We start from the raw sequence: 116,813 nt of genomic DNA, 5'->3' as shown, positions 1-116,813 counted from the left end.
TAGAAAGTCACAACCTCTTAATCGGGGCCTGGCGGCGCACACCTATAATCCTGGAGAGGCAGGAGGCCGAGGCAGGAGGATGGCAAATCCAAGGCCAGCCTGGGCAACTCAGTGAGACCCTATCTCAAAATAAGATCCACAGGGCTGGGACGTGGCTCAGTGTCAGCGTGCCCCGGGTTCAACCCCAGCCCCTGAGTACCAGGGTTTCAGAGATTCTGTTTTAAATGCCATCCTGTAATCAGAGAGCCTGGAGCACAAGCCGCAGGCAGGGTCGGTCTCTTGGGTCCCAGCGGGCTCTCCACACCCCAGCGGTGTGACCCTGGGCCACCAACCTCACCCCTCTAGGCTTCAGAGTCCTTGCCTGGGAGTGGGAATCTGGCGGCACCCCTCCTGGGGCTGCCCTGGGGTTTAGCAGGCTGGTAGGGTCAGGGCTCCTGCAGCCCAGCACTTGTGACAAAGGGTCAATGAATTCACAGAGTGACAGCCCACAAGCCCATCCGTACCCTGCTCTGCTTTTTATGACACATTTGTCACCTTCCAAGAGACTAAATGAGGTACAGCAGGTTCTCCACCCATGGATTCTGCCAATGACAATGGAAAATAATGGAAACATTGTAATAGCGCTTGCACTGAGCATGCGGACGTTTTTCTTGTCGTTTCCCCCTAGACGATGCAGCATCACAACTACCTGCCCGGCACCTCGGGGCTTCGGGAAGTATGAGGCACGCGAGGTGATTTAAAGTACGGGGCGAATGTGCCAGGTGCAATTGGGAGGCTGAGGCAGGCAGGAGGATCGCGAGTTCGAAGCCAGCCTCAGCCCTTTAGCAAGGTCCTGGGCGACTCATCAAGACCCTATCTCTAAATAAAAAACAGAAAGGGGCTGGGGATGTGGCTCAGTGGTTCAGCGCCTCTGGGTTCCATCCCTGGTACCAAAACAAAACAAAACAACTGTTTGGGAGAATGTGCTGGAGTCCTATCAAATCCTACCCCACTGGACATAGGAACTTGAACACCCAGGAGCTTGGTTCCCTGAGGGGTCTGGAACCAGTCCCCTGCAGACTGAGGGCTACTTTTTTTTTGGTTCATTGTCAATCAGCTCCTGGGGGCAGGGTTTTGCCCAAAGTATGTGGACTTTTGTCCACTGGTGTTGCAGGGAGGGGACAGACAGGGACCAGACCTCAGGAGACGCTTTGTGCAAGAATAGTGAATGGCCAGAAGACCTTCTGAGTGGATGAGTGGCTGGACAGTGTCTCAGGACTCTAGAAAGTGGGTCTCCCAGGCAGGTGGAGCTGGGTCCCAGCCTCAGGGCCCCTGTGTGCGCCCCAGGGCTTCCAGGGTGCAGCTTCTTGAAGGACAGCTGTGTCAATGGTGCTTCCATGCCTGTGAGCAGGTGAGGTTGCAGCTTGTGGGAGGCACAGCAAGGATCTGGCCCTGTCCCCGTCCTGCTGCACACACTGGATGTTTCCAGGGTTGGCTGTGCATGACCACATTACGAACTTTGCCTGGGTCACACTGGTGAGGCCACACGCTTAGCCATGTGTGTCAGCCTCCGTCAACATACTGTGAGTGGCCCTCTTGGGTGCAAGCATGAGTGTGTGAGAGATCCAAAGACAGAGCTGAGGAAGAGACAGAGGCCCTGAGTGGCCCAAGTGAGGTGAGGCAGGCAGGAGACAGCTCAGGGAGACAGCTCACCTGAGACTCCGAGATGAGGGTGGATGGGGATGGGGACACAAAGACTAGAAAAGATGGAGCAGAGGGAGATGGAGGGAAATAGACTCCACACTGAGCCTGGCCGGTGTCTCGCTGAGCAGGTAGAGGATTGGTGAGCTCAGAGCCCAGTGGATGGTCAGCCCAACCTCTGAGCCTCGGAGTCGAACCCAGGACCTCGCACCTGCTAGGCAAGCACCCTGCACTGAGCCCCAACCCCAGCACCAACCCCTGCCTTGGACCCAGTCTTACCCCGCGCCAGGCCCAGCCTGCGCAGTTTCTCTGCAACGTCTTCATTAATCCGCACGACAATCCTGTGAGGCAGACAGTCTGCAGATGCGGAGATGGAGGCCCACGGGGGCGAAGCCGCTTGCTCCAGATCCACAGCAAATGCATCGCAGGGGGAGGATCGGCACCCACATCCATGCACAGGTGGGCACCCTTCTCAAGCCCCTGGCAAGGACAGGCTGCCCGGGGACGAGTCCGCGAGCCCCCATGGGAAAGGCTGATGCAAAAGTGGCCACGATTCTTTATCCCTCCCGTGTCCACGTCTCGGGTTGTGAATTTGCGGCACCCTGTCACCCACAAGAGGTGAGTCCGTTTCTCTTCCCTGGGTTCTGGGTGGGTGGCCTTGAAATTTTAAAGTGGCCAAGAGGATGCAGTTTGCAGAACATACTAATCGTGGGGCCCCTTGGAGCCCGGCCACACCTCTGTGGGAACAAACCAGACAGCCTCCTGCTTGACGAGAGCCATGGTCCCTCACTCCTGCAGCCCCTGCGGCCAGCCAGCCCCCAGGAGCGGAGCCCCGACTGGTCCCTACTGACAGAAGATGAGCACGTGGGCCCAGGAAGCCACCAGAACTTCTGTGTCTAGTGTAATCCACCAACATGGATGGGCACAAGTTCCAGCATGATGGGCACAAGTTCCAGGCAGTTTGTCACCCGGCAGTAGCTAACGGAGGTACGTTAGGCGCCCCCACAGAGAGCAGGATAAAGACCGCCTGTGATCGCATCATCAGGATTCTGGAACCTCAGAGTTCTGAGGTTTGGAATCTCGAAGAGACACAAGGATTCAAATTGGTGGCTTTGTTTTTAAGACTTTATCTTTAAAAAAAAAAAAAAAGTAGAAGACATCAGAGAAGGGGGAGGGGGAGGCGGAGGGGGGATGGGGTGGGAGGGTGAAGGAATCGCTCCCAAATGTCGGATCCGGGTGACCCCCTTCCCCGATGGCCCCAGCCCACTCCCAGTCCCTTCTCTGTCCTGGAGGTGGGCCCTGGCTACCATCTTCTGCGGACCATGCCCAGGCTCTCAGGTCTCAGGCAAAGGTGAAGGCAGAAGCGGGTGCAGGGCCTGGAGGTCTTGTCTGTGTCCTTGAGAGACCCTCAAGTGGACGCTCAGGTCCCCCATGTCCCGGTGGGGCCCCAGGGAGGTAGGCATTAAGTGGAGGGGCCTTTGGAGCTGGAGTCCTGAAGCAGAGGGCCTGGCAGGGACCAACTGGGCACAGGCTGTGGTCACGTCTGGAGGCTGGAGTCTGTGGGAGGCGAGGAAAGGCCACTCAGGAGGCGGGGAGGGCTGGGTCACATCCGTCCCTCTGTGCACAGCCCTGAAGTGAGGCAGGGAGATGCAGGGAGAGGGACCGAGGGACAAGGGTGAGGAGGGGACCCCAGAGCAGGGGTTGCGGGAGATGGAGGGGAGGTGTGGGAACAGAGGGGACGGGCAGAGGCAGCTGAGGAGAGGCAGAGGAGGACACCGAGAGAGAGTGGGATGGGGGGAGGGACGTAGAGGGACTGGGGCGAGTGTAGGGTGCCTCCCAGGGACAGAGAGGACTGAAGAGGGGGCAGAGAGGGACAAGGGCGAGGAAAGCGGCTGGGGGAGCTGGGGACGCAGGACGAGGACCCCTATCACCAAGCTGCCACTCAGGCCAGGCCACCCCTGCCCACACCTGGCCATGAAGAGCTGAGCCCATCAGCCCACCAGGCCTGGGCAAACCCACCCACCTCTCCTTCCCGGCTCAGGCCCCAGGCCCCCGGGACCCCATGCCCCAGGCCCCCATGGTCCTTACCCACCTGCCTGCGCCCCACCAGAGCCCTCCCTCCCTGCTTGTGTGGGGCAGGTGCCATCTCAGTGCCCAGAGACCTCTAGGGCTCTGGGACTTCACATACAGGGTTCCCTCTGCTGGACCCTCCACCCCTTGGGTCAGCAAGAGTCGTCTCCTCCAGGGAGCCCTCCGTGAATGCTCTGGTCTGGGTCAAACGCCCCCCCCCAACCCTACCTCCTGGGACTGATGGCCCCTCCTGGCTCCTCCCACTCCTAGGGCTCCACGTCAAGGGGCCCATCCTGGGTCATCGCCCTCTGGGGTGGGCCTGTCTCCCCACTGGACTATGTGCCCTGGAGGGCAGGGCTGCGTTTTCATGGCCACTGTTGTGTCCCTAGCACCTCCTAGCACAGGGCTGGGCACAGAGGGGCACAGGGCATGTGTACTGGATGGACAGATGGATACTAAAGAGTTCTGACTGTCCAGTGACCCCTGAGAGCCACAGAGGGTTTTAACTGGGAGAGTCGGGGTGGTTTGGAAGGCCACGCAGAAGCCCTCTACACCCTGGGCCTTTGCACAGGCTGTTCTGCGTTTCTGTGGCGGGTGGCGGGTGAGTGGACGGACAATTGGTGAGACAGTGGGCGGGTCTTGTGGCGGCCACTGGGTGGCTGGGTAAGGTGGTGGACGGTGGAGTGGGTGTGTGAGGGCACGGTTAGTGGGATCGAGAGTGGGCAGGGAGTGGGGGCGGCGTGGAGGGTGGTGAGTGGATGAGTGACGGATGATGGATGGCGGGGTGAGTGGCCGGGTGGATGGGGGCAGGTGTTGGCTGAGGAATCATCTTTCCACCGAGCCCTGGAGGAGCCTCAGTTCAGGGACCCAGGTAGACCCTGCCGTGGAGGGATGGACCCACTGCTGGAGCCAGGAGTTCTCATGAAGGTTTGAGAGCTGTGCACCCCAGAAATAGGTCACTCACCTCCTGAACTCCGTCTCTATAGGTAATGCCACTCTCCTTCCAAGTTCAGACTCATGCCCACTGAGCCTGGAAGGGGAAAGGGGAAAGTTAGTGGGTCTTCCCACCCCCCCCACCCCCCGATGCCCCTCTGTGCCTCCCACCCTTCCTTCACCCCTGGCTGCTCTACCAGGACAGACTGAGTCATGTTTTAAGAGGGTGCTGGCCCTTTAAGAAAAAATGACTCCTTTCCCTGTGAGGGGCTGAGCCTGGAGAAGGTGGGACCAGGACATCTGCACTGGCATCTGCTGCTCCCCTCTGCAAACAAGAAGGAGTGGGGTCCAGGTGGGGTCGGCCTTACCGGGCGGCCTGACAGTCAGATGCGGCTGAGTCTCAGCGTAGCCTGCCACGGGCTGGCCCTCGGGGCTGAAGACGGCGCCTGGCCCTAGGAAGGGGTCGGGTGAGGGGGAGCCAGGGGGGTTCCCTCTTTAACGTGCTCAGAGCCGCGTCCCCCCACCCCGTACCTGTGCGGTTGGATTGGTCGATCATGGGTTGCACGATGCGTCTCCGGGCGTTAATGAACCTGGAGCCGGTCACGGGACCCAAGGGCGTCAGGAGGGGGCAGACGGGGACGGACGGGGCGGGGAGAGGGGACAGCAGGTGCAGGGGCTGCGGCCCAGGCCTCCTTCAGCACCGCGGACAGTGCCGGCCTCCCACCCGCTGCCCGGCGACCTGGCGCCACTCACCAGTTGTTGACCTGCAGGATGGTGAGCCCCGTGTCCTGTGCCAGCTGCTTCTTCTGCTCCTCGGAGGGGTACGGGTGCTGCAGCCACGGGGGCAAGAGTCACTCTGCCTGCCCAGGCGCCCCCTGGCCCCAGTGCCTGGCCTGGCCCGCAGGGTCAAGGGATGGTGGCACAAGTTGGGCAGGAGAGCCACCCGGGAAGGCAAAGCCCAGCGGGCACCCAGCGATCACCCACAGCCGGGCCCTTTCCAGCAACTCGAGGCTGGTTGGCCAACTTGCTTTAGGGGGCTCCACCACAAGGTGGGCTCCGTGGGGAGGGGCTGGCCCTGCTCCCCCTCTCCGTCAGGCTCCCAGCGGGCGCCTCTCCCTACCCCTGTTCCCACCCCACATGGCCCTGGCCTGGGACTCCCTACATCGTGACTCAGTCCCCTGCCTCTGAGTTGCTATTTCTCTGTCTCTGTCCCTCTGTCCCTCAGTCCCTCTCTGACTATTTTTCTGCCTGTCTCCATGAGGGTGCGGGGTGGGTGGTGAAGGCCAGACCGCCTGCGTTTGAAACCACTTCCGGCTGTGCGACCTGGAGCAAGCCCTAACCCTCTGGGTCTCAGTCTCCTCATCTGAACAGCCCAGGGCTGTGTCTGATGGACGGGGGTGACTGAGGGATGGTGATGGGCTGTCGCACACACCTGAGAACTGCTCCTGTCCTCCCCATCTCCGTGAGTCCCCTCCGTGTCCCCCTCCCCTGTTGAGTCTCATCTCCAGGTTCCTCTAGGGGGCTTGGCCACCCGCATCTTTCTCCAGGCCCACCCTGCACCTGGGCAGCAGGGCTCTCACCGAGAGGTGCTGGAACAACCAGGCTCGCATGATGTTGGTCGCCACCTTGGGGAAGATCCCTCGCTTCTTATTCCGCCGCCGCTCCTGGTCCAGCTCCTCGTCCTCTCCCCCAGAGCTGGGAGAGGCCACGCTCGTGTCCAGCCCATCTCCTGAGGGGACACAGGCAGGCTGCACTGGTGAACAGTGATGAGCAGGGGACCGAGGACCCCAGAACCCTCGCCCTAGACACCAGACCTCAGCTCTCTGTGCCCCTGTGAAGGTCTTCCTTGGACCAACCCCCAGGCTTCTTCGTGACCTCCCAAGTTCCTCACCTTGGTCGCTGGAGTTGTCCCCACTGTGAGAGGCCAGGCCCCCGCTGGATGGACCCGGAGTCCCCAAATGGACAGACCCACTGTCCTCATGGTCTCTGATCCATGTGTTATTCTAGAAAACAAGAGTTGGGTGTCAATGCCAAGACTCGGGGCACCGAAAAGCCCAGGGAGCGCGTGCTCCGGAGCTGGGACTTCTTGAGGGGAAGCTTGTTTCTGCCTCTTCCCTTTCCTGGCTGAGTGATCTTGGGCAAGTCACTTCACCTCTCTGTGCCTCAGTTTCCTCTACTGGGAAACGGGGGACAGTAACAGTTCTCACTTCAGTGTGTGTTCGGTGAGCTAATCTATGTAAAGGCACACAGCAGTCACCCGGGAAAGATGAGCTGACACAGGTCTACAGCACCATATCTGGAATCCTTGGGACGAGGAGCAATTCAGTTCAGAACTCCTCACACTTCAAACAGGAAATCAGCGCATTCATGGCCGCCGTATTTCCTTAATGGCCCCCAGCAGGGTCTGGGGCATAACCTCATCATCAAACTCATTAACATTTCTGTAGCAAAACGGATGGATATTTAACTAAGTGGAATAAATAAAGGCTATAAATAGCCTCCCATTAGTTCAGGTCAGATTTTTGCTGCCAAATGAGTTGGCGCTGGACTTATGGGGCAGGGGAGCCCAAATCCGAGATTTCAGATATTTTAAGGTCTTAAAATTGCAGATCAGGGATTGGGGGATTGTGTTTTATTTTTTCTTCCTCCCAGCAGTAGGGACTGAATCCAGGGCCTTCCATATGCTAGGCGTGAGCTCTAGCACGGAACATTTTTTTTGAGCCAGGGTCTTCCTAAGTTGTTTAGGCTGGCCCCCTATGATCCTCCTGCCTCAGGGGTTATAGGTGTGAGTCACTGTGTCTGCCAGGGCTGTATTTTCTTTACCCAAACTCTGACACACTTTGAGGAACTTGGCAATGTGTTCGATTCACCCTACGCCCCAGCTGTGACCCAGGAGGCCGGCCCACCTATAGCCACCATGTGAGGATTTCTTTTGTCATTTGGTTTAAGATTGGGTTGGTTTCTACCAGGGGGCTGCAGACTCGCTGTGTCCTTCCACCAAAGTCTCAGCAACATCCTGCTCATCTCTCTAGTCCTGCCAACCACTGGAAACAGCTGCCTGCAGCTGCCAAACTGGGGTAACCCCCTGCACTCAAGCCTGCCCACCATGTGCACAGCCCCTCCCACCTTCCACACCCTGCTGGATGTGCCCTGCTTCCCACTGGGGCTCAAGGATTTTCCCGGACTCCGTATGTCTATATGGAATCGTGCAACTGGGCGTGCTATAGGGTGAGTAGTGTTCAATTTCAGAATCGCTCAGGTCCGGGAGCTTGTGACCATGTCGGTGGCTGTGACCTGCAGATCTGACTGGGTGCTGCCCGTGAGTATATCCAAGCTGATGAGTTTGAAGCTTCCTGAGACCTTCATGTGGCCTGTAAGTGAACATGCCTGTCTGAATGTGAGTGTGTACCTGAGGACCCCAAGAGGCCCTGGCTGTCCCCAGACAGGCTGTGGCTGTGGCGTGTGCCAGCACTGGTGGTTGTGCCTTGCCTGTGTGGCTGGATCTGACTTGGATGATCCTAAATTCTGCTTTTCTCCCAGTGCTGGGGTTGGAACCTGGGCCTTCGTGATGCTAGGCCTGTGCTCTAGCGCTGAGCTCCATCCCCAGCTTGTTTCTCTTTGGTGTGAGACAGGGTCTTGCCAAGTTGCCCAGGCTGGCCTGCAACTTGTGATCCTCCTGCCTCAGCCTCCCGAGTCTCTGGCATTGCAGGTGCCCTTGAGATCACAGGTGTGTACCATCCTGTCCCCTGAGGCTGTGCACGTGGCAGCTGTGATTTCTGCACAAGTGGGTACACACCTGTGAGAACATCTGGGCGGGTGTGACTATGGCTGAGTGTCCTGCAAGAGGATCCAGGCTGTGTGAGGTCTGAATAAGAGCCTCCCGAAGAGCGGAGTCCCGTCTTCACCCGCAGGGGCTGCTCCCTGGGTGTATGTACTACAGGGCGAGGTCGGGTCCTTGAGGCTGTTTGGTGGCTGCTGTGAGCCCCAGGCCCAAAGCTGTGTCGTGTGCCATCATGTGACTGTGTGTCGGTGGTGTAGACGTCTGGGCGTGGTCCTTACGTGACTTTACTCCACAAAGTTTCACTGTTCTCTGTGGGTAGTGGGACCCACAGAGCTGTTAGGCGGTCCATAGTGCCACCACTGTAACGGAGCCAATGCCACTTTATCTTGTTGCTTCGCTGGGTCTGACCTGTGCAGCCATTCCAAGCCTGGGAGTTATTTTCAAATCTGGGTGGAAGAGTCTGGCTGGGGTCTTGCAGCTATTGAGGGGGACAGCGCGTGTGCGTATGCGCAGCCGCGGGACAGGGCTGGAGTTGTGTGCATGCGCAGGCACCATGGTTAGTCCGACTCCCAGAGTGTCTGGACCTGAGCGTGTGTGGCATCATAGTGGGCTGTCTGGCTCTCGCTCCACCCGGGAGTCTATTGTGACCAAGTGTGGTGCGCACGCTGCGTCCACACTCGCTCTAGAAGGCGGCGCTGGAGCGGCCCTAGGTCCCATGCTGCTGCGTGGCCAGGGTGCTTCAGGGCGTGGTTTCGCCGTGGCCTGCAGAGTGGGTGCCACTGCACCTGTTTGGGTATCTGTGTGGGAACCTACATGGGTGCAGCGGAGCCAGTAGGTGGTGTCCGCGGCTGTTGACGTGTGTGGTGCGCGTGCGTCCGTGTGCGCAGGCGCGCCTGTCTGTGGTCCAGCTGTTTCCGAGTCTGTGAAGCTGCTGTGTGGACGGCGGGTGGCCATGTGCAATGCTGCCCGGTAACCAACACCCCACGTCTGGGGTGTGGTGGTGTGGTGTGCCCTCCCGCTGTGTTTAGGCCGCTGTGGTTGCTGGGTGACACCCGGTACCGCGTCCTGGGCCTACCTGGTCTGGGAGGCTGGGGCAGGAGGCTGGATAGTCCTCGAGATCCTCCCTGCAGCCGCCATCCCGATCCTCGATGACCAGATCGATGGGCATCTTTCCCTTGAGGCAGGTGATGTAGCGGTGACAGAAGTTGTCGCACAGGTCGTGGACCTGGGGGGGCACCGGGGTACTGGGGGCGCCACCCGGGGGCCAGGACTGGGGTGCACAGGGGTGGGGGCATCTTGTGCTTCAACTCCAGTGGGGCAGAGACTGCTGGGGGCAAGTGAGGGCGTGGCAGGTGGGAAGCACTCACCTTCTCCAGCTCCAGCAGGTGGAACCGCAGCACCTGAATGGCCTGGATCATCTGAAGGCGGGGTGGGGGACAAAGACAGAAAGAGTGACAGAGGATGATCAAGACAGTGTCAGAGCAAGAGGAAGGCAGCAGGAAGAAGAGCGTGGGGCAAAGACGGAGACCCCGGGAGTTGGTGGAGAGGACACTGAAGCAGGGGTGCCAGGCAGGCACGCCCATCCCCTGCCCTTTGCCCTTGACTTTCCCACCCTTTGGGGCAAACCACATTTCCCAGAGTCCTTTGCCAAAGGGTTTGGCCAGTAGAAAGCCCTGGCTGGAGCTCAGGGTGTTTCTCTCTTCTCCCCCTTCTCTCTCTCTCCCTCCCTCCTCTCCTCTCTCCCCAGGACATGAGGCCCAGAGACCTGGCACCACTTGCCCTGGCTCACAGAGCTGGGCTCCGAACTCAGGCCACCAGTCTGTTCTCAAACTCTAGGCTCTGCACTGTTGCAAACGGGCGACACTGATCATGGTTTGAGAACAGCAGCCAGTGGTCACTTCTCTGCACCCTCAACCAAGCCAAGGGATATGGAGGGCAGGATAGGAGAGCCCCGTGGAGGGGGCCCCAGGAGGGCTCACCAGGTTGTCCAGCTCTGGGTTGGAGGAGAAGAGAGGTCTCTCGGAGTGGATCTTGGAGGGAAAAGAGAGGCCATAAGGGACAGCGGTCCCACCCTGCTGGCCCTCCGGGTGCTCCCTGGCTGGGGCTGCCCACCTGTTTGGCAAAGGCCGCAATGTCCTCATTGAAGGAGTCAGAAGAGCAGACGTCACTGCTGGGGGGTGTGCCCAGCCCAGCACTGGCCCCATCTCTGGGTGAGCAGGTGGCCAGCTCACATTTCTCAAAGACCAAGGCCAGCAGTGGGAAGAGCGGGTGTCTGAGGGAGGCAGGAGGGCGGAGCTCATGAGGGGGGTGTGGAGCCACTAGACGGGGACAGGAACCCACACAGTGACCCGCAGAGAGACACCAGCGCGAGACAGTGACGAGCCCGGAGCCCCCCACTCACCCGTAGATCTCATCCTTCTCCCTCTTCAGGCCGTCGCTGTCCAAGCCTGGGGCCGGGGGCTGGGGAGGCCGGTGGGGGCCGTAGGGCCCAGGGCCCCGGGGTGCAGAGGGCACTGTCTCAGAGAAGCCTGCCAGGGCTGCTGTCCCGTCCACGATGCCTGGGTAGTGGGGTAGCTCATCGTACTGGGGGGAGTTGAGAGAGAGCCTCAGGAGTTGTCAGAGACCCCAAGACTCAGCTACCTGCCAGACAGCCTCCCTACCCTAGGACCCAGGAGGTGTGCCCTCTGTCCCCAGGTGTCCCCTGCTCGCTTAACACCCCCCCCCCAATGTCCTATGGAGCTGTCTGTGGAACTGAGAGCCGGGCCTCCCCTTGTGCCCTGGACTGTAAAAAATGTCCCATCAGGGGTCCTGGTGTGTGGGCAAGAGGACCTGGAGGAAGAGCTGGAGCAGTTGGGTGGGGGTCCCAGGTGGTCTGGCAGGTGACTGCCAAGGGAAGGAAGAGGGCAGGGAGGTTCAGAGACACAGAGAGAGCAGGAGGAGAGAGGGGGAGAATGAATGCAGGAAGGGGAGGGTGGGGACAGGAGAGGCTCTGGTGGGGACACCTCCCATAGAACCAGGGCACTGTGTGTACACAAACAGGTAGACACGCTCAGCCTTCTGCCACTTCCATTTCATTTCAGTTGTCAAATGTGCATGTCTGAATGTGTTAACCACTTGTCACAGCCCACCCCATCACGTGACACACACACAGCCATGCACACCAACCCACGTGCACTCTTGTGTATCAGTCACACCCAAATGACCTCCCCCCAGATACACTTTAGTGCACATCCCTATAACCTGCAGGCTTTGAGTGCCATCCCCCCAAATACCCAAGAGGCCCCTACAAACGCACAGAGAGGCACAGGAACCAGGCCCAGGAATGAATAAATGGGTGACACATGAATGAGGCAGCTCAGGACAGCCCCAGCCTCCCACCAACACACACTGCAAACAGCCCCAAAGAGAGTCCCGAGCATTCAGGGCACACTTCTGAGTTGGGTCATCAAGGAACCAAGTGCCCGCCCTTGGCCTGGGAAGTGGAGGGATCTTTCTATCACAGGGTCAAGCCCTGTCCTCGGGGATGAAGACACTGAGGCTCCAAGATGCAAAAGGACAGGCAAGGGCGGAGCACAGGAGTGTTCCTATCCGGCTCCGCCTCCCACCCTGGACACACTTAGTGGCCCAGGCTCTGCGTCTGTCTCATCCCTGACGCTCTTTGACTTCCTCTTCAAACTTCTCCAGAGCCCTGAAGTTGGATCCAACTGCTCCTGCTGTTCATCACCCTCTATGAAGTGGGTCCTCACCTCCTGCCATGTTCCTGTCCCCACCCTCCCAAGCCGGTGCTCAGCTCCTCTCCTGTCTCCTTCTATCTCTCAAACAGACAATCGCTTGTCCAGCAGCCTGGAGAGCCCGACCTCTCCCAGCACGGTCCTCAGCACGATCCCCACCCCTAGCCTGGGAGTAGGGGGCTCCAACAAAAGTAGATCGGAGTCGGGGAGAGGAGAGGGGAGAGCAGAAAAGGAAGAGGACGGGGCGCGGGGTAGGGATAAAGGGCCCGAGATAGAGAGGACCCAGAAGCAGAAAGAGGGACGCCGAGGGCCAGGGGGAGGGTGAGACGCTGTGGCAAAGGAGGGGGGCAGAGGGGCACTGAGAAGGAAAGACACAGGGGCAGAGGGTGAGGGGAGGAGCCGGTGGAGAGGGCGAGGTGGGCCCAGAACCGGAGCCCCGGAGACAGGGGCTGCAGGGCTGGGGACGCGAAGAGCGGCTGGGGCGCGGGGGTCCCCGCCCCCGTTCCTACCCTCCGGGCCATGGGCTGATGCCGGCGGCCGCTCCAGGGTCCTTCCAGAGCCTGGCGGGTGGGGAGGGCGCAGCCCCGGGGCCGCGGGAGGTGGGTGCCGGGCCCCCCACCCGCCGCCGTCAGCGGCAGGCGCCGGGCGGGGCGGCGGCGCGGAGCATGGACCCGGCCGGCCCCCGCGGGGTCACAGCCGGGGACTCATCGCGGCTTGGGCAGCAGCGGCTAGAGTCGCCCGAGGCCCCCGCCCGGGGCCCGGGGCCGCGCTGGTGGCGGAGGGAGGACTCGGCCGAGCCGAGCGGCCCGGGGCCGGGCGGCGGCGGGGGCGGCTCCCAGCGGCGGGTCCGGCGCGTTGCGGGCACTCGCTCCCCGCTCCCCGCGCCCGCGCCCCGCTCCGGGTCTCTCCCTCTCTGTGGTCACATCCGGAAGTTCCACCGCGGAGATGCTTAACCCACTGTCCGCCGGTGGCTGGGGCGCGGGCGGGCGGGGCGGGCGTCGGAGCCCCCTCCCTCTCTCCTCCCCATCCCTCTCCCCCTCCCCTCCCTCCTCGCCCCTCCCCTCGCCCCGCCCTCCCGCGGCCTTTGTATCCGAGGCACCGGGGTCCGCGTCGGGTCCCCCGGTCCCACCCTCCCACCCGCTCCCGGCGTCGCCCTTCCCCCTCGGCCGCCAGGGTCTCCGACGGGTTCTTTCCTCTGCTCCTCTGGCCACCCTTCCTTCCTCTCGCCGTGACTTCCCTAGTCTCTCTGTCAACTGAGACCCGACCAGATCAGGAGGCCGGGAGGCACCAAACTCCGATATTTTAGTTTCTTTTCTGGGCCCCTGGGAGACTGGGACGCGCTGGGCCTGCGTGCCTGGCCGGGTGTGTGTGTGCGCCTGTGTCCCAGCGGTGTCTGGGCGCACGTCTGCTTGTTGGTGCATTCCTGGGGGCAAGTGTGTGTGTGTGTGTGTGTGTGTGTGTGTGTGTGTGTGTGTCTTGCGCGCACGAGACACACACACACCCCTCCGTGCTTCTGCCCGGCTCTGACTCCTGCCTTTTCCAAGGTCCTTAGCCTCAAGTCCCCTCGGCTCTCAGCCAGGCTGTGAATCTCCAGAATGGAGGCCACCCAGGGCCTCTGGTGACATGCATGTCGGCGAGAAGGGCCACGGCTCCTATCTGATTCCTAAGACAAGCTTTGAAATGGATGTTCTAGTGAGATAAAGATTTGTACCTGGTGTGTGCCGGGGTGGGGGGATGCCCTGGGGATGGGGTAGGGACAAAAGACAGACAAACTTATCCTGCTCGCAGTCACTTGGATGGGAGGAGGAGGAGAGAGAAGGGGAGTGAATAAATGTGTCGTGGAAAGGGTGCCTGAAGCACAGGAACTCCGGAACAAAGCAGAGTGTGGGGCGATATACAGGGGGAGCCCTCAGCAGAGGTGGCCTGTGAGCAGAGACCCAAGGAGGTGAGGGAGGGAGCCTAGCGAGGAGGAGGAGCTCCCCAGGGGCGGCAGGTGCAGAAGCCTCTGAGTCAGGGCAGAAGAGAGCAGCCAGGGTTGGTCCCTAGTCTCTGCAGTGGCTGGCTGCTTTCTTTCTTTCTTTCTTTCTTTCTTTCTTTCTTTCTTTCTTTCTCTCTCTCTCTCTCTCTCTCTCTCTCTCTCTCTTTCTTTCATCTTTATTTTCTGTTGTTGCTTGGTGGGGTTTTTGTTTGGTTTTTGGTTTGGGGTTTTATTGCGGGGTACTGGACATAGAAGCCAGGGGTGCTCTACCTCTGAGCCACATCCCCAGCCCTTTTATCTTCATTTTGCGACAGGGTCTTGCTAAGTTGGCCAGGCTGGCCTGGAACTTGTGGTTCTCAGGTGAGTGACACGCATCTGCTGTGCAGGCTTTCTCTACATGAGGGGATCCTGAGACTCCTGCAGGGGAGTACAGTCAGGTGTCAGGAGACCTGAGAACCCCTGGAATGGCATGGAAATCTTGTTTTCCCTGGAGGTGCCTGTGGTCCACACTCCTGCCAGTAAGAGAGACCTGACCCCCATGAGTCACAGACCATTCCTTCAGAGGAACAGCAGTGGAGCAAGGAGATGAGATCAGGAGAGCCCCCCCCCCCCGAGATGGGCAGATGGAGACCCAGAGAAAGGGGCAAAGACCTGGAGGGGGGACAGGGACCCAGAGAAGGGGCAGAGTCCCATAGAGAGCAGGAACAGAGGCTCAGGAAAAGGAAACAGGAGGCAGAGCGAGGAGGCAGCTGAAGGCTGTGGCACCCCTGCCAGGCTCTGGAAGGTGCCTTTTATGAGTGTCATAAACAGCCCACCCTGCGCCATCATCCTCCCCATCATGGAAATGACCCCCCACCCCTACCCCCACCCCCGGGCCCAGGGCAGGGGTGAGGCCAGGGGAGTGGAGCCAGTGGAGCCTAGCAACCTGGGGTTAGGCACAGCAGCACTTCCTGATGAAGAAGGTGAACAGGGCTGGGGGGGGAGTGGATGATGACCATGACCTCTGGAGGAAGGACAAGGAGAGATGGTGGCCTGATCCTCAGGCCCCTGAAAGCCCCTTTCCCCCACCCGGGGCTCAGCTCTGTCTGTCTGTCTCCCCCGACCTGCCTCTGCCTCTCTCTGTCTTCCTCTCTCTCCGGTACTTTCTCTCCCCATTCTCTGTCACCTGACACCCTGGACACATCTGCTCCCATGGCCATCTCCAGGGGTCTCCCTGGGAACTGGAGTCTGGACCCACCTCAGCCGGGTCCTCCTTTCCCAAGCCCCTGTCTCCCCACCCTGCAACAGGCTGGGGGCAGATAGTGGAGAAAATGTTAAGCCAGTGTGGGCAAGACTCCAGGGGCCTTGGCTGAGTCCCAGGTACCCGCAAGGTAGCCCTTCCACCCCCCAGCTCTTGATCACCACTGACTGTCCTGCTGGTGACACTGGCCCTTTAAGGCAGGCAGAGAGGGGTCTGGAGAGCCCTTAATCACTGCTGTGCACACAGCCCCCCAGATTGGGGTTTTGGAGCAGAAAATTAATTTAAATCACTTTTTAATTAAAGATGCAAAGCTTCTGTTGGCCCCACCCGCTCCGCACCCTCTGCTGAGACTCAGGGTGAGGGATGGGGGGACTCGGGGTCCAGCCTTGATTAGTGCCCTGGGTGGGGGGAGGGGAAAGTCACCTTTGCCCTTGCTGAGCCGGTGCTGAAGGAAGTGTCCAGTGTCCTCGCTGGACAGTCCCCGGGGCGAGTGGGGGAGGGCGAGAGCGCAGACAGGTAGGTTCCTAGAGGGCTGGGTGGCTGGGGACCCTGCACCCCCCAGGAGGCCCCCCAAGGAGGAGCTGGGGCTCCTGGGTGAATCTTTCTAGTTGATGAAACGGATGGACAGGACGACGGGAGGAGAGAGCATCTGCGGAGAAACTGATGGGGGAGGCTTAGGGAGGGGGCGGTCGTCCAGCTTTCCCAGGTCCCCCCAGTCTCTCACACAGTCACACACTCACATGCACACGCGAGGGCGCAGGCAGGCCTCATCCCCCTGAGCTCAGGCCTCCTCTCCCGACCCTCTCCCTTGCCCTCCCTGGGCCCTTCTCTTCTGAGAGGCGCCAGCTCGCCAGCTCGACCCTCCCCAGGCCTGCCTGGGCCTCCGCGCGGATGCCTGGGGGTGACCCCATTGGATGCCTGGGGGTGACCCCATCGGAGCTGCTCCCTTGCCCCCAGCTAGAGAGGTGACGCCCTGGGCCCGTGTCACAGCCGGAAGACCCCTGGCCATGCCCACCCGGGAGCCGCTGGGGGCCTGCCTGGCGTCCCCAACACAGGTCCCCCTCGGCCTATGCTGCTCAGACACCCGCCCCCCCCGCCAGGATCTGCACTCAGAGGCTGTGGGAACAGATGGAGAGAGCGCGACAGGCCCAGGCCCCTCCTGTCTCTCTGTCCTGCCAGCTCAGCCTCAGTGTCCCCTCTCTGTCATCAGCTGTTTGTCTCTCTCCCTTTGGGGCCAAGTCTCTGTCCCAGTCCCTTCCTCCTGGACTCTGGGGCCTGTGTCTGCTTAGGGCGTGGGAACAGGAGGCCCCTCTCTCTCCCTGCCAGGGTGTGTGACCTGCTGTCTGTCTGTCCTTCTCCTCTGGTCTCTTTGTCTAGACAGTTTCTCTCTCTCTCTCTCTCTCTCTCTCTCTCTCTCTCTCTCTCTCTCTCTCTCGGCCACCACTCCCCCCATGTCCTCCGGGCTTCAGCCTCCCCTTCCTCCCCACCCGGCTTTTGGTGAGGACATGGCCCTGCGGCCCCTCCCCCCCTCTGGCTGCAGGAGAAGGAAACATTTATCTTGGAGGGTCCCCCGCCCCAGCACCCCTCGCCCGCCAGGCCATCCATCACTGCAGCAGTGACTCCGGTGGCTCATTTGTCACCGCCGCCGCCCCTTCCCTCCCGCCCCACCAAGCAATCATACCATTAGCCATGGCTCAGCAGAGGCCACCAGGGGGACCTGGCCTGGCCCAGGGCGGGGTGGGCCGAGCTCAGGCCGCAGGCTCCCCCTCAAGGCGCCCCCCCTCCCCCCCATATCTCTCTTCTCTCACAGTCTTTCTGTCCTTATTGTCTGAGTCTACTTCTTTTGTCCCCAGTTGCTCTCTGGGCGTCCTCTCCTGGCCTCCTCCTCCTCCTCTTCCCTGAGCCCCTCCTTTCTCTGTGCCTTCCTATCTCTGGTCGCGCATCTGCCTCACCCAGTAGGTGAGCCCCCCTCTGCCGCCCATCCACCCTCTGTGGTCCCTGGTGTCCCTGTGCTGAGGCCACAGGCCCTGGCCAAGGATGAGAGCCTGGCTTGCACCTGGGCCTCCACCTCTGCCTCCCTCCTGCTGCCCCGTGGGTTGCAGTCTGTGGGCTTTCAGGCTTACACTCTCTTGTGTCCTTTTGTCCCTGTCCCTGCAGCCTCCCCGCCCCCCCCTCCCCTTCTGTGGCCTCTGCTCCCCCCTCCCCTTGCCTCTTCCCCTCCAGTCCTGCAGCCTCCTCTGCTGACCCCAGCTGCCCTTTTCAATGCATCATCCTCCATCTCCCCGGCAGGGGACTGCAGTGAGACAGCCCAGGACAGGGAGGACAGGGGACAGGGAGGGCGGGGGACAGGGAGAGGAGACAGCCGAGGTGTCTTGGGAGGCACTGAAGACCAAGCTCCGCTCAGGCCGGGAACCCTTCTCTCCTCTCCCCAGCTCTGCATGTCCCAAGTCCTCCCTTGAGTCTGACTTTAGTCCTTCAGGCAATCCTGAGGGGACACAGGTGGGACATGGAGGAGGAGCCAGGAACCAGTCCTTCCTGGTGCCAGGAGGCGGCCCTGGGGGTCACTGGTGTCCACACATCCTCCCACTGGAAGAGGAGGCAGGGGCGAGTTCTGCACAGTCCCCTGGAGGTCCCAGGGGGAAGCTGCCATCCACAGGACCTTTAACATTTCCACCCTTGCCCATCCCACTCCAGTGCCCCTAGGTCACCTCCCAGGTCAGTCACTGGCCTGCCATCCTTACTTCTGTGGAGCTCAGGAGACAGTGACTGGGCAGTGACTGCTGGGTGGACAGAGCGGGGAAGGGGAGAGAGACCTCAGGGGTGGCTAGTTGTGTTCACTTCGCGAGGCTACGGTGCCCAGATACTTGATCAAACACCAGATGATGCTGTGAAAAGTATTTTAAATGAGATTAACATTTAAATCAGCGGAATTGGAGAAAAGCAGATTTTTGTGGGTGGGCTGTAGCCAATCAGTTGAAGGCCTTAAGAGAAAGACACTGGGGTCCTGGTGGAAGAGGGAATTCCGCTTCCAGACAGTCTTTGGACTTGACCTGCACCAGTTTCTTCTGGGTCTCCAGCCTGCCAGGTGTACTGACAGGATTGAACTTGGCCCCCATGATTGCACCGAGCAGAAGCTCCCCCACCCCATGCTCAACATTGACCCTCCTCTGGGGACCTGTGACCTTTGCACCTCCAACTACCATCCGAGAGCCTGTGAGCCCTGGCAAAGAAACCACAGGAACTTGGGACTCCAGGACTGGAGAACCGGGAAACCAAGTGCTCCAGCCACGCAGCGGGGACCATCTGTCCACCCCACGCTGCTCTGTGGACAAAGCCAGGCACCAAAGGCCACCTAGGCCAGATGTCCCCAAGGGCGAGACCCTAGAGTAGCGACGGCCACAAGGCTGGGGCAGGGAGGACGGGAGTGACCGCTGAAGAGTGTGGGGTGTCCTTCTGGGACGATGACCAAGTTCCAGAGGAAGGAGGTGGCGGTGGCTGCAGAGGCCTCGGGCCACACGTTAGCGTAGCTCCAGGGGCCGCTGTGGTGGGTTTGATCACGACTTAAGAACAGACTTGGAGGTACAGAGGGGCCAAGAGGCCAGAGCCCCTGCAGCAAATTAGCATGAACTTCAGGGTCAAAGCAAGACCCAGTCAGTCCTGCCCCTCAGACACCAGAACGCCCAACAGTCCCGCCTGGCCCAAACCGAGCTGGGGACAGGCCACCTTTCTTCTGCTGGCTCTGGGAAGATCAGTCCTCGGCCTTTACTAGCTCCCAGAGGCTTCTGGAAGTTGGCACTGCTTGGCTCCTGTTGCTTCTCACCAGTCTTCAAGGCCAGCCTGGGCCAGCCTCCTGGGCTCCACCTGCAGATCCCCTTCTCTGTGCGCAGCAGAACCTCCCTCTGCTGCCTTCTCACGAGGACGTCTGTGGCCACAACGCAGAGGGACAGCCTGTACACTTCAGGACAAGTGTCTGCCCCACGACCCTTAGTGACACCCGCAAAATCCTTCCAGTCACATAAGGCAACACCCTTGTTCTGGAGGCCAGGAGTGGATGCCTCCTGGGGAGCTCTATTTGGCTGACCACGAACAGCCACCAACTCCCTCCTTCCCCTTCCCCCCCCCTGCAATGCTCTCCGTCACCAGGGGACGTCTGTCTTCCCTCCCCTGGAATCTGTGACTTGCTTTGACCATCAGGAATGACATGAGCCTGAGCCTGGCGCAGTGGCACACGCGGCTCAGGAGGCTGAGGGAGGAGGACCTCAAGTTCAAAGCCAGCCTCAGCAACTTAGTGAGGCCCTAAACAACTTAGCGAGACCCTGACTCTAAATAAAAAATATAAAGGGCTGGGTGAGGCTCAGTGATTCAGTGCCGCTGCTTTCAATTCCAGTACCAAAAAAAAAGAAAAAAAAAAAAAAAGAAGTGATGAACTTTGAAGGTGGCATGGTGGCACTGTGGCACCTCACCCTGTGCCAGATGGAAGTCAGCGCAGCCTAAAGGAGGAAGGGGCTGTGTGGGGGACAGACAGCTCCAGCTGCCACCCAGGGGGGCACGTCTTGTACCTTCTAGCCCCAGCCCAGCTCCAGAATGCACAGGAGTGACCTCAGGGGCACCACGTGGCACGGGAGAACCAATGGCCAACACCAAGACTCCTGAGAGACCATACGCAGCTGCCTCCAGCCTCCAAGCCCCAGGGGAGGGGCTGTTTGTTACTCAGCAGCAGATAACGGATACACACAGGCGGGAAGACCTTTGGGAACACAGAGGGAGGAAGGGAAGGTCCCGATGGAGAAGGCAAAGGAGGGAGGGGGAGAGAGACCCACTGTGGGCCGAGGGGAGACTGTTCCCGGGACCTAGGAGAGGAGCGTCCTGGGGAAGTTGCCTGACCACTGTCACTACAGGCCTTGATCATCTGGAGCCATCGAGAATCTGCAGTTTATCTGCCACCACAGATGACATCGGCTAATGCAGATGAGGACCAGTGGAGGAGCGGATGGGGTGGAGGCCCTGTGGGTGCTGGTGCTGGTGCCCTCACCAGGTCCGGGGCAGGTGTGCAGATGGCTCACCTCCCTGATCATCACAGCGCACCAGCATGGTGGGTTCTGTCATTGTCCTCATCTTACAGATGAAGTCAAGGAGGTTAACTTCCCCAAGTTGGCACAGAGAGGTTAAGGAACTTGCCCATAGCAGCACAGCTGGTGAATGGTGAAGCTGAGATTTGAACCCAGACAGTCTGACTCCAGAATCAACATCCTGGGATATTTTAAGTCACTGATCAATTTGAAAGTACAGTGAATGTTACGGCCTCTCTCCTCGGGGAGTTCCTGGGACTTGTCCACGGACCTTTTTGGTGCCATGGGCTCTGGCTCAGACTCCTCATTAATCTATTCCCGTGGCATCTGTGCAGGTTCTTGAGTTCGCACAGAGGAGCTGACTGACAGATTGCACGGAAGTAGATGTGCCAGTCAGCATAGGCTGTGCTGCGCTACAGTAACAAACAACCCCAACATCTCAGTTAAAGGGAAGAAAGGTGCATATCTTGATTGCACTATGAGGTTGTTACCATCACTGTGGGGCCCCTGGCTATTAGAGCATGTGACTATGGACCCATCATGGATCGTCATGGCCAAAGGGGAAGAGACACAGACCACGTGCTGACTTTAAAGCTTCCACCCAGGTCACACCTCACTTCTGCCCTCTTACCTGGGCTGAGGCAAGCTGCATGGCCACTCCTGAATGGAGGGCAGGCATGGGGAAGGGAAGTAGATTTAGGACCAGTAACAAAACTTGTGGTGTGGAGTGTAGCAGAGGCTCAGAAGGCACTGAGTGGCCCAAGGGATCGGTGAGAGGCTGGCTCAGGAGGGCCCCTGTCTGGCTCAGAGTAACAGAAAGGTGACTGCCCCCTGGGATGACAGTTGCAGGGGAGTGTGAGACACAGAGAGGGAGAGACAGACAAGGGAACATGCAAGTGGGACCACTGGAAAGGATCACTGTTCCTGTTTACTGGGTGCAGAAACTTCTCTATTATACGCTCATTTAATCCTGTGAAGTAGTGACCATCAGCAGCAGGATTGCCCTATTTCCCAGGTTCAGGAACCGAGGCACAGAGAAGTCAAGTCATTATGCTGTGCCACCTCCCAGGGCTGTTTAAGTCACTCCTGAGCTGACTGACCCCTGCATTCTGCATCCGAGTGGGAGTTGTAACATCTGGGCTGGGACAAGGGACCTGTGTGACGTTCCTGGTCTTGCCAAGTTCCAGGCTCGCCACTCTTTGAAGCCAAGATCTTGCTCGCATTCTCACCCTAGACTGGAACTTTCCTGGTCTCTAGGCCTACCCCCCTTTTTAGGGTGGAAGTATCCCTGTCCCTCTGCACCCCAGGCCTCATTGTCTCCCACCTCTGTCCTTCCTTGCTGTGACACCCTGGTCAGGCTGCTCCACCTCTCTGAGCCCCTGGGGAGTGGGGTAGTTCATGCCACCGAGGTGGATTTCATGAGATTCAACTGTGCCGAGGTGGAGCCCGCACAGGGCTTGGCACAGGCCGTTACTGCCAGCTCTGGCACTGTTCCCACGACAGCCATTCCTCCATTTCTCTTCTGTCCCGCAGGCAATGCCTCCTGCTGGATGGCCCCTCCCACCCTGGGGACAAGCCCCCTCCCACCCCGAATCTTCCTCTGTCCTCCACATCAAGATTCCTCAAAGAGCTGTCTACACGGCCTCAATGTCCCCAACTCTCTGTCCCCACTCCGGACCTTCCTGATTCTGCCCCACACGCTCCAACAAACTGCCCTAATCAAGACGGAAATCCAAAGGTCCTTCCTAGTTCTCATGTTCCTGAATCCTTCACCAAGTTCCACCAGTCTCCTCTTGGTCCCCCGGCCACGTCCCCATCCTGGGCACGTGTCTTTTGGCCTTGGGGGTCCCTGTCACCTGGTTTATTTCCTTCCTCTCTGCTTTCTTCTCTGCCTACATCTCTCTGGCCTGGCATGGGCCCCTTACAGGTGGGGCGTCTCAAGGTCCCGCTGATGTCACAGACCTCCTAGACAGCCCGCCCCAGGGCTTGCTGACAAATCCCCAAACTCAAATCCCCCTTTCCTGAACTGCAAGTGTCCCTGCTCTGTCCCCTCCTGTTCCCTCTGCGTGAACCACCTGTTCCCCAAGCCTGGGAGCGACCTCACCTGGGGACTCTGCTGCAGGCCACCCCTCCCGCTTCGACCCGTTTCCACCCTCCGGCTCCACGGCCTGGCGCCGGCATGCCCCACACCAGCGGCCCTCCACCTGGGCGGCCCTCCACCTGGGCGTGGGCTGGGCTCACCAGAGGGAGGCGGCAGCAGGGGACCGGTGGGAGGGGGCAGGTAAGGCCCGGGTACTGCCTGTCCCAGGCCCTCCCCGCTGGACGTGGCCTGGCGACGCCTGCGCTCCTGTCCTTGGCCAAAGCCGCAGCCACGCGTCTCAGCCGCGAGGACCGCTCCCTGCGCCCCACGCCCGGGCGGCAGCGGCGCCCCCTGCTTGCGGCCCTGGGTACGGCGCCGCCCCGCCCCGGTCCCTGCCCGCCGGTCCTTCTCCTAGCGGCTTTCTGGCCACCTGCCTTGGAAGTGCCACCTTTTCCCGCCGGGATGCTCTTTCCGAATCCCTTCGCCGGCCTGGTCCCTTTTCCCGCTTCTCACCTCGCACTCCCGCCACCCAACTCAGCCTCCCCGCTTCCAGCGCCAACCTGGTTCCCAACTTCGGCATCGCAGAGAGCAGGAGGAGCGTCCGACCTCGAGGTCCAACTGCCACCGCCCGCCTCTCCCCCTGGGCGTCCCCTTCGCTCTTCGATGGCAAGACCTGCTGGAACGTCACCTAGGACGGGTCCTCTTCACCGGCCCGCCCACCCGGTTTATTTCCTACTGTCCCGAACGTGCAGGTCTCTGGAGGAGCCACCGCCCGAAGCTCTGCACACCTTTGCACCGGCGGTGCCTCTGCCCGCGCGCACCCTCCTGACCCCAGGACGCTGAGAGCTGCTTTAATCAGGAAGCCCTCACCCGGCCCTCGGCTCAAGTCGGGGTCCCTCTCCCTACTGATCCCAGGACTGAAGAGTTTGGGGCTGATGAACAGGGCGTGGCTAATGAGGCGCGGGTTGTTGGATGGGGCGTGGCCAGTGGAAGCCCCAGCCGTGGGCGTGGGCGTGGGCGTGGCTATGGCAGCAGCCCTCCTGCTGGCGGGTAGACGCGGTGTCTCCCCCAGAGGACTGGGGACCCTAAAAGCCCAGATTACCTGGTCTACATCAGAATTGCCCACATCTCAAACACCTCATCCGCCCCCTCCTCTGGAATCCCAACGTCCCACCGCAAGACGTTTTCAGGCAGAATTTCAAAATTTTATGGCAACTTTTACGGAATCACAGAGAACGGTGAAGGGGGCTCATGAGCTGAGGGCGAGGAGGGGTGGGTGAGGTCTGGGTGTGCAGACTAGCACAACTGGACGACAGAAGGCGAAGAACTCGTGGGGAGCACGAGGTTATGGGGTGGCAGGGTCATCCTAGGGGCGTAAGGAGTGGCCGCACTCCCCATATCCCAGGTATGCCCTTTAGGCCGGAAACTGGGACAGTAAGAAAATGCAGGAGGCTACCAACAGATGGGTGACCTCCAAAGTTAAAAATGCCCACCCAGACCCTGGGCCCCACCCTCCCACCCACACCAACCCCGCCCCCCAACAGGCAGAGATGTGGCAGCATTTGCTGGCTTGTAGCATTGGTCCTCTGGGACCCTCGGTCCTCTTCGAGGGTCCTGCCCAAATTGGCTGGCACTGAGGGCAAAATGAACCTTCTAGATTGTCAGGGGAGATGGGCTGGAATCCCTTTGACCCCCAGTCTCCTTCCCAAAGCCGGATCTCAAGGCTGAGGGAGTCTGCTGCCCTCTGAAACGGAAAGCCTGTCACCCCATTTCCCAAGACATGCACCCTCCCGAGTCCCCCCTCCCCCAAACACACTATATACACACACAGGCCCCTCCCTCCCAGGCGTGGCTGGGCTCCCAGAGGTAGTGGAGGGCAAGTAGGGCGCTGGAATGTGAGAAGTTGCGGGTTGGAGACGTGCCTCCTCCAGCCGGAGCCCTGGGAGGAAACCAGGCTTCTCCCTCCGTCCCCGGCTGGGGGTCAGTGTCCTCCCGCAGCCCCGGGGAGGAGCCCCCTAGCACACCCACCCACCTGCCCCCCTGGGCCGACTGGGCTCCCTGAGGGCTGGGGAAGGGCTGCGCTCTGGCCTCCTGGGATGGACCCGCACCGCCAAGGCTTCCCGGGAAGGGCAAGTTCTGGGCACTGAAGGGGGGTGTCGTTGGGGGAAGGGAGACTCTGGGACAGTTAGGCTGGGCGTCTGGGAGGAAGAGACGCCGGGCTGTCTGGAGGAATGGTCACTGGGGTGGTTCTATGGGAGGGGCCTCGAGGTGGACGTTTCCCCGGGGGTGTAAGTAACCAGGGTGGGCTGGAGTTAGGGTAACCACAGAGGTTTTCCTCAGAGGAGGCAGGGGAACTCGGGGGGTGGGGGGCCTGAGTCACTGGGGACAAAGGACAGGGGGCAATGGGATCCCAGGAAAAGGGAAGCTGAATCCCAGGAGGCGGCGGCCCTGTCTTGGCGGAGGAAGGAGCTGAGTCCCAGCGTTCAAGCTGAGTCTGGAGAAGGAGACCGAGGGTCCGAGAGCAGGTGCAGCCGAGTCCCGCGGAGGCAGGGCCCTAGAAACCCCGGATGTGGCAGTAAGCCTCGAGGCTGGCGAAGAGGATGTAGAGGAACCAGAGGCCCAGGAAGAGCGCGGTGGTGGCGAGCTTGGGTCCGCGCGGGCCGCCCAGCTCGCCGCCGATGTGCGGCCGGCGCCGGTAGAGCAGCACGGCGATGCCCACGAAGGCGAAAACGGTGAAGAGCGTGACGGAGAAGGCCAGCGTGCCCGTGCGCACCTCGAAGGGGCGGCCCTGCACCGCCCAGTACACGGCGGCCACCGACCAGGCCACGCCCAGCCCCAGGAAGACGTTCACGGCGTTGGAGCCCGTCACGTTGCCGATGGACGCGTCCGCACACTGGTCCTGCAGCGCCGCCACCTTGCTGGCGAAGGTGTCTGCGGGGCAGAGACCCGGTCGGAGGGGCCCAGCACGCCGCCCCCCCCCCCCCCCCCGCCGCCTGCTTTCCAGCAGACCCCCCTACCCTGGGCCCTCGGCGGGCGCAGCTGGAAGCCGACCAGGACCCGGAGGCGAAGTCCCTGGAGGCTCCCTCCCCAGGGCACAGTCGCCTTGCCAGGGCGCCCCTGCCTGCCCTCACTTGTCCAGCTGCCCTGGGGACTGAACCCGGGCCCTGGACCCCAGCCACATCCCAGCCCGCGTTATTTTACATCTTGAGACGGGGTCTCGCTAACTTGCTGAGGCTGCCCTTGCCTCAGCGTCCCAAGTGGCTGGGATCGGAGGGTGCGGTGACCGGCTTCCCTGCTTACTTTGAATGGAACCCCTGGTCATTCCCTGGGAACTGTTTGCATTCAGTGGGCTCCTCTTCCTGTCTCGCAGGGCCGCGGGCTGCCTTCCCTGGCCTCCCATCAGTGGGTGCCCTGCGCACCTTCCACCGGACTCACTGCCAGCTCCGTGGGGCCTGTCTGCACTCATTAGGCACCACTTCCAGCCTCAGGGACACAGCGCCTCCCATATGACTTGCTACATTCAGTGTGCTCCGCAAGTCCCACAGAAAGAGGCCATGAGTCTTACCTAGCAGGCCGCGGGGCCTACTAAGTGCAGACAAACCGAGAGGGAGGCAGGAGTCTGAAGGCTGCAGCGACTCCGCTGGTCCTAGGGAAAGCGGGCTGGGCAGGCTGCGCATGCTCCCCACAGCCCGCTGGCAAGGCGGTTGTGAGGTCCTGGGTCCCTCCTGTCCCCTGGATTTAAAACAAGGTGTGGCATGGAGCCCACCAAACACGAGCCTCGAGCCTCGTAGGAAGAGCAGTGAGGCCCCTGGGGGGGGGGGGCAGGGAGCCCGCTGCCATCATCCTTTACCATAAAAGGAGGCAGCGAGTCCCCAGGACAGCTGCTCATGGAGCCCACCGAATGAGCCCCATGGAAGACACGGGCCCAGAGACCGCCAGAGTCCACGAGAGGAGGCAGAGACTCCACTGGAAGTGGGCCTCCTGCTGCGGTTTCTGTGGGTCGCCTGCACTTGGAGACAGAACCGTCTATGTGGCCTGTCTGCATTCAGTGGGCACCACTGTATACTTGCATGGAACTCGCTGCCTTTTCTTTGTGGGGATGATGAGCACTGGCAGACACACCCTGCTTGTGGGGACTCACGGGTCCCAGTACCTCCACTCCTCGAAGCTCACTACTTCTTTTTTTGGGACTTGTCTGCCTTCAGTGGCCTCCACTGCATACCTCTCTGGGATTGTATACATTTAGTGGGAGTCAATGCATACTTTATGTAATGTCCATTTCCTTTCTCTCTTGGACTCATCTGCATTCAATTGGCTCCACTGTATACTCTGATACTCACTGCCTATTCCCGTGGGACTACCTGCTTCTATGAGACTTGTCTTTATTGAGTGGGCTCCACTGCATACTTCCTATCAAATTTGTTGTCTGCTTCTATGGGACTAGGCTGCACTGAGTGGGCTCCACTGCATACTCTGTGGGAATCCCTGTATCTTCCTGTGGAATTGCTGCCTGGTGTGCATGGGCATGCCTGGTTTCTAGGGCTCCGGGCCCCTTTCTCTGGGGCTGCCTGGCTCCAGGGCTCCAGGGCCTGCTTCCTAGGAGAGCCGCTGCCTGCTCTCTCTGGCACCCGCTGGTCACTCGCTGGGCCTTCAGGGACATGGACGACAAGGGCGTGAGGCCCCTGCCCCCAGTGTTCCTGCTCTCAGGAGAGTTTCAGTCTTGTCACCTTGTTTCTGAGGGACCTTCCTTAGGGGAAGGAGATGTGGCTCCTGTGGGGACGCGTCCCCAAGTGGGCGAGGTCCACCCTGGTCTCTGGCCCTGGCCCCTCCTGCCCTCTGCTCCTCTGCTCTGATCCACCCGGGGCCAGCTGGTTGCCTTCAGGCCCACAGCTCCTGGGCCACCTTCTGCCTGGCTCCCTGAGGGAGGGGACACTAGTGTCCTCCCCCTGTGGAGCCACTGAACTGCTTCCAGGGAGCCTCTGTGGAGACCAGGGACTCCTCAGTCCCCAGCTCCGCCTCCTTTCTGTGGAATCCACGCCACTCCTGCCCTTGCCCACGCCCGGCTCTGCGGGACGTCCTGCCGGCTTGCTTTGGGGAGGACGCCTTTCCCACATCACCAGGGACCCTGCCTGGCTGCCATCATTCCCCAATCCGTTTCTCAGGGACTCAGGGTGGGCTCTGAGGGACCCCTCCTCATCTCTGCAGGGCCCCTCTGGGTGGCCCTGCCCCAGGGGCTCGCTCGGGAGTTACCAGGGATGGAGGTGCCCAGGGCCACAAAGACCACAGCGTTGACAGAGTCCTTGAGGCCCACAGTGCAGCCAAAGTGCGAGGCCAGGTCGCCGATGAGCGCGGTGAGCAGGCCAATGACCAGGATGCAGACGCCGAAGCAGGCCCAGCCGTGGCAGTACTCGGTGGGGGGCACGCAGGCGAAGAGCACCTTCCAGAACACCGTCAGGAAGTGCATGACGTAGTCGAAGCAGGACGGCAGCCGCTCCTCCCGGGATCCGTCCTCTTCCTCCTCCTCGTCCCCTGTGAGCACAGACCCCGCTGGGCACACTCGCCTCCCTCGGCCTCGCCCCTCCACGCAGTGAGCCTCACCAAACTCACTGCTTCCCTGGGCCCGCAGCCAGGGCGGCCAGGTCAACAGCTGAAAAGCTACCTTCCCAGAATCCCTTGCCCTCAGAGACACATGAGCCTGGGCCAAAATGTTCACTTCTCAGGATCCCACATGGACCCTGCCCCAAATACCCAGCTTCCCAGGACCCCTGCTCTAGGGTGGCCCTATCTCTAGCTAAAAATATCCACTCCTCAGAATCACTGCAGCTAAGTGGCCACATTCTCAGCTACAGTACTCACTTTCCCAGAATCTCCTGCAGCAGAAGAGACACACACCAGCTAAAATTAGTCACCTTCCCAGAATCCCCTGAGGCTAGCAAAAACCATGACCTCAGACAAAAATAAGAATTCTGTTTCCCAGAATTCCTTGCAGCTAGCAATGTAAAGACATGCTTTCCCAGAATCCCTTGCAACAGTTGCCATCTTGCCTTGCCTGGCAGTGAGACATGAACAGGGTTTCTAGAAAGCGTTTCTGATGTGAGCGCTGTGAGTGGCTGTATTTTTAGCTTTGTAAAGGAAGCCTCGTTTTTATAGTATGTCACCTAGCGTGACCTAATTTGAACTGCTTGTGGCCTGCAGTGACTTGCGTGATGTAAAAGCACAAGGGAAATGTCTGGGTGACCTCATCCTAAAGCGAGAAGCATTCGGTGATGTGCCTGTGCATCCCAGGAGGAACACCTGGAAGACACAAACATTATCACAAGCCTGGAGTGGACACTCAGAGCGTGCCACCCAAGTGGGAGCTGGGTCAGCTGTGACAGAGCCCCTCCCAGGTTCAGGCTGCGGGCTCTCTACATCTGTTTCCAAGAAATGTCAAAGTGCTAGTGAGCAGAGACGCCTGGTGAGGGGGCCAGGGAGAAGCTGACCGTGCTGGGGTCCCAGGTCCCTTCCCTACTGTCCTGTCTACTCAGCTGCTTGGCCTGTCAAAGAAACCAATGCTTGAATTCGTAAGAGCTTAACTGAGTGGTCTGTGCAGTCTTTCTGCACACTGTCTCAGGGAGTGAAGTTTTGCTGCAACCTCAAGTAAAATGGAAACTCAGACTCCCTGCCCCTTCCTGCTTCCTCTCTCTTCCTGCTTGGAATAGGAACTTGACATCTGGTGGCACAGCAGCCATTTTACAACCACAAGGAAAATCTGAAAAAGGGAAGGAAAGCAAAGGAGCCAGATGTTCAGCAACGCCACTGAGCTGCTACACCGATTCATTGCAGGTTTTTTCATGAGAAAAGTGATCTTCAGTGGCCTTACACCACTTGTGGTTGAGTTCTCTGTTTGCTGCTGAATTCATCTGTGACCAAACCACGGGAGACACAGCTGAGGCCAGAGCAGGGGGCCATGCTCTGGGAACAGGGTGCTGCCTCACTTTTCCCTGCCCTGTTCCAAAATCTGCCATGGCTCCCTAGTGCCCTCCAACCCAGACTCGACCACCTCTAGCTGCATCCCCTATCTGCCTTATGCCCGGCACCAGGTACCTCTCTCCACCTGCCATCGCCTGCCACGTCTAGGCCTCTGCACGAGGCTGTGCCTTGCCTGGGGAGCTGCGCTGCGGGCTCTCTCCCATCTGAACACAGCTTGGTGCCTCCTCCTCTGGGAGGGCTTCTCCGACCTCTGGGGGCAGGGCTCCCCTGTGTCTCACGTCCGTCTCCTTCACTGGACTGTGAGTTCCATGAGGACAGGGCCAGGGCTGTCTTGGCCCCTTCTGTGTCCCCAGCAATGTCCCAGAGGACCCTCGGGAACGTGTTGAAAGAAGCCTACTCCAGAGGGAGAGGCCATGGTCCCGCAGGTCTGCAGCCTGTGGCGTCTCTAGGCCTGGGTCGCAGCCTTCCCCTTCCCAAAGCCTGGCTCCTCTGCTTCAGGCCCCACCAGCTGGGGTCTCCCTGAAGGAAACCTGAAGCTGTGTAAAGGACAGAGCCCTGAGCTCTGGCCCTGGCCCCTGTCTGGACACCCTGTGGGACTCAGGCCAGATCCTCCTCCAGCTGCCAGACAGAGATCCTCCCCATCTGCATGGCAGAGGGCCAGCCCCAGCACCTCTCTGTGGACCCACATGCCGTTCTGTCTACGGCCACACGGGGGCGCTGCGGGTCCATGTGAGGCTTGAGGAGGGTGGGCAGGTGCAGGTGGGAGAGATGGGAGCCTAGTGACTGTCTCCATAGCAACGGGGAGCCCAGGCTCTGTCTGGGGGGGCCACACCATTTCCCCTGTCCCTACCACCCGGCTGCCTGATGCTCACCACCAGGAGAAAGTGCAGGCCGCCATGAGTCCCCTGGGCCCAAAGCCAAACCCTGACCAGCCAGCCTCTGCCACAGCCTTCTCCACCTCTGTCCTGTTTGTGTCTCCCCCTGGGACTCCAGGGCCCTCTGTCTCACGCTTCCGTCTCCCACCTTCTCTGGTTTCCGGTGAGCATCTGTGTCTGTCTCTCCTGTTCTGTCTCTCTGGACCTCTCTGATTTCTCTCTGTCTGCCTCTCTGGGGCCAATTCCTGTCATGTCCCTCTGTCCCTGTCCCTCTCTCCATCTGCTATTTCTCCCCCACTCCGTCTCTGCACCCCCTTCCTCCCTTCCTCTCCACTTACCTGCGCTCACTGTGACGGCCTCCAAAAACTGCTCCCTCCAGGAGTGGGTCCCAATCACCAAGGCCAGGTTTGTCTTCTTGATGAGCTTATCCACTGTGTTCTGGGGACGAGAGGGCGGGAGAGCCATCACTGCCCAGGAGCACCGGGTGGCTCTGTGGGGGGCAGAGGGACTGGCGACTCCCCCATGCTCCCAGTCCTGTCCTCCACGGCCCCCCACAGCCCAGTTGGACTAACAAGCGGGGTGCTGTCCGTGGTGCTGACACTGCCTTGGAGCCCGGCTGTGGCTCCTCCCTCTCTGGACCTTCCCCAAGGAAGTGACCCAGGCCAGACTCCAGGACGGTGAGGCCCCAGCAAGTCACCTTGAAGTCGTAGGACTCCTCGATGATGACCTCCAGCCGGCAGTTCTCCCCCAGCACTGGCTTGCCCATCTCTGCTATCCTCCGGGCCTCCTCCTCCTCGGCTGTCAGCTTCCTGTCCCCATCCCCTGCAGCATGAGGGACTGGGATAAGACTCCCAGGAGGCCTGCCTAAGTGGCCTTTGATGCTTTGACTACCTGTTCCCTTCAGTAGAGAAAAGCTCTCTGCTCTCTGGGAAGCCTCTTTGGTGATCCCTCCCAGTTCCCTCCATGAATTCCCTTGGTGTTAAAACCCATGAGGTTCAGCTGCTAGGCTCTGGGGTTCATAGCATGGAGGCTGTGTGAGCTTGGGCAGTGCCTCTGCCTCCCTGTGCCTCAGTTTTCATATCTGTAAAATAGATATGAACACCTACCTGATAGGATGGTTGTGAGAATTAAGCGATTTAATTCATGTGTAGAGCTTGCACAGTGCCTGACGTGCAAAAGCTACTCAATAAGTGGCATTTCCTTTCCTATCATCACCAACATCGCCGTCATCACCACCCCTGGGGAGGCAGCCTGGTCTCTACAGTCAGGCTCTGGGGACACCCTAGAGAGTGTCTTAGGTGGGAGGAAACAGGAAGATGCCTGATTTTGGTAAAATCTTGGGTCCAAACTCACCCTAAGCCCTGGGTCTGAGGCCCTTTACCACAAGCCCACACCAAGCCAACCCCAGCTCTGGTCCCCACCTGCAAGTCTGATTCTAACTGTGGCCCCACATGTGAGTCTTTTGTCACAACCCTGACTTTAAACCCCAACCCACAACCCCAGATCTGACCTCAACCCAACCCTCTCCCTAACCCCATCCCAACTCCAACATTGCCCGTCACCTAGCCCATTGGTACCCCCCAGAAAAATCCCAAATCCAACCCCTGACCTAACTCCAGCACCATACGTGATCCCCAAACCACTAATAAAGAATGTGACCACCTGGCAGAGACAGTTCTCCACTGAGGAAAGAGCTGAACTACATTTCCCAGCCTTCCTTGCAGCTAGGTACAGTCATGTGACCAAGGGGCAGCCAATAGGATGAGGGCATAAGCAATGGACAATTGGCCTTTGAAAACCTCCCAGTTGGGCCTCCAAACTCTCCTGCCCTGTCATCCAGCAGGAAGCAGAGGGCTCCGGTGTGGCAAAGGCACAGGATGGAAGGAGATGGCCACCCGTCAACCAGGCACACTCACAAAACTGCCTGGGCAAGACACAGTGACGTGGGGTCGAGTTCTGGGATGAGCTTTCCCTTACAGAGGCTCCTGTTACCCACTCTGCCGTGTACCCACAGGCCCAACTCTGGTCCTCACTCCAAGGCGACTACTGCTATCTCCAGGCCACTGACCCTAGCCCAACTCTCAGCCCGTCTGTGACGCTGACCTGTGTCTAACCCCAACCCCTCAGCCTTGAGGACTCACATGGGACTTGGGCTGCAGCTTGGTGTAAGTTGGACCCAGCTCTAATCTAATCCCAACACAGGCCCTGGAGGCCGCCTCTGGCTGGCCTCTCACCTTGATCCAGCTGGACACTGCTCTCAGGTCTCCACTCCACCCGGTCCTGGCCATCCCAAACCTGACTCCCCCTACCCCAGCAGGGCCGGATCGGGTTCTATGCCTTCTCCCCAACCTGACCACGAATACAAATCTGACCTCCACACCCCCGCCGCTAACCCCAGCTGAGGGGGGCCCAGTGTGTGGCCCCAGCCCTCACCCAGCCCCAGTCCAACCCCAGCTCACCTGCAGCCGCCTTGGACCCCACCTTGGGTCCCCACCCCCCCACAGGCCCCCCAGAGGCCCCTCCCCGCTCAGGCCCGGGGCGCCCGACTCACCTTGGTTGAGTAGCAGAGCTGGGGAGAGACAGAGACAGGGAGACAGTGAGACCACGTCCCCGTGGAGCTTGGGTTCACAGCTGAAGGGCGCCCGCAGGTGAGCCCAAGGACCCCCCAGCCCTGGACCCTGCTTCTCCCATAGCCCGCGCATCCCTCTCACCTGAAATCCCTCGCTTAAGCCACTGGGGCTGGCCCAGCTCGATGAAGAAGTTGTCCTTCTTCTCGTACTCTTCGTCGTCCACGATCTTCACCTGCAGGGTCTTCCTGGCAGCACGAGGCGGGACACCAGCGTCAAGCCCTCCCAGGCCCCGCAGCCTCCTCCCAGCCCGCCGCTCGCCTGGGCAGCTCCTGCATCCCAGGCCACCGCCTCCTTTAGCCCTCACGTGCCCAGGAGGGGACTTGCTGTTGTGCCCATTTGCTGGAGTCACACCCAGGCACCGAGGGGGAAACCAAGCCAGACAATCTCAGACAATCTGAGTTGCCGAGGAGACCAACTTGAACTTTTCTCCCTCAAAACCTTGAGTCCCAGCCCCTCCTCGAGGCTTGGGTGGCCCTCTCCTCCACTGCTGCCCAGCCGCCATCGCTGCCCACCTGGATGCTGCACTCCCCTCCTACATAAGCCTGTGCCTCGGTGCCACCACCCACAGACCAAGTGCTCAACACAGCCACAGGGATCCCAGCAAAACCCTGGTCAGATGGGGTCCCTCCTCTGCTCAAATGTGTGCCTGGCCCCCGACTCATTCAGAATAAAACCAAAGTCTCGAATGTCCACTCGACTCCATGAGGCCGGCCGCCTCCTCTCTGGCCGTTCCACTCCACCTCCCCGCGGCAGGCCACTCCTGGCCGGGCTCTGGCTCCCCAGACAGAACGCGCTTGCCAAGTCACGCCTCCTCCCTGCAGCGTTCCGCTCAGACTTCACCCTCTCCATGAAGCCCCCTCCCACCACCCTAGTGCTGACACCCCTCGCTGTCCCTGCCCAGGGCCCCGGGCCCTCACAGAGCTCTGCCCTGGTCTCCACGTCACTTCCTAACATACCCTGCGACACACTGATTTAGTTTGCTTGCAGTCTGTCTCCTTGCTTTAACATGGAAGCTCCACCAGGTGACCTGCCTCGGTCTCTGCTGCACCCGGCACCTGCACGGGCACGTCCTCCGTGGACACCCTGCTAACTCAGTCCCTCCGTGCAGACCAGCCTCAGCTTCCTGCTCCCCTCCTGGCCACCCCCCGAGGGTCACCCAAGGGCTACTCGGTTGGCTCTGCCTCTGCTCCCATGGGAACCAGGTAAGGCTGGGGATGTTACCGTTCCCTTCAGGGTACACAACTCACCTCTTCCCCCCACAATCACAAGGACCCACAATCCCAGAATTCCGCAGCTCGGCCATTACAACTCTCTCAGCTGTGGCACCTGTAGCCCCACAAGGCCTGGCCCAGCACCCAGCAACACAAACACCCAGCCCCCGCCGTCCCCAGAGAGGAAGCACAGCCAGTCACACCGCCCACGCCCCGCCAGCACCCCCTGCCATTCCCGATGTGTGGCGAGATCCACAGGCCAGCTGCCTGTTAGTTAGCAGGACACCCCCGCGGCCAGCGCCAACCTGAGGCCTCGCTGTGGTACCACCGAGGCTCCCGAGGTCCCCTTCTCTGTGCCGTGTCTCTGCACTCTGGTCTCCACCCCCTTCCTGCTCCAATCCTGTCAGCTCCCCCCCCGCCATCTTCCCTTCTCTTGCATCTGCTTGTGTGGGGTGCTGGGGATGAACCTGGGGGTGCCCCACCACGGGGCTACTCCCCAGCCCTGAGAAAGGCTCTTGTTACGTAACCCATGCTGGCCTCGAACCTGGGATCCTCCTTTCTCAGCCTCTCAAGTTGCTGGGGTTACAGTCACAGGGGACACACGCCGGGGTCCACCTTCCTGGTTTGGGGAGATTTAAATTTTCCTATGGGTCAGAAGAAATGGCAACCCTGGGACCTTGGGAGTGGGCCAGGTGCTGTCCATGGTGCTGAAACATGGATCTCCCAGGAAAACATCCTCACTCTTGACAGGTTGTCACCCGTGACAATCACTGACATGGTGACATGCTGACATGGTGACACACACACACATCTCCATCACGCACTCTCAGACACACTGTGATCCACTGACACACAATGACTGACGCCCAGTGACATGCACATCAACTGGTGTTCTAGCAGGCATGCCATAAGGGGACCCAGAAGGAGGAGAAACCCAACTGTCAAAGGACAGCAAGAGAGACTCTAGCTAGGCAAGGGAAGGACTTCCTGAAATCTAAGGAGGCAGCCTTCCTCCCCACCCTGACCCCTTTGCTTCACAGAAATCCCCCCCATCACTGGTCCCTCTCATCCTGGCCCCTCCTCTCTTGTTGACTCCAGTACTCTCTTTTCTCTAGAACATGGGCATCTCCCCCTCCCTGGATAGCAGTCTCCATGTTGTCTTTATCTCCCTGCATCTCTCCGTTTCCTCTGCCTCAGTGTCTGCCTGCCTCCTCACTCCCCAGCCCTTGCCACCACTTAGTTCCTCCTCCCTGGTCTCTCTCTGACTCTCCCGGGCATGCAGCATGCTGCCTCTGTCCTCCCTGTTTCCTCCTCAGGGTCTCCTCTGTCTGCCTCCTTCTCTTCCTGCCTCCCGCTCTGTTGATCCTGCCTGGGCCTCCCCTCCAGCCTGGCTGCTTCAAAGTGCTTCTAATTAGCGCCTGCCCATCAGAGGAAGCATGTGTTTCCCTAAACGCTAATTAGCCTCCTGTTCTCTGTTTCTTGAAGCCACAGCTGGAAACTTGGGCGGGGGTGGGGGACACAGGGTGTCCCAGCCTGGGGAAGCCTGTGGGGGAGGAAAGGGCCCATAGAGGAGGAAAGCAGGTTAGACTTCAGGAAGGACCAAAACAGCAGAAACAACTCCCCCCATTTCCTTTCCATTTGGGATGTGAGATGGGGCTGAAACGACGCTCCCAGAAACCCCCAACCCAAGTTCCCAGCAAGACAGAAACAGCCAGAGACAGCGAAGAGGTATGGAGAGTCTGTGTCAAGAAACAGGGAACCAGATACTCCCCACAAAGCCAGGGATTAACTAAGCCCAGAGACCCAGAGAGGGCAAGCGCTCCTGGGAAGCCCGAGATGCAGAGATGCAAAGGGAGAGATGAGAGACAAGCGCAGTCCGAGGCGGAGGCACGGAGGCCGGGAGGAGGAGGGAGAGGCACGGTGGGGGCTCCACAGACGGGAGGCGCGTGGGCGGCGTGCAGGAGGGAGACAGCCGGGCGTGCGGGGGCGGAGGCGAAGGCAAAGGAGCGGGAGGTGCGGCTGCTCCCGGCTGGCTGGTGGGGGAGGTAAGGCTGCAGGACCTCAGGAGAGACTCGGGCCTCAATGTGAGGGGGCGCGGCCAGGGGGCCTGGGCACGACAAGGCAGCCGCTGCTCTCTAGCTTGGGTCTGTCTGTCTACAGGGCTCTGCATCAATGCGTGTCCTGCTTCCACCCGCGGCCCGTGCGTCTCCGCCCCCAGCCGCCTCCCAGACCCAGCCCTCCAGGCCCCCAGCCTCCCGGCCCTTCCTCCAGGGCCCCCACTCCTGCCCGTAGGCCTCTCACTTCTCCACGTTGCTGCTCTCGCCCACGAGCCCCGCCTCCCCAGGCCCCTGCCGTCCCTTGGGGCCACCTTTTCCCGCAGCCCACAACTATTTCCTCTAGTTCCCACGGGGACCTCACATCCTCTTCAGCCCCCGCTCCGTCTCCACCGACAGCGACCCGGCTCCATAGGGCCCTGCCTTCATCCCCTGGATGGCCACACTGCGTCTCCTCCAGCTACCACCACCTTCGCCACACCCTCTCCGGCTCTCCAGTTTCTCCTCACCTGTCCACCCTTGTCACTCTACCACCCCTGGTCCCTGTTGTGGCTGGACCCTAGACAGTTCTCTGGGCCAAACCCTGTCCTTCATCTCAGTCACGCCCCGCCCATCACAGCCCGAGACCCCACCTCATCTCCGCAGCCCCGCCCCTTCCCCAGGCCCCACCCCTCCCGAGGTCCTGCCCAAGCCCAAGGTCCCCTCCTGCCCCTACAACCAGGCCCGCCCTTTCCCCCAAGTCCATCTCCCAGGCCCCCCCACCCAGGCCCCGCCCCGCCCCCACAGCCACGCCCTTCCCCCCAGCCAAGTCCATTTCTCCCGCCATTTCCCCATCCACTCGCGCCTGGCCTGGGATACCTGCCACGGACCAACGCACTCACATAGTCTCGTCGTCGCCGAACTCAAGTTCACCGCAGGCGTCCTCATAGTGCACGCCGCCGCCACGCGCCGTGCCGTCCACCGTGCGGTAGGGGAGGCGCACAGTGCCACGCGCGCCAGAGCTGCGCACGACGCGCACGTCCACGGTGCCCATGCACTCGCTCACGTGCAGCAGGCGGTCCTGGAAGGAGAAGATGCCCGCGTGGTCGTCGTCCAGGATGGTGACGGTGGCCAGCAGCGGCGACACTAGTCGCCCCTTGGGCCGCCCCCCACCGTCAGGCTCGAACATGCCCTGCGCGTCGCCCACGCGCAGGTTCAGCAGCCGCACGAAGAAGTGTTCGTCCTCCTCGAAGATGTCGTCGTCGATGATGCCGATGCGCAGCTCCTTCTGCGTCTCGCCTGGCTTGAACACCAGCGTGCCCTCGCTGCGGCCGGGAGGGGCGAGAGGGAAGAGCTTGGTCAACAGCGTGTTGTAGGGGGGTTCGGGGTGGGCTTCCTGCAGGAGGGGCGGCGGAGCAGGGGAGCAAGACCGAGTGCGTCTCTCCCACCTGGAGGTCTTGAGGGACAGATCAGGGCAGGCTTCCGGGGAGACGACCTAACCCAGAAGGAGGTGTTCTGGGCAAGCTGTGGGCAACATGGGAAATCCCAGAGCTGAGACAGGGGGAGCTCTCCAGCCGCTTCCTGAACCTCGGGGTGCCTGTGGATGCCCTGGTCTCCTAAACTGTAATTCTGGTTCAGAAGCTCCTGCCTGGGCTTCTGGGTTCTGAATCTCTCAGGGGCTTCAGAGGGTGTGGATGGTTTGGTACTGTTGGCCATACTCTGAGAAGCAGGGATTTAGGGACCGTGGGACCGCCTTGTCACTCCTCTGATATAAACAAAACAAAATCTTATTGTGTTTCCACGTGTCCCCAAGAGAGTCTACATTCCTTAACTCAGCTTCATCAATTTGTCCCACAGATACTCCCCAAGCTGCTGTGCCCTGTGCTGAGTGGCACCGGGGACATAGCCATGACCAGGTCCTGTCCTCACGGGGCTCCCAGCCCCACAGGAGAGTTGCACCGCAGCGACAAGTACACACTCAGTGGCAATTTCACGCTTGTTCTTTTACTCACCACACACTAACTGAGCACCTGCTGTGTGCCAGGCCCTGGTCTCAGCGTGGGCAAGAGCAGCTAAAGCAGATCAGACACCCTGCCTGGCCCAGCTGCGTCAGGGCAGCCTGGAGAGTGAGGCCCCGGGGACAGGGTGCCGCTGAGCAGAGGGTGAGTATCGGGAGGGGAGAAGGAGGGGTCCTGGGGGGGGGCGCTTCTGAGAAGCCCCTGTGAGCAGAGCTGGAGGCGATGGGGGAGCTGCGGGGGATTCAGGGCAGGACTCCAGGGAAGGCGAGCAGGTGGGCCGCGTGTCCTGAGGCGGGAGCTGAGCTGGGTTTCAAGAAACAGCGAGAGGGGCTGCAGCAGAGAGGGGACGGGATGGATTCGTGGGGTCTCGGTGAGGACGCCAGGTTTGAGTGAGGCAGAGCCATGGGAGTCTTCTGACTGGAGAGGGACGGGAGCTGGCCTGGGTTCTGGCGGTGGGCAGGCAGTGACAGCCTGAGGAGGGGGCTCCTCCTGGTAGAACTGCAGACATTGACATGACTCAAAACCTGTCACTTCCCCGGAGTCCCTTCCAGCCTGCCACTAGGGGCTCCATGTCACACTGGAAGGCGCTGTGAGCCTGGTGAGGGGTCTTGTGGCATCACCACCTTTGTGATAAAGGGCCTCTGGGCTCCAGTTCTTCAAGAGAAGCTCAGTTCTGTGGGAAGGACCAAGGGACCTCAAGGTCCTGGCAAAGAGACAGAGGTGCAGAAGCAGGTGGCAAGACCTGGGGTGGAGGGACAAGGGGATTCCTGCTGTGGAAGCAGCAGGCTTCGCTGTCCATGGTGGCTCCATGCCAGGTGGGCTGACCTGCTGCCAGCCGCCCGCTGTGTGATGGTCACAGCCACTGATCTGCGCCCTCAGCCTCAGTTTTCTTATCTATAAAATGGAGCTAATCACAGGGTCTAATTGCTAGCCTTGTGCAGAGGACAGAGTTAACCTCAGGGAGGCCCCTGCAGGCCCCGTGGAAGCACTCGCAGAAGTTAGCAAGTGACAGATGCATATTAATTAATGCTTGAATCTTAGGACTCTAAATCCCCAGAATGTTAGAAATTCAAATAGCAGAATGTGGCGAATTTAGCATCAGCTTTGCCAAACAGTTAAACTGAAGAACCCCAGTGAAGGACAAGCAGGTGACATGTGCCTCCTGAGACAGTGTACCGGGGAGGACACAGCACCTTTCCATGCACTTCGGCCAGAGATGCCCAGCTGAGTCTAACCGTGAGCAGACGTGGGACAGACTCAACCAAGGGCTGTTCTAGCAACTGCCGATCATCTTCAGAAGGGCCAGGGACACAAGTCACAGAAGCCCATCCAGACTGGAGGAGACCAACCAGACGTGACGGCCGAATGCCACAGTGGTTATGGATGGAGTGGGAAGATGGAAGAACACAGCCGTGGGATGGCATGGGGACGCTGGTGAACGCAGTCACGGGCTGGAGGCTGGACCACGTCCATTCAGCAGTTAAGTTTCCCGAGTGTGATCATCAGGACGCGCTCACGCAGGAGAACGTGTCCGTTCTTCATCTCTCTCTCAGCACTGGGGATCGAGCCCAGGCGAGCACTCTACCAGCAGCCATACCTCCTGTTCTGCCTTATTCTGAGGCTGTAGGATTCAGGGGTAAAGGGTCTGCAGCTCGCTCTCATAGAGTGCCACATCATTATTTCAAGGCTGATGTGGTGGTGCACACCTGTGATCCCAGTGACCCAGGAGGCTGCAGCAGAAGGATCATGAGTTCAAGGCCAGCCTCAGCCACTTAGTGAGGCCCTAAGCAATTTTAGTGAGACCCTGTCTCAAATAAAAATAAAAAGGGCTGGGGATGTGGCTCAGCGGTAAAAAGAAGAAAAATAACACAGAAGCCCGGTATCAGAATCACAGAAAGCTAGATGTAAAGGAATCCTATCCCACCACTGGTCACAGAATCCAAGAAGGCAAAAACCCCAAAGCTGTCAAACCAGACAGCTGGGGTGTGGTTTAGAATGCCAAAATGTTAGAATCCTAGAGTCTCAGAACTTTGGACATTTAGTGTATTAGGATTATAGAGCCTTAAATCTGTTAGAATAATCATGTTATTTGGGGGTTTCAGAGATCAGGTTTCATTTGGAGAAACAGGCCCACAGGGCCACCCCTTCCCCATGTGGTACCTGTGTGAAAATTAGAAAAAGTCTCTCTTTTTGTTGACACTTATTTCCATGACTCAGGAAATTGTTCAAGTAGACATACACATCTACAATGTCCACCACGAATACAGCATCCTCAGATACAGTGTCCTTGCACAGTGTACAACTTCAACAACTGAATTCAGGAGCCCTATTTCCCCAAACAAAGGCAGAGCTTTGCCCAAGGAACTTAACTCTGTGCAGTGCTGGAGATGGAACCCAGGCCTCGAGCACTCTATATGTACTCTGTCACTGAGCCACATCCTCAACCCTTTGCTCTCTTACTTCCAACATGTTGGAGGTAAAGTCCTTTGCAGGTGAGAAAGTGGCCTCTGCTTCCTGCAAGGAACACCTGGACGCACTTCCTTCCACCAAGACTCAGGCTTTACCTGGGGGCAGTGCAGACCCGGGTGTGGACAGCAGGGGAAGAGTGGAGGGAGAGACCAAAGCAAGTCCCATCGCAGTGAATGCAGTTTCCCCAACTAGGGGACGGTGGGGAGGCTGGAGGAGGAGGTCACAGGTGGCAAAGGGATCCCCTGCCACGGATGTTGGAACAAAGGCCCGTGAGGAGTCGGCCTGCTCAGGCAGGGGCTGGGGGAGGGAAGTGGGTGGACGTGGGACCCTGGCTGGCTGAGCAGAGGGCAAGACCTACAAGTGTCCATAGAGCCGTGAAGGTGGGAAGTGACAGCCAGAGGGGACTGGGTGGCTGAAGGTCCTGCTGAGGCCCAGTGTTGGACCTAGAAACCCGTCGAGAAGAGAACCCAGCATCAGGGAGAGGAGGGTGGAGGGGCCGGTGAGTGCAGCCCAGGGAGGCCCTGGCACCGTGACGGACAGGTGCAGCCCCTGTGGGAAGCCCCGCGCCAGCCCCTGTGCGCCCTGCCGACTGGCACGGCTCTTTCCGCTCCTGGCACTTTTACGTCAGCAGTGCTGGCTTCCCAGGGTCTCCCAGGAGCTTCCGGGCTCCACCTGGACGGGGCGTCCTGGGTTTTTTCACTGTGATGGTCACCACCAGTGGCAGAGTAAACACATGGCAAAGGCTCGACTTGGACCAACAAAGCCCTTCGCGAAGCCCTGAGTCTCGAGAGGGCACAGCTGCGGGAACCAGACACAGGAAGGATCTGCCGCCGCGAACGAGCTGGGACCTCGGTGCCGTCGTTTATTGTGTGATGTGGGGTCCCCACAAATGCACCAAGCACACAGCAGGTGCTCAGCAGGAACTCTTGGATGAGGGGCTCTCCCAGGCCCACAGGAAGAGGGCTAAGGAGAGAGGCACTGACTGTGGAGATCAAGGATGGGGCGTGCCAACCATCTCCCTCTGCTCCCCCTAGTCACCGTGCAGCGGACATTTACTACAGGCACCTTCTGACGTGTGGGGTCACGGACGTCATTTTTGCAACTGGAGTGCAAGGACTCTGCCGTCCTGTTCACAGTGGTGTGCCCATTGGTACACAGTAGGTGCTCAGTGAGCACCTGCATTCAGGCAGGTGCGGTGGGCTGCTCGATCTACCTATGCTGGAGCCACAGGGTTAAAATGGAGCTGCGTGAACGCCACATCAGACAGCTGCAGAACAGGGGCAGCGCAAAGCCCGAGCCTGCCCCTCCAAGCTACCATGTGAGCTGAAAGCCTGGGGCGGTGCCTGGCACATGGCAAGTGCCCACTAAAGGGTAATCCTGTCAGACTGTGGGGACAGCCGCGCACCAGGCTGTGATAAGACTGAAGGCTGTGGATGAGTTATGACCGTGGGAGGGGGGCTGGGGTGAGAGATTCCCCACCACGTTCACGCACTGTGACAGGTGCACCGAGGATTGCCTCTGCCGCAGACCAGCTGAGGGTCACTGTACATGGCGGGGCCGGGGGGACTAGATGAGCCAAGTCGTGAAACAGACACCAAAGCCACAACAGCTGAAATCGCACAGTTCTGACACAGGAAGCAGTGAACGACACAGGGGACCCGTGAGAGGACAGGACTCTGTCTTCCAATCAGGCACGCGATGGCTGCTCTGCGTGTGCACAGGCACTTACCCTCCTAGATACAAGACAGACAGTGAAACTACAGAAATTCAAACAGCCAGGCCCCCACACAGGAGGTGCAGGTGGCGGGAGCCTTGCCCTGCACACTGTTCTGTATAAATGCCTGGAACAGGTCTGGCACACAGTAGGCTCCCTATAAATGTGACTTATTACTAGAATACAGGAGGAGGTCTCCCCATAGGAGACCGAGCAGGTGACAGAGCTGCCATGGTTCAAAGGTCAAGGCCTACAGCAAGAGCCTCACATAACTCTTGTGTGTTGGAGTGGCAGCCGGGCATGGCTGCCGTCGGCTGGGGCACTGCCTTCAGCATGGCATCCAGAACAGCGGCTGGCACAGGGGGACACCCCACTCGCAAATCAGTTACTCCAAGCATCAGGGAGGGTTGGTTCCTCTGAGTGACAGAACATTCATCAGCACTGTAACAAGGAGCACAGCAGGTGTCAGGCCCAGAGCCCACAGGTGGACAAGGAACAGCAGAGGGGCAGTCTGCCTGCAGCCAGCTGTGTGGCCCAGCACTGTGTGCCACAGCGCTGTGTGCCACGTGCCTGGCCCAGTGTCTGACACAAGGAATGTTCTCAAGGACCAGTGGGTGAGAGCTGGACCCCACGGCACATGCCTGTAACCCCAGCAACTTGGGAGGTTGAGACAGGACTGCAAGTCCCTGGCCAGCCTGGGCAACCTGGGGACTGTCCCAAAATTAAAAAAAAAAAAAAAAAAAAAAAAGAGTAAATGAGCTGGGCACAGTGGCACATGCCTACACTCCCAGCAGCTCAGGAGTCCCAGACAGGATTGCAAAGCCAGCCTCAGAACCTTAGCAAGACCCTGAGCAACATAGCAAGACCCAGTCTCTAAAAAATAAAGGACATGGCTCAGTGGTTATGTGCCCCTGGGTTCAGTCCCTGGTACCAAAAAAAAAAATGAACCAACACCACAGGTCACCCATAGCAAGGGATGGGTCCTGAGGCCCAGCCGCAGGCTGCAGCTGGGGCAGCGATCACCCTGTGGACAGCCGCCTGCGAAGCAGCAGGGGGTGGCAGCCTGGCCGGGGACCCACCTGTACTCGTAGTCGGAGCCCGCCTTGGCTGAGCCGTCCTCCGTGCGGTAGTCCACGTAGAAGGTGCTGTTGCCCTCGCCACCCTGGCAGGTGACCGACAGCAGCACGGAGCCACAGTTCTCCAGGCAGTGGTACAGGCTGGGCTCGAAGAAGATGCGGCTGGCGCCGTCATCCTCATCCTCTCCAGGGCCATCAGCGGGGGTGGCTCTGCGTGAGGCGTCGGCCGCATGTCGCCGTAGCACATTGCCCGCGCCGGTCATCAGCCGCGTGGCCTGGATGCGGTAGAAGGCGCGGCTCTTCTGCTGGTGCAGTAGAGCGTAGTAGTTGGCGATGCCCACCAGCTGCTCCAGGTCCTTGTCCGGGTGCTTCTGCTTGAGGTCCTTGAGGATCTGGATGACCTCACGGCGGCTGGCGTCCAGCTCGCGGGCCTCGGCAGGGCCCGGGCCCAGGCCGCCCAGCTCGCCTGGTGCCTCGCTGCCCACAAACGTGCCGTCCAGCTCGATGCTCTTGGGCGGGTCGCCCTCAGCGCCAATGATGATGCCGCTGCGCGGGTCAGTGCGGTAGCGCTTGTAAACGTACTTGTAGAACAGCAGCCGCTTGTCGGCCATCCAGGCGAACACCACGCACACCGGGAAGAAGATCAGGGTCAGCAGTGCCTCCCACACCTGCGGGAAGCCGGGTGTCAGGACGCGCGACCTCCGCGCCGGCAGGGGGACGCACTGCGCAGGAGCCCGTGTGTCTCTAAGCTGCAGCTCATGTGGCTGTGCGCCCCACCTCTGCGCCCCTCCTCTCCCATCCACCCAGCCACCCATCAATCCACCCATCCATCCACCACCCACCCATCATCCATCTACCCACCCAGCCACCTAGCCACTCATCCATCTACCCACTCAGCCATCCATCCACCTACCTACCCATCTACCCACCATCCACCCCACCCACCATCCATCCACCCACCCATCCACCATCCACCCATCCACCCACCCACTATCCATCCATCCACCATCCATCCACCCAGCCACCCATCAATCCACCCATCCATCCACCACCCACCCATCATCCATCTACCCACCCAGCCACCTAGCCACTCATCCATCTACCCACTCAGCCATCCATCCACCTACCTACCCATCTACCCACCATCCATCCACCCACCCATCCATCCATCCACCATCCATCCATCCACCATCCATCCACCCACTATCCATCCATCCACCATTCATCTACCCACCCATCCATCAATCCATCCACCCATCCACCATCCATCTACCCACTCACCCATCCAACCTACCCACCCTTCCATCCACCCATCCACCCACCCATCCATCCTTCCATCCCCTTTTACCCACTGGTGATCATGCCTGGCTGCTCAGGTGCCAGAAACCCACACATTCTCAGCCACCACCAAGAGACACACACATCCCCACCCTGTGGTTGGTTCCAGCCCCTGTGAAGGGGCAGAGTAGTCTCCTCCTGTCCCTCTCGCCCTCCACCAGGGCTGGCTCCACTGCTCCAAACCCTGCCCACCTTTGGGGCCTGCTCCCTGCTCAGCGCGTTCCCTCTGGGCCTGCTCCACAAGCAACTCGCCCTTGCAGGCCTCCTCCTGGAGAGCTCGAAGCCCTCAGGGCAGGACCCTGACTCCAGGAGACGCCTACAGCTGGACCACCTTCCCGAAGCCACCTCAGATGAGTTTCCACTACAGACAAGGACGACTGAGCTGAGAGCTGGGATCTAAGGAGGAGGGTGGCCCAGCCTCTCTGTCAGTAAAATGGCGACATTCCAAGATGGAATGAGCACATGCATGAGCAGCACTTGGCACGACCAGTTCCCAGCACGTGGAGATGCTCAGGAAGGGCAGTCACACTGTCACCATCGCCTCTAGTCTGGTTATCTCGGGCCCAGCTGGCCGCAGCCCAGGCACATTCTGAAAACACCAGCCGGGGCTTGCCAGTTTGCCCCTTGTGTGGCACATGTCTGTAATCCCAGGGACTCAGGAGGCTGAAGCAGGAGGATCACAGGTTTGAGACCAGCCTGGGAATTTAGCAAGGCTCTAAGCAACTTAGCTACAGCCTGTCTCAAAATAAAAAATAAAAAAGGCTTGGGGGTAGCTCAGTGGTAGAGCACTTGCCTAGCATGAGGAGGCCTGGGTTGCTACCCAGCATGGAGGTCTGTAATCACAGTTACGCAGGAGGCTGAGGTAGGAGAATCACAGACTGCAATTTAGCAGGATCCTGTCTCAAAAAATAATTTAAAAGAAGGAGCTTGGTGGTTAAGTGCCTCCTTTTTAATTAATTAAAAATTAAATTAAAAAATGCCCAACTCAAATGCTGCCTTTCTTATTGAAGATAAAGATGGAGGGTGGTTCCCATCCGAGGGCCCAGAGGCCCTTACAAATGAGCCTGGCAGGGGACCTCTCAGAAGATCCAGGGCCCCACCCCATTCTGACTGTTTACAGAAGCCTGCCCGCTCTGTGCACAGAAGCTCGCGACCCTCTCCCACAGCCCAACTAAGCCACTTGCAGCTGCGGAGTCTGTTTTCCCGGGAAGGAAGCTCCGCCTCCAGGGCCCGCCCCGCAGGTGACTGACTGACAGGTGATTCTATGGGGTTCGCTGGAGTTTCTGGATCCTTGTGCTGCCTGACACGCATCCCATAAAGCATTTTTACACCGCTAGCTTTAGATCCTTCCTGGAGGAAACTATTAACTGGAGAAGTGTGACAGGCGGGAACAATCACCCACAAGTGTGAAGGAGCCTGGGCCACCACGGATAAATTATGCATATGCGTGAGCGAATCAGGCCAGGCCATAAATAAATTATGCAAATGGGGGCAGCCAGGGAGCTGTGGGAGGTGCGTTAAGCAAATGTTGTCAGGGAGACCGCGGGGGTGGGGGGGGGGCAGGTTACGACACAAATGTCAGGCAAATGGCCACGGAACGCAGGTGTCCGTTATGCAGCCGAGGCCGAACCGGTCATCGTAGGAACGAATCATGCCAAGGGGCGACAGGCTAGTATCTAGGGTGCACTGGATGGGTACACACGACACTGAAGCCGCATAAATTATCTCGACATCAGAAACCAATTATGAATAATGAATGAATTATGCAAATGAGGGCTGCGGGCAAGCACGGCGCTGGGCTAGCAGATGAGGCCGGCCTCTGCGCAGGCCCGGGTACATCCTGTAAATCGCGGCAAGTCACCCAAACCAATTAGCGCTGTCAGAAAACAAGGGGCTGGCGACGCAACCAAGTGCGGCATGAATTATGCAAACGTAGGACGTCTTATTGCAGCGGCAGGAATAAATTACGCGGAGTCAGGGTGAAGTGGCAGATAGACCTGGGCGCACCACACAGACCACAGGGGCTGTCGCTCACAGCGCCCTCGTGAAGACTGAAAGGAACTCTCTGGTGGGTGCGGTGCTCCCATTGCGGTGCCGGTGCCTCTGCAGACTCAGCTTGGCAGCTGCGGAGGACTCCAGCCCGGTCTCCCCTCTTGGGCTTGAGCTCCTTGTGCAGTGTATGTACGGTGTATGCACAACTGTACCGGGCGCCCGCTCCGAGCGAGCACGCACTTTTTCAAATGCACAAGTCAACCCGCCAGGCCAAGAGTCACCCCTCCGGCTCTGCCCCACATGAGCACCAGGGGGTGTCCTTGCTTACCTGGACCACACCGGGGGAAAAGACAGCGAGGATGAGGTAGAGCCAGACGTAGGCGAAGATGCTCCAGGAGGCGGTGACGAAGAAGACCCGCAGGTGCTTGATCCTGCGGCTCTCCCCGGCCGGGATGACATAGACGCACACAGCGATGACCACGAACATGTTGAAGGCTGCGCTGCCCACGATGGTGCCCGGGCCCAGCTCGCCGGCCTGGAAGTTGTGGCCACAGACCTCGATGACGGACAGCAGGATCTCGGGCGCCGAGGAGCCCAGGGCCATGAGCGTCAGGTTGGACACCGTCTCGTTCCAGATGCGCACGGTGCCCACGCTGGTCTCCCCGTTGGCCTTGGTGATGGTGATCTCCTTCTCCTTGGACGTGATGACCTCGATGGATGCCATGAAGCGGTCAGCGATGATGGACACACCCAGGAACATGTAGACCATGGCCACGAAGTAGACCACCGCCCGCGCGGCCTTGTCGCCCAGCGAGGGGTCGTCTGGCTCCCACACGGGCAGCAGCACCCCCGGCTGGCAGCGGTTGGAGCCCTGGCAGCCCCCAGGGCTGGGGTCGCTGTCATTGGCCGGGGGAGGCGGCAGGGAGGGGGTCGGGGTGGCCGCCCCTGAGCACGGGGGAGCCCCCAGGAGGAGCGCAACCCCCACCAAGGCCAGGGGAGCCATGGGGGGCGACGGGGCCCTAGGGAGGAGGAGTCTGGTGAGGGGAGCAGCCCCTCCTGTCATGGCACAGCCAAAGCCCACGGGGTCACCCCGGGAGCTGAGGACGACATGGGGGCCAAAGGAGACACAGAGGACACAGAGACCCGAGGGGGAGGCACGGAAGATCCCTGAGCGAGCGTGGGCAGGAAGCTGGCCTGAACCCTGGGGACTGCACCATGCACCCTGAGCCTCAGCGACTCCGTTCCTGGGAACCTACCCAAGAGAGAGAGGCCCGTGTGTCCACCAAGAGGCACCTGCGGGAGTCTTCATGGCAGCTCGTCTACAGCAGCACAGTCCTGAAACGGCCCAGGAGCCAGTCAGCAGCAGACAGAAGCCCCGCGGAATAGTATACAGCACCAGAAAGGAGGGGACGTGGGTGGGCGCGACAACACCACGAAGCCCTTGAGGAAGCGACAGATGGCGGGAGCCGGGTATGGAAGGAGCCCTGTGGGCCTGTCGGTCTCAGGTGGGGCTGGGCAGGGGCTGCGGAGCCTCCCTCGCCCCCGCCCTGCGACACGGTCCCTGGGTGTCGGTGCTCCGCCTCTCCCCAGGCTCTGTAGGCCGCCCAGCTCCTCAGCAGCAGAGGCACCGGGACCTGAGCTGGTTTGTGCCATTCGTTGGCACGGGGTCCTTCTGCCTGCCTCCCTGGCCTGGTCTGTGCTTTGGGAAGCCATTTCTGCGTCACGTGCGGGTCTCCTAGAGACACCTGTTAGATCAGGTCCTCTGCTCAGGACCCTCCGGGCTTCCTCTGGCCTCTCAGGTCCTGCACGTCCTGCCTCCCCTGGCCTCGCCCCCTTGCCCACAGTGCACCAGCCACACTGCCCCACTCCACTGTTCCTGGGACACAGCAGACCAGTCTGCTCCCCAGGGCCTTTGACCTGCTCTCCCCTTTCCCGGGACACTCCTCTCCACACATCATGAGCCTTGCACCCTCTTCTTTCAGGGATCCACTCTGACATCACCTTACCTGGACCCTCAATCCAGAATGACACCACCCCGTTGGGGGAGTCCCCATCCATTTCACAGATGAGAAGCTCAAGGCTCAGAGGTTAAATAACCTGCCCCAAATCACCCAGCACCAACTCTGTGGCTCCCAGGCTTTCTCTCCAAGAGGGACTCGGTGGAGCATGAGTGCCTCTGCCCCACCCTCATGTTGCCATGGTAACCCAGTGCCTATAAATGGAGGAGAGAGGGAGGGAGGGAGGTGTCATTGAGCCTCCACCCTCTCAGACCCCTCTCTCTGCCATCAGCCTTAAGTCTCCCAGTAACTTCCAATTCTGTCTAAAAAGTTCCTCTGGGAGTCTAACCCACAGCCTGCCCCCAACTCACACCCACATACCATGGGCTGGGAGCTGGCTCCTCTGGGGGAGGGAGGCAGAATGTTGGCAGAACTTCTCCAAAAGGGGGGGGGGTTTAGGCAGGGCGGGGAGAGGGGTGATCCTTAAAGGGCCACCGCACAATTAGTCCCCTCAACAAGGCCCCTAATGATACATCTAATTAGCAGCCCCCTAATTAGCAACGACTTAGGCATAATTACAGGCCCACCAGGATCCAGAGCAAACACTTAAGCTTGTTCCTTCCTCCCTCCACTTTGCCTTCCAGGAGAAACGGGCCACCTGAGAGTGAGAATCCTCCAACACATTAACTCCCTTTCTCTGGGAGGGAGCTGCGGCCTGGGAAGTCTTCCCCCAAGTCTAACGACCGGTCTCTGCTGCTGAAGCCCTCAAGGGAGACCAGGGTCAGAGCAGGATGCCAGGATGTGTGCTCAAGCCCCCTCCTTGCAGGGCTGGCAAGGCAGCCTCCCCAAGGCTCTCTTGCTGCCCGGTTCCCTCTCACTGGGGCCTGGGGAGGAGGCTGGAAGAGAAAGCACTAGATAAATATTTGTGAAATGATGACCCAGAGCCTGCCGCCCCTGCAGCTCGGGCTCCCCGCCTCCTCCAGCAGCGGCCCTGGAACCTGATCTGCTGCGTTGGGTGCAGGGGCAACAGGATCGCCTGAGCCGCGAGGGGGTGGGGCAGATAGCAGGCACCTTCTCTGGGCCCCAGGGAGGTGGCAGCATCTCCAGGTCACCTCTTCCTGGCCTCGGCCTCCTGGGCCTGTGGCCAGCTGGGTCAGTGGTAAGCGCCCCAGTTCCTCCTCATCCCGCCTGGAGGGGTGCTGGGTGAGTGCAGGCCTAGGGGCAGGTGGGCCTGGTGACCGGTGGGACCTCTGGGGTCCCTCGCCTGCCCAGAGAGTGGGCGGGGCCAGGCAGGGTTCCTCCAGCTGGCCCTGGGAGGACGATGCAGTTCTGGGGTGCGGACTCTACCTGAGCTCCTCACTGCCCCCAGGGCCCAGGCTCTCCTGCACACCGCATCCCAGCTGGGGACCACACACCCCAGCTCCGTACACCAAGGGCTCGGTGATCTCTCAAGCCATCTGGAGTCCCCACACGGCACTGTCACGCTGGGCGGGGACTTCACTTGCAGCCAGGAAGGAGGTGGACACACGGGCACATATGGTCCCATGCCAGCTCCAGCCATGGGCTCAAACCTCCCCCTGGTCACCCACTCTCACCCACCTTCACCAGAGTCCCATCCCTCGAAGAAGGAAGAGGATGTCTGGGCCTCTGGACTCAGAAGGGTCCTCTCAAAGTCCCCAGGAGGTGTCTGGAAAGCCCTTGCAATCCAGCCTACTGACAAGTCTGAGACAGGCATAACACAAGAGGGATGGAAGTGAGACTCTAGGAAGGACTGGCATGACCTGAGCCAACATGGAGTGCTATGCCTGGAATAAGAAAGTCACTCAGCAGTTGGCAAAAGAATGAATAAGTCCAGAACTGGACAAACAGCAAGAGGCATGGAAGTTAGACTGGAAGGACTGGTCCAGTTTATTCGAAGAGGAAAGGAAAGGGTAGAAAAAGAAAGAACTACTCCGTCCAATCTCTACTACAAAGGTTGCAGGTTAGACTGCAGGAAGGACCAGCCTCTGAGTGCCAGCAACAAGGCAGGGGAGAGGCTTTGCTTGGGGAGAGATGGGCGGATGCCGCTGGGAGGATGAGAGGGAGCTCCGCTGGAGAGGGGCGCGGAGTTTGGGGGGCTCCAGGCCTGCTGGGGGCCACTCTGCGGGGGACCGTCTTCCCCCAGGTCCCCTGCCAGGGGCGGAGGCAAAGGTGTGTAGGAGGAGTAACCGGCTCCCAGGGCGAGAAGAAACAGACAGGGAGACAGAGCGGCAGGCAGGCGGGAGACAGATGACGAACAGACCGACAGACAGACGGACAGAGCCCGGGACCGCCGGACCCGAGAGGCGGAAGCAGAGATGGCGCAAGAGGTGGCGGCGAACCCGAGGACTTGAAGTCGTCGCGGGGAGCCCGCGGAACCGCCGGGGGACGGAGTGCGCGGCAGACGGGGACGCCGGGAGAGGCGCGGGGATCCCGGGGGCGCGCCAGGCACGGGAAGGCGGTGACTGCGGCCGGGGTCCCCGGGGTCCCCGGGGCCCCCTGCCCACCCCCGTCCCCGCCCGGCGCGCAGCCCGGCCCCGGGAGCCCCAGGGAGCTCCCCCGCATCCCCACCGCGTACCTGGGGGCCGCGTCTCCTCCCACGCCCCGCGCTCGGTCGCTTACCTGCGCCCACGGCCTGGGCAGGTGCCCCCAGCTGGGCTGGCCGCGGTGGGCGACTCCGCCAGCGGGAGAGGAGCGAGAGGCGCCGCGACTGGCGAGGGACCGAGCAGGCAGCAGGGGAGGGGGCGGGGGCGGGGAGGGGGCCGGAGGGAGGAGCCGGCGAGGGCGGGGCGGGGCCGGGCGGGGGGGGAGGCCGGCAGCGGAGGCAGCCCGAGCCTCCGACCCAGACTCCGGGTTCAGCACCAGAGGCCAGGGACAGCAGCGGAGGGCGCTGTCTGCGGGTCTGAGAGGCTCCCCGTCCTCTCCAGCGCGCGCAGTCTCCGGCCCATACATGGGCCCAGATGCAAAGCAGCTACAAATAGTCACGGGCCTCGAGGGGGGGCAAGAATGTTGGGCCAGTAGGTCTAAATTTGCACAGGGCGCCTGCGCAGTAACCCCAACAAAGAAGGCCGGAAACAACCACAAAGGCACCCATTAATAATAATAACAGGGCGGCCATTCACACAGCCCTACCACGTGCCAGGCATTGTGAGGACATGTTTATGAGGCCTGTCACTCGTCCACACTGCCGCCGCCGCGGAGTCTGGAGCAGATGCTACCATCAGCTCCATCTCCCAGGCGGGGAAACTGAGGCGGGGGCGGTGAAACGCAGCTCTGGGCTCCGTGTCCTCAAGCCACGCGCTGCACCGCTGCAGGCTGAGGCTGGGGCAAGAGGTCAGGAAACTATTTGCTTAAAAAATGAAAAAGAAGTCAGGAAGCAAACCGCCAAGGCCCAGGAGGTGGCCCTGGCTCCTGGGACGTGAGTGCTCCCGCCCTGGAGTGGACACACAGGCAGACGCCCTGCCACACGTGCACAGACCCAGCCACCACTGCTCACGGCTGCCTCTCCCCACAGCCCTCTCCGCACCTCCCAGAGCAGGAGGTGATGGTGTGCACCAGGCCCCGGTGCTGGGCCTCTGCAGGTGGCAGCGGGGGAGGAAGCCGCTCATGCCAGTGCCCATGCCCACTGCCTGTCCTGGCGAGCCAGCCTTGGGCCTTCTGCCAGGAGGAGAGGATCCAGCTCCCTGCAACTCCCCACGCTTGGCCTGGCTTCTGGGAGACCTGGGGGGGATGGAGTTTGCCGGGATGAAGGCAGGGAGGCTCCTATCTCCCACACTGTAGACTGGAGGCTGGGCCTGGTCCCGGCTGGTGGTCAGATTTATGGGAGGATTTCCATGGCCAGAGGCAGAGACAGATGGTCTACATGACCAGATGCTGCACCCCCACCACACACAGGAGCAGGCGTCCCACCCAAGCCCAAGTCCCAGTCTGGAGCCTGCTCAGGAACCACCCCCCCACCCCGCTGACCCGGATTCTATTCCTGGCCTGTGGTGGGGGAGGGCAGGCCTGCTTCCTCACTCATCTCTTGCCTTCTGCCTTCCATGGTCCCTGGGAGGCAGACTCTGGTTCCTTCTCCTGGGTGCCTGTGTGCAGCTCCAAGTCCTGGGCTTCTCATACTAGGCCTGACCGCAGCCTCTACAGTACGGTGCACCCTGGGTTCTGTCTGGTTTTCACCTCAGTATTCTCCACTGGGATCTAAACTCTATTACTGCCAGCCACAGGGATGCACACCTGCAAACCCAGAGGCTGGGGAGGCTGGGGCAGGAGGACTCAGTTTGAGTCCAGCCTCAGAAACTTAGCAAGACATGTCTCAAAATAAAAAATAAAAAGGGATGGGATGTAGCTCAGTGGTAGTGCCGCAAACAAAACAAAAACCAAACCGCAGTTATGTTCTGCTGGGCCCTAACCCAGGCCCTTTGCATATTTTTTTGAGGGGTCCAACCCCAGTATGATTCACAGGGGCCTAGTCTCACACCCTCTGCGGCAACTTGACGACATTCTCCCACAAGAATTCCTCCCACCACAGTCTTTCCATGGAGTCTCACCCCAGATCTAGACCCTACCACTGGGGTCCTCAGTCATCCTGAGAGCTAAACTGTTCAACCTCAGACCAGTCCACCAGGGCAAACCTCCGCCACTTGCCGGATCTAACTTCAGACCCCTCATCTTACCCAGCGCTCCACAGTGGCTTGGTTTCCACTTTCTTGCTGGGGTCTAACCTCAGTTTTCTCCTTTATGGTCTACACTGGGATCTAATCTCTGTCCCGTTTCTGGGTCTAACCTTGGATTCTCTTGTCCTTAAAACCTCCTCCCTTGATTTTTCTAGGTGACTCCAGCATCCACAGAGCCTGGCATACAGTAGGTGCTTAAAAAATGCTTGCCATACAAAAGAATGAAGTCGACTGTAAAAGCTTTGTTTCTCTGGACACATGACCAGTGCTCAGCGCACTGGAAATGGTGGGTGGGATCGCCCGTTTCCCGCTGGGGATGCCGAGGCACAGAGAGAGGGGCTAGCCTGGATCACAGGGCTTGTGGGGCAAAGCCAGAGCAGAGACTCAGGGCTGTCCCACCTGGGGACCTGGGGAGACCACACTCTTCTTGGGACACCTCCTCCCATCAATGGCTGGAGATGTGTCTCATGAACTGCTCCAGGTGTAAGAAGAATGAACCGACAGGTAGGTGCTCAGGAGGCCGGGGGCTCTGCAGGCCCTGGGCCCGACCTGTCCCCAAGCCCCCGTGGCCGCCGTCTCCTCTGTTCTACTTGACGCCGAAGCCGGGTCAGGACCAGCTCAGAGGCCTGGATGAGGCTGTGCTGTGGGGAGAGGAGGAGGAGGAGGGCCAGCTGAGAAAAAGCAGGGAATGCACCTAGACCACAGCCGGGCAGTGTGGACTGGACACCCAAGGGCCAGCAGGGCACAGAGCGCAGACTGCAGGGTGTGGGGAAGAAGGGATTTCTGGGACAAGACGAAGGCTAGACCCAGAGAGAAGGCCTCAAGTGAATTCCAGTGGGAAGGACAGGCCTAGAGCCAAAAGTAGGGGAGCGGGCCAGAAATCAGTGGAAGGGACAGAGATGGGTCAAAATAAAAGCAGACAACACTACAAAGGGAGTGAGCCCGATTACTAGAGGCTCAATGACCCTGGAGAGGCGAAGGTGAGACCCTAACAGCAAAAGACAGGTCAACAAGGCAAAGAAGCCGCAGATCCAAGGGGAAGAGAGAGGCTCTATTAACACACGAGGGCCAGGGTTAGACCTCAGCTGGAAGGTCTGAGGTTAGACCTCAGCAGTCGGGAGAGAGGAGCAGACAGCTGAAGTGAAATGCTTAAGTAGACTGTGATGAAGGGTGATGTGGCAGTGAGGAAGTCCTTTCACCCACAATCAGACCACAGTCTTTTCCACTGGGGTCTAACCTCAGACCTCTCTAGTGGGGTTTATGTCCTTGGCATTAGGGTCTAACCGCAGCCTCTCTCCTGGCTCCGAGTCTCCACGTGGTCTAACCTCAGGACCCATCTGCTAATCTCAAGCATCTCCACTGGAGCCTAACCATCTAAACCCCATTTTCCTGAGACCTCACTTTGTCCTGCCCAAGGTGGTCCAACCTCAGATTTCCCACTGGAACCTCACTCTATCTTCTCCTGGGCCTAATCTAAAACATTCTGTAAGGATTAGCCTGTGGGAAAAGGCCCAAGGAAGACTCCAGCAGCAGAGGGGAGAGCCAGAGGAGAACCCAGGCTAGACCAGCCAGCGCGGCCCTGGGTCAGACGGGAGGGAAGGAGAGAGCAGGGGTAAGGTGGGCAAGGTACGGCACAGCCTCAAAGGTGGGGTGACGGTCAGCAGAAGGTCAAGGTTAGACCAGAGCGCCACATTGCAATGGAGGGTCCAAGGCTGGACCACGGGCCATTTCCATGGGTGGACGGTGGACCAGGACAGGCGGAAAGGCACTAGGCTGCTGTGCGAGGGTCAGAGGTCAGAGGTCAGTGGGAGGTCGGAGCACAGTGGCTGGGTGCCCGGAGCTGCTGCAGCAGGCAGCTGGAGGTCACGCTGCAGGGCAGGGTAAGAAGTCGGACGTGGAAGTCGATGCCACCAGCAATTGGCAGTTAGCCACAGCCAGTGCTGTGGGGACCAGCGGAGGAGAAAGGGCTGCCGAGGTGAGGCAGGTGAGTCCCGCAGACACAGGGCAGAGGCTCCGGTGCAGGGGAAGACTCAGGTCGGCCCACAGCCACAGAGCAGGGCAGCGAGGCAGAGCTCGAGGAGGGACTGTGGGGGTGGGGAGGCCCTTGGAGGCTGAGGGGAGCTGGGGCAGGGGGGTAACCTCCTCCCCCAGGTAGGGCCCACCCAGCTGCCGTGAGTGTCCTCCTGGCCAACAGGGACCCCTCTCCCGGGAGGTGGCCTCAGCAGTGAACCCCACGGGAAGGGGAGAAACCAGCACTCATGCTCCCCACCGGGCCAGGCTGAGGCCTGACCCCTCCCCAGCGTCCCGTCCTGCCTCCCTGATGCCCGCGAGGATCCTGCGGGAACAGGCCTGGTTGCACAGATGTGCGGACCCTCCGCGGGCCCCGTGCCCAGCCCTGGCCTGCGAGTTACCTGCAGGATGTGCATGCCCTTCAAGGAGACCACGGCCAGCTCCTGCAGCCCGTCGCCGGTCAGGTCCACGTGAGCCATGGCCAGCAGGGGGCTCGAGAAGCTCCGCCGCCACAGCAGCTGGAAGCCAGGGGTGGCCCCTGGCAGCCCCAACTCGGGGCCGCGGTACTTATAGCAGAGCAGCTCCTGCGGCGGGAGGCAAGGTCACAGGCTGAGGGGGGTACAGGGACATGAGGGCACGGCAGTCCCAGCCCGCATGTCCCACCTGTCCATAGGTGGCCACCAGGACTTCTGGTTGTCCATCTAAATCCACATCAGTGACCAGGCCACAGAGGACGCTGTCAAACTGGTCACTGCCAGGCAGGAGAAGCTGGTCTTCAAGGCCCCGGTTCAGCAGGTCCCTGAGGACCAGCCCAGCGTCAGCTGGTCACTGACCTGTGCCCCTCAGGGTGTCTGCCTCCCAACTCTGCAGGCCAGGCACCTCACACCCAAGAGGAGGCCCCGTGCTCTTCCTGGGGATTCACACGCCCCGTCCCCAGTCTGGACACCCACGCTGTCCCCAGAGCCTGGATGACTTGGCCCTGGCTCGGGTACTTCCCGTCCACCCATGGTGTGCCAGAGCTGGCTGTGTTGGCCCATGGGGGTGGACAGGTCTCCTGCTGGGGTACCTGCCCCCCTCCACGGTGGGGGCACTGACCCCATGGAAACTGGCAGGTGTCACAGATGGGGCCTGCCCAGGTGTGTGGGAAAACACTTGCTGGAACACTCCCTGGCCCACCCTCTCCAGGGCTGGGCATCTCTGCCCACCCGAGGCCTCTGTCCACTCTCTACAGGACCCAGACGTAAACACTCACAGTGCCCTTCCTGGGTCACCAAGAGCTTCACCTGCCCAGCCCTGACCAGCTTCACCCAGAGGGACCTTCTGCTGAGGAGGACAAGGTTGGGTCGCGGGGTCAGGCCACCCCTGCCCAGGCCCTCACCGGTACACCACTGCCGGCTCCAGCATGCTGACCACGAGCACGCTGCACGCCTCCTGCTGTGGCTGGTCTGGGGCCTCTGCAGAAGGAACGGGAGTGGTGGGGGGTCTGTGGGGACAGGTTCCTCTCCACACCCCGTCCCCCTCGGTGAGAGGAACACCAGTTAGGTCTCAAAGAAGACAGGAGGTTAGAAGCTGGACCATAAGAGAAATGACGGAGGTCGGTACTACAGGGAAGAGCGGGTGTCAGATGGCCGCGTGAGGGGCCCGAGTTTCCACCCAGCAGAGAGACCGGTCCCTGAGGGGTTGTGGAGAACACCAGGTTGGGGGGGGGGGCGAGTAAGGGCCAACCCCAAACGGCACAGGGGCCAAAGAAACGCCATCAAGGCCAGACGGGTCAAGGAGCAGGAAGAGACCAATGCACGGGGGTTGACGGTTCCATCCTGAGTGGCGGGACAGCATTTGGTCCGCAGACAGTAGAAAGGACAGAACGGGGGATGCAAGTATGTCACCAAGGGAAGAGTGAGGGTCAGACCACAGAGAGAATGGCGCAGCTCAACCCCGGAGCAAAAGTCTAGGTCAGACCAAAGCACGGAGAGCAGAGGTGCCCAGCGGAGAAGACCTGCCCTAGGCTACCTGGGCAGGAGGGGAGGGGAGGGGCACGCCATCGCGATGGCTGGACAGGGTGCGGAGGGAAGGATGGGGTCTGACACCCCGGGTTGGGGAACCAACTCGGGTGGGGGAGCTTAACCTGCGGAGTTGCCTCCCCTGGTCCCTGGGCCCTGAGCTCACCCTCGGGGGCCGTGAGGCTGAACACGATCACTCGGGAGATGGGGCCGTCCTGCAGGACTGTCCACATGTGCAGCACCTCTGCATGGAGAGCAAGGACTCAAGGCTCTGCCCCAGTTCCCAGCCCTGGCACACGGCCTGGCCCTCACCTTGACTCCGTTGGTCCACGTGGGCGACACGGACATAGCCACTCTGACAGCCGAGAGCCGAGAGGCGCCGGGATGTGCCGGGGAGGTTGTGGACATCAAGCCAGAGGACACTGGTTGGCGGGTGGATGGACAGACAGATGGACAGCACAGAGGACCATCGGTGGCTCCCAGCACCCACCCCTCCCTGCAGCACCTGGTCAGCAATCTGATTTGCAAGTCGTGATCCCCACTGCCCAATGCTCCAGGGCCAATCCCTATCATCTGATTACTGGGTCCACCTCCTGTTCTCTCTGGGGTCACCACTGTTGGTCAATTTCCCTGGGGGTCACACCTTGCCTTTTCTGAGCTCGTGCCTGCTGCTCAGTTTCTCTAGGATCCCCTGTTGTCCTTAAAGGCACTTCCCACCACTGTCTTCTCTGAGGTTACAGCCTAGGTCCCTGCTGGCTTTTCTGGGGCCCATCCTACCTACTGGTCAGATTCGTGAGCTCTGGGAAGAGGTTCTCCACGGGCTGTTCTTCAAACTGATGCAGCCCTTCATTCTGGGGGAACACGATCCACCCAGGTACCTGGAGTCAGCCACCAGCCTCCAGCATCCCCTGCCCAGAGCCAGCCCACGGGGAACCCTGGCAGGGCATGTTGGTGCCTCACCTCCTTGTAGAGATGGATGGCTGGGTCATTCCCGCTCAGGAGAAACACAGTCTCCAGCTGATCCCCAACCTGGACCCTGCAAACAGACAAATCGAGAAAATGGAAGGACCTGAGTGTGGCTGAGTCCAGATGTTTTGGATCCTCTTGGCAGAAATCCTTGCTTGTATGTACCCTCACATTCAGATGGCAGACCCAGACTAGAATCTCAGACTTCAGCTCTTAGTACGTGTCTCTGTGAAGCACAGACCTGCAGGAGCCAGCCCTCTCAGAAGCTGCCCCATCTCAGCACCACAGAAACTCACGCCAGCACCTCCCATTCCTGGGGCCCTCCCCGGCTGGAATTTTCTCTCTGGAATGGAACTGTAGAACCTTAAAATACTGAGGTTCTTCAATCTGGAAGCCCAGGATTCCAGAAGTTGTTTATTGTTTTCTCTGAAAGACTAGGGCTTTTAGAAATTGTCATGGTTGGTATCTAGTCTCGTGGAACGTGTGGATCATCCAAACCCTAGCATCTAGAACATGGCTGAGTTTGAATCTTCAGTTTTAGAACTTTTATCTGCTAGACACAGGTTGGCAAACCAGGACCTGCAGACCAAAACCAACCCACTTCCTGTTTTTGCAAATAAAGTTTTATTGGAACACAGTCGTGCTCATTCATTTGCACAGTTATCAACAGCTGCTCTCCTGCAACAATGGCAGAACTGAGTAGCTGTGACAGGGACTGGTCCCCCAAACCTAATATTTTACTCTATGGGTCTTCACAGAAGTTTGCAAAAATACAGTTTTCCAACCCTTATGTTAGAACACCGGTGTTCTACAAGCCCCGGAGTGGAATCCACATAGTTGGGAACACTAGAACTTTGAGATTCTAGATGGTCTGTGTTTCATCTGCTTGTAACACGAGAATGTTAGAAACCTTATATAGAATCTCAGAAGATGCTGGCATTCATAAAACTGTAGAACTTTCAAACCTTGGAACCTTTGAGCTTACAACTCTATAAAACTTAGCATCTTTGATCCTGGGGATGTCAGAATCTAGAACCTCAGACCTGCTAATTCCTGATGTCCACAGCACAGGTGCTCGCTCAATGAGCTCCCTCAGGTAATCTTCTTCAGGGTTGAGAAAGTGGTGGCCCCTGGCTGTCTGGTCCACATTCACCTTAGAAGCATACTGTCCATGGGCAGGTGTGTGGTCTCCAGCTGGATACTGCCCCTACCACACCCCATGCCCTCCCTCCCCGCTGTGCTGAACCTCTCTGGCATCAATGGCACTTTGGTTTCCAGTCCTTGATTGACTATAACCCTTTTGTTTTCCAGATGGGGAAACAGACTCCCACTGACAGGGGTTTGAGACCCCAAGGGCCAGGGACACTCACTCTGTGTGACACAGCTGGAAAGGTGTGAACTGGAGCTCCAGGTTCAGGCAGCTCTCTGTAGGAGGACACAGGCAGATGGGCACACTTGCCAGGGCCCCCTCCCACCCTCCAGTTCCCAGCCTCACTCACGTGCAATGGAGTCCAGGTTGAATTCAGAGCCAGGCTCATAGTCGCAATAAATGTTAAGAAAGGGGCAGCCCTTGTCCCCTGAATCCTGGGGAAGGAAACTCACTTCAGGGGTAGTAGGAGGGATTTTGGGAAGGCACGATGGCTGGTGTGTAAGGAGGGTGTGGGTAGGTGGAGGGTGCTCTGGGTACCTTGATGAAAGTGATCCCCACAACCAGGCCCTGCTTCGGGGGTGACTTGTTGAAGGTGTCGATGGAGACAATCTCTGCATCCACTGGAAGGGGACAGTGAAAATGTCACTGTAGTCAGACTTGAGATTCCTGGTACCACCAATCACAGCGACTTCTGACCACCGCAATTATGGGTCTGCGAGAGTCCTGACCATCACTATCTGACTACTAGGTACCAGCATCTTGACCTTTGCTTTAGGAATCCTGAAACCCTACCCACTTTCAAGCCCCTATTATCCCTGCCCCCGACCCCAGTGATAATCAACCTCGACTCCGTTCAGTCACCCAGTCTCCCATCGTGGTGACCGGGCTCCAACAGAGCCTCAGAATCCTCAACACCACGTTCCACGCCCCCAGCTCCATGGCGCCACGCACCGGGGATGTAGTTGAACTGCAGCTCCTTGGCCACCGGCCGGATTTTCTGTCGGAGGTCTTGGTAGCGGAAGCCGAGCACCTTGCCTTTAAGGGTGGCGGCGAGGAGCTCCCCGCGTCCACCCGCGCCGCCGGCCAGCCCGTACACATTGCTCTGCGACGAGAAACGCGTGAAGCTGTCCTCGCGCAGCGGGCAGGGTCCCGCGGCCACGGCCGCCTCCCCCATCACGCCCCTCCACAGCCTCTGCCGCGGACCACTGTTCTCTACCTAATCCATCGGACGCCTGCCAGTCGCGCAGACGGATGACGTAAACAAACTGCGGACATTGCCCTGTATCAAGATGGCGCCCACACCACTTTGTCCTGTTGCGCTTGCGCGCTCTTCCCTTTCCATTTCACCCGAAGGAAAGGGGCTGCAGGAGTGTAACCAAAGATGGTAGGTGGCGACCCTCGGCCCTTCCTTGTAGGCTGTGGAAGGTAGAATGAGAATCATAAAACTTAACATTGCCCTTCTGTGCCATGAACAGTTACTCTGTGGGCATTCAACCTAACTATCTATTCAAAACTCACCAGCAGGCCGAGATAGATACATCCACTCATATCTATTTTACAGATGGAGTTGAGGTACAAAGAGGTCAAGTAACTTGCTTATGACCACACAGCCATAAAGAACCAGTTAGGCCGAATGCAGTGGTGAGCGCCTGTAATCCCAGGGACTCAGGAGAATCGCAAGGCAAGAAGTTCAAGGTCAGCCTGGGCAATTTATTGAGGCCCTGTCTCAAAGTAGAAACTGAAAAGGGTTAGGGAAACAACTCAGTAGTAAAGCGCCTCTGGGTTGGATCCCCAGTATATATCTCCCCCAAAAGCAGCAGCAGCACTGGAGCCCAAACAAGTTGGTGCTTTAATTCATTATTTTAACTATCATGTTCTTACCCTAAAACAGATCTATCAAGGTGGCACATAACCACCTCCTTTCTTGAATGCCACCCTGCTGACAGTCCGATTGGCCATTCTTATGGGTGCCACACAACTATTCAGTGGGGCCAGAGGGTACCTTCCCCCTTTCATTCACTGAGCTTTCCTCCTGTGCCAGGATACCCTTTACAGATTTTACCCAGAAAATCCTTGCAAGAACCCTACAAAGAGATTTATATCCCAATTTACAAATGTGGAAAAGCTCCAGGAAGGTGGATACTACATCTCCCTAGGCTCAGCTAAATCGCCAGCACCTGGAACACTAGGCCTGACTGAGCAGGCAGCAGTACCGTTCAGAACCACAGAGCGCGTGCCAGGCCCTTCACCAAGCCCTGGGCGATTAGTACCTGAAGGACTGCACATGCAAGCCCTCAAGGCAGGTGGACATGGAAAGTGGGGAAAAGAAAGCGGGCGGGTAACTCCAGAGATCTGGAGTTGGTAAGAGCTCCTAGGCGCAGCACTGGGTGTGCCCAGAGTGTGCCTGCGGCCTGGCACAGAGAAGCCGGAGTGAATGGGACACAGGGGCCAGTGTCCCCTTCCCATGCGGCAGCCTGTGAACCTCGTTCACTTAGTAGTTGTTGAGTGAATGAAAAACACATGAAGTTATGATGGCAAGTCAAGAGCTGTCCCCTTCAGGTTTCCCCCCTGCTGCTCATTTGAACCACCTGTGGAGCTTCCCTAAGACCAACCCAGAGCAGGAGCCTCACTCAAACCACGACTTAGCATAGGCTGTGGCCGGAGGTGGAAGACGTTCAATGGCTTGAGAGTTAGACCTAGGTCATGGGTGCTTCCCACCCTTCCCGGTCAGCAGCGCCTGGAGCAGATCCGGCCACCTGCCCAGGTGCCAGCAGTCCACTGTAGAGCTGTGTGGAGCTGCAGGGCGGCGGGCAGGGCTGGTGTGGGCCTGGCCACTCCTTCAACTCTGGAGCCTCACCAGAACTTCCTGCGGGGCCAGTGCTGGAGCCTCTCGCAGGCAGCCCCTTCTCATCTGCCTCCCTGCAAACCTGCAGTGTCTTCCAGCCAGTGCCCCACCACAGGGAGGGGCCACCCTGGGGAAGCATAGGCGGACCAGGTAATCTGTCTGGCTTACAGGGTACCCCACTCTGGAGTGTGGCAAAGCTGGCCAGTTCCCACCCACCTCTGTCAGGCAAAGGGACCTGTCACCTGTCCTACCCTCAGACCCACACAGGACTCACACTCTGCCCACCAAAGTCAGTTCTTCTCCATCCTGTGACAGATGGACAACTGTCACTGGGCATCCAGCCTGCCTCCCAGAGGAACCTGGATGTGGCTGAGTGTGGGACAGTTCAGGTTCCCTTCCGCTCCGCCCTCCAGCCAGCTCTGAGGTTCCCCAGTGGCTGAAACCAAGGCCCACAGACCCCAAAGCCCAGGAACATGGGACCAAGCCCTGCGATTCCTCTGAGCCCACATCCCGGGCCTCCACCCCAGGACCTGCCCAGCCCAAGTCCCTGTCAAGCTGCTTGGGGGAGCATGTCCCACTACCCACAGGACGCACCATGGCCAGGCAGGGATGCTGTGGGCTGAGGAGGGCAGCAGAGGTGAGGAGGAAGAGACTCATGCAAAAGTGGCGATTTTTATTTTCCTTCTCAGGCAGCCGCAGCTTCTAACCAACTGACAAAACCTTGAAGCACTAGGGAAGGAGCAGGCGCAAGGGTGGGTCTGGGGGACACCCTCTGGGCTCCAGGGCCCAGAGCTGACCTGAGAGGTAGGGGCTGCAGAATGTTGAGGCAAAACGCACCCCGAGCAGTGAGAGCAAATCTCAGTGGCTGTGTGTACTCAGGACTCATCTAGGGACAAGGTGGGTGAGAAGCTGCCGACCTTGCAGCTCAGCTGCTCAGGAGCCAGGACCAGACGCTGATCCCAGACTCCGGCAGGACCCAGAGCAAACAGGTCTCTATTAAAGATTCTGTACACCTGGTTTCTTGGGTGGAGGACACCTTTAAGGGCTTAAATAAATGGGCAGGGGTGAGGGATGTAGCGAGAACAGAGGGTGACTGTCCAGCCAGCAGGCCCTGGCCTCTGGCGCCCTGAAGTGGTGCTGAGCCCACACTGCCACCCACGTGGCCTGCAAGACTCCCCAGGTGGGGAAGGGGAGGGAAGGTCTCAAGGCCAGCTAGTCTCAGGCCCCGCCTCTCTGAGCAGACAGACAGAAGACAGGCGGGAGACAGGGCCTAGCGCAGGTCCTCCTCTTCACCCTGGATGGTCTTCTTGATGCGCAGCAGCATCGTGGTGAGCCACTGGTCCAGCCGTGAGATGGAGTCGTACTCCTTCACCTGCAGGGGCCGCAGGTGAGACAACCGCTGCCCCCACCCCAGCAGGGCAGCCGAGCTCCAGGCCCAAGCTTTTCAAGATGTGCTCTTGTCACTTTGGTCCCGAGAAAGAGCACAGGGGACTAGCCCTGCCTGCCCTCTCACTTCCCCCGGGGCAGATGGGATCGGCTAGGGTTGGATTAAATTCCTGGGAGCACCAGGGAAAAGTTGGGTGGCAACACCACCCAGAAACCAAAGCAGGCCAAGTCTGGGGTGGATACAACTGAGTTCCAGAATATCCAGGGCAGAGTGAGGAATGGGCAGGAGACCCCCGTGGGCAGGTCCGCTGGGGAAGGGGAAGCTGGCCCCCTCAGGTCCCTTCCCACTCTCCTCTTCCCTCCCTAGAGGCTCCTCCTCCTGGGTCACCCAAAGTGCCTAATGTGAGACAGCTTCCACTGCTCATCCTGGGGGACTCCCAGTGGTGCAAAGACCTTGGCCTTTGTGAGCAGACAGATGGGGGTTTGCACCCTAAGGGTCCAAGGCCAAGTCCCCTTCCTTCCTCAGCCTCAGGGCTGCCCCTTACAAAGCTACCCACACCTTGGGAGTTACTTGTAAGGATTTTGGGGCGACTGACTAAGGAAAGGGCCTAGGGACCAGAGACCAAAAAAGGTGAGATTTTGTGGGACAGCGTGTTGGAGAAGGGAGTCTGCTCTGGGGGTCACCCCCTTGGAGGGATCTGACCACCCACACTGGCCACTTACCGACTCTGTGTAGCTGTCCACATTCTGTTCCTCATGAGCTTCTAACAACTTCTGCAAACAAATGGCAAGCCGGGGTCAGGGAGGAGGCTAGCTGGGGCCTGGCCTGGACCAGATCCAAGCACAGGCTGGGAAGGGGTCTGAAGGTGAGGAGGTGGTCTCCCGTGCCACCAAGAGGGAGAAAGGGACGTGTCTCAATCTTGCCCACCTACTCATCAGAAATGACTCCCTCCCAGGGCACCTCCTGGCAGAATACCACAGGGTATGTATGTGTGCCTGTGTCAACGTCCAGCACCCAGCCCTGCCCCTGGCCTGTCCCTGGCTCTTCTCATCTAGAGACTGGAGAGCCAACTGGTAGAAAGAAGAAAACAAAACAAACCCTTTGAAAAGCACTGGGCATTGAAAAGCATTGGTAGCTATCCTACCTGGAGCCCAAGCAGCCAGGTCCTGTCCTCAGGAGCCCCTCGCCCTGACAACCCGACTGCCTTGCTCCACTGAGCCCAGCACTTACCTTCATCAGCTTGCACTCCCGGGAATCTGAGAAGGCCGGGAACAGCTCCTCGTACCTCTGGACAGCGAGCTGGGCAGTGGGGGAGGGAGGGAGAGGGAAGAACAGGGCAAGCCAATGAAGGGAGGGTCCGCTGGACACTGGCCTGGTAGGAGAGGGACCTGGCTGCTGCTAGCAGCCCTGAGCCGGCTCTCTGCCCTTCTCCCCCAGCCTCCAGTGTCACCTAACACTACGTTGGCGGAGTGCCAGCCTGGTTGCAGAGACGGTAGCAGGGATGGGGTGGGCTTCCTGGACAGGTGCCCAGGACCCTCATTATTGTGCCTGGGAAGGGGCAAATGACCTGTATGGTAGACCTATGTGGTAGGCCTGGGGCTGGCTGCTCCCCACGCTGACCTTCATGAGGACCCCAGGAAGGCCAAAGACGGCAACCCCATTTTAAAAATGGGAAAACACCCAGAGATGGCACAGGGGAGTGGGGCGGGGCTGTGACCACAGGCCAACAGGACCCCAGCTCACAGGCTGGAGTGTGCTCAGTGGTGGAATGCCTGCTGCACAGGCTCAAGGCCCTGGGTTCCAACCCCAGCACCACAAAAGAATCCTGAGCTGACAGCCACCTTGCTGGGCCCACAGAAGAGCAGGGCTCACAGGGAGGTGGCCAAACATAAGCACCACAGCCAGAGACAGCAGGACGCCCCAGACCTGGCAGAGGCCCCAGGGTCTGCCCGGGCTCCAGCTGACCAGAACCGAGTGCCCACTCCCAGCTCCTTCCCATGGCCAGCCCCTCTCCCCCAGCACTGACTCCTCTTGCCAAGAAGCCTTGAAAACAGCAAGGAGGACAGGGGCTGTGGCTACAGTCACGCCATCGAGAAGCGCGTGCTCGGCAGAGCAGGGCTGTAGCTCACTAGCCTCGAGGTCTCGATGAGGAACTCTCAGCCCAGCTCCTTCCTCAGCAAAAGGGGGTGACAGCACGGCCTTTAAGGGGTGCAGTGAGGATCTGGGAAGTACATCCACAAAAGAAAGGACCCAGTACTGGGTGAGCCAGAGGTAGGAGCTCAAAGCCTCTAGGGCCAGGCAGGTGACAGCAGGATGGGTTAGCCTCAGTACAGCTAGTGTCTCCCATGCAAAGGCCAACGGGCAGGGACAGATAGAGCAAGAGCACAACCCTCTCCCTATGGCAGCAAGGGGCGACCTGGTGATGACACTGGGGTCCTGCGGCCACGGCCTGGCTGGAAGGAGAAACTCCCAGCAGGCCCAGGTCTGGCTCACCTTGGCATTCAGCATGTCGATGCAGAAGTGGCAGAGAGCCGCCTTGAAGAAGTAGTCCTTGGCGCTGTACTTGAGAAGGGGGCTATCCATGGCGTTGGTTCCTACCTGTGGTCATGTGGAGGAGCCCAGTGAGCTCAGGATGGGCAACTGGAGGGCAGACTCACGGCCAGGCACTGGGGCTGGCTGACAGCCAGGTCCAGCCCTGGGTGAGGCCCTGTGACCTGAGGACCCCAAGGCTAGCGAGCCAGGGACTGGCCCAGGGTAGTCAGGAACTGGAACTGAGTGACCAGGACCTCCTGATGTGATAGGGCAGGGCTTGGGACAGGCGGAAACCAGGTGTCTGTAGGCCTCCCAGGGGCCCAGGACAGTGCAGAGGCGACACCCTGCCGTTAGGCCCACAGCAGACTGGCACTCAGTGGGCAGAGGGATGGCAGCTGCTCAAGCACGAGAGGCAGTGCCTGCACCTCTCCCCAGAGGCCAGCTGCTTGCCTTCCTCTTGGCCACAGCCCAGCCCTCCCCATACAGCAGAGGGGGACCATGTGACATTCCCTGCCTCCCACTGCAGAGAAGGGACCCTGATCTGCCACCCATGGCCATTCCCCTCCAGCTCACTGGTTGTGTGGAGGCTGCCTTTCTCTGGAGCCTGCAGGCAGCTCCTGTGTGGGGGTGGCAGAGCACACCCCAGGGAGGGTGGTGACACCACATGAGGGCCCGTGTGGGTGGGGAAAGCCATTAGCTGGGGTGAACGCTAGGTGAAGGCCACAGAGGCAGGCAGATGGAGACAGGGAGAAGCAGGGAAGAGGACAGATGAGAGCAGGACGCCGCTTTGGCACTTCTAAGCAGACGGTAAGGCCCGTCCCGTCCCTACCTGTTCGTAGATGTCAACTGCCTTCTGATATTGCTCCAGCTGGGCGGCGTAGCCAGCCACCTTTAGCAGACACTTGTTGGCTGAGCTGTGGGGAGGAGACGGATGAGCAAAGGTGGTGGCGAGTCCTGCATCACCACGACATGGGCAGGTGGGAGGAATACCTGTTAGACTCCTCGCCTTTGTAGTAGTCTGCAGACTGCTCGTAGTGGGCGATGGCCTGAGAAGACACGAGTGGGCACGGGCTGGAGGGGAGGGCAGGCCTGGGGTCGCACCGTTTACCCAAGCTCTGGCAGCACTAGGATTCTCCTGGGTGGAGGGAGAAGCTGTGGTCCTGGTAGGCGGCCCAGCAAGGCCTTGGCACCCACTCACCTTCTCAATGTCCACCAGCTCTGTCTCATAGATCTCAGCAATGGAAATGTGGTGCTTGGCTGCGATTGTGAATCGGCCCTGCAAGGACAAGGGAAAGGGCCACTGTGACCGAGACTTCGTATGTGACCCACCCCACCGTCAGCCATGGTCCCTCAGCTTCTGTTCCTCGGCCATGCCACCATGAAGCACGTAAGAGGGCAGACAAGGCCGACGCCTAGTGGCCCAGGGGAAATGCTGTGCTGCCAGTGGCCTGGGCAAGTGCCCCCGTGTCCTGGCCTGTATCCATCCTGTCTACAAGGCACAGGTGGATGGCGATGCCCCAAAGGTGATGTGAGTGGGCAGAACCTGGTCCAGAGGGGAAGAAAGATAAAGAATCACCAGGTGGAATGCTTTGGAGAAACCAGCACCAATGGCTGTAGAGTCCTACTGCCCAGGGGCCCTTCCCTGTGTGGCCATGGAGCCAGCCCTTCCCACAGGCAGGTACCTTGCCCTTCCACCTCCTCTGGGCATGCTCAGAGCTCCTCAAAGGAGCCCCAGGTTCCAAAACACTAAGTACTCCCATGTCCCTGGGCAAGGTGCCACTCTTGCCTTCCCACATTCCTCGACTATCAAATGGAAATCAGGGACAGCCAACCTCCAGGGCTGCTGCTGACCACCTGCAGTGTCTATGTCAACAAATGGCCACTGCTGTGACCGTTTAACTACAAGGATTGCTGCAGCCTTGCCCAGCAACTGTGTTCCTGCCTGGGGGAAGAGTCTGATCAGACAGGGGTGGCCTGTGACGGGGTAAGCAGCTTACAGGAGCCAGGGCAAATCTGTGTCCATCACCTGGCTCCTTGCCATGGCCTGCCAGCTGCCTCTCTGGCTGCATCCCTGGGGTAGGGCAGGGGCTAAGTCTTCTCTGGGCTCTGCCCTCTCCTCCTGGGATGCCAGGAGTTGCTCCTCACATGGGACCCTGGGCAACACCAGGCAAGGGGAAGGTGCTGGATCCACAGATGCCAATAATCAGAACTCCTGACACCAAACCCAGACCACCTAGAGGGTGGAGGCAGGAAATAAGGAGGGACTGCAGGGCTCCTGGCAAGCTGGGCGAGGATCCCGTCAGTCCAGTCCAGCTCAGGTGACCAGATTCTCCAGGGCTCCTGCTTCCCTGCTGGTCTTGGTAGTGGAGCAAGAAACACTGCTGGGTGCTAAGGCAGGGGAGGCAAGGCTGGGAGGCTGGGAGGGAACGTGACAACCAGTGACCTTACCATGTCTGTGTAGATCTCGATGGCTCTCATCAAACAGTTAATGGCCTCTGGGAAAGAAAGAGGAAGTGGAGAGAAGAAATGAGAGCTGAAGTCAGGGCGGCATATCCCCAGGAGAGCATGACGGCTGGTGAGAGCAGCAGGCGCTCAGGGCTGGGAGGAAAGGGGAAGGAGCTGATGGTCTCTGCACACTGTGGCGGCTGGGCATCTTCACAGGGAGACCTTCTCCCTTGGGCTGCTAAGAGTCTACCAGCTTCCTGGCAGCTCTAGGACAGGGCACAGCTGGAAAAGACAACCAGACTCCCACGGGTGTGCTGAGCTAGACATGCCAAGGCCCTGCTCTCAGAGACAGAGCTGCTTGCGGCAGGCGGGGCAGGGCTGGAGGTGCTGAGCCCAACATCTGAGGTCAACTGGAAGTAGCAGAAAAACCTGGATCCCACCTGGGTTCTGCCAGCCCTGGGTTCTGTAGGAGCCTAAGCATAATTTGTCCCCTATACCAGTCTCGCCTGGATCTCTGGCACAGGAGGCCAGATGCTGGGAATATCAGGACCCCTTAAGATGGACTTGCCAACACCCTTCTTCCCCACACCCTGGGAAGTAGTCGGCACAGCCCTCTGATCCTGGCCCATCACCACAGGCTCCTCAAGCTGCAGGTTTCACAAAAAAAAAAAAAAAAAAAAAAAAAAATAAGCACAGCAAAGTGGCACTGAGGAGGAACTCAGCCACCTTTGTTGTACTATCTCTTGCAAGATTTTAAATTTGGGAAAGGCTTTTTCTTCTTCTTTTTGAAAAGTTATTTGGAGACGAGAGAAGCATGAGTGGGAGGCATCTTCTAGCAGATAGAAATGAGCTCTCGGTGGGTATTTTTTTAAACATCAGTTTAATGCATCTCAGGAGCGGATGCTGGGGGAGGGAGGGAGGGAGGTGGAGGCAGAGGGCCTGGGCAGACCACAGGCCAATCACAGGTCCTGGTCCCCACCCAGTTGGCTGGGCAAGTGGCCTGAGCTCACCTGGGATAAGGACACCAACTTCCTCAGGGAACCACCTGAACAGAGCTGAGCTCTCAGAGGTCTACAACCCCTTCTACATGTACATACGGGAAAAATCTGTGTACTACTCTGGGAGTCTGTAAGTTCTGTCCAACTCTGAAAGGCCTCAGGGGACCCAAAAAAGATTCAGAGAATGTGCACCATTCAGTAAGGTTTGGAGACTGACGCTGGAAGAGGGAGGCAGTAGAGAGAGGAGAGAAAGGGGGCAGAGGAGATGGAAACGAGAACTGACAACAAATCAGTGGCTTGAAAAGTGTTAATTCACATCCACTCACAATTTTGTAACACAGCAGGTCTGGAAGCAACAGCTGAGCTAGCAGCTGGCGGAGAGGCCACGGCCTCCACCCTGGCCCAGCTACCAGCTGGCTCCCTCTGCTGGTCAAAGGCCAAGAGCTCTACCTGGCCTCCTGCAGGCAAAGGATGCTCCTCAGTGAGAACAGCAGCTGTCCCCCCAGCCTGCTGGCATGGGCTCTAGTCAGCAGACAGTGGCCCCTGCAGTGGCAGCAGAGGAAGAGCATGGACTCATGGAGCTAAGTCCCCTTTGTGCCAACTCCTTGATCTGGGAACAGCTATCCTGGAAAGTGGCAGGCTGCCAGATGACACCTGCCTCCTCCTGGAGGAGCTTCTGATGTGCCTTCCAACACTGGGCTTATCTCAGGTCATCAGGCCTCTGCATGTCCCTGGACAGAGCAGGCCCGGTTCCCTGGCCAGCCCCACCCCTCTGCCCACTCGCAGGGACTGGCGAGGGGCTTCAGGAGATTCAGCCTAATAGGGAGAGCGAGGCCCAGGCCAACCCACCCCACTCCCGCTGCAGCTGCTCCCCCTGGACTAGAGCCAGCACACTCTGCCTCTCCCCGAAGCCCTTCCTGACCACATCTAGGCCTCAGCCCACCTCCCCTCCTCAACAGAACAGGCACAAGTTCCAAAGCGAACAAGGAAGTGGATGGGTTAAAAGATGCCAGGGGTCTGGTATACAGTAGGCACCCACTAAATGGCAGCAGATGTGGAGGAAAGGGAAGACAAATGAGGGCTGGGGCACTTCCCTGCCCCGGGGACACATGCACTGTGTACACTCTGCTTGGCATTGAGCAGGCCAAGGAAGGGGACTTCCGGGCCCTAGTCCACACAAAGCAGCAGCCAGTGGTCTGGAGGCTCTGAGGAACCACGGACAGCACGCGAGGCCTCTCTGGCGCCACCAAGGGGCAGCTGCCCCCCTCTGTGGAGGGAAAGCACAAATCCCAAGTGCGGCCTCAGGCTCAGGAAGCCTCCCACAGAGACACTGGCCAGGCAGGGGAGGACTTGGGGTGAGGGAAGGCCCTTGCTAGGGGAACCTGGGCAGCAGGACCCCAAATGCACCCCCCAGCTGTTTCACAAAGAACTAGCCGAACTCAGAGCGCAGGCCAGGCAGGAACACCAGGCTGATGGGCACCAAGGGCTGCCCTTTTGGGGTCGTGTGTGGTTCAGGGCCCGGGGCCCTGCCAGCACATCATCTCACAGGAGACCTGTGCTTTAACACAGGAGCAAATGGAGCAAATGGAGGCTCCGAAGAGTCAGTGACTTGCCTGAGGTCACTGGATCCTCCCGGAGATCATGTATCTCCTCCCCTGCAGAGCCACATACAGCTGCCGAACCCATGTCCCTATGGGCCGACTGCCCAGAGGCAAAGCAGCTGTCACCCCCATGCAAATGTGCCCCTTTCCCCTGGCCACAGCCCCGACTGGAGCTGTGACTAGGGAGGGCATCTGGAGGTGGGGGCTGCTGCTGCCATCCCTGCCAGCACAAACCCTCTTGCAGCAGCGCCCTCCTTCCTCTGTAAAGGGTCCCCTCCAAACCTGTGTCCCCACCCCACTCTCCAGCTGCACCCTCAGCATGCTTTCCCACTGGTCTGGCCTCCTCAGCGGCCACCTTCTGTGCTTTCTGTGGCCAAGGATGCGCCACATCTGGGCAAAGCCCACAGCCCGCATGCTCAGATCAGAAACAGGGAAGGCTGTGTGACCACACTCCAGCCAGCCCAGGCTGCGGGAACAGCATGAGGCACATGCACACATCAGGCAGCCTGGCAGCGGCCACCTCAGAAACAAGTCCTTCCAGTCACTCCGGATGGGGCAGCAGCTGAGCGTCACAGATGCTAAGGTAGCATCTCCAGGCCAACCAGTTCCCCAGGGAGCAGGAGGGCCAGCTGGGGGAGTGCTCTGCAGAGGATGCTGAGACTCCCAGGCTGATTCAAGCTGAAAACAAACCCAGGGTCACCCTGGGTCACTGAGTCACCCAGAAGTTCTGCTGTGGCCCGGTGCTCCCAGCCAGGAACCCCTCTCCTGTCCTTGTCAAGCCGAAACCCCATATGTAACCACTTGGGCCAACCTCTGCGAGACACCAGCTAGACAGGAGTGACTGGTCAGTATGGGAATAGAAACGCTTCCTGCCTGCACGACCAAGGAGAGAGAGAGTGCACGGGAACTGTGCCCCACAATGCTTCCAGGTGCGGCAGCAACCCCCAGCGGTGGTGTGTAAGGCAGCATTTGAGGGGCCCTGGTGACACCAACCTCCCCTGCCGAGGGCAGGCCTTCATGCCAAAATTACAAATTCACCTATTTTCCATTCTCCTGAGAAGATCTTGACACTAGATGGTCATTTTTTAAAAAAATTTCTTTGCTTGCTAAAATTAGTCAGCAACCTCTGTCTGGCACAAAGGTTAAGAGGAAAACAAAACTCCTGGGAGTGGGCAGACAGGGCTCCGTGGTGGAGCACATGCTCACCACGTGCGAGCTCTGGCTGAATCCTGTGTACACACACACACATACACACCCAAAATAGCAATATCCCAGCCCCACAAAACCCCAAAGCATGGGCATGGGCTGTGCCTAGGCTTCACCACAAACCCAGTGGGACAATAACTGTCCTCTCCAAGTCAGCCCCACGCAAGGCTTCGTCCCCACTCACTCTCCTGTGGAGGAGCCTGTTCTCTGGCAACTGGATGCGAGGCTCTGTTCTCTCCGACTTTCCCCAGGTGCAGGGAAGCCAGGTAGGAGAATTTCCGCTCTTTTCGGCAGCGACTCCTACCTGGCTGGTCTTGGCGCCCCCGCTCCCTTCTGCATGTTAATTCTGACAACAGAACAGCTTTGCTTCTCTCCCTGGCAGGCGGAGGGTCTGAAATCTAACTCCCACTCCCAAATGCTCGCAGGCTAGGGGAGGGGAGTGACAGGCGGCACATCACAGGGTAGGGGGAGGCGGGGACCTGGAGCAGGACGCCGTGCCAGTGGAAGCACGGCCAATTCTGAAGTTAAGGCTGGCTTCACCTCAGCCTATCACATGTCAATCACTGGAAAAAAGAGAGCGGCTGGGACACCTGAGGACATGGAGGAGGGTGGCCGGCCGTGTGGCCCACAGAGGCCCTCACCTTGGGGGTCGGCTTTCTTGAAGGCGTTGCCAGCGTCCACAAAGCAGGTGGCCGCGTCATGCTTGCTCTGGAGCTGCAGGTGCAGCCGGGCGGCCTGGCAGAAGGCGCTCCCAGCAGCTGCAACAGACAGGAAGGGCACTGGCCTCAGTGGCCGCAGACACTACCCTAGAAGGCTGGGGACGCTAGAAGGCACAGAGAGTCCCACGTGGGCCAGGACTGGCTGCAGCAAGCCCAGCTGAGGCCCAGGCTGCAGGTCTCCTGAGCTCTGGGCTGAGGCTCCTGGTGGTCCCTCTGTAGTCTCTGAGGGAGGCAGGAAGCTGCTTCAAGGGACAACACTGAGCCCCAGACACTTTGCAAGAGGACCAGGGTTAGCCCAGCTCAAATCCCATGTTCCTCATCCTAGTCTCTGTGACATCTTCAGGGCCACCACTTCTAAAGTTCCAAGCCGCAACAGGCCCTGGAAGGCACGGTGGAGCTGAGTGGCAGAGCAGCCTGGAGGGGCAGTTCCGGGAACAGGAGGCAAGTGCAATTAGGATAAGTGACCCTCCCACTTGCTCCCCTTTCCCATCCTGCTCCTTGACCCCCAGCTCCCTGAAGCTCCTTCTAGTTCCCGCGCCTTGGGTCTCTGCCCACACTCTCTGGCCTCAGGCAGAGGCTGCAAGCTCCTGTGGACAAGGTACCATACTCGCTGCAAGGCAAGTGGCAGGGGACCCAGGGTCCACCCACTCCAGGGGCTCCATATACAGAAAGGGAGATGGAACATGGGTGGCAAGGGCTCAAATACAAATAGAAAAGTGCCCATTCCCAAGACCTCGTCCCCCAGGGCCTGAGCCACAGTTCACATGGCTCCTGACTGACTTCTGGGAGGCATCATGGTCTCTCCCACTGCTCGAGGGTTCCTGGCTCAGCAGGCTCCAGAATCTCGGAATTCCTGAGGCCGAGGTGGCCAGGCCCAGGCTCCAAATGGGACACACAGCCTTTGTGAGCTTCACTCTGTGGTTTTGTTTACTGTTGTCACTGTTTTTCTTCCCAGTACCAGGGGTTGAACCCAGGGGCACTTCACCGCTGAGCCATGTCTCTAGCCCTTTTCATACTTTATTTGGACAGGATCTCACTAAGTTGCTTAGGGCCACGCTAAATTGCTGAGGCTAGCCTTTAACTTGTAATCCTCCTGCTTTGACCTCCTGATGACTGGGATTATAGGTGTGTCCCACTGTGCCCCGCTCATTTATTATTTTCATTTTGGGTAACTGAGATGGAACTTGGGGGTAATTAACCACTGAGCCACATTCCCAGCCCTTTTTTTTTTTGAGTTGCTTAGGTCCTTGCTAAGTTGCTAAGGCTGGCTCTGAACTTGCGATCCTCCTGCCTCAGCCTCCCCAAGGTGCTGGGATTACAGGAATATGCCACCATGTCTTTCTTCATTATTATCATCATTATTATTTTTAAAATTTTCTTAGTTGTAGTTGGACACAATATCTTGGTGCTGAGGATCAAATCCAGAGCCATGCATGTGCTAGGTGAGTGCTCTACTGCTGGCCCCAGCCCCAGCCCCTTCATAATTATTTTTAAGAGCTCCAAATGTGGGTCCTAAATTTCAATATAAAAGGGCTAACAGCAGGGAGAATGGACTGGGACTTCTGTTTGAATCACTGGGGAGGTGGTAACCAATTTTAGGAGAAAAGTAACATGTATGTGAGTAAAAAATAGGCCTTCCTTCTCTTAGGGCCCTTTATGAGTCTGGGAGGATAAACACACGCAGCACCAGCTTTATAAACAAGGCATCTTGTGAAAGTTCAGAAAAACACTCTTCTAATTTTTGGGAAACCAGGGAATGGCATTCTCAGGACCTGGTGACAATCAACTCCGCCCTACACCCCGGCAACCTACCTCCATGGCTCATCCATGGGTTGACTTCCTCCTTGTCTAGAAAATTCCTCTCTGGGTTCCAAAACTATCTCTGGCGTGATCTCCTTGATCTGATCTAACACTAGAAGTACCAAGGTCTCCGGGCCTCTCCTCCAGGGACATGCAACCCCCAAATACAGCCTCACCTCAGTGCCCTCAAGGACCACCCCTGGCCCCTGCCTTCCTTTTCTCCCCAGGAAAGCTCTGCACCAGTGGGTGAAGCACCTGTGCTGCACCCTCAGGAGCCCTGGCTTTGGGACCCTGGTCCTGCTGGTTAGCAGTCATGGCACCATGATGAGGGGTGAGCCAAGCCTTAGTCTGAATCTCTAAAACGGGGATATTAATGGAACCCTCGTGGGTCACTGGGATGATTTTCTTAAGCTGTGTGCGATGGCTACTTCACAGCACTCTCAATAAATGGTAGCTGTGATTAATGTTATCCTAGAGTCACCAGGACACACCCTCAGCCCAGAATCATGAGTCTGATGGATGCAAAAGGGAATAGTTTCCAGGAAACCTGAAGTTCTGGGAGAAATCCTTCAAAGAACTAATCCAAGTTGGTCTACCAGATTTGACCATCTATTCATCTCCACGCTTTCCATCCTTCTCTATCTCTGTCCTCCCACCTTGACCTGAGGTGCAAAATATCTCACTGGACTTGGGCCAGTGGGTTCCTGACACTGGAGAGGGAGCCGCAAGTCGACCTCCCACCCAGGACAGCAGGACTGGGAGCTGAGCTCGGCAAAGAGCACGTACCACTCCAGTTTTTGGCCATTTTGAACAAGTTTGCTGCTCTGGCGTAGATTTCACACGCTTCCTCTATTTTGGATGAGCCTCTGGGGAAGAAGAAAAAGGAAAAAAGATAAGAAGACCGTCTAGTCTGTTATCAAAAAGAAAGCAGACATTCTGCCTCAGCGACAGTGGACATGTGTTCCCACCCTCAGTCCGATTTCCCTGTTAAGCCACCTCCCCCTGTCCTCCTGAGTCTGTGGTTCCCACCCCTGCACACAAAGGCACAATCTGCACAGGCAGAACGGCTACTGGCATGCTTCCTGGAGGGGACTGGGTGGGTGCTCTCAGGGAGAGTGGGGCTTCCTGACCTCCCCGTGCACCCAGCCTGACAGCCTCTTTCACTTCCCGCCTGGGTGTGGGGGGTGATCAACGGGTCCCAGCATCTGCAGATGCCTTTTCCCCAGAGACTGCAAAGCATTCTGGGGGACTACCCCACTGGAGGTGCCCACTGCTTCCTGGGTGCCTTGATCCTGTGCCTAGCACACGACCACTCTTCCATCAAGACCTCGCCACCCTGGGGGTGTGTCATGCCAATTCAGAACTGGCTGGATGCAGCACACAGAGCATACATTATTTTAAGAATAAACATAAAATGTTCCCATTTGGGGAAAGAACAACAGGGTGAAGAATAGAAACATACATGTTTATACAAACAGAATATCTCTAGACAAATACACAAGGCCTAGTGACAGCATCTCTACTGCAGAGTCGCAGCATGGCCAGCTGTGGGGCAGCTTCTTCACCACGCACCCTCATTTATACTAACTGTTTTAACCATCTGCGCATTTTATCTATTCATAAAAAAGATATTTAATATTAGGATTTAATTTGACCCTGTAGTCCAGAAACTTTTTACATTTCTAGCAATTTTCCCCAAGAAAGGAATTAGAAAAGTTACAAGAATATTCAGCATAGAGTTATTTAAAACACAAAACAATCCTCAAAAACTAAACTGTGCAATAAAACAGGCCTGGGAGATATAGAGGGTTCTTTCTTTTCTTTTTTGGTGGTGCTGGGGATGGACCCAGGGCCTTGCACACACCAGGCAAGTGCTTCATCACTGAGTTACACTCTAGCCCCAGGTTTAGGTTTTTAAAAAATAAAAATAGAGGCTGGGGTTGTGGCTCAGCAGTAGAGCACTCGCTTAGCATGAGCGAGCCCTGGGTTTGATCCTCAGAACCATATAAAAATAAATAATAAAATAAAGATATTGTGTCCAACTACAACTAAATATGTGTGTATGTGTGTGTGTGTGTGTGTGTGTGTGTGTGTAAATAAAACAAAGGGCTTCTTTGGGCAGCTTTACTCTGACTTCTTGACCTTCATGTGGCACACATGAATTTTCCTGAGCTTGGGGTCCTTCACCAGTAGCTCAAACCCTAAGTCCCTACCTTTGCTCTCCCTTCTTCTACCCCCCATATCCAACCAGGACTAGCCCATGAGGGCTGTGGTCTCTGGTCTCCTAACAGTTCAGACTCCAATCGCCAACAGAACCAGAATAAACCCTGCGCCCTTAGGAGTTCCACCAAACAGATTTCAAACTCTTCCCACACTTGACACAGCAGTGTTTAAAAGCCACACAAGTCACCCTCCCCATCCCACCCTCCACCGGTGCCCAGCAGCCCAATACTGTCCCCACAGCTTCAAGCTGTAGTGCAGGCGCAGGATGCAACCTGCTTGCAGCTCTGAACCGCTGAGGTCAGACTCACAGCCACACTCCTAGGCCCTACGCAGCAGGTCCAGGGCCTGCAGTGGGATCCGGAACCCCTGGATTCCGGAATTCCGGTGTTCAGATGACTGGGTAAGTCTGGAAGGGAAAAGTGAGGCTGACTCCTGCGCCAGCCTACAACTCCCGAGAGGGAATGGGCTGGCAGGGACCAGGCCCCCTGAATCCAAAACACACCAGGAAAGGTTCCTCCTCAGGTAAAGTCTACCCTCAGCTGTCCCCAGGAGGCAGCCTGAAGCACTAGGCTCCTCCCACATGCACAAATGACACCAAGCCTCTCTGTGTCCCCCAAGCCGCGCCTTGGCAGGCCAGTGGATTTCTTTAGAGCCCACTAGTGGCTGTGCAGAGTGAGCTTTCCCAAGCTTCCAGTAGTAGAGAATTCAGAGGGTCCCTCAGACCTGGCTGCAAAACACCAGAGGACCTTCTCTGGAATGGCCTTTTTTACGCTGGGGATGGCCCAGTGCCTTGCACATGCTAGTTAAGTGCTCTTACTTTTGAGGAACACCCCCCCCCCAATGTTTTCTTACATGTTCACAAATTTTAATCAGAGTCTGCCACCCCACAGACCCCCAGCTCATCCTTCCTTCTTTGTGGGTACAACCAAGACCTAGGCAGCTCCAGATGCTGTCAAAAGACCTTGGCCTCCTGGCAGGGGCCATTCTCCTGGGAGGCCCAATGCTGGTGAGCAACAGTAAGCAGAGTCATCCCAGCTGGCCTTGCTCGGCTCAATGGGACAGATCGGATCCCAGGCACAAAGCCGTCAGCTGCCTGGACTGAACCTCTCTGACCCCAGACTAAGCCGAGCCACCACTGTGCTGACCGTAGCAACTCTGACCGTGGGGTGGAGGAACCCGCACAGGGATTAATGCCCACACAGGCCCCAGGTCTGCCCTCTCCTTCTCTTGAACACCCTGGGCCTGGCCACTGCTGCAGTGGGTGACAATGGATTGCTGCAGTCGCATCCTCCTCTTCTGGAGTTTGGAGGCAAGTCCCCAAAGCAGGAAAGTGATTTGCATAGTTTAACTGGTAAATTCCGAAGAAGCCATTCATGTAGAAATGTCTCTACATGGGGGACAAATATCTGGTACTTTGTTATGTGCCAGGCACTGAAAATGAAAGCAACAAAGAAGGGCCTGGCCCTTGATCACAGGGACCCTCAAGCCGCCTCACAGTGACTGTGCACTCCAGGAGCTGGGACCTCAGGGATTCAGGAGCCATCCATGGGAAGGGACAAGTACTCAGGGCACGTGCAAAAGCCCTGAGGCAGAGACACAGGCAAGCTAAAGGAAGAGAAGCGGGGCCAGGATGGCTGTGGCACAGGGAGTGGCAGGAAGGAGCCAGGTGAGGCAGGCAGGGGACTTTGTGCTGGAGGCCAGGGCAAGATTCCAGCCCTGTTCTAACAGGGCAGAGAAAGACTGACAAGGCAGGAGTCTTGGTCCGAAGCTCATGCAAGGTGTCCCTCTGCATGGCTCACTCCAGGCTTTCTACTCCCATGTCGGGAGGGCTCATGTCACCTGTCTAAGGGTGGCCTCTTGACTGAAACTGCAAGCTCCTCTGCCTCTTGCATGAGATCCAGAAAAGCTCACTGGGCCTCCTCCTGAAGGGTCTAGGTGGCAGCACAAGTGACAGCTGACAGCCCCTCCCCCACTGGCCTCCTCCAAGCTGCCTCTGCGGCACTCTCCCATCCCACGGCTCTGAGCCACTGGGAATACAGGGAACTGGTTTGGGCCGTCCTGGTGCAAGGCTGTCTATAATTACCACTCAGCCTCTCTCCCCACCCTCCCGAAAGCGGAGGAAGCAGTCTCAGGTCTCCCAGGCACAGCCACCAACCTCCAGCAACTGCCATATGGAGGGGTGAGCGCTGCCAGGAAAGCACAGATGCCTGGCAGGACCCTGGCCAGGGGGTTCTGCAGGGTGATTTCAGTCTCCCTCCCTCCTTCCTCCATCCCCGGGCACTTCCTGGCTCCCTGAAACAGGCCACCCCTACCCCCACCTCCAGTTCCCCAAGGACCTTGCAATGCTGGGCAGATGGATGAATTCCTCCTCCCCTCGGCAGCACCACAGACCCCCGCCCGTTGCCTTGGTTATCAAGTCAGTACCCTCAGGAAGAAGGGACCTGAGGACCTGCCACCACCCTTACATGCCTCATAGCCTGGCTCTCAATTTGCTGCTTGTTTTCACAGTGACTATCAGTGGGCACTAACCTCCTGAGGCCACCACCTGAAGGGGTGCATCCAAAGCTGTGAGCCCTGCTTCATAGAGGAGGGTAAGGGACCCAACCAAGCGGACACTGTAGGGACTGGCAGGGCTGGGAGAGGGGCCTTGGGGCCCTGGGGATCCTGTCCTGCCCTCAGCTTGCCCTCACTTACATAGAAGAGTCATCGAGAAAACGAGGAGGGTGGACCAGGGCCTTGCTGCCTCCTAGATGAGGCAGCCTCACCACCCCAGCTTCCCTCTTCTGACACGTGGACCCTGCTCTCTCTGGAGCTGCACCCAGCCTCCGCTAGGCTGGGAGGATCAATGAAGCCAGACCCCCCTAGAGCCCCCCAGCATAGTCCAACAGGAGAGGGGATGTGAGCAAAAGAGGCACAGGCGCTCCCTTGGGTCCTGCTCCTCCGCTGGCTGCCCTCAGGCCTCTGCCTCCCCTACCTATATTGACCAGCCACTGCCTCCAGGCTCTGCAGTGCCCTCCCAGATGGCTCTGGGCTCCAGTAGCTCTGCCTTCTACCCTCCCCACTGCTTGGCCAGGCAGGGGGAGCAGTGATGGCAGGCTAAGGCCCCATGTGCTGACCCTCTCACAGTACGCCTACAAGGCAAGGGCAAGGGGCAGAGAGAGAATGACTCTGGAGCATAGTGACCTGGGCAGGAATGTTTCAGGTAGTTTTACTAAGTGTGTGGCCCTGGAGCCTCTGTCTCTTTAGCTGTAAAGTGGAGACAATGAACCTGACCTGGGAGGAGTCTCTAAGGAGTGTGTAGCAGGAAGCAGGGGCCTGAGTGGCTGCCACTGGAGGAGGAGGAGAGAGGCACTCCAAGGGGTGCCGGTTCCAATGGGAACTCCGGAGTCACCTGTGGTGCTGGAAGAAGTGCTGAGGGCAGTCAGACAGGTCTGGGCTCAAATGCCAGCTCACCGCTTGCAGCCTTAGTTTCCTCATTTGTCACTGGGATGGGTCTAACACCACGCAGGCTGCTGGAAGCATGAGCAATCTCACAGAGCACCAGCTGAGTGTCCACCATGCCACAGGGGCCACTGAGAGCACAGTGAAGTCACCGACTCAGCATGGGCTGCATCTCCTTCCACTCTGGGCAGCTAAGTGTTGCCCCCCTTCTGTTTCCAGAGTCCTGGGTCTCCCACCAGCCTGCCCCTGCCTCATGATGCTGACATGGTTAGCCCTGCACCCACTGATTCAACTATCAGTGGATCAATATTTTTTAAAAAACTGCATTGTACTGAACATATAAAGACTTGTCCTTTGTCATTATTCCCAAAGCACATGGCATAACAAGTACTTCTGCAGGACTTACATTGTATCAGGTATCCTAAGCAACCTGTAGGTCACAAATATCAGACATTCTAGAGGGACTGGAGCCTGGGCAGACTTCGGTATCTGCTGGGGGATGGAGAGTGTTCTTAGAACCAATCCCCTGGGATGCTAAGGGATCACTGTGCCTATCTGAGGGCCCATAGCCCTCTAGTTGGCTCAGAGGCAAGGACTGTGGCTGCCGCCTGACCTGGCAAGAGGCCCACGTTTCTTAAAGTGCTGCCCTCTGCTCCCAGCAGGGCCACCCTGCACCACAGCCCCAGGGTGAATGTTTCATTTCCTCAAAGGATATGCAGAAAGCTCCTCAACTCTTAGCAGCCCGGTTCCAAGCAGGAGGAGCACAAAACCTCTGGATAACCAAGCAGCAAAATCCCATCTGCTGAGAAAGCCAGGAACGCTCAGATTCCCCAGAAACCCCGCGTGCCCTCAGGAAACACACCATGCTGGGACTGGACAAGAAAAGCCAACTTTTCAGATGTGGATCTTGGCAGCCAGCACAGTGATTCACCATGGCACCCACTGGAAAGGACAGCAGGGGCTACTCCAGGTTGTAGGGGATCAGGAAACAAAGCTGGAGACTCATGCCTAGACCAGCTCAGCGGAGACCCCTGCAGGCCCTGCTCAGGGACACCCACCCTGACCCTGGCAGTAATTCTTCGCTCACAAAAGCAGGCCCTCCAGGGCTTTTGATGTCCACAGGAGATACAAACAGGAACTGACTTGTCAACATCTGAGCTTTAGGAACATGCTGTTTGTTTACAGAACACTGACACCTCTCTTTCAACTCTATTTCTCCAGCACCTCCAGTTCAACTTCCAGGACACTGTCTAGTAAGAACAGCCCTCCTGAAGCACTGTGGGGGCCCAGCAGGGTCTCAATGTGCTCCTTGGGACAACCCCAGGAAGTAGGCATCGTTCTGGTTTTCACTTCACAGGTGAGAAAACTCCTGTACATGTCAATGTTCAAGAGGAAAGGAGTCTTTATTTGAGATTTGGGATGGGGAGACCTTAGGGCTGAGGAGGAGCAACAGGGCACAGAACTACTGTTCAGAACCTGTATAATCCCACAGGGGCTCCGCAGGGAAGTCCCTGGACCCCCTGGGAGACCAGAGCAGGAGGAAGGGAAGGGAAACTTGCTTCTCCCTTGCCCTTTTCCACCATCTTACTGTGCTTCCAGAGCACAGGTGTTTGCTACTCCTTCACCCCCTATTGCCCCCTACTGCCCAGGGAAGGTACAGAAACATCTCTAACTGCTACTGCTGTGGCCCTCAATGGCTGCTGGTACATCAAAGCCCCTAGAGTCTGGCAGCCTGAAAATAAGGAAGAGCAAAGGCACCAAAAGCAACCCACAAGCATCCCAGGGGAGGGCTACTATACCTGGCCTGCTTGACATTGAGCAGAGGCTTCTTCATCAGGGAAGTTATCATCAAAGAGGTTCCCAAAAGGGGTGGGAGAAGCACCAGAGATGAGCTGAGCCCCAGCACGCCCTTCTCAAAGCCTTGAGTGAAGGCCAGCTGGGAAATGTTTAACCAGGGCGAGCCTAGCTCCAGGGGAGGAGGCACTAGGGAGTGGATCCCGCCCCTAAAGTAGGTTCTCTCTCTCTTTTTTTTTTTAAACATTTATTTATTTTAGTTTTCGGCGGACACAACATCTTTGTTTGTATGTGGTGCTGAGGATCGAACCCGGGCTGCACGCATGCAAGGCGAGCGCGCTACCGATTGAGCCACATCCCAGCCCTAAAGTAGGTTCTCTTGAACTGACCTCTGGACACGCTCCCAGCTCCCAGACTCGGGCTCCAGGTGGGCCTTGCTCACTCCCTGGTCAGCACATCCTCAACTCCTCATGAAGTTGCAAGGGACCAAAGGAACCCACCTGCTTTCCTTCAAATATTTGGAGAAAACTGCCATGGGGAGTTAACCAGAGGGTGGCAGAAAACCAAACCACGGACTTTGTAAGCATCCTTCCTAAATGTGTGCCCAAAAATGGATGTGAGCCTCCAGGAGAAACTATGTTTGTAGCACAGCAAAGTGGCTAAGCAAGAGGGCTGTGGAATCAGGCAGGCCTGGGTCTGAGCACTGCCTCTCCCACTTATTGTCGCTCTGTGCAAATAAATCGACTTCTCTAAGCTCCCTTTATCCACCTCCACAGGGATTCTGTGAGGACTAAATAAGGGTAAGTGCCAGGTCCAGGCCTGACTCAGAGGCAGAGGGAGCACTTCACAAATAGTATCTTCTAGTTCTGCTGTCACTGCTACAGCCTCCAGCCGTCATTCTCCCCCACACCAGCTGCAGCCCCTTTGAAAGGGCAAATGGGAAGCTTCCAGAACTGGCCCCACTAAATTTCTGTGCTACCCAGCACCTCCTCACACCCAAGTCCTTGCTTACAGGTCGCATCTGTCCAGTCCTGCCTCACTTCCCCCACCTGCCCATTCTAACATGATGCTCTCACTTGGCTCTCCCCGTACTAACCCTTCGTAACACAAGCGTTGCTCCTCTGGGCCTTTCCTCAAGCTGTCTCCACTACCTGGAGTGCTGCTCGCTCTCAGAGTGCACTCCCAGAACTGTTCAGCCCCACCCAGATGGAGACCTCTTCTCTAGGAAGCCCTTCCTGGTCCCTCTGGATCTTGGTACCCACTGTCATTCTGGGTAGATCATCCCCTCACACTAGACCTTTGCTTACATTATCCCTGTGGAGTTGCTAAGGCTGGCCTCAAACTTGTGAGCCTCCTCTTGAGTAACTGGGATTACAGGTGGGTGTCACTGCACCCAGCTAAACTGCACTATCTCTGCCACCTATAACATCCTCCAGGTACCTGCTCCCTTGCATGTCACAGTTCCTTAGAACCCAGCTCACTCCTGAGGGACACCCTCCAATTCACACAGCATCCTCTCAGTTCAGGAACTTCACATAAAGGTCATAACCTGGTCCTTCCTTACATATGACAATTTGGCTTTACTAATACTTGGCTAGTATTAACCTTGCCTTGCCCTCCATATGGCAAGTGTCTCAGAGGTTCAGGGGCTCCCCACAAACATGGATCAATGGTACACTAATCTTTGGGCCAAAAGGACCAGACATTAAAAACCACCAGGAAAACTACCGCTGAAAACTGAAATCGGGGCCCACCCCAAACACTGAACTCCTCCATTCGCGAGGAAGGAAGACACACACACCCTCTCAGTTGCAGCCTTTAAAATACAACATTCCTCACTTCATCAACACAACCCATCTGACCCGGATGTTTCTCTACGTCAGGCAATTCATCCACATTCTTCAAGTTCTTTTGCTAAACATTATCCAACCTCAAATAATGAGGACTGGCTCCATCTCCTCTCCTGGAAAGATCCCTCCCTTTCCTTTCTTAGCAGCCATGGCCAGGCTCCTAACACAGTCTCTTCCAACCCCCAGGCCCTCCTGCCAAGCCCTTTCCCCAGGCTTCTGGCAGCCTATGGCCTTCCCCAGGCTCCGCCTCTCTGGGGTTCCTCTGTGTCCCACCCCACCACAGTCCTCCCTTCTCACCAGCCCACCCGGCACCTTTCCCAGTCCTCCTCCATCTCAACAACTCCCACAGCCCTGTTCAGGACCCCCAGCCTGCTCCTCCCCTCTCCTCCCAGCTCCCCTCAATCTCCTCTGCCAGAGCCTCAGCTTCTTCTCCCGACCCTCCTGAGGCCTCCCCAAGGAAGGCCCGAGGCTCAGCGCCCTCTCCCCGTTCCTCTCCAGGTCCTCTCTCTACTTCCCAGGCCTTCCCTCCTCTCACCCCTTCCAGGCCTCTCCCACCTTGGTCCCCTTCAGCCCCTCACATGCTCCAAACCTGTTGCCATCCAGCTAGTGACATTTACAGGGCTTTCACCACACGCCAGATTCAGTTCTAAACACTTCACACAAATTTGATACTTATAACAAACTTCTGGAATTGATTTTACCAGCTATCCCTTTATCGGGGAAATCAGCTCATCCAAGACCATGAAGGAAATGGCAGAGCCACATTTCACACCTGGGCTTTTGATGCTCCTAAGCTACCAAGAATCCTCAAAGGGTGGTTGGCTTTTATGAGCTGACAGGAACCTTATGTACCCCTCTGCCACCTCCCGGCGTTAGCTCTGCTCCCAGACCTAGAGGCCTTATTGGAAGGCATGCCACGGTCACCTCTCCTGACTCCCCAGGCTTAGGACCCATACAGCAGGCCTCTGACCCCCCGCCCCCCTTCTCCCTGTCCCCCTCTACTCCTCCCCCAGGTGGGTGTCATCTCCCCCAGCTGCAGTCCCCAGCTCTCATCCCAGGCCGCCTCATTCTTAACTCCACCATCTGGGTCCTCTGCTCAGGTCTCCTTTAGTCACTTTTTACCAGGGCCAAACTCACCCAGCCTCCCGGGCACACCCATTTCACTCCCAGGATAACCTACTCCTGACCGCTCTGCCGGGTGTCAGATATCGGCACGCCCATCACCCAGGATCCACATAAACCCACTGCCACCGGCTGCGGAAAGGTCGGTCCCTCCGGCAGGTGTCCCGGGTCCCAGGACCCTTCAGACAGACTCCCCAGGAGCTCTAAAGGCTGCGGAAGCCGGCTTCTCTCCGGCTCTCTAGCAGGTACCCCCCAAGGCCTCAGGCCGTATTTCCCTTGTCCAGTTCTCCTCTGGCCCTCGGCCAGTCTTCAGCCCGAGTCCCCTTCCCCAACTCAAGATGACGTCGCCTCGGCCTGTGCGACCTCATTCCAGGTCTCTTCCACCATCTCAGACTTTTTCTCCTCGAACCCTGTAACCACGGCCCGGGTCCCTCAGTCCGTGTCCCCTGTAACTTCGGACCACGTCACCACGCGGAATCCCCTCTGACCCTTGGGATCTACCCCGCCACCTCAGACCACGACCCTTCGGCTTCTCAGCCTAGGTCCAGGCCCACCCCTCACCCTCTGGGTTCTTACCCAAAGAGACCGGAGAAGAAGGACTGCGAGTTCTTCACTTTGCGCTCCGCCTCGGCCAACAGCGCCATGGCCTCCGCTTCCTTCCCGGAGTTATCCATGACAGCCACAAAGGTTCTCAGCAAACCTCCGGACCCAGGACCTGGGAGGACTCCGCCACCGCTGAGCCCCGGTACACCGGCCGAGGGAGCTTAGCGGGTTGCGTTGACGTCGCACCGGCGCCCGCCGCCTGAGGCCCGGAGCCATGTGACTCGCGCCCGCCAATCAGCACTCTCGCAGAGCGGCGCGAGCCCCACCGGCCACGCCCCCGCCAGTCTCCGCACGACTTCCCGTGACTCACGACATCCAATCGGCGCCCTGAGACCTCAAAGCAAGCGCATATACCCGCGTAGGGCTAGCTTCCCAGAGCTTGGTAGGACACCTACACGTGACTTTCCAAAAGCCAATCGTAGTCCCCACTGCTTAAGACCCGCCCCCAAGGTACTAGTGTTCATCTTCCTCCACCAATCAGCGGCAGCCCTCAGTGCGACGCTCCCCTCCCTGCGGAACCTGTGCGCTAGTCAGCTGACTGCTAAAGCCCACGTGATGCATTTTGGCCCACACCCGGCTTGACAGTTCCTTTGCGCAGTCTAGTCATTTCTCCGCGCTTTTTATATCACGTCATTCTTTACTTGGAGAGGCCTTTTGTCATAAAAAGGAAACTATTTTACTTCTTGCGCCCTCTGTCGACCGGTGCTGTAAGTGGCACCAGAGAAGTGCTTAACAGGAAAGAAAAAAACAACAAAAACACAGAGGTTCTCAAACCCTAGTTTCATACAAAACAGCTGAAGAGAGCGTGTTAAGAATTCAGTTCCAGCACACATAGTGCCCAGATTTTAGGTTTTTAAAACTCTCCATAAAAGAAACCAGGGTACCTAGGAGAAATGGCTGGTTCTAGGACTGAGCAGGAAATTTTACAGGATGAACCAAGTACATTTCACAATGCCAGAAAGGAAGTACACAAACACACCAAATAATGTGTTTGTCTAGGAGAACCAGGAGTCATGAAAAGAGATGCCAGTGTTCAACCTGGAACAATCTGAGTAACAAAGTAGTATTGGATTATAACTCAAAAGCATAAAATATTCATGAGCCCATGCTAATATAAATAAACAACTATATACTGTGAAAATAAATGGGGAGAAGAGACAGGCAGCCTGTTCAGAAGAATTCCAAATATTTTTTGTAGATACCCTGCCCTCAAGAAGTTGGAGCATGATTCCCCAACCTTAATTACCCAACATTAGAATGTGGACGTGCCTATGACGTCTTTCCAGGCAAAACAGCATGGGAAGTGGGTGCGAGCAGGAAGGCTTAAGTTCACAATGGAGAAACCTGACATTGTCCACTGGGCAGTTAAGATTAACATAAAAAATGATGTCGTATTGATAATATGGACCCTTAGTAACGTGATTAAAACACCATTTCTGTGGTCTTCCTCCAGGTCCAATCATGAGGAAAAACACGTAAATACCAATCGAGGCATTTTCCAGAAACTCTTGACCCCTACTCCTCCAAACTGTCAAGTCATCAAAACAAGGGAAATCTGAGAAACTGTTACAGCCAATAGGAGCCTGAGGACATGACTGTTAAATGTAGCATGGTAAACTGAGTGAAATCTTCGCCTAGAAGGACATTGGTAAAAACAAAGAAAATTGAAATAATGGACTGTTAATAATATTGGGTTGATATTGGTTCATTGATTGTAATAAGTGAACCATACTAATTTAAGATGTTAAAAATAGGGGAAACCAGGTGTGGTATATAGGAGATTTTCGTTGGTACTATATTTGCCAATTTTTCATAATTTTAAACTATTCTAAATGTTTTTTTTTTTTTTTGTAGTGCTGGGGATTGAACCCAGGGTCTTGCACATGCTAGGCAAGTGTTGTACCATGGAAACAACAGCCCCCTCTAAAAGCCTTCTTTATATAAAATCAGGTTCCAGGCACCTACCCTCAATTCCAGTTCTGAAAGTGCAGAGCACAGGAATCTGTATTTTTTCCCCTTTATAGAACCCCAGCAGATTAGGAGGCAGATAATTCAGGGCCCAAAATTTAAGCAAACACTGTTATTTGGGTGGGGTGTTGGCTGGGTAGGGTAGCAAAAGCTACCTAAGCTCCCTTCCTCCTTAGGCTCCCCTGAACCACTCCCTTGTATGGTCACCACTGTGTTCTGACCACAGAGCAGGCGGGGCCAGTCTGGATTATCATGCACAGTTTCAGTTCTTCCCCTGTCAAGGCAACACTAACATCAAAGCTTCCATTTGCTTTAAACTGCTAAATTTCAGGGTAATTTGTTCAGCAGCAAAAGATAATGAACTCATTCTAACCCTTTAAGCCAGTCTTTCTTTTCCAGAGTCATTGAATTTAGTCATTTGTTAGACCCAAACATTATCAGAATAGAATGCACATTAAATAGTAGTAGATAGAGGTCATAGGTGCATCTGCCAGGGACTTAATTTATATTTTCTCACTTAACTGATACATGGTGGGAGGCACTCTCCACACCCATCATCATCATCATTATTGTAATACTGGGGATTGAACTAAGGGCACTTTACCACTAAGCTATATCCCTAGTCACTTTTTTTTTTTTTTTTTTTTGGAGACAGGGCCTCACTTAAGTTTGGAGGCTCTTGCTAGGTCAGAGAGGCTGGCCTTGAATTTATAATCCTCCTGCCTCAATTTATTGAATTGCTGGGATTACAGGCCTGCACCATGGTGCCTGACTCTTCCTCCCATTTTAAAAATAGAGAAAACTGAGGCTAAAGCAGGAAAGTGACTTGCCCTAGGTCACAATGACAGAAGAGGAGCCAGGGTGCAAATTCAGGTTCATTGGAGACCTGAATTCTTTCCTTTAACAAAAGTATTCCAACTGCTTCAAAAAGGCCCCTCTGTGAGACCGTGTGACACTACCCCTACTGTTCTTGCCCTGCCATTACTCAAGACACAGAAGACACTAGTGCAAACATCTTCCTGCCATCTTCAATCAATCCTCTCCCTTTACTCTTTCCCATTGGAGTTAACTGCATTGCCTCAGCTGCTCACCCCAAACCTACCATGCTGACCTTGATCTTTTCCTTACGCTTCCCCCTGTTGTGTGACAAACTAACAAGCCCATGGACTCCACTTCTAAAATGTATGCCTCATCCCCAAGCCTCTGGCCCTCTTTGCCAGCCCAGGCCACCATCATCTTACCTTTGAGCCTTCTGTCTACTCTGGGAGCTTCCGGTCTCACCCTCTTCAATCACCACACAAAAACAACTTTGTTGTTGGTGTTCTTTTTTCTATTTTTTGTTTCTGGGATTGTACTGGGGTGCTTTACCATTGAGCTACACCCCAGTTACTTATTTTTTGAGACAGGGTCCCTCTAAGTTACTCAAACGGGCCTCAAATTTGCAATCCTTTGGTTTCAGCCTCCCAGGTCACTGGTATTACAATGTGCCACCATGCTCAGCTATGCAGTTGTTTGTAGTGGCACCTGAGATGCCATTTCCTGGCCTAACACCCTCTGCTAGTTTCCCATGGCAGAGTCTATGCTTGGTCTCCCGTCTATGCTATGGCCTGGGATCCAGATCTCAACCTCCCCATGTGCCCACTTAACATCTGCCGTGTCCTCTGCACCATCATTTTCTTCATGTTATTTTGTAGCTGACACAGTGGTCTGCTCTGCCCAGTGGCCACTTGTTTCGTCTTCTTTTCTTGGCTAACAGGATTCAAGTTTTGTTCAGGTGGCAACAAGCTTCAGGGAACAGAGTTTTCCCCTGTCCTGGAGACAGATCTTGAATGTTCAAGACGACTGCGGTCATTTTCCTTCCCTGTCAGGGACCAGTTTAGAACTCAGCACAGGCCACAGTCCTGACCAATGAGGTGTAAGGGGTAGTCTGCTGGAAAGCACTGCAGGTTTCCCTTGGGAAACACAGAAAAGGAGGCCCTGCTCTTTCCTGCCCCTCTGGCCTCTGCTACAGGTGAGGTACTGCCACCGCCTGCCGCCAGGGGTCCTTCAGTTCACAGCTGAGCCACTAGAGCCACCAGTGTCCTGATGCTTAAATCATTGTTACTACGGACAAAGCATGTCCCCTCCCTGTCTTATCTAAAATCACCTTGTTTGCTTATTTATTGCTTCTACCTTCCTGCTCCTAAAATGGAATCTCCCTGAAGAAAAGGGCTTTGTCACTCTTGTTCACCACATCCCCATGCAAGGACTGGGAACTGTCTGGCATGTCCTACTGCAAAGTCTTAATAAATGCATACTGGACTGACACACAGATGGACACGTCCAACTTCACCAGGCCCTCCTGGAAGGTGCCAGCAGTCTCGCCTCTCCACCCTAACAGGTGGCTGTGGCCCAGAAGCCTCTGTGGGATCCATGGCTGGAAGTCAGAAGACAGCTGCTCAAGAACCCAATTTAATAAGATTTACAAGTAGACACGTACAAAAACACACTAAACAATGTACAAGTCATCACGAGACAAGGGACTCTGGAATGCAGAAAGGCCCTGCTCCGGAGGGGGACCCAAAACGTTGGAGATCTTAAGGTGTTTCCCCACTGATTCTCTCCACCTTGGCCTTATCTAAGCATATAACAAACCCCAACACTGAGGCTAAAATTTAAGAGCTATCCAGATCTGACCTTTTGCCCCTACAAGCCTCCCTGCTCTCTAGGCAACCTGGGACTGAAAGAAGGGGAGATGATCAACCTAAAGAGAACAGAGCCCCTGTCCCGTCGACGAGACTTCAGAGCTGTCCAATCGTGGCTTCTCTGCCTGTTTATGGTCAGATGCCCACCAAGTTTGCTAGCGAAGCTGGCCAATGGGAGGCAGAAAGGGTGGGAGGAGGCAGAGGGGTGCCCCAAACACCCCAGAGGGGCCAGGAAGGTGAACAGGGCTGAAGACCCCATGCAGACTAGCTGCCAGCAGGAAGTCACCACTGCAGGGGGCCAATGTCTGTCCCCAGCTCCTCCTCCTCTTCCTCTTCTTCCTCCTTTAGTGGGAATGGCTTCACAGGCCACTTCACTCTGACAACAGGCTCCACATGCTCCTGAAGGCGGTGCCGCTTCATGTGGGCATTCCGACTCTTGATCTTGTCGAACACCCTGAGGAGTTACCAGAGGACAAGGAGTCGGAGGGAGGGAGGGAGGCTGGTGACTCAAGGAAGGGACCGTCTGTGAGAATCTCCAGGAAAAGGCCAGGTACCTCTCACACTCTCTGCATGGAAAAACGCCCTGATTCTCCACGCTCCCTGGTGGCTCGGGGGTCCGTTTGGGGCCTGCACTTGGGCTGGAATTGAGGATGGACTCCCTCCTGTAGCTCTTGGTCTTTATCTTTAACTCAGGAGTTGGTCGGTGGCTGGGTCTCTCCCGAGGGCTGCAAGTGACCTGTAAAGGGGTTAAAAACAATGTAAGGCACTAACCTTGTCCCCCTGTAAGGGAGACACAGATTGGCAGGCAAACAAGTTCTCTGCAGGGAGATCCCTCTGTAGGAGTCCCTCCCCCAGGCTCAGGCTGCAGAGGGAGTACGCCTACAAACCAGACCTCTCCCTCCTGGGTCCTCTACCTTTTCTTCTGTCCTTTCTACCTCCTCCAGCTCTCTCTTGACCCTCTTTTCTAGCCCTGAGGCTCGGCCGCAGTCAAACTTGATCATTTTTTTCCATATGTAATAATATTCAACACACTGTGCTACAGTCTTTGTCTGGACCTAGTGGAACAGAACAGAAATAGGCCATGGGAGCACCCCACAGACCCAGGCATGATCCTGCCCTGTCAGCTGGCACTGGCAGACACTTTCCACACCAGCTCTCCCCCTTGGTTTGATGTGCCCCTTCACTGCAAGGTAGAAGGCCACAACGCCCTCCCAGGGTGATGAAGCAGTCCAAGGTGAAGCCACATAATAGTTACCAATACCTAAGTCCGGCACACATGAATCAGCAATGCCAGCCCAGGAATCCCTCCCTGTAGGAGGCAGCCCACAAAGATCCCCAGGTGAGGACGCTCACTGTGATGTCATGCCCAGTCATGTGTTCACCACTGGCACCAGTTTCAACCAATGCCCTGGTTCTGTGGAATACCTCACAGACATTCTGGCCAGATACAGCCTTAGAAACCTCGTCATAAATGTGGTCCACAGAACAGGAGGCCCAAGTCTTCAGTTCATAGCTTGAGTGGAGGACATTCAATTAATTTCATCACTTGATCCTCCCTCTATTAAAAGAGATTTCATTAAAAATAACTCTGATGTGGAAAAAAATTTTTAAAAACCGGGGCTGGGTTGTGGCCCAGTGGTAGAGCGCTTGCCTCGCACATGTGAGGCACTGGGTTTCATCCTCAGCACCATATAAGAATAAATCAAGATATTGTGTCCATTTACAACTAAAAAATATTTTAAAACAATTTTAAAAACTTGTAAAAGCAGAATGGAGAACTGCGTGTATTTCAGTGACATAGTGTTTAGCATGTGTGAGGCCCTGGGTTCAGTCCCTAGCACAAAAAAGAAAAAGAAAGAAAAATGTAATTGCTCTAGAAAGAGAACTGTCTCATGAAATTGAACTGGCTAGTGAGATCGCTCCAGAAAATACTTTCTCCATGAGAATTTGTTTCAACTTTGTGTGTGTTCACAAAAGAGGAGTCAAATAGTATATCTTCTGCCTAAGAAACATCACCAAGTTACAAAAACAGAAGTTGGACTTCTGCTTCTGAACAAGATGGAAAAACAGGAACCAGATTTACCCTCTTACCCAAAACAATGAAACCAGTGAAAATATACAAACAACATGGGCAAGACACCTGGTACTAGTCAACAAAGATCAGCTCAGGGCTGGGACTGGGGCTCAGTGGCAGAGCGCTCACCTAGCACATGTGAGGCACTGGGTTTGATCCTCAGCACCACATAAAAATAACTAAAGATATTATATCCACCTAAAATTAAAAAATAAATATTTTTTTAAAAAAAGGTCAATGAGCTCTGAGAGTAAACTTGTACATGAATATTCACCACAGGTTTTTGTACCCTAAACCCAGGAACACTTAACCACTGAGCCACATCCCAGCCCTTTTTGTATTTTATTTTGAGACAGGGTCTCACTAAGTTGCTGAGAACCTCCCTAAGTTGCTGAGGCTGGCTTTGAACTTCTGATCCTCCTGTCTCAGCCTCCCAAGCTGCTGGGATTACAGGTGTGTGTCACCATACGTAGCGTCAACTGCCTTATTTATAATTGCCCCAAATGGGAAACCACACAAATGTTTCATACAATGGAATACTATTCAGAAATAAAGAGGGGTAAACTATTAATATATGCAACAAAGAAGAAACTCAAAAAAATATGCTGAGTATAAGAAGCTAAACAAAGCCGAGCACATACTAAATGAGTATTCCACTAATATAAAACTCTAGAAAGTACAAGCATATTTATAGTAATAGAAAGCAGAGCAGGGGCTATCAAAGGCAGCGAGTGGCATGGGGGATGGACTGCCAGGGAGAGGAGGAAACTCTTGGGGGTCATGGGTATGTTCATTATCTTGATTATGGTGATAGTTTCACAGGCATATAAATATGTCAAAACTTACAAATCTTGTACTTGAGTATGTGCAGCTAACAAACTTATCAATCAGAAGTGGGGCAGTGGTCAGGGACGTGGAGATTTGTTTTAAGGACAGAACAGATTTCTGTACTGCTTGGCTTTCTGAGATGACAACCTTTTACAGTCTGAGAGCAGTGTCACCAAGGCAGCTGAGGGGCACGGCCCTAGCCTGCTGTGGCTGCACGCATAGGCCTGGTCTGCCCAGCCCTCACTTGCCTTACCATCTTATGTATCAGGTTAAAGTCCTTCTTGTGGGCACAGAATGCCTTCTTAAAGAGCCTCTTCTCCATGGGGGTCCAGATGTCTGAACCTGTCATAGAAGACAACCAAGAGGGGAAGACATTTCTCCGTGTTACTCCATGGCTGAAATGCAGACCATACTTCTCCTTAAATCCGTTACCATGTACCAATTATGTACCAGTCTCATATCATCTTCACAAAAACCATACAAGGTGGTTCCATTACTCTCCCTAGTTTACAGATGTGGCAACGAGGCTTCAGAGGTTTGCCAAGAGCATGTGGCGACCAAGGCTGCCTGACACCAGGACTGTGCGTACTCAAACACTGAACCCAAGCTCATCTCCCTGCAGGAGCACCATCACCACCTCAGGTGGGCAGGGTCCTCAAGGAACCACTGAAAAGGATGAACAAGCAGAAAGAAGTGCTATCAAAGGTACTCCAGAAGGACAGGCCCTGCCAGACAGACAGGCGGAGGCCTGGGGAGAAGGCCAAGAGGCAGAGGCCGAGCTGCTCTCAGAGCTCACTTGCTGGCAGGGCTCTCAGCCAGGTCCCAGCATCCCAGCAGCCTTGCTCCAATCACCTGTGTATCGATAGTCGGCCAGTGGGTGAGTCCTCGGCTTCTGTGGTCCTCTGAGTAGGAGAGTCTCCAGGGCAATCTGGAATGAGAGGAGGTGCAGGCCACACAGGACAGGGAGGTGAGGGACATATGGGAGGACCACTCCCATTCTTTCATTCATTTGAAAACATAGCCATCCTTAAAGTCTCTCCCAATCCCAGGGCTACTCAAAGCGGTCAGTGCTTGGATTGGTGGAGAGTCTGTGGGCACATGATGACATCAATCTGAGTGTAGCTGGCGTCACTGTTTTTTCCATACCACTGTGGCTTCCACAGTGAAGGACACAATGCAGACTTACTCCCATCAATGATTGGTGTTTGAAAGAGCACTACCCTGGCACACTGCCTCCATTGTACTTTCTCCTAGTACTTACTGTTAGTGAAATAAAATTTTAAAACATATTTCCCATTTTGACTCTTTTTTTAAATTTTTAATATTTCTTTTTTAGTTTTTGGCAGACACAACATCTTTGTTTGTATGTGGTGCTGAGGATCGAACCTGGGCCGCACGCATGCTAGGCGAGCGCGCTACCGCTTGAGCCACATTCCCAGCCCCCATTTTGACTCTTAAAAGCCCATGAGGTCAAGGATTTTTGTCTCAACCACCTGTGTAACACAAGTCAGGACCAGATCCATAGTTTTTGGGGTTCAGTGCAAAATAAAAGCAGGAACTTTTTTTCCAAAAGTGTGAAGAATTCCAATTCAGTGACGACAATCGCAGAGCACTAAAACATGGACAGAGCCCAGGGCTGTACTGACCCCATGCCCACGACACTGCAGGCACCCAGAGGATACTCAATAAGTATGTACGAATCACTCTGCTGAGGATCCGTCAGGAGTCAGGCATGGCTCTCCGCTTGACAGAAAGCAAGATTGGGGCACACTCGTTGCCTGCATCTCCAACACAGGCAGTGCGACTCTTCTATTATGCTTTTAATTTATTCTCTAACCCTCAGGGTTGGGAAAGGGTGCATGGAATGAGGTGCTCATGTTGCATCAAAGGCTTTTATACACCATGCAAAGGTAAGCTCAGTAAATAATTCAGATTAATACAGTTCACTGGGCTTTCCCTCCCCAGGTCCCTGATTTGTCTCAGAGAATAACTTAACTGATGGATTGAGCCCATGGCTAAGCATTCTCCTGGGTCAGTTCACAGGACCACATAAGGCCCCTGTAGAGGATGAGCTGTAGCACACTCTCAGCCTTGTTAGCTGTGAGCCCCCAGACCCCTGGCCCACTCACCTGAACGCTTCCCTGAGCTTCATGCAGGCAGTGCAGAGCAAGCTCCAGGTTGGTGCCCCCTCCTGGCATCACGCTGGAGCAGGCCACATTGCAGAGCTCAGTCACTGTGGTTCCAAGTGAGAAAGGAACGAGTACAGGAGAGAGGGGACAAGAGGGAGTCAACAGGTGCCAGGGAGGACACCTTCCTGGACAGCGAGAGGGGCTCCCTGTCACCTTCCCTTCCTCACACATCTCCACCATGTACAGAATGAGAAAAGGGTGACAAGGGAGGAGGGCAGAAGCCCTGCCTGGAACTTTGTGTGACAGAAGTGGGAGAATGCTGCCTGAGAGAAGCAATATACGCTGAAGGCCAGTCCTCACCTCCCCACCCCAGGGGACACACTTCCTGATCAGGGAGAACTCAGGGGGAAACTCCCTAGAATTGGGGGGAAGGGCTTTGAGAATATGACCCCAAAGCATTAGCCACCTCTGTCCTGTGTCTCTGGATTTGTCATCACATCTCCCCATGGCTTCCAGACTAGAGAGGCTACATGCTCATCAACTCCAGCCAGCAACCTCTCCTGCAGCTCCGGGATCTCAGCCTGAAACCGGCTTCCTATGTTGATGTGTCTGAAATGAGGCCACATGTACAGATGCATGGACATAAAGGTGACTAAGACAGGAAATAGAATAGAAATGCTTTGGGTGCCCTCTCAGCCACAGCCTGCTGTATGGAAACCTGTTGCCATCTCTTGGACACGTGGCCTTTCATCACTGTGACAGACAAGTGCAGGCTCTCCAGGGATGCTGCTTTGTTCCTCTGTGCTCCTTTATGGCCAGATTTCTGGTATGGGGTGCCTCTCTAGGACATGGAAGTTACTTGCTGATACCTGGCCACATTTGTCTAGCTATACCCCACAGATACTCTCCAGCCTGGCACTGGGCCATTAGGAATTCTGCCTGAACCCCAAGGTCCCAGACATTTGCCTCTGTGTGCTCAACTGTATTGGGAAAACTGCTACATAATCTGGAGAAACCCCCACTTCTCAGGGAGTTAGACCTGACCTCTCTGTGAAGAAGGAGTTCTGCAAAAATGTGACAGGGATAAAAGTACCCTTGGTGGGAAGGACCCTTAGGTTCTAAGTGTGTTGTAACTCACGGTTCAATGCTGATCTTAGTATCATCCTTCACCACACAGATGCCAAAAGAGCCATCCACTTGATCTAGAAAACACATAGAAAAAAGCCTCGAGACGACTGACCAGATGTGGACCCACAGGGCCCTCGACCAGCATTTTTGGATACAGATGAAAATGGGCCTTTAAAATCCCACAGGAGGGTTGTGGCTGTGGCTCAGTGGTAGAGCACTCGCCTAGCACATGTGAGGCACTGGGTTCGAACCCCAGTACCACATAAAAATAAATAAATAAAATGGAGGTATTGTGTCTATCTACAACTAAAAAAAAAAAAAAAACTTAAATAAAGAGATTCCACAGGAGTGGGAGGATTTCAAACGAGAGGATGGAACTTAGCAAACAACAAACTAATAGATGAAAATCATAAAAGATACTAAGACAGTAAGTTAAAGTCTCTGGAAATTGTCCTAAGGACATATAGTGTCTGCAGAAATACTCATGACTGACTAAATATGGGTAAGAATGAAAGTCTGTGGCATCTGAGCTACAGCCAGCGCCACGTGTGAAGAAGTGCTCCTCTAAGGGCTACACACCAGGCAGCTGTAGCTAAGATGGGGGCCACCTCTCTCCCCAGCTCCCACACTTAAAAAAAGTAGAGGAAGGTAGAATGACAATTTCTCACCAAAGAATACCACTAAGAGATAGATTTTTTTAAATAATGTAAATGCTGGGGTTGAAAGGCACAATAGCCAAAATAGGCCTCAACAGGTCTTAAGTGGTTAAAGGATGTAATCAGCAAACCTGAACACAGATCCTCATGCAACTGAAGAATAGAGAAGAAACAACAAGAAAAAGTGAAAAGAAGGGTTGGAGATGTGGCTCAAGTGGTAGCGGGCTCGCCTGGCATGCGTGCGGCCCGGATTCGATCGTCAGCACCACATACAAACAAAAGATGTTGGTCTGCCGAAAACTGAAAAATAAATATTAAAATTCTCTCTCTCTCTCTAAAAAAAAAAAAAAGAAAAAGTGAAAAGAGCCTCAGAGAAATAAGAGACACAATTTAGTGCAGCAACAATGGCCAAAAACCTCCCAGTGTTGACGAAAAACAATATACATGTTGAAGAATCTCTATGAACTCAAAATAGATGAACAGAGAGGTCTACATTCAGGCAAAATGTTGCAAGTCAAGATAAAATATCTCAAGTGAAATGAGAAAAAAAAAATCCCACGGCATTCAAAGGAACACTGGCAAGACCAACAACTGACTTCTCACCAGAAACAAGGGTGGTGAGAAGGCAGTGGAAAAACATGCTCAATGTGCTAAAGATGATTGTCAACCAAGAGTCCTGTGTCCAGCAAGTTAACTTTTAAAATTTAAGAAAAAACAAAAACATTCCTAGATTTTTAAAATTAAGAAAATCTGTTGCTAGCAAACTTAGCTTAAAAGTTTACTGAGCGAAAGCAGCTAGACACAAAGAACCACATATTGCATGACTCCACCTCTATGAGCTATCCAGAATACCAGATTTATAGAGGCAGAAGGTGGATAAGTACTGGCCCAGGATAGGCAAGAGGCCAGGAAAGAAGTGATTGCTAAAGAATGCAGTTTCTCTCTAGAAATGTGTGTCTGAAAACTGATTATGATAAATGTGTCTGAAAATTGATTATGGCGAGGTGGCACACCTCAATATATATGCTAAGAACTACTGAAGTATGTGCTTTTTTCAATAAAATATTTTTAATGCCTACAATTTTTTTACATACAAAAATTGCAAAACATTCACCTGTATATGCAAAAATATGTTCTCTTGCAGGTCAACAGCACCAGAAAACAAGCTAAGATAAATAAAGGAATTTTTAAACTTGATTTGTCCATTAGGTAAAAGACCTAATGGATTTAACAACTTCAAAGAAATCTATATTCCACTCTTAAGCAAACACTAACTGAAGTATGTGCTTTAAAGGGATGAATCATATGTGAATTATATCTCACTGAAGTTATTGTTTTAAAAAATAAATACTAAAGATAAATCTTCAGGCTGAAAGTCGGTGACATCAGAAAGTAATTGGAATCCACACCAAAAAAAAGGGGACTGGAAAAGGCAATCATGTAGGAAATTACAAAGGTAGTATAACTGCATTTTAAAAAATTAAAGATCAACTACATAAAAAATACATGAGGGCTGAGGTTGTGACTTAGTGGTGGAGCACTTGCCTAGCATGCATGAGGCACTGGGTTTGATCCCCAGCACCACATAAAAAAACCAAATAAACAAAATTGTCCATCTACAACTAAAAATATTTTTTAAAAATACATATGATAGCTGGGCACAGTGGCACATCCCTGTAATTCCAGTTACTCCAGGAGAACTGAGGCAGGAGGACTACAAGTTTGAGGTCAGCTTAGGCAATTCACTGAGACCCTGTCTCAAAATATAATATTTTAAAAAAGGTCTGGGATGTGGCTCACTGGTAGAGTGCCTGCCTAGCATGTGTGAACCCTGGGTTCAATCCACAGTATTGAAAAAACAAAAAAGGTATTATGGACCTAATAACAACATCTAGACATGTTAATCTATGTTGCAATAACAGCACAAAGGAGCAGAACTGTAGTGGAGTAAAGAAATAGCACCTGCTCTCTCAGTGGTAGAGCACTTGCTTAGCACACATGAGGCCCTGGGTTTAATACTCAGCACCTCATAAATAAATAAATAGATGGACAGATAAATAAAATAGAGACTCTGGGTTCAATCCCCAGTATTGCAGAATAAATATATAAACAAACATATATACACCTCTAAAGAGAGCCCCAAAGTACAGGAAGCAAAAACTGACAGTATCAAAGGATTAAATAAAGAATTCAGAGGGCACAGTGCCACATGCCTGTAATACCAGTGACTCAGGGGTGAGGCAGGAAGATTGCATTTTTTAAAATTAACTTAAAGATCAACTACATAAATTCAAACCAGCCTCAGCAACTTTTCTAAACCTTCAGTGACTTAATGATACTGTTTCAAAATAAAAAAATTTAAAAAGGGCTAGTGATGTAGCTTGGTGGTAAAGCACCCCTGGGTTCAATTCCCAAAACAAAAATAAGAAAAAACAAAAACGTAAAAATGGGAGTTCATAACCCACTTGAATCAAACTGTGAAATATGATATATTAAGAACTGTGTAATGTTTTGAATGACCAACAATAAAAAAAACAACAACAAAAAACGTAGAACTCAAAGAGTTGTTGATGCAGCACAGTACCTTACTTGCTTAGCATATGTAAGGTACCTGAGCTCAATTCTCTATTGAAAAAAAAAAAAAAAGCTGTAGATTTCAATACTTTTGACAATGGACAGGATAACTAGGGAGAAGATTAACAGGAAACACGAGACTTGGGCACCAACATAAACCCTAGACCACAGCATTCCATTGACATCTTCTCAAATGTACATGGAACATTCTTCTCCAGGATAGCGCACATCCCAGCCCATAAAATACACACCAATAAATTTGAATTCATACCAAGTATCTGTTATGACAACAGAATTAATTAAAAAAATCATAGAAAAAGGTAATTTAGAAAATCCAGAAATATAGAAATATTCACAATAGGGCTGGGGATGTGGCTCAAGTGGTAGCGCGCTCGCCTGGCGTGCGTGCGGCCCGGGTTCGATCCTCAGCACCACATACAAACAAAGATGTTGTGTCCGCCGATAAAATAAATAAATAAATATTATTTATTTAAAAAAAAAGAAATTTAATAGCACACTCTAATAATCAATGCACCCAAGAAATCTCAAGATAAATTAGAAAATATTGGGCTGGGGTTGTGGCTCAGCATAGAGTGCTCGCCTAGCACATGCGAGGCCCTGGGTTTGATCCTCAGCACCACATAAAAATAAATAAATAAAGATATTGAGTCCAACTACAGCTAAAAATTAAATATTTTTTAAAAATTAGAAAATATTGATAGGAAAGAAAACAAATATACAACATTTTAAAACTTAAGAAATGTGGCTAAAAGCAGTGTGGAAAGGGAAATTTATGCTATGTCTATATTTTTAAAAAGGAAAATGTCAAATTACTAATCTAAAAAAAGGCTTGGGATATACCTTACTGGTGAAGTGCTCCTGCATCCAATCCAAAAAATCCCCCAAAACCCCACAACAATGAGATACCACTTTATGCCCACTAGCATGGTTACAATTAAAAAAAAAAATCAGGCCAACCTGGGTACAGTGACACACACTTTCTTGGGAGGTTGAGACAGGAGAATTGCAAGTTCAAGACAGGAGGATTGCAAGTTCAGCAAATTAGGAAGTCCCTGTCTCAAAAAATAAAATAAAAAAGGGCTGTAGATGTAGCTCAGTGGTAGAGTCCTTAACAAGTGTTTGTAAGGAAGTGGAAATATCAGAACTCAAACACTGCTGGTGGGAATCCAAAGTGGTGCAAACATTTCAGAAAATAGTCTCGTAGTTCCTTAAACAGTTAAATAGCTACCATGTGATCCAGCTTTGTACTCTAGGTATCTACCCAAGAAAAACAGAAACATACATATACACAAAAGGTTGTACACAAAATTCATAGCAGCATTATTCACAATAGCCAAAAAGTAAAAACAAGTCAAAATCCAATCAACTGATGGATAAGCAAAATGTGGTCCATTCATTCAATATTCTATCGATCAACCATAAAAAGGAATGAAGCACTAACAACATGGATGAATCCTGGAAGCATCATATTAAGTAAAATAAACTAGACACAAAGGTCACATGACATCTGAATACTTGTATATGAAATATCCACAACAGGTAAATCTATAGAGACAGGAAAGAGATGAGTGGTTGCCCAGGGCTAGGGGAAGGGCATAGGCTTACCAGGGTGTGAGTTGGGAAGAGGATATGACCGCTAGTGGGCACAGGCTTCTTCTCTGGATAATTAATATGCCCTAATGTGAAACTTATATAATGAGTAAACAACCTTGTGACTGTCCTCAGAAACATTGCATGTTTGAAATGGGTGATCTGAATGGTACATGAATTATATCTCAATAAAACTATTTAACAAAAGACAAAGGCAGGCAGGCAGGCAGAAAGGTGGTGCCCTGCAAGCAGGGACTCTGGCCTCACTCACCAACCACAGAGCTGATGAGCTGGTGGGGACCAGCCTGTGACGTGGAACAGAGAGTGTTGAAGTAAAGTCCCGAGCCCTCCCGGATGGGGCTGAGCATTGGAGGCGGTGTGTAGGGGGAGCACTGGAATAAGCCCTTCAGGAGGTGGTCCACCAGGAACACAGGAGACCGCAGACAGCTCTGGTGGCATCCTCCAGGGCCCAGCTCCCCAAACACAGAGGGTGGAGGAGGGATGAACAATGCCTTGGGCTGGGGGTGCTTCTTCCGCTTTCTATGTTGGCTGCTCTCCTTACTGTCTCTCTCTTCCCCATCTTTCTCTTGTCCCTGGAGAAGAGAATTCAGAACCACAAGAGGTCACTTGAGGCCACCTGTTGGAATATTCAGGGTGACACAAGAGTAGGAAAGGGAACTGTCCATGGAGACAGAGGGCAATAGAACTTCCATGCTCAGAAGAGCCACACCCAACCCTACAGCACTGGAAGCTGAAGCACTGCCCAGACATGCCTGAGCCAGAGCCGAGAGGCCAGGCCTGGTGACACCCCAAGGCTGCAGCTTCACATACCCATTTAGAGAGTGTCAATGGTTCAAATGCCTAGCACTTGAGAGAATGGAGGCCAGGGGCTAGGGATGTAGCTCAAGGTTAAGAGCGCTTGCCTAGCATGGGTAAGACCTTGGGTTCCATCCCCAGTACCACAAAAAAATAAAATAATAAAGTGGCCAGAGATGCAATGACGGTGTGACAATAATGAAAAATTATTCCACTCAAATAACAGCAGCTCCTATGACACCAACAATGGGATTGTCACTGATTGAAGGGATCTTGGGTCCAGTCACCCTATACCTGAGTCCCACTTGATCTTCTCCAGGTCTACAGTACAGGCTCAAGACCCACTGCTCCAACTCACAGTGTTTACCCTCACCTTTGGGAAATGCCCTCTTCCCTGCTAGCCCCACTCCTCCGCCTCCTCTAGGTCCTAGCTCCAACATCTCCCTTCCAGGAAACCTTCCCTGATCTCCCCAGGCTGGGTTAGGGGCCTCCTCTTAGTCCCCCAGCCCTGCACACTCTGGGACGCCTATTCCTGTCTGGACTGGGAGCCCCATGAGACAGGGCCTATGTTGTTGTGGTCACTGCTAGGTACCCAGAACTGCCCAGCACTGGGACTGACATAGGGGCTCAGTGAATGCTCAATGACTGAATGAATGTGTAAACCAAGTACTTCTAAAGTCAGGACTCCTTGGAGCATTTGATTTGTGTTTTTCCCACAGCTCCCACCAACAGGTGGGAAAAGCAGTGGGAAGAAGCAGACAGATAAGCACCCACCTTGGCCATGCTCCCCAGGGGGCAGGGTGCTGGAGCCACAGGGACCGACACGGGGATCACCAAAGGGGCTGTGGCCGTGTGGTCCAAGGGCTTCTTGGCTCCTGGGGAACTCTGCCCGTTCCTGTCTGGCCTCAGCGCCTGTCTTGGAGGCTTGCAAAACTCTGTGCCAAACACCTGAACATGGAGAGATGATGGCTCTTTAAGAGAAAGAGCAAGCAGGAGACTGAGAGCTGCTCCTGAGGACAGCTAGAAAGCTGCCACAGAATTCCAGGCAGTGAGGCTAGGGGTAAGAACCAGGCTGAAGAGATGTGCTGTCCTACTGTGACGGTGTGTCCAGAATGGCTGGACCTGACCCACATTTCCCAGGGGCAGCCTTCAACCTGAGAAAAACACACCCTGAAGCCTGTCAGACCCTGAAATCACAGGTGCCGCTGATCATGCCTCTTCACCTGCTGCTCCTGCTTTCCCCGAGGTGAAGGCCACTGATCACTGTGGAAACACATGTGGCTGCTCAGCCCTTTCTCGGTATAAAACATCTGGCTGCAGTTCTTGCAGATGTAAGTGCTCCTTGGCTCTGTCCAGTCTGTGGGACCTCCATTTTGCTGGTTACTGTGGGTAGACAAGGCAGGAGGGAAGAACAGGGGAATGGGACTCCATTCTTGGTCACAGATTTTTTTTGTTTGTTTTGTTTTGTTTTTAACTAATCCACTGACAACACTCGATAAACCCTAAAAAGGAGGTGATATTCTTATTCTCCATGGGCTGAAGCATCCTTCTCAGGACAAAGGCATCCAGCTCATTCAACAGAGCCAGTACAGAAAACCACGGGGGACTCTCCCCAGGGGCAGCGCCAGGCAGGGCTGGAGGCTTGGCAACTTACCATCCACCTGCTGCGCTCTCTTCCTTCATGGGCTGGGGGAGCCTATAGATGTTTCCACCCTGAGAATGAAAATGCGTATGAGCCAACACAGCAGAGATAAGCAGGAATAAAAGAGTGGAAACTGTGAGACCCTCAGAGGACAATGCTGGTGTGAGTCTCTGTGACACTGATTACACAATGATTTTAGGTATGATACCAAAGTAAAACAAAAGACCAAACATACAAACTGGACTTCACTAAAACTGAAAACTTCTGTCCTTCAAACAATGTCACAAAAAAAAAGTTAATTTGCAAAATGGGGGCAAATATTTGCAACTCATGTATCTGATAAAGGGCTTACATCCAGAATACATAAATAACTCTTAGGATTTAATAATAAAATAGTAATTCAATTTTGAATGAGCAAAGAATCTGAGTAGATATTTCTTCTAAGAATATATACAAGCAGCCAATAAACACGTGGAAGAATACTCAACACCATTAGCCATCGGGGAAATGCAAATCAAAACCATAATATACCACTTCACACTCACAACGATGTTGATGATCATCATCATAAAGGACAAAAGTGTTGGTAAGCACATGGAAAAACTGCAATTCTCATGGACTGCAAGGAAGAAGGGGGCGTAAAATGTATAGCTGCTTTGGAAAACAGTCAAACATTAAACATGGAGTTGCCATGTGACCTGGCAATTCCACCAGTAGGTGTTTACCCAAGAGAAATGAGAACATGTATCCACACACAAAGTTTTACATAGCAGCTTATTCACAAAAGTCAAAAAGTGCAAACAACCTACTGAGGAATAACTAAATAAAATCTAGTCAGTCTAGATAATGGGATATTGCTTAGTCATAAAAAGGAATGAAGCACTACAACATGCTACAACATGGATGAGCCTTGAAAACACAACTGAACAGCCTTGAAACACAAAGAAGACAGTTACAAAGGGCCACACATAAAGTGCATGACTCCACTTATAGGAAATGTCCAGAATATGTAAGTCCATAGAGACAGAAAGTAGATTTGTGGTTGTCGGGGCCTGGGGGCTGGAAAGATGAGGGGTGATGATTAAGGACTGCAGGATTTCTTTTTTTTGGGGGGTCATGATTTCTTTTCAGGCAAATAGTGGTGATAGTTGCATAACCTTATAAATGTACTAAAAACTACAAAATCGCATGCTTTAAAATGGAAATTGTATGGTAGTTAGATAAATAAAGATGTAAAAAACAAGGGGCAGCTGTAGGATGATGGGGTGGATGCTGGTGTCACTAAGAGAAGTGGCTGAGTGCCTCAGAGCAGGATCTCCTTGTTGCCATGCACAAAGGAGCTAGGCTTATTCTGCTTGTATTTGATGGAACCATGATTCACAGTCAGAAAATATACATCCATTCCAGAATAATTTTTGTGGTTTCTTTTTTGGGGGTTTTGTTTTATTTTATTTTATTTTATTGGTGCTGTGGATGGATCTAGGGCCTCACGCATGCTGGGCAAGGGTTCCAGCACTGAGCCACCCTAGCATTCCATGCGAAGTATTTAAGGCAAGGGGTCTCTACCTTTATCTCTCTGAAGAATTTAAGGAGGCAAATCCAAAAGAAAATGAGAGGCAGAAGAAAGGAAGCAAAAAAGGCTTAGTGAAATCACAAAATGACAAAAAGGACCTTGGACAAACTCTGCACTGTCCTCGTCCTGGTCTTCTTTTGTGGGTGAGCACAATTTCTCTGAACCTTAACTTCCTCACATCTAAGAATTTACTGTAAAATCACATCTAAGGATTCACTGAAATGGAATAAAATGGCTGGAAACTAGCAAATGCTAAAGCACTCAACAAAACTCTGCCTGTACTGTGATCAGCACCCCCACCCAAAAGAGGCATCGTGTACCTGGATTCTGTTGAATATTGTCAGCTTGGACTTTGCATCCCTGGTGGGATCCACAGGAGGCCCAGTTGACGAGAAGGAGGCCATGGCCACCTGGCTTGGGGAAGCTGCACAACACACATCCATCTTCACCTTCTCCTTTCGGAAGCCTGAGAAGCGCTGGGCCCTGGGGTTGCCTGAGAAGAGCCTGTAGCCTCCGCCCCGGGAGCAGGCTGGGCCCTTCTCACCTCTCACAGCCCCTGAAGCTACGCCATTCTCAGCATGGGCCTGCTTCCCAGACAGCTGGACTCCAGACAGCTCCTCCCCACCTAAAGGGGTCTGCCGAGGGCCTGTGGTGGGAAAGATGTCCCCCAGGTCCAAGGTCCCTTTGGAACATCGTAATTGCTTGGAAGAGATGTCTGCATTCCGGGAAGGATCCAGAGACTGTGCTGTGAGGGATGGTGGAGCTGAGACCATTTTTGGTCCTCCCTTTGTGTCTCGTCTTGTGCTGCCAGGGGAGGCCTCTCTGGGTACTGAGGGCATGGTCTTTCGCCTGCGGGCTGGAGATCCTTCTGGCTCCAGGTTTCCAAGGCCCACCTGGAGAGAGTCCACAGTGGGTGCTGGTAGCGGGGGCTGTTGTGGCCATGGCCCCTGCAGTGACTTCAGGGCAGCCTGCTTGCCCTCAGGCCCTGGGTGCTGGGAGGAGGCTGCTGCCACCTGGGCATGGGAGAAGATCCGCTGGGACTTGGTGATCATCTGGAACACCTGCATCTGCTCATGGCTTACCAGAGACTCCTGTGACTTCAGGAACAGCTGCCGGAAGAGTGGTGTGGCATCTGACGGGAGCCCACCTGGGTTCTGCATATCCTGGAGAGCAGGCTCCCCGGGGCTTTGCCATGAGAAGGACTCACAGTCAATCTTGCTCTTCTTCAAAGCCCAGTTGTCCTCTTCTCCACCTCCAAACCTGGGGTCACCTGGGGCCTCGCTGGGTGCCTTCAGGAGTGCAGGAGCAAAGGGTGGTGTGTCCTCTTGGCTGGTGCCCATGCTGGGGGCGGGTTCCACTGGGGTAGAGGTGCTACCAGGTCTGGGGCCAGACTCAGAACCTTCTCTGGATGGTGCTGCAGGGGGCTTGTGGACCACAAACACATTGTTGTTTTTGCTCTTAGGGCAGCCAGGTAGGTTCCGGAGCCACTGGAAGTTGTGGCTTGATGACTGGGAACTGGCAGGGACATGCTGGCCTCTGAAGAGAGGCAGGCAGGCAGGCAGGGAGCCGCCCTCAGGCCAGCCCTCCAGGGAAGATGGGAGCTGAAGCAGGGGTGACTCCAACTCCGGTGGATCAGGGGCACCATTTTCTGTAGCTCTTGAATGGATGGCTGTGAATATTTCAGGAGCTGACTCCTTTTGTGGGGGATGAGGCTCCTCGGGAACCTCGGTGCCCAGAGTCCCTGAGGCTACTGAGGTGCTGGCTGGGGTACAGGAGGACCCGGATGAGGTGGGGCAGGGACAAGCCGAGTGCCTCCCTTCACCATCCAAAGGTCCCGCTGGGGCTGGACCAGGAGAAGGGATCTTCTGGTGGACAATGCTGCTCACAATACAGCGTAGGAGGTCTCGGTTAGGCAAGACAGAGCCAGGGGATCTGGCTTCTGGGGGCCCCAGGGACCGCAGGCCACTGGGAGGAGGCTGGCTGGCCGTGTCATGGGCATGTGGGGAGTCCCCATAGGCTTCCTCTTCTGGGGGGGCCTCCTTCAGGATGCACAGGCCATGCTGGACCTCATAGTGTCGACGCAGGGAGCGGTAGTCACAGTAGCTCTTGCTACAGCCCTGTTCGATGCACACAAAGGGCTTGGTCTTCTGATGAGTGAGCATGTGCCCAGTCCTGGAGTCAGACATAAAAAGAGAGGTCAGTGGGTGCCTGGGATCCAGCCTACCTCTGCAGGACCCCAGCAGCCCTGAGTGTCCTTGGTGCATCTGCACCACAACTCAGAAAAGGTACTTGGCACTTGAGGAAAGACCACAAAGCCTCCCTGCTCTGTCAAAGCAATATGGAAAGGGCCCACCTCACCCTCACCTTTAAGGAAGTCCCTTATCTGAGAAAAAAAAGTTCTTTGGAGCCAGATCAGACTTCCCCAAAGTGGGTTCTCAAGGAACATTAGTCCTTCAGAAATGACCCCTGAGGGCTTGGACACATTTGGCAATTTTGGGGTAGGAGAACAACTATTCATTCTTTGAAGGTTCATAGGCACAGGGCCAAATTTAAAGGGGGGCACTGTTTAACTTTCAGCATCTCTTATTTGCCCACAGAAACTTTGTATTTCAAATAGCCTATTAACACTCCAGCAGAATTCCACAGAATACTTTTGAGGAGATGCCAAGGGATTATCCTTACTGCAACAAAGGAGTCTGCTCCTTACCATAAGATTTTCTGTAGAGACAGATACTCAGAATACCCCACAGCAAAGAAATCAATTTGCAGATACCCAATCAATAAAAACTCTCTAGCGCAAACCAACCAAATGTGCCTATAATGTCTCCAAGTGTGAATGCATACAAATATGTATTATATTTACCTCATACGTACATCTCTATTAATATTTTACAAACAAATGAGTAGATCACCCTCTGGGGTCCCGACAGTGCTACTCTAAACAGCCCTAGTGCACATGAACACGGGGTATGTCCAGTGACTAAACTTCTTCCCCAGAGGTTAGTTAGCCTTCTGAGGAAAGCAACAGATAAGTAATCAGAAAACCTAAGTTGTAGCCCTGTAACCAACTTGTGTTATGATCAGATTACTTCCATTCCCTTGGGCGGGGCTGGGCCAGAGGACAAAATGGAAGTTAGATTCACCGAAGCCCTCTGCACTGTAAAAATGCAATGTGTTGTCCTCTCCCACTTGGCAATCCTCTTAGTTTGAAAACAGTCTCTTTTCCTTCCTTATAGGCAAGAAAAGTTTATTATTCCTATAATGTTAAAAACAGTGAATTCTGCTTCTAACTCTTAAGTTGGGTTTTCTTTTTTAAAACATTTTTTTTTTCAAATCAAGAGTTTTTAAAAGTAAGAAAAACAGAGGTTAATGCTCCTTTATCATCTTTAGAATTGAACACTGTCCTCAGACACCTACCAGGGAGCCAGGACATTTCTCTAGTAAGTTAGCCAAACTCTTCCAAGACAATTGCTTTGGGAGGGAGCATTTTTAAACCACTAGGGTCCCATCTACAACTCAAGGCAATGATTTCCTCACTGGTGTAATCTGAAGGCTCAGAAAAGCAACCTGGGGACTGGGGATGTGGCTCAAGCGGTAGCGCGCTCGCCTGGCATGCGTGCAGCCCGGGTTCAATCCTCAGCACCACATACAAACAAAGATGTTGTGTCCGCCGAGAACTAAAATAAATAAATAAATAAATTCTCTCTTTCTCTCTCTCCCCCTCTCCTCTCTCTTTTAAAAAAAAAAAAAAGAAAGAAAGAAAAGCAACCTGTCTGGGGCAGAGCCAGGCCTGCCCTGGGACACTGGAAGTGTGAGGAGGACGAGTCCATGCCCACCACAGCACAGGTGATACACATCTGGAGAATCAGGAAGTGGGAAAACCCAATAGAGGACTGGTAGGTTGATCTGGGAGGGAAGGAAAAAAGGCAGGAGCAAGCCCACCCCCGCACCCCTGAACAGCATTTCCTGACCAGACTCCTACATACAGGTGGTCCTGACGCTTAAAGGCCTTGCTGCAGATTTTGCAAACGTGTTTCCTTTCCTGGCTGTGCGTCAGGTAGTGCTTGCTAAGAGAACTGGCGCTGCTGAACACCTTCCCACAGAGGCTGCAGTCCAGAAGCGGATTTTGAGGGGAACTGTGCTGTCGCTTTCCTTTCCTTGCACTCCCCGAGGTGGCCCTGCCTCCTTCGTCAGCCTCTCTGGGCACCTTAAGTGCGCCTAGCCCCAGGTCTAGACAGAGGGAGAAAGCACAGGTTATACACAGCTGGGGAAATCAGAGAGCACCACTAAAGCACTCTAACACTCAGCCGTGCTGGCCTCGAAAGTCCCCTAAGATGCTCACTCCAATGTCATCAGCTTTGTGTGTGCAGAAAACAAGGCTCAGGATCAGGTGAGGGGAGCAGGGCCCCTGGTCAGGCCACACTTGCAGGACTTGCCCAGTTTTGGTGCACATGTGGAGGGACAGGGATAGTGATAGGATGAAACCCTCAGGGACAGTATGACCAAGAAAGGCATGGCTTGAGGATTATATCATCACCTGGTATTCACAGAAGGGCAACCTAGAAACATTTGATCCAAAATCTTGGGAAAGTACAAAATTTTGCACTCAGCCAATTCTGCTTCTGGGTTTTTAATTTTCTCTTTGGAAGGACTGGGGATTGAACTCAAAGGTACTCTACCAGTGAACTACATCCCCAGAATTACGCCCCTTTTTTTTGGGTGACAGGGTCTCACTAAGTTGCTGATGCTAGCTGGGAACTCCCACCTCAGCCTCCCAAATCTCTGGAATTACAGGTGTGTGCCACCATGCACAGCTGGGTTTTTAACTTTAAACATAGCTTTCTGCAAAGATCTAGCTGTAAGGGAATTAACTGAACCACTGCTTTTCCTGGAAAACTGTTTAAAAAAAAAAAAGATAATTGATAAGAGGGCACGTAGATGACTGTTTTATGGTTTTAATGCTGTGTGAAAAAAGCTTTTCCAATAAAACTTAGAAAAATCTGATGGCAAGGTTGTTTGTGCTACACTACTAAAAAAAAAAAAAAAAAAAAGCGTCCTACTGCAAAACAAAATTGCCCTGGCTGTTAAAACAAAAATAAATTTGAAGAGAAATAAGACTGAGAGAACAGACTAACTGTTAGGATGGGTCAGGGTTTTTTGTTTGTTTGTTGTGGTGCTAGGGATTGAAACCAGGGCCTTATGCATGCAGTGAAAGCACCCTACCAACTGACCCAGCCCAGGATGGGTCAGTTCTATTTCCTCTGTTTGTGTGTCTGGATTTCCCATGTTTTCTGTATCTTTGGAGTAAAATGAAAGAAGGTACTTTTATTAATCATGTCACCTAAAGAAAAGCTGAAGGAACTGGGAATACTCAAGTAGGAGAGGTGTCAAGTATAGGAAGGGCCAGTATATGGAGGAGGGAAGGAGGGAGCTTCTGTCTTGTTCTGAGGGACAGAACTAGGCTTAGTGAATGAAGATTAAAAGTAAGCTGATTATAGACCAGTACAAACAATGGGCCATGGATACAAGGACTGTCCAGCTCATTGCTTTGTTCCCAGATCCTGGAATTAGCATCCTAGCACTAGCAAACACTCAATAAATATTAGATGAATAGATAATGGAAGATGTTTCTATCCATTAGATTGTCCTACAAAATGGATTGATTACACTATCCTACAAGATGGAAAGTTTAGAAATATACATTTATTTGGGAGGTTACAGAGACGAGATCCAAGAATCTCGGCGACTTCAGCACAGTGATTGGTGAAGGAAGAGAGTTGCACTAAAGAATCCAGAATGCAGAATGTCTGTGGCTGGCAGACATGCAGAAAGGAAACTGGACTCTTGTTCCAGCTCTGCTTGTGGCCTTAGACCATTTGTCTCTTAATTTGCCTGGCCTTCATCTTCTTCATATGAGAAAATACTGTGTGAAGTCAGGCACAGTGGCACACACCTGTAATCCCAACAACTGGGGAGGCCGAGATAGAAGGGCTGCAAATTTGAGACCAGTTTTGGCAACTTAGCGAGACCCTATCTCAGAATAAAATAAAGGCTGGGGATGTGGTTCAGTGGCTAAACACCCCTGAGTTCAATTGCCAGTACCAAGAACAAAGAAATAAAGAAAAAGAAACAAAATTGTATTCAGTTACCTTCATTTCCTGACATTAAATAAAAGAAATAAAGGAATACTGTGCTGAGTAGCTGAATAATTCCACCAGTTTAAATAAGGACAAATCACACTCCCTTTGGATATAGTCTTCATTCAGCCTTGGTGAGTTAGTTTAAATGCTCCTTAAAGCAAATGTTAAACAAAAAAACAAAATGTTGTAAAAAATTGGAAGAATGTTGAAAATTAGGCAAACAGAGTCACTGGCCTGAGAAGCCACTTGAACTTTCTAGAAAGCAGTGTTATAAAGCTCAAAATCGTTCATATGCTCTATCTGAGAAAAATGTTCAAAGAACTAATCCAACAGAAAATCCAATATGTACAAAGTTGTTCAAAGACTCTAACAGTGTAACAAGAATGTGGTCTAATAATTCAATGGAATAGTTACAATAAGTTGTACTGTCTACCTTCACATATGAAAACAAATACGCTTGAGTTTGGGTTTTTTTATGTTTAACTACAACTAAAAAATATTTTAAAAAATATTTTTAATCATCTATTAACAACTTTTTATTTTATTTTATTTATTTTTTTTTTTAGAGAAAATCTCCTCCCACCATTTTTCATTTAAAGAGAGAGAGAGGGGCTGGGGATGCGGCTCAAGCGGTAGCGCGCTCGCCTGGCATGCGTCCGGCCCGGGTTTGATCCTCAGCACCACATACCAACAAAGATGTTGTGTCCGCCGAGAACTAAAAAATGAATATTGAAAATTCTCTCTCTCTCTCTCTCCTCTCTCACTCTCTCTTTAAAAAAAATAAAAATAAAAAAATAAATGCCACAACTGGATTACATAGTCACCCTTGGCTGCAAAGGTGACCAAGCAAGTGAGTGTTTAAAAAAAAAAAAATTTAAAAAAAAAGAGAGAGAGAGAGAATTTTAATATTTATTTTTTAGTTTTTTTGGCGGACACAACATCTTTGTTTGTATGTGGTGCTGAGGATCGAACCCGGGCCGCACGCATGCCAGGCGAGCGCACTACCGCTTGAGCCACATCCCCAGCCCTATTAACAACTCTTTAAATAAATTTATTTACTTATATTTTTATGTGGTGCTGAGGATCAAACCTTCACTTGTGCTAGGCCAAATACTCTACCACTGGGCTACAGCCCCAGCCCTTAAGTTTGTTTTAAAGCTTCAAACAAAACTACATGTTTTTTCAGCACTGGGAATGGAAACCAGGGACTAAGCACTCTCCTACTGAGCTTAATCCTCTTCCCTCTAGGAACTTAATATTAACACTATAAAACTATGTATATAGGGTTGGGGTGTGGCTTAGTGGTAGAGTGCTTGCCGAACACGTGTGAGGCCCTGGATTCCATCCCCAGTACTGCAAAAACCAGATAAACAACCACCACCACCACCACCACCACCACCACCACCAAAAACCCAAACCAAAAATCGATGTATGGCTGAGCACCTTCACCCGTGTACTTAAAGGGTTATGTATGGGAGCCAGGGTGGAGACTTCTTGCTCACTTCTTTTGTTTTCTAAGTCTTCTCTAATAAATACATATTATTTTTCTAATTAAAATAATTTTTGTATTCTGGTCTAAATTAATATATTCTGGTTAATGCCTAGGAGGCTGAGACAGGAGTTTAAGGCCAGCCTGGGCAACAAACAGTGAAATCCCATCTCAAAAAAGAAAGAGAGAGGCCCATAACGGTGGTGCACACCTGTAATCCCAGTGGCTCAGGAAGCTGAGGCAGGAGGATCACAAGTTCAAAGTCAGCCTCCACACCCAAGGTGCTAAGCAACTCAGTGAGACCCTCTGCTAAATAAAATACAAAAAAAGGGCTGGGGATATGGTTTAGTGGGTAAAGTGCATTCAATCCCTGGTACCAAAAGAGAGTGTGAGAGAGCGAGAAGAAATTAAAATAAGCCTATGCATTTATAGGGACCTGAATTTATGGAAGAGAAGTATAAAGACTTGAAGTAGGGGCTGGGGATGTGGCTCAAGTGGTAGCGTGCTCGCCTGGCATGCGTGCGGCCCGGGTTCAATCCTCAGCACCACAAACAAAGATGCTGAAAACTAAAAAATAAATATTAAAAAATTCTATCTCTCTCTCTAAAAAAATAAAAATAAAAATAGTTAAAAAAAAAGACTTGAAGTTTAATATTCAGTGGATTCCTTTTCTATAAAGTTTTAAAAAAAAAGTTCACATGTAAAGAAAATTCAGGGAAGGTTGAATTAGATTAATCATTTATATAGACCTTGTGAATATCTGACGAACGTTAGTATGTCTTCCCAGCAAAATACAAACATATGCTATGCTCCAGCATTTTTCACGTAATCTCCAGGTGACCCAGGCTGAGAATCCTAACCACTGGCACCTGCCAGGCCCAGTGCCTGCAGTTCTGCAGCTGCCCTGTCCTGTATGATACCTCATGACTCTGTCACTGTGCCCACAAAGTGGCAAGGGTATCATCTGTCTACCACATCTTCTGTGGAGGCAGATCCCTCAGAAGCTTTCATTTCGCAAGAGCACTTCTTGAGCTATTTATCCCAGTTAAGATTAACATTTGCTTTGCAGGACATTTCAGATACACAAGGTGTAATTATAAATGTCCCAAAACTCTAGCTCAGTCAACTCATTTAAACAACTTACCCAGGAAATGATGAAGAGAGACAAAAACAAAAAAACAAAATGAATTTATCTTGTAAGGGAAGCCTAAAGGCAAACCAAGTTATTTAATTATTTCATTAGCCCTCCTTTTGTTCCTCCATTACTGAAGAGAAAGGTTTAGAACTAAATCAAGGGTCTATTTACAATTAAATATCACTGTACTGGTGTGTACGTATACGTAGGTACATGTGGACATGTGTATACACAGGTATGCATCTCCAGGCTTGGTGACACAGGAAGAGTCTCAGCTACTCAGGAGGCTGGGGCAGGAGTATTGCTTGAGTCTGGGAGTGTTGGGCAACACAGCAAGACTCTTTATCTTGGGGCTGGGGTTATGGCTCAATGGTAGAGCGCTTACCTAGCATGTGTGAGGCACTGGCTTCAATTCTCAGCACCACATTAAAAAAAAAAAAAAAAAAGATATTATGTCCATCTACAGCTAAAAGTAATTTTAAAAAGACTCCCTTAAAAAACAAAGTAAATGGGGGCTGGGGCTAGGGCTCAGCAGTAGAGTGCTCGCCTAGCACGTGCTATGTCTAACTACAACTAAAAAATATTTTTAAAAAACCAAAATAAATGAACAAACAAAAAAAAAACAATCTCTGTCTAGTGCTATATGGTGAAAAAAGTGCTTTTTACAACTGTTTCTTCTTTTGCTTCTTACTGTTCTTATTCTGCAGGGAAGCAGGGGGAATATTACTGTCCCCCTATTTTATGGATGAAGTCAGTGAAGCCTAAGAAAGTTAAGACAACCAAGAAGCAGAATGGACAGGACCCAAGTTCAATCTGGAAAAATGAAAAGAGCCCTTGAGATATGGTAATGATAGGAAAGTTGTAAACCTTAAGGTCTTCCCACATACCAGCAAAAGATTAGGGTATCTCCAAACATCTGTGTTCTCAATATTATTCCCTTGGATTAGTGTTCTGTTTCCTTTACTAGGAAGTTGGTAACAATTACAAAATAGGGGAAATAAAGAAACCTTTCCCTAAGTCACTTGTAAAGAGGAAATTTTTCTTGACCAATACATGCAGATTCAATCCCTAGCTGGTTGCAGGAACTGTCAACTATCCCGCCAGGCCCTTCTGCCCAAGTGGACAGCCTCACCTTGTAAGGAAGTCTGAGATTCCGGATCTGCATATTCCTCCAGAAGCTTCACAGAATCACTGTCCTTCCCTGAGTACAGGGACAGGGCATCTAAGTTGTCCTCCAGCACCTCACTGGGCATGTCGGGTGCTGGGAGACTGGGGTCCAGGTCTAAACCACTCAGGCCAGCATAGAGCAGGTCTCGTGTGCTGGGACCCAGATCCCGGTTGAGGGTATCACTGCAGTTGAGCCCTTGGCTCTCTGAAAATGAAGATAGGTGCATTTCTGATGGAAGGGCACCCTCATCCCCAAGGCTGTACTGGTCCATGGTTCTTCGCTCCCAGTTCTTGGCCAAGAATCACTCTCCAGAGGAGCAAGGCCGTGTAAAGAGAAAGGACAGAGCCCTCGATAGCAGCTAATTCCTGAAAATGAAGAAGGAGGAACCAAAATTAAGAGGTGGCAATACAGCATGGTGGATAGAGCACAAACTTGGAATTTAAACAGGAACAGGCGAAACAAGCCTGTTTTCAGTCACCTAATAGCCACCTGACCTTAGGCAAGTCACTGGAGCTCCGGGAGCTTCTGTTTCCTTATGTGTAAATGAGGCAAAGAAAAGGTTTCTACCACAAGGTGAACTGAATGGACCTCTTCCTCCAGCTATAAGCCCATAGAAATGTGACAAAAGACAATTTTTAAGGCACAACCAAGCTCAAAAGACAGTTAAGTAAAACCCCAATGCCAACAAGAAGAAAACTTGAAGCCAGAGGTTAGCCCAAGGAGAACTCAGACCCAGGTAGGAGGCCCGGAGCTGCACTGTCTACTATAACAGCCACTAATCCTATGAGGCCAGGAGGCACCTGAATGTGACTGGCCCAATGGAGACATGGTATGAGGGTAAAATACAACTTGAACTGGTAAGACTGAACACAAAAACAATGTAAATTGAGTAGGTTTTTATATAGAATAAATGTTGAAATGACAATATTTT

The 116,813-nt window shown here is 55.1% G+C and overlaps 5 protein-coding genes across 10 annotated transcripts; all 5 read right to left on the bottom strand.

Annotated features, from left to right (window-relative positions):
- Positions 1-2,825: 2,825 nt before the first annotated feature.
- Positions 2,826-13,405, bottom strand: MEIS3 (Meis homeobox 3). 2 transcript variants are annotated; one of them, XM_081274578.1, is made up of 13 exons: positions 12,705-13,405; positions 10,866-11,047; positions 10,577-10,736; positions 10,444-10,494; positions 9,832-9,882; positions 9,540-9,689; positions 6,575-6,686; positions 6,264-6,412; positions 5,437-5,513; positions 5,215-5,273; positions 5,052-5,135; positions 4,715-4,780; positions 2,826-3,237 (listed from the first exon to the last, which is right to left on the bottom strand). In XM_081274578.1, exons 1-12 carry the CDS (start codon positions 12,714-12,716, stop codon positions 4,731-4,733), a joined length of 1,137 nt encoding a protein of 378 aa, XP_081130704.1. In that variant the 5' UTR covers positions 12,717-13,405; the 3' UTR covers positions 2,826-3,237; positions 4,715-4,730. The 2 variants fall into 2 exon arrangements, with proteins under 2 accessions (XP_081130704.1, XP_081130705.1); XM_081274579.1 differs by having other exon boundaries at positions 9,540-9,638; positions 12,705-13,404.
- Positions 13,406-23,766: 10,361 nt separating this feature from the next.
- On the bottom strand, positions 23,767-52,958 carry SLC8A2 (solute carrier family 8 member A2). Of its 4 annotated transcripts, none has more exons than XM_081273973.1 (12): positions 52,674-52,813; positions 50,487-50,611; positions 48,147-48,225; positions 47,219-47,909; positions 43,564-44,228; positions 37,186-37,608; positions 33,121-33,224; positions 32,961-32,978; positions 31,107-31,231; positions 30,748-30,847; positions 27,813-28,091; positions 23,767-25,493 (listed from the first exon to the last, which is right to left on the bottom strand). In XM_081273973.1, exons 3-12 carry the CDS (start codon positions 48,197-48,199, stop codon positions 25,117-25,119), a joined length of 2,835 nt encoding a protein of 944 aa, XP_081130099.1. In that variant the 5' UTR covers positions 48,200-48,225; positions 50,487-50,611; positions 52,674-52,813; the 3' UTR covers positions 23,767-25,116. The 4 variants fall into 4 exon arrangements, with proteins under 4 accessions (XP_081130099.1, XP_081130098.1, XP_081130097.1 ...); XM_081273972.1 differs by lacking the exon at positions 52,674-52,813 and adding an exon at positions 51,528-51,859 and having other exon boundaries at positions 50,487-50,609; XM_081273971.1 differs by lacking the exon at positions 50,487-50,611 and having other exon boundaries at positions 48,147-48,227; positions 52,674-52,958.
- Positions 52,959-53,797: 839 nt separating this feature from the next.
- KPTN (kaptin, actin binding protein) lies at positions 53,798-60,972 on the bottom strand. The gene is made up of 12 exons (XM_081273974.1): positions 60,653-60,972; positions 60,239-60,321; positions 60,051-60,135; positions 59,922-59,976; positions 58,546-58,621; positions 58,363-58,436; positions 57,898-58,007; positions 57,752-57,829; positions 56,964-57,039; positions 56,249-56,384; positions 55,987-56,169; positions 53,798-54,216 (listed from the first exon to the last, which is right to left on the bottom strand). The coding sequence occupies exons 1-12, from the start codon at positions 60,873-60,875 to the stop codon at positions 54,088-54,090; spliced, it is 1,308 nt and encodes a 435-aa protein (XP_081130100.1). The 5' UTR covers positions 60,876-60,972; the 3' UTR covers positions 53,798-54,087.
- Positions 60,973-63,199: 2,227 nt separating this feature from the next.
- On the bottom strand, positions 63,200-86,524 carry NAPA (NSF attachment protein alpha). The gene is made up of 11 exons (XM_081273188.1): positions 86,241-86,524; positions 76,021-76,100; positions 73,357-73,473; positions 68,914-68,960; positions 67,664-67,741; positions 67,456-67,511; positions 67,295-67,379; positions 66,427-66,531; positions 65,164-65,232; positions 64,656-64,706; positions 63,200-63,918 (listed from the first exon to the last, which is right to left on the bottom strand). Exons 1-11 carry the CDS (start codon positions 86,336-86,338, stop codon positions 63,817-63,819), a joined length of 888 nt encoding a protein of 295 aa, XP_081129314.1. The 5' UTR covers positions 86,339-86,524; the 3' UTR covers positions 63,200-63,816.
- Positions 86,525-91,121: 4,597 nt separating this feature from the next.
- ZNF541 (zinc finger protein 541) lies at positions 91,122-116,153 on the bottom strand (the record flags this gene model as incomplete). 2 transcript variants are annotated; one of them, XM_081274839.1, is made up of 15 exons in its annotated part: positions 91,122-91,373; positions 91,474-91,655; positions 91,834-91,974; positions 94,075-94,163; positions 94,674-94,749; positions 95,951-96,054; positions 96,417-96,559; positions 97,089-97,152; positions 102,191-102,512; positions 103,510-103,683; positions 103,959-104,118; positions 104,390-104,448; positions 106,271-108,122; positions 109,937-110,180; positions 115,847-116,153. In XM_081274839.1, the coding sequence occupies 15 exons, from the start codon at positions 116,151-116,153 to the stop codon at positions 91,202-91,204; spliced, it is 4,089 nt and encodes a 1,362-aa protein (XP_081130965.1). In that variant the 3' UTR covers positions 91,122-91,201. The 2 variants fall into 2 exon arrangements, with proteins under 2 accessions (XP_081130965.1, XP_081130966.1); XM_081274840.1 differs by lacking the exon at positions 103,510-103,683.
- Between the last annotated feature and the right edge of the window lie 660 nt (positions 116,154-116,813).

The sequence above is a fragment of the Spermophilus citellus genome, assembly GCF_964194105.1.
Source record: "Spermophilus citellus genome assembly, chromosome: 18".
Lineage (NCBI taxonomy): Eukaryota > Metazoa > Chordata > Mammalia > Rodentia > Sciuridae > Spermophilus > Spermophilus citellus.
The sequence above is the reverse complement of the archived record's forward strand: the minus strand, read 5'-3'. Positions and strand labels throughout refer to the sequence as shown.

What these genes read in the sequence shown, in the direction of transcription:
- MEIS3 (XM_081274578.1), bottom strand. An exon ending in GAGAAGGATGAGATCTACGG is followed by an intron (nt 10,737 to 10,865) that starts GTGAGTGGGGGG and finishes TGCCTCCCTCAG; the next exon opens with ACACCCGCTCTTCCCACTGC. An exon ending in GGACAACTCCAGCGACCAAG is followed by an intron (nt 6,413 to 6,574) that starts GTGAGGAACTTG and finishes GTGTCCCCTCAG; the next exon opens with GAGATGGGCTGGACACGAGC.
- NAPA (XM_081273188.1), bottom strand. Translation starts at nt 86,338, where the DNA reads ATGGATAACTCCGGGAAGGAAGCGGAGGCCATGGCGCTGTTGGCCGAG. An exon ending in AATGGCCAAAAACTGGAGTG is followed by an intron (nt 73,474 to 76,020) that starts GTACGTGCTCTT and finishes TGTCTGTTGCAG; the next exon opens with CTGCTGGGAGCGCCTTCTGC. An exon ending in TCGAGATCTACACAGACATG is followed by an intron (nt 67,742 to 68,913) that starts GTAAGGTCACTG and finishes TTGTCCTTGCAG; the next exon opens with GGCCGATTCACAATCGCAGC.
- SLC8A2 (XM_081273971.1), bottom strand. Translation starts at nt 48,199, where the DNA reads ATGAAGACTCCCGCAGGTGCCTCTTGGTGGACACACGGGCCTCTCTCT. An exon ending in GGCTCCGACTACGAGTACAG is followed by an intron (nt 37,609 to 43,563) that starts GTGGGTCCCCGG and finishes TCCCGGCCGCAG; the next exon opens with CGAGGGCACGCTGGTGTTCA. An exon ending in AGGAGTCCTACGACTTCAAG is followed by an intron (nt 30,848 to 31,106) that starts GTGACTTGCTGG and finishes TCTCGTCCCCAG; the next exon opens with AACACAGTGGATAAGCTCAT.
- KPTN (XM_081273974.1), bottom strand. Translation starts at nt 60,875, where the DNA reads ATGGGGGAGGCGGCCGTGGCCGCGGGACCCTGCCCGCTGCGCGAGGAC. An exon ending in CTCACGAATCTGACCAGTAG is followed by an intron (nt 58,008 to 58,362) that starts GTAGGATGGGCC and finishes CCCGCCAACCAG; the next exon opens with TGTCCTCTGGCTTGATGTCC. An exon ending in CGTGGACCAACGGAGTCAAG is followed by an intron (nt 57,830 to 57,897) that starts GTGAGGGCCAGG and finishes CTCTCCATGCAG; the next exon opens with AGGTGCTGCACATGTGGACA.